Genomic DNA, 140474 nt, shown 5'->3' on the forward strand with positions numbered 1-140474 from the left:
AATTCAATACTAATAGTAATTTCTAGCACAGCAGCACAGACAAGTGTTAATGCCCCTACAGCTATTTTTGAGATTTTTATTAGTGGTGCAGAATCAGTAAATATACTAAACAGTACAAATAACAACATACAAATAAATATAAATATATATTTAAATTCCTAGATTGGGAACTACTGGACTAAACAACCTAACTCCATATAAAGTAGTTAAAACTAGCTCCACCTTGACCACATACAACTGTAAAATACTGCACACACTTTGATGTATCAGTATTTCATACAACATTTTACTGCAAAGTGAGTACTTTTGACTCTTCAAATAGACCTACATGTTGCTGATTATATATCTTTATTTCAGGAAAATATTGACTGCAGGAGTTTTACCTGTAGTGGAGCACTTTTACTCTGATGTATTGGGACTTTGACTTGAATAAAAAAAAATCTGATTATTTCTTCCACCTAGATACTGTTAAAAGGGAGAAACAGATTTTCTAAACAGTCAGTTCTAACAACTGTTCACTCTTTCTTATCCTAGCCAATGGCAATGGCCTTGCAAGGAATTACACGAGGCGCCGTTTTTAAAAAAAAAAAAAAAAAAAGACTCTAAATGGTTTTTGACCCTTCGCAGCCGCCGTAGACTGAATGGTGCACCCGCTGTCTAAGTAACAACATCACTGCGCTCGACTCAGTGAACCTCACCACCGTGTCTGTCAGCAAGCTTAGGTGTGTCTCACAGCTAATCAGATGTTAGTACAGTTAGGCAGCGAGTCTCGCTCTTGAACTGACAGTTTTATACAAAATGGAATATTTACTTCAGGTGAAAATCGGCGCTCTGGTCGGTTTATTGCTCCTAACTCTTCTTTTTGGATTCATCCCTGCTCGGGTCAAATGGTTCAGGGACACAAACGGGACAGGTTTGTAAACATTAGTACAACATGAGCAGTTGTTCAATAAAATAGTCTGTATGTATGTTACAAAGAAAACGGGGCCATTTGCTGTTGTGTATTTGCCAAGTAAACATCGCTGATTATGGCGAACAGTTTAAACTTTTTGCTGTAAATGGATTCACGTTTGTTGTCGCTTTGTTACACCGATGCCGAACTAAAAAAGGAATGTCACTGACTAATTTTCACGTTTCATCCCTGTTCTCCAACGCGTTACCCTTTCCAGATAAACAAGCCAATCTTAAATTGCCAGAAGTTTTAATGAAGTTTGGTCTTATGGTGGTTCCTGCATAGGTAGTTTCACCAGCCGTCTGTCCAACTGAATCATATGTTGTAGCTGCAGATACTGTTGTGAAGGCAATTACCTGCTGTTGATTTTATCAACTGTAACTTAGAAACCATGAACGACGACGTAATAACAGGCTAATAACGGGGCGGGTTTCAGTCATTTATCATAAATCAAACAACCACCATTATGAGGAAAAATAAATCTTCCGGAAATGTTTTAATGTGTTCTCATTTCCAAATGGCTTGTAAAGGTCTGATAATGGTTTACTAATCCAGGCCCCATCTTGTGACTGCTATATATGTCAACATGAATAAATACAACCATTAGTTAACCCTCCTCGCACCCCAGGGCTGGAGTCACCTGATGGGGATGAAGCCTGAAGCCTAAAGCCCTCTGAGCACGTGGTGCATTTAATATCATGTATAGCAGGCAAAATGAGGCTGTCTGGAAGTGAAAGTGTCATTTCTCTCCATTACTCAGTGTGTGTTTTAGTGCTTCCCCTGAGTCATTCAGTGCATTTTAAATCACGCTTTTCCAACATTCATTATGGATTGAATGAATGGCTGTTGGAATTACATGCCTGAGATGTCCCATCACATCTTCAATTGTAGTCCAAGTAACCAATAATGCCAGTTAATAATGACAAGTTAGAAAATCTAAAGTGCCCCTTTAATTCACATAGAGAATCATGAATCACTAATACATTTCCTTCTGAGAAATAGCACATGACTGAGGCTAAATTCACAACATATGCTTTGTCTACCATTTTGAGTAGTTTCATGTTGAAACAAAAGAGACGCTCATCTTTTCATTTGCAGAAATCCAACGCACAGTACAGAGTCTGATCAGCTGTTTTGCCGGAGGGGTTTTCCTGGCAGCATGTCTGCTCGACATCATTCCTGATTATCTGTCAGATATCAACACCGAGCTGGATACTCAGAAGGTGGAGGTGCGTCCAAGCTCTGAATGAATACTCAATTTATATCATATACACATTTGAACTGCAACCGTAGACTGTATATAAGAGGCGGATGTAGTCTCCAGGTCTGAAAAGTGATGAACAAACCAGCCTTAGATTATCAGAAGTCTGGCTGTTTCACCATCCATCACGGACTGTGCACACGTGGGCACCTATGAAGGTAGACAGGCAGGATGGTTTATTACTGTTTCATTCATGGATAGTTGTTGTATTATGAGAATTTCAACAAATGCAGCAAAAATGCTTCTAAAATAAGTTGCAGACCCTGCCTGATGCCTTCAGATTCATTTTTTATTGATCCAGCCGCCCAAAACTTAAAAATGTTAAAATTCAAGCAAATGACAAAAGTTGAAGAATGAAAAAAAAAACATCCATGTGAATGAGGTATGAAGACCTTATACAATAAATCAGCCACTCCAGCTGGGTTGACACAGCTCTTTCAGATACTCTATCCTTGATGACGAAGTGTCTTTGTAGATGTAAAGGAACATAATGTAGCCTCCAAAGTGATGAATTTCTCTCTGTCGGTCTCAAACAGACCAGTTTCCCCCTCCCAGAGTTCATCATGGCTGCCGGCTTCTTCATGGTCCTCATAGTGGAGAGGATTGTCCTGAACTGTCGGGAGTTGGGAAGGGCTCAGGAGGAGAGGGAGCCCCTTATACCGGACAATAGGAATATGTACGGACACGGGCACAGCCATGGAACGAGCCCTGACCTGGAGAGCAGCAGCCATCATGTCCATGTTGACTTTCAGGCTCACTCCCCCTTTCGTTCCTTCATGCTCTTCCTCTCCCTCTCACTCCACTCGGTGTTTGAGGGTCTTGCTATCGGCCTGCAGAGCACCGACTCAAAGGTGAGAAGACAGAAAGCACTTCACTCGTAGAAAAACAGCTCCATAGGACTCCTAGAGGTCTAAAACTCCACAATGAGATTTTAAATCTGCTTGAAGTCTCATAGAAATAACATCCTGTGTTGTTTTTCCCTTTTTTCTAATTTTTAAAGAATCAATTCTTATTTAACGTTACCTGTCTGGTTCTTCAGCCTTTATTGCATGTGATGCATTTTGTCGTAGAAATGTGGAGCACAAATAAAGTAGGAATCACATTCACAGCAGTCTCATATAGCCAGAAGAAAGCAAGCTTTCAGTTTGTAGCTTCAGGACGCTTTTGCAAGAAAGGCATCTCGCTGTCACGAGAGTCAGATCTGTCTCTTCTCGTCACAAGACGCCCTAAACAGTCTCAGCATACCACCAATGTTCCCTCGGGACTTAGAAAAGAGAGGAAATTATGAATTAGACCTAAAATAGTAAAACAACACAGGGATTAAAACATCAAATTTTTATAGTTAGATTTACTGTAGTTAATGAAATAAAGATAAAAACTAGACTTAAGTAAAAAAACTAACTGAAACAATATTGTGTACTCACAAATGTAATTAAACTAACAAAAATATACAGGAAATGTCTATCGTTTTAGTTTTTGTCAGTTTGGCACATGTTGCCTTAACAAAGTGTTGTGTTTGTATTGTAATACCAACTCTGAACTTCTTAAGTCTTATTGTAATAAAAACCCCAAAACTAATACTAAAACTAAACCAAAAACTAAACGAGACTAAACTGAATTGACAACATAAACTATAAAAAAAAAAAAAAAAGAAAAAAAAGCTAATTAAAATACAAAACTAGAATAACTCCGGTACACAGTTGGATGTGGTTGCAGGTGCAAAAGGGAAACCTGTGGACAGAGGTGTAACGCACTTGGAACTTCTGATCACGAGAGTTGAATGAAAACACTGGTCTGTGGTCAAAGTTCCTGCTTCAGTCTGCCGTCATGTGATAGTCAGATTGTTTCCTCATCAAAGCAAGTAGCAGGAAACTGGAAGATGCGAGTTGGTTGTCATGAAAAACTGGCTAATCCAGCTAATTGAATACCCGATGAATCACTTCAGTGGGAAAACTAATGTCATAATCTGATTTTCCCATAAAGCAGACCTGCTCTTTGATTTGCTGCAGTAGAGATATTAGACACAGAAAATCTCTTAATGGTTGACAAATCTACATTTTCCTGCTGTAAATATGTCCTTATTGTTTAGTAATCCAAGCTGATTCACCCACTGAAATTCAACCCAGCTTCTATGTGCAGAGTCATCAACATTTACTATTGTTTCCTGCTGTTTCTTAATTCTTATATAAAAGCTAATAAATGAGGTAGAAAATAACCATAAAACCTCTTTGTTCTTTGCAGGTATTGGAGATCTGCATCGCTATACTTGTCCACAAGAGCATCATAGTGTTCAGCCTGTCTGTGAAGCTGGTCCAGAGCGCAGTCCGTCCGCTGTGGGTGGCTGCTTACATCGGAGTCTTCGCCATGATGTCACCTATAGGCATCGCCATCGGCATCAGCGTGATGGAGGCTCAGCTGGCAGCCGGAGCGCTAATCCAGGCCGTGCTGGAGGGGCTCGCCGCAGGGACGTTTATTTACATCACCTTCATGGAGATCCTCCCACATGAGCTCAACTCCCCCGGGAAGCAGCTCCTCAAGGTGTTCTTCATCCTGCTGGGCTTCAGCATCATGGCAGCGCTGACGTTTTTGGGCTGAGACCAGGCGACAAATCGGCCGGCATGTCTGTCACGACGCTTTGTGCAAACTACTGCAGCTCTTGACTTTTGTACAGAAAGACAAACTGTCTTCATTAGAAAAGAAGAAGCTGCGCTGTTACATCAACTCTGGAGTTTTTAATGTCAAAGGGAGCATGACAACAGATGTTGGTGTTTTATTACTTTGAATATACTTTTAAAATAATGAACAGGAACAGGAAAAAGGAACAGTTCAGCTGATTTTCTTTGTATATACACATGTAACATTTCTTTTAAAGAGGATTTTATGTGAAGAGGAAACACTTACTGCAATGGTAAGTGTGTTGAAGGACTGAGAGAAGCACAGGGGAAAGAAGCGTTATCAGTCAGTGCCCTCACTTATCACTGGCCTTGTTTTCAAACATGCTTTGGACCTGCAAACAAAACCACAATGTCTGACCTTTGACTATCGAGGAAACCGCTAGAAACAAAGGGCTCCGTTCTGTGTATGTGATACCTTGTAATTAATTCAATCAATCATGCCAGTTTATCCGTACCTCCAGATACTTAATGTTTACATTTTATTTGGGACAAATTCAAACAGGAAGCTTCCCCTTTCCAAAAAAAGTTTGTGCCTTCGCTTTCTTATTACACGCTCAGCTGGATGGCCGATCTTTGTAATTTGTCTTGTGTTTCCACTGACTCAGATTTATTTTGGTAAATACTGACATTTTAGTGCAATTCTTTTAGATTTAGCTTCCAGCATTAGGCTGCTTTTACTTCTCATTACAAACTGGATAACCAATCAACATGTGTTACATTTGTCCAGTAAACTAGTGTAAATCTAAACTGAAGCCTTAAGAATTTGTTTGCCAAAAAAGTGGCAATGATGAGAAAATATGTGGGATTTCTTTTTTATTCTGTTTGCACTTTTCTGGTAAAAAAAAAAAAAAAAAAGAAATCAGTGATTATCTCCACAAATTACTAAAATGTGACTTTTAACAGCCTACTATTTTAACAAGCTCATCACTTTTATTTACATACTGTTGACCTTTGTCCTCGTTTAGCCTGTCTATTTTGCCACTTTTGTCCAGCCAAACTGGATCAGACTGATTATTCACTGTAAATACAAAAATATGCTGCCACACAAACTAAGGACACTACAGTACGGCTGAAATAATGGGAGTATTATTTCAGTCTGCCTTAATGGTCCACACACGTGTGGCTTTAACAAAGAACTGATAAGAAACAGTTCAGCACACAGTTAAAAAAGGTCCGGTGTGTCTGTGCTTTCGGCCTTACTCTCAAAGTCAGTCATGCAATTATAGTTGTGAACTCTGTTTGGTCACAATTCCTGTTTTAGTCTGTCATGTGATGGGTAGAAGGAAGTTAGAAGCTGTGGGGCATAAGACACTTGTATTTGTCAGCAAAAAAGTTTTGTTGATGCCAGTTCAAACGTGGCAAGTTTCAACTTTTGTGCATTTTTTTTTTTTTTCATTAAAGGTCATTTGATCAGTATGAAGAAATGAAAGGAGTGCCGCTGCTATCAGTTCAGTGTTGTCATTGTGGTTGTTGTCAGAATACCAACCAGTGCACTGTAACAGAAGAAAGTCTTTTATTTGTTTGTACGAAAGCATCAACTGTGTATTTGCTGGTAAACCCACATGCATTATTTTGTGCCTCATGATTTTTCATCTCATGAGAGGTGACCGTCGTGTAAACTTGATCAAAGTAAAGATAAAGGAGGAATTTTCTGTCTACTTGTCTGTTGTGTGTAAAAGTAGCAGAGCCTATAATCAATGTTAGTCTTTATACAAGATTACTTTTGTGTTTTTATTAGGCAGTCAAACAGAAGAGGTTAGTGACTGAAAAAAAATCCACACTGAAACCAAAAAGTTGATTTGAGAACAAAACTATTGACACTGTTTTGCAAGATAGATTTTTGATAAAAGATGTAACAATTTAAATCCATAAGTTTTGCTTGTTGAGGTGAACCTCATGGTCAGGACCCACAATCAAAGATGTACTACGCATCTCATTTGGTTCGTGGATCAGGGATCAGGAGAGGTCGGCAACATCCACTGAGCTCTGTCCTCTCCATGGACTTCAAAGCTCCCTCCACAAAACGTGATTAATTAATACATGCGTTAATACATCCTTAATCAAAATTTTGTTTACGTGCAACAAATTATTTTTTGGTTGCAATGCTGAACATTTTGATTGCAAAAACACAACAGGAGCCTCACAGTATATATTACTTTAACAGGCACTATTATACAAGCACGTGTTACGGAAAATGACTTTGATTTACTTAATTAAAACTTTAATAAGAACCTTCAACTGCACTTGTGAGTGTGAGTCAAGTCTTTTTTTTATGTAATAAATAATATTACTATGTCAGCGATAGCACAATTAAATGAATTATTCATGAACGTGTGCAGTGTGTAATAATTATGGATAAAATATGGTGTGATCCTCCGCCTTAATGTAACTATAGTGCATCATTTACGACCATATTTTATAGATTTATTATTGTTGTTATTAGTAGTAGTGGTAGAACTAGAATTATATTAACAGGTAGTGAACGTGTCCAGCTCTGCTTGTATAGGATTTGATGCCAGTTGGGTGACAAGGCAGCAGATAGTGGTGCCACTAGGTGGGAGTGTTGGTCCTCTGATTAATAGCTGCTGTCAATATGAAGAGTATTTCAAAGGTGCAAGATTAGAGGACTTTGATATTACGTTTTGGGACACACTATGGTGATGTGTGTGTAGGATTACTAACTTTTAAAAGCTTGTCAGCCACCTAGCTTAGTTTTCACAGAGGCCGTCTAGTAGAATTTCACTATCTTATTGCACCATCTAAACTATTTAAAGCCACCTTGGATTAGCTTGAAAATGCATCACCACAAAACTGAAATCAGACAGGTTTTTTTTTCTTGAAAAAGCTCATGAAAAGTTGACTTTGTAGAGATGTATGGTTCCCACAAGACAGCAACACTACAAACATATGATGATCTTATAGAGTTTGATACACAACTGTTGAAAAACTATTATAAAAGATAGTTTAAAGGCAACATATGTATTGATGCACCTGTAACATTAATCCAGAAACATCATATATAATAGTAAAACACTGACAGGAGCCACTGTCTGCATAATGAGTGGTTTTACTTTAAATATTATAAGTTCATTTTGCTGATAATATTTACATATTTTGTTGTACTAGTACTTTTACTTGAATAAAGGACGTCAATACTTCATCGACCACTGCTTGTTTGTTGGCTCGCAGGGTGACATAACTGGCAGGAATTCTTTTACATCAAACAATGTAACCAGATACCAGAGACAAACACACTTGTATAGCCACATCTGATGTGGTACATGGAGGCATTGTTAACCCCTGTTTGTCTCTGCGAGGGAATAGGAGGTCATTCATGAGCATCCACTAATGAGAGGAGCTGATAGCGGAACAACAGCAGAGTACAGCAAGTCTGCCAGTTCTGGACGACAGAGGCCTCAGTGTGTGCAGGAGGGACACCCAGCGGAGCTTTAATGTGGGATGGACGCTCCCTCTGTTCACCCACAGCTCATTAACCTCTCAGACATGATGCCGATTGCGTCCCACACAAGGTCTGCTTTTTAACGCTGGGGTGGCATGCTTTATACTCAGGGTGCACAATGTGGAGAGGGAGGAAACAAATAGATAAACTGATTTGATCAGTTCACAATCCAGTTCAGTTTCTTTATTATTATTATTATTATTATTATAGTATAAATACACCTCTCTTTTTAAACTGTTTGCCATTTTGGGAAAATGTGTTCAGAATTTTAAACATCTTGATATGCAAAAAGGAAAATAGTTTTATCACAGAAACAAATGTCATTTTTTCAAAAGAGGATGTTTAATATAAGGAAGATGAAATAACATGCAAGAATGATCAATAAAGAGAAGATTGTGAAATGTAGAAATAAACAGAATGTGCAAATATCAATGGAAAAATGTCTAAATTAATTAACTAAGATTAAATGTAAAAAGGTACATGGGCTCCATCTGTAGTGGATCAACAAAGTCAGAAGGGTCTGTCCTCAGGGGAATATGAATGCCTGTGCAAAATGTCCATCCAGCAGGTGATTTCATTCTGGACCAAAGTGACACTGGTGTGGCTAAGAAAAAGAAGCAAAAATTACTAATTGCTGTGAGTAACAAAGATGGAGATAATGAAAATGGAAATAGAAACATGACAAACTATCATCAAATTCTGCAAAATAAAAGAAAAAATGATTTGATTCTCAATTACTCTAATTGATAACCGGCAGAAAAAGAAGTTGTCTGATGTTGTGCAATCATGGATAAGTAATCCATGATCTGGGTCCCACAACTAGAGGGTCCCTCTGGTGAGGATTTTAAGGAATGCACAGAGAGGAATGTGTAATGTGAAGCTGAAGGTGCAAGTCCTTCACAGGTGGTCGACTCGCTCATGTGACATTTCCACAGGCACGGGAGCGTCCAGCTCTAATCCCACTTTTCATGTCACATGTGGGTTAACGTCCAGCCTGAACGGGTGACAGCGGGCACACTGGAGACAAGACAGATGTGAGAGACAGCATTGAGAAAGAAAACCTGCAAACTCTCCAGTTTCATCAATATGAAGAGCTATTTTGTACATTAGTTTTCTTTAATTTTGTTGCCTTTTCATAAATGTTTTCTCTTTTGAAGTTGTGTTTTCTAATTTGGCAATTCAAGAATCATTTTTTGGGACCTGTGTTTTCTATATTTTGAGAAATGGCATTGTGTTTTCTATAATAGCAATGAGATGTAAAACATTCTCTATTTTACCAATGCATGTCAACTGGTGTTGTTGTGCTTTAACCCTCCGGACCACTGGGGTACCATTGTGACAGTCCAAAGCGACGCACCTTTTCTCATCCAATCCCAGCAGCCCCTTCACTTCACGGTTTGTATTATGTAGATTAGCCACTCATCGTAATCCACTGTGTCATTTTAATCCTACTTTGAGTGACGTTTTCAGTAACTCCTCCCCTCCTGGTCCTCTCTCCTCCTGTTGTCTCCCCTGCCACTCTGCCCACACCTCTCATCCCGTCTGCTTAAGGTAAGTCTGCTCAGCTCTTCATTCAGAATAACCTCCAGATAGATCAGGGAAATAAAGATGAAAAGTAATCAATACAACAAAACTGGTGTGACAGGCAATACGCCTCTTTATTGGATGTTGAATTACAAATTCAGTGTCTCTGTATTGGAGGTTTAGTTGATTGTATTGTTTATATTCTGTATTCAACTTCATTTACACCAACTTTCATCTGTTGTTGTTCTAAAACTCTTACGGCCTAAGTGATGGATTAACTTAATTTTTGCTGGGGAGGAGCTTTAGTTCATCTGTGTTATGATTCTTGTTTAAAGGACAACTACAATCAACATCAGTATTGGTCTTTTTACCATGCTAAATTAACGTGGAATTGTTAAAAAAAAAAAGCTACACTCTGTGCTGAAGGTTTTCCCAAAAGTCTGTTCTAACATCTGAATGTAAAAATATGCATTTTTTCACAATAAAAAAGATTTTTAATTCTGTTTCCAAACAAAGATGGTAGCCAGAAATGATGATTTGTACAGTGTGAACCAAATGTAAAAACTGTATTATATTATGTGTATGATTCTGTAAACTTTCACTGAAAATATTATTTTGAGTCTTACAAAATAAAAGCAAGACGTTTGTCATTTCTTGCTAAATGGAATAGGACTTTTTCTCATCATGCAGTAAACAGAATATCTTTTTAATCCACATAATTACTGAGTGGTTCAGGATTCTGGAAATACCTTTGAGTGTCAAATATCACAAGGTATTTGTTTTGCCTCTTCACTTAACAATACAGGAGGAATCAACTTCCTAGATGGGATAACTGAGTTTTATTGGAGAGCAGTGGTCGGTAAATCTGTGATTTTGTTACTGTATTGTGTTAAGTCCTTACATAAGAGGGTGTCTCCTCCACTGATGAGTAAAGAAACCACTCTTCAGTGTCCCAGAGCCATCTGCTATATTTACGCAGATCATTTATGTAGATTTTTAAATTACAGCTGAATCAATGCATGTCTGATCCCGTGGCCTGTCCTTAACAAACTCTGACATGAACAAACTAAGTATCTGGACAACTCAGAAAAAAAAGGGCTTCACACTGCAGTAACTCGTCTGATGTGCTCATGTTATGTTTGTTCCAACTCCTCTTTCTCCACAGTGTTAGTGAAGCTGCTGTGAGACGCTGCAACCATGGCTGCTGTAAGTTTAATTGCTTTGTAACAACTCAACAGAGAGCGCTTGGGTGTCACCTTGTCTCTGTTAAAGCCAGCTCATCAGTGTCAGGGTGGGTTAAAAGCATGGGGCTCTTGGAGGTTTGACTGTCAGCGCATGATGCTGCTTAACGCTGTTATTGTGCCAGTAGATGCTGGCTCTGGGATGGACCCTTAAGCTGTTTTTAAGAAGTGGCTTTAGAAGTCCTTTCTGTAATCATGTGAAGCAGATTAGGCAGCCGTTCACTGGTGTGCATCGTTTGGGGTTTGCTCTGGCTCAGATGGGTTGCGGGTTCTCAACCTAAAGTCACTGTAATGAGCTGCCATTGAGGTGTTCAAAAGTAACGCATGATTAATGGTTGCACTCTTTTTTTGTTTCAAAAACTGCTGAGGCTAAAAGCAGTGATGTTAAACACAGACATAAAGGAGGATTTCAACCAGATTGGTTTGTTAGTGAATGGCAGAATAACCAAGAAACTTGAGGAAAATCTTCATTCATAAAATAACCTGCACAAGTCGATATGGTCTCTTCTTTTTTAAAAGCTCATTATTCCTTGTGCAGACTGGATCTTTCCGTATGGTCTCTGAGGAGGAGCAGAGCATGAGGTCTAAACTGGAGCATTTGACAGTAAAGGATCATGGGCCTGTGTTTGGGCCGTGCCACAAACTCCCCGGCCACACTGTGCAAAAGGTAATAATAATAATGAAACTAATGACAACTGGACAGCAGCACAGACAGATCAAATCAGAATATTAAAGTGCAAAATTGCTGTGACACTGAATACGTGCTTTTCATGCTGTCCTTCCTCCTCCAGGCGAAGGATGAGCTGAATGAGACGGATGAGAGGCGGTCGTCGTCAATGAAGGACCTGCGAGCCATGATGAAGGAGAGAGCAGCAGAGGGAGATGACCTGGCCAAACTGGTGCTGGAGCGCTTCGGGGACAAACCGGACTCCCTGCTGCTGCGCTTCCTCAGAGCTCGCAAGTTTGATGTTGTCCGATCCCACGAGCTCTTGAAGGGTTAGTAGCAGAGGAGACTTTCTGTTAGTCCACACAACTTTATATCAATGATTTCTATTTCATTTCTAGTGCAGAGAGACACACTGGTGACCTTATTATTATTTTTTTCATATTCTTTGATTCTGTGTCTACAGACATTTTCAAATAGCCTCAGTAATTGAGGCTGAGACCTCTTTTGTGCCCCTCATTTGCATGAATTCTGTCCATCACTGAGACTGGGAGGCATGTGCTCATTAACTGGGGGCTTTTAGATGTTTCTGAGGGTCCCCTGACAAAGCCCCCCTTTGTGTCCAAATGGGACGGCAAGTTTACTTTACTTGTGAGAATATTTAGTCCTCACAAAGACAGAAGCACAAGAAAACACACACACATTTATGAATGTAGAAGCAGAACTTGTTAGTGTGAGAGGGGAATGTGATGTGAACGTGAACTTGTTTTGCGGGGTTAATTGCTGCTTGTGAGTAAAACACTGAACACATGCTCATGCAAAAGGACTCTGTCTTTCCCTCTCTCTCACACACACACACACACACACACACTCACTCGCTCTCACTCTGGGTTAATTGGTGCCTGGGTATGAAGAGGCTTAGAGCAGCACTGTGGATGCACCGAGACAGTGGTGTCATTGTGTTTAGCAACATCAACATCCTGCACTGGGCACTCATACTGTACACAAAGGGTTTGTGTGCCACATGAGAGAATGCAGATGATCTCTCAGTTGTGATTTGTGTGTGTGTGTGTGTGTGTGTGTTTGGGGGCCGTCAAGGTTATGTGCGCTTCAGGAAGGAGTACCCTGAGCTGTTCGAGAACCTGACCCCTGAGGCGGTCCGCAGCACCATCGAGGCGGGTTACCCTGTGGTTCTGCCAAGCAGGGACAAGTACGGCCGTGTCGTCCTGCTCTTCAACATCGAGAACTGGGACCTGGAGGAGATCACATTCGATGAGGTAGCACACAGAGCACAGTCGCAACTCTATATGTGACAATGAGGTAGAGCGGGTCGTCCACCAATCAGGCAGTTCGATCCCAGGCTCCTTCAGTCCGCAGGTCTAAGTGTCCTGAAAACTGCTCCTGAAGCTGTGTGTGTATGATGATGAGTTTCCTCCTGATGGCAGATTGACAACCTCCCATCCTTGTATGAATGAGAGAATGTAGTGTCAAAGCACTCTGAGTGCCCCAAAAAGATTCTAAAGGTGCTATAAAGGTGCAGATTATTTGCCTTAAATTCTCTACAAATGTTCAAATTATTCATTTGTTAAAAACAAGTGATTGTGTGTGTCACAGATCCTCAGGGCGTACTGTGTGATCCTGGAGAAGTTACTGGAGAACGATGAAACCCAGATTAATGGCTTCGTCCTGATTGAAAATTTCAAGGGCTTCACCATGCAACATGCTTCAGGAATCAAGCCGGCCGAGCTCAAGAAGATGGTGGACATGCTGCAGGTGAGAGCAGACTCACGAGGGAAGCTGAGTACTGAGAATCTTTATCTGCAACCTTAGAGGTGTGGTTTTTAAAAAATCTGTTTCTGCTGTTTTCTTTTGTGCAGGACTCTTTTCCTGCCCGTTTCAAAGCGGTCCACGTCACTCACCAGCCCTGGTACTTCACCACTACATACAACGTGGTCAAACCCTTCATGAAGAGCAAGCTGCTGGAGAGGGTACGCACGGAGGGCAGATGCTATTAACACTTCTAAATCAGTCAGTTTTATCACATGTACACTTGTCATCTCCACTGAATACTGCTCACAACCTTCCTCAGGTCTTTGTCCACGGTGACGAGCTGGACAACTACATCAAAGAATTTGATGCCGACAACCTGCCAGCAGATTTCGATGGGAAAGCCTCTGTCACCGACTGCCAGGCCATCGCCACCAAGCTTTTTGGCTCTGAGGACACCGCCCTCTGAATGAACAGCCCTCCCATTTCAAACCCAAGAGTTATAGTGTCCTTCACCCTAGATGCTTCTTTTGTGATCAGATCAGATGTGAGATCTATTTTGAAGCTAGGTTGACGTTTCTATTATTATTCAGGCAGTTCCTATGAGCAAAAAGAAGTATCTAGAGTTAGGAGAAGGGGAAGGTTTGTTATACATGGTGATATAAATGGGAAAGAAAAAGAATGTTTAGATAGCACAGAGAGAATAACTGATGGTTAATGTTATTTGCTGACATTTCTTGTTACTTTGCAAGCCGTTGGAAAATGAGAGAGATGATAACGTGATGCTGTCGCTCACATCCACAATGAGTCAGACTGGGTACGGTTCGGAGATTTTTCGCCTTAAAAATGAATTCCACAGCATAAAGAGCAGCCTTGTGCCTACAGTCCTGTCAGATGAATGAGTGCAGAAGTGTATTACAGTCTCGGGGGAGAATTTGAGAAAGATACGAGGAGGGAAAACTGATAATGGATAAGCCTGCATTTGATTATTGTTTAAGGAGCAGGAGCGTCCTGATTGCAGTGCCATGGAAACAGTTTTTTTTTGTCTAAACAGCCTTGTTTGAGTTGACACTCAGATGCCTGATGTACCACAGTGATCCATTCTGCAATTTGCATTGGATTGGGAACATTTCAATTAAAATTGTTTTTTTTTTTTGTGTCATAGTTTTATATGATTTGTCATTTTTATCATTTGTGTTCTTGTTATTTCACTGATCACAAGTTAAACTAGCTACCAACACAGTGTAGAAAGTCCTGCACTCAGTTAAAATACAAAAGTATAGGTATCAAAATAAAAGGACTAAAAGCAGAACGGCCCATTACGGAGTAATTTAATAGATCTTTTTCACAGCAGACAATTTGACTTGTCCTAGTAGAAGCACAAGTGTTGTTGACAACATTAATGATGGCTCTGTCCCAGTAAGCTGTGACAGTGAGCCAGGGTGCACAAGGCCAGCACCCTGAAACTAAAGCAGCTAAAGCATGGAATTCAGCCATCTGATTATCTACACCTTTGCTTTTCTTACTGTGGCAAAGCAAAATGTCCTCTGTGAAAAAAGCCCATTGTTTTTTAGTGTTGCAGTTGGCAAAGTTGGGGCTAATTCAACTACTTTAAAATCCAGCTATATAGTATATAGTAGATAGATATATAGTATATAATAATTACATTAAAGTAACTAGAAAAACAAAATTTTCCCATGGCTGTAACTTCAAACTAAGTACAATTTTAACCCTTTGAACTTTAATGTCACTGAAATACAATTAAAGAATGGCCAGTGTGAGGGTATTTCAGCTGTATTGTCAACATGTGCAGGCTTTCATATCACTATGTAGTTTCAGTTGTAGAGTTCACAATGTGGTTACAACAATGGGCGACAACTGTATTAGAAGTTTTAAAAAAAAGTCCATATCCTGCAAATCCCATTCTTTAATCAATCCATGTTGGGTAAAAAAAGAAAAACCTTATTAATAATAATCAGATAACTTCTTTTACAACTTTCTTTAAAAGAAAAACAAAAAAATCAAACTGGCAAGTGAAAAGAGCAAAGGAAGCGTTTTTTTCTTTTGAGAAAATAATTTATTTTGGAACACAATAACCGGATTTCCTCACATAATTAGATCACACGCACCACTGGTTTTCTTCATCAAAAACACCCAGTGTTCAATATCAGAGTACATCATGTTGTGTGACTATGTGTGCCCTTTTTAGTCGTCGCCACATCCCTTAACCGCATCAAAATGTTTGCCAACGCAAAATTAAAGCTGTGTAATGATTACTGTAGGTTAACATATAGTGGGCTCTCATCCGCTTGTTTGGGCTTCAAATGAAAAATCCTTTTAGAGGAACACAAACACTGAACAAGGTCCATCCCAATCCTAGGTGTATTTTTGGATGAATTGACATTTCAAGTCACTGGAGAGGTTCATATTTCAAGTCTTAAATTTCCAAACAATTAAACACGAGCCTGCAGCCTTGATAAAAACAAGATGCTTGAAGCACTGGGGTTAGGATAAATACAGCGGAGCACATTTTCATATCAACACAATAAAACATTTCAGATCCCACACTCCATGAGAAAATCATCTTAACGTATAGAATATGTTTAGGTCTGATATACTTTAACACAAATTCCTGTCAATTTAGCATTAAAATGACAGGAGGATCCCTCCTGGTTGGTTATTGCCTTTAATTGTCATACCTGTTCCCTTAAATATTCTAATATATACCATCTTTATATATTTACTTTGCCTTTTTGTTGTTAAAGTGAAGAAGTTTTGGTTTTTGTCAATCACAGGTGGTGGTATCACACAGTACACACCTACTGTATGTTTACTCATCAGCACTCACGCTCTGATGCATTTGCACAAGCAAATAACACAAGAAGTCACAATAATAATACAAAATACAAAAAAAAATACCCAAAATAAACAACTAGAAAAAAAAGAAATACATCCAAATAATACATCCAAACCTGCATTTTTGTGCAAAGTTGGGGGGAGGCAAGAATCTTAAAAAGAACACAGAATGGCTCTCACTGCGGAAACTGGGTTTGAGCTGGTGTTGTCAATATTCATCCGGGTTTTTTTCTACGAGCCAGAATTAATTCAAACCACGCCTTTCTTGTTTTTGTTGAAATGAGAGCTGTGGACAGAGTGAACCATGAACCATGTAATCTCTCTCGGGGTGAGTGAGAGGATGTTCGCCCTAAATGACTGGCAGTTGTAGTTGGGTCTCCCTGACAACAGATGGCAACAGTGATTTGTGGTTTGAACAAATGCAGGATGACGGTTTTTACAGGCAAAGAAAGAAGGTGGTGGCTCAGACGGACCGACCCAAACCCTTCAGTAAGTGCATCGGGAGGTCAGTGATCCACATTGAATACAGTTTCATTACAAAATGTAGTTTTTCCCACTTTCAGTTCCATTGACTAAGTCATGACTTAATGCCACAGTCTCATTTCACCTTCCAGTGCATGACAATGATTGCAATGAGTGCAGATTTGAATGTGAGAAAAAGAGGGGCACTGGCAGCAGATTGGTAATTGGTATTGGCAGATACCCTGAGTTGAGAGGGATAAAGTTGGATCAGTGAATCCTCTATTTTTAACATTAGCCAAGGCAGCATGGGCGAGATTAATACCTGGATTTCACAGTATTTGCGCAGAATAATCTCCAACAAAGGAGGTTATATGTTTGAGCCAATTACATGTCAAAAACCAACAGATCTCCATAAAATGTGGTTGTAAAATTGTCCTTAAAGCCAAAGAACAACCCCTTTGATTTCAGTAGTGGTCAGAATCACTATTACAGCACTGAAAAATGACATGGCATTGACAGACGTTATTGATTCTTATAATTTAATATCCTGCACGCTCCGATAGATGGTGTGTGCTATTTTATGAATTGTCCTAACAAACCAAACTTCCTGCACCTCTAATAAATTATTCTATTTGCCAACACTATCAAACCCAGGTCTTATAAACACACAAACCTTGGCCTAAACAGCTTTACAAGAGCTGCTGTCGATCACTGCATAACCCTTCATCGTTTCAAACCATCCATCTGTCTCGTCACAGTGTTCAGTAGTTAAGATTACTTGGCTGGACTGGAAGATGCTTCCTAAGCCCTTAAAACAAGAATCGCAACAAGTTCTCAATCGGATTCAGGTTTTTAAAGTCCACAGGTCCCATTATTACAATATGATTTCATGAAGACAGGTTTGAGATGGATTTCAGCAATTCATCGCAGCTTTTCAGCCCACCCTGCTGTGTTGAAACAGTTTTAACACTCAGCCTTGTCGAGAACATGAGAAAAGCTTCTCAGTGTGGAATATTCCCTTGCATTAAAATTTGTCTCTTCTTTCTCGCATGCAGTGTTCTCCACCTAATTATACAACATAACAATCACCAGTATTTTACAAACAATCCAGTAAAATAAACGTTTGGTTTAGCGTTGGTGTCCTCTGCCCTCCTACTCATCACACCTCACAGCTCAGATTATTGAGAGAAAATCTGCTTCACACTGTTGTGAACACACGGTTTCCCTTTTAAAAAAAAACAAAACACAGCCCCACATCTGTTGGCTGTATTTTCAAAATCCGACACCACAGAAACATCTGAGGTGTTTACAGGGTTGAGCGCCACGGGGTGAGGCTCGCGCTCAACCACTGGTGGCAGGTCTGTGTCTGCGCGGTAAGAGAAGGATATCAGAGTCTTGGCTAGACCTGCAGCTGATCAAAGGCAGACGAAAGAGTAAGAGGGCTCAAAGACACTTAAAAGACAAACACAGGGAACACTTGAGTCATCTAACTTTTCGTTATCATCCTTGCTCCCACCGGGTCTTCCTCTCGGTCACAAGGAGAGCTAAACCTTCAATAGCGTTGGAACCTGCGCTTCGATAAATGAGGGGGAAAAAAAAGGAAAATAAAAACAAGATTGTGTCAAATAGGGTGTAAAGTGCATCGAATCAAGGTGATAGAATGCGACTGTGGGAATGTGCATGGATCCCCACTGGGGTTGATCCCTGGTTATGTTTGCTAAGCACTCAACACTTTCATTTCAAGTGCCAAACATAAGTGCCAGGAGGATGTTATAAGCTGGAAATAAATGTGTAAAATCCCACCATAATACTTAATTGTTCTACTGTACAGTTTCTACAAACGACAGAGCAACAGTTCACCCCAAAGAATGGACATTATTAAGGGCCAAAGGACCAGGAACAGAGAATTTGGATCACACCTACCAAACACAAAGATCACATGCTCCGTCACAGGTCTCTAACTCTCGGTCGACACTATCGCACGCAGACATACACACTACATCTGTGAGTTACATACATACATACATACTACAAAGACGCTGTGTTGGTTAAGACAGCAGAACGGCCTATATGGCCTTGACGGTGATAAGCAGTGAGCTTCTTACAGGTGCAGTAAATGGCCATTGACTGCAGCAAAGTCCTTGTTTACAGTGATAGGAGGCTTCTTGTGTGCTCTTGTTTTTCACTGGACTACTCTAAAGTGGTGCTCTCACTTTCGTTTTAATACCAGCTGGACTCCATTTCCTGTTATATTTGGTCGATGCCTCCATTAGCCAAAGGATCATTGTTGTGTACATGAAGAGAAACAAAATGTTCCTGCTCTGAATTCAAAGTCTTTGCAACGGAAAGGAGCACAAAGGCAGTTAGTTGTTTGTGTTCCTTCGCCTACTGTAAGGTGATGGTGATAACAGAGGAGGAGGGGGACTGTGGTGAAGGCGCGGAGACGTGTAAATGGGAAGTGTGGGTCGGGAGTGGTGAGTAGCACCGGAGGAGAAGGCAGACAAGAAGAGAGCAGTTTAAGGTTTAGTTCAGGTGTCTCCTCAGTGCTGGGACAGTGGCGTTGGAGAGGGGGGGGCAGGGGAAGAGGGAAGAGGAGGATAGAGATACAGAAGGCAGAGGTTTAAGCTTTTTCCTCTGCGCAGGAGCTCTCACTCAGGTGTGCACTTTGGCATGGCGGTTTCTGTTTCTCCCACTGGCACATGGCATTGGCGTAACCCACAATCACTTTGTCCATCCAGGTGAGGGGCTGGGGGAAGAGCACCGCGCCCTCGAAGAAGCCCAGGTGGCCTCCGTGTAGCGTCAGGGCAAAGATCACGTTCGGCCTCTTTGCTAAAGGACGACACAGCACACAATAATTACACTTCTGTACTCTGCACAGGGTGTACTCATCATTATCTGGGAAACACTGGACACGTGTCCAAATATGGGCTTGCCAGGGATTATTTTATGCCTGTCATAGATAGTGAGGGTGTGTTTGCATGTTCAAACAGACAAGAGCATGACTCAACTTGTGGCAGGTGTGTTAAAGTGACAACTACCACAGCTGAAAGTTTGAATCCATTAATAAGATGCAACATCTGTAGTGAAAAACTGACGCAAGTAGAAAAAAAATGCTTCTATCTTAAATTACAAAAATGGTCAATTTCAAGTTTGATTTAAAGATCAAAGTATATAAACTAAACTATATGAACTAAATCATATAAACTAAATAAGGCCAAAAGTATGTGGACACTGGTAGTGCCCTTGTGTACAAAACAAGGTCCGTAAAGACTTTTTTAAATGGACTTTTGATGTGGAGGAACTAGTCTGCATAGAGGCCTGACCTCAACCCCATTAAGCTCTTTTCAGATGAACTGGAGCACCAACTTATCAACCAACATCAGTGTTGGACCTCATTAATGCTCTTGGGGCTAAATGGAAGCAAATCCCTGCGGCCAGGTTCCAAAATCTTGTGGAAAACCTTTCTAGAAGAGTGGAGGCTGCAATAGCAGCAAATTCATGCTTGTGGTTTTGAAATGAGATGTTTAACAATCATATAAGGGTGTAATGTTCAGGTGTCCACATACTTTTGGCCATGTAGTGTAATCGTTGACAAGTGGCAAAACAGGATTGAGTGTTACACCAACACACCAGGTTACAAAAGACCTATGGTTGTTGACTGGCTGTTTTTCTTCAGTATATAAATATAGCAAGAGACGGCAAATCCATTCATATAGGTTTTATTTAGTTCACATCATCTCTACGCTGCGGGAAAGCCATTAATCTCTTTCTAACTGCCACATCAACCTATGCAGAGTGCCACAGATGTGGACATCCAGGGAGAGTGGTCTCCTGAAAAGGATTGGCCTGGATCTCTTTATTCTCCTGCTCTTATCTGGGTTAGTGGGTGAGTCTGACGCGGTTGACTAGTGATTAAGATCCCACAGGGCTTTCACCACTGTGCGTTTTTCATGACAGCTGCTGAGCTGCTCTGGAGCCACCGAGTGCTCGTCCACACCAGGAGCCACCGTCTGATCGGTGACAGGTGGGAACAGAACGGTCTAGAAACAGCTCATACTAAAAAAAAAAAAAAGTGCAGAAGTCATTGTTTTTAAACTTAATCGAGCAACAGCCGCATCCAGTACGTTCAATGTACACAGAAATGAAACCCATGAACGGTACTGATCACAAGGAGCGTATAGACTTTTAATTCCACATAACTGACTAAGTAGTACACTGCAAACTCTTCTTATGAAATATTTTTAAACTAAGCTAATTACACAGCATGTATTTTTGTCCTTTCCTGGCAGTCGTGTGTCTGAGTCACTGTGTGAGACTTTAGGGCTACAGGGCAGCTGATCCTCCTTTCAGTAAGTGTTGCTCTCTAGAGACACAGTCGCATGCACTTCCAGCCAGGACTCATCCACCCACCCACCCACACACTTACATGAGGGATGTTCCTTTTCCAAAATAGTTAAAGTGGTCAGTAAGTTTAAATATAGCACAGGCTGAGGGGGAAGCTTGATAGACACTGTGTAACATGGCAGCAGTCAAAGAGTAGATTGCCTCTTGTTTGTTAAATGAGGTTCAATCATCCTGCACAGTCCCCACCAGGATAAAATCTTTAATGTTGAGAACCTGCGAAGCAGCTAAACTCACTTTAGACAGACAGAGGGGAACAATCTGGGTGACTGAGTGTTACAGCTGCTGTAATGACATTACTCATAGACTGAACCTCTGTGCCACACCCTGTCCTGCTCAAAGTGCAGAGCCATCTCATCAGAAGGCTTTTGATGCTTTTAAAGAACCAAATCTGGGGTGTTGACTGCAGCCAGCAGTCAGACAAGACAAGCTAGTTGTATTAAAAAAGAAAAATGTTGAAGTGTAACTGCAAATATGTGCTACGGTCAGTCTGCAGTCACAGCTACTGCGGCACCGAGCCAAGTATGGAGCATAATTTTGGTGCAATATTAAATATTCAGTACGGTTGAGTATTATCAATTTTTCATATTGTCAGTGTTATTCAAAATAATATTATGAAAATATCACATGCAGTATGTATGTATATATAAGAGTGTATTTTGGAGATTCGTTTTAGTAACTCTGATCTGCAGATTTTGAGCATTTCCCCCCCTTTTATCTTCACTTTTTATTAGTGGATGCACATTGTGAGCTGTTCTTGCCAAAAGAGGTCAGAGTTTACACTGAACTGCATTGATCAGCATTTTCTTGGCACAGGCAAAAACTGAGCAACCTTTTAGACACATGTTTAGGTGACTTTGAGATTTCATAGCCAACAAGCCCACTGCCTCCCTCACGGTTTGCCCCCCATTACTGAAATGTGAGCAGAATCAGATCAAATATACAAAATTCAGTGCTGATGCTACCAAATAAATGACCACTAAAAAAATCATAAGGCCTGCCAACGTGTACTTTACGTTTGCTACGGTGAACGTGGTTAAAATAGATTTTTTATTTTATTTTACAGTTTAGTACTTTTGCTGTTGTCATGCCACATGCTGTTAGTTACCTGCTAGTGTGCGAGGGATGGTGAGCAGTGAGTCATGAACTAGAGGATCGTCTGCAGCATTCACTAGCAACAGAGGCACCTTCACCTGGAAAATAAACAATACAGAAAAACTCCATACATCACACTAATACACAGACAAAGAGACACATTAAATGAGCTGATGTTCAAGTTCTTACGTTGTGAATATAATGTACACAACTCTCCTTCTCATAGTACTCTTTGAGAGAGCTGTGGCCGTGGAATTTCCTGTTGAAAAAAGAAACATCATTAAATAACCCCACTTAAATACATCAGAGATATTTCATTTTCTCAGTGCTGACAAATGATGAATACTACAGTATTTGTATTTGGGTAAAAATACAGGCAAGATTCAAAAACAAAGATCTGCAATCTACTACATCAAAAGAATACTGAGAGCTGTGAGTTTCACTTATTTGTTTCTCCACATACCTCATGATATTATCGTCGATCTGCATGAGGGATGTCGCTGTGTACAGCCGACCAAGATCTGCATCAAACTTTTTCACTGAGCTTCCCCCAAACAGACTGTGCCTGTGACATACAAATGACACGTAGGTACATACACTCAGGCAGGCGTCCTGCATTAAAACATGGTGAAATCAGTGACTACTCATTGTGTCTCCAAATAATACCAGTAAGCAAAAACATAATCATTCACCAATTAATAACTAAAAAAGGAAAAGCAAAAATAATTTAAGATGATATGTACACTTGACCTTAACATTGAACCTCAGTGTGTTAATAGAATAATACTTTTCAGAATTTGGGTATTTGATCCTTTTTTTCCAATAGAGTAAAAATAATACAATCCTCTGCTCTACACTTTCAGAGCCATATTAATTTTCATACAGTCCCTTTCTCGTGTAATTCTTAGGCCTGCTAAGCCTAAACCATATTAGGGACTATTTAGAGAATTGATAAACCATCTTGTCTGTTTTATTGATGTGAAGTCCCATCACTGTATTTGGCAACCACTAGAAAACATCTATATAAAAATAAACATCATGTGGATAACTTGTAGGGAACTGGATGTGTATGGCCGACACCGATGATACCTGTGTGAGAGGATGATTTTCTTCATGTTGTCAGCCATGAGAAAGTTATAGAAGCGTCTGAACTGGTCCCACTGTAGGAATGTTTCCTGTGCCCTGAGAGAAAGAGACAAACACACAGGAAGTTAGCTTAGTGCAGCCTGTCTGCATTCCAAACAACACACCAAATGTCCTGTGTAATCCAGAGCACAAAGAGCCACGCCGGTGGAGAGAGCAGCAATGGTGTCAGGCATTAATATGCAGCTCACTCACAGAGACAGGCTAAACCAACACGACTAAAGATATTTAACAAATAAATGACCATTACATAAACCGTTTTGTGTTTTCCTTTTGCCATTTCAATACCATTTGAGGTCAAATACAACCATAAAAATCATGAAGCATTATTTATTAATCACACATTATTTGTGGAAATGAGAGACAGTCACAGCTCTCAAGAAACACTGGCAGAAGGGCCAGATTAGGTTTGGAAACAGATTTGAAAGGACAATAACTGCAAATTCAGTTAAACAAAAAGCCATTCTCTATACACAGGTTAGAGAGTTAGGGAACATTAGCTTGCAGTTTACTGCATACAGCCGGTGGCTGGAATGAACGTATGATGTGGAAGTTACACTGGAATTTGTCATTTTTTAATGTGCCAGGTTTCACAAAACCGGAGTGACAATTGTGATGGAAGTTTCTGGAGCTTCAGAGCTCAGACTTCTCCCCTGTCACTAAAGTCACTAAAGTTCATTAATATATGAATGATATGAAAACATGCTGATTTGTTTTTCTGCATGAATAATTGTTTTAAAAAAGACCATTTGTTTAAGGTATTACACATGACCTGATAATCCAATCTGAGTGTCAACCCCACCGACACGCTTAAACAATGCATGATAGTGACAGGGGACCACCTTGTGGGTGATGGACAGACACAAACCAGCTTCAGTTGCTGATGAGACTACACTTGTGCTGGTTCCAGCAGCTGCTTAGCTTAGCTTAGCACAAAGACTGGAAACAGGGGGAAACAGCTAGCCTGGCTCTATTTAAAGCTGCAGTGACTTCCTGTAGGCTCCACTGGTTTCTTAGAAAGTTGATGGTAAAGATACTGGGTCTGATTGACAGGCTCTTTTCATTTTGTCTGACTGCTCAGCTGTTCCTTAGATGATATCTGGCCATGAATGGCATTAAACTACCAGCAGTACAGTAGTGAAATTCTGTATCACATTTTGCATGGATTCAGCTGCCTGTCCTGTTTCCTTAAACAAACTAGCTGCAGTTTGTCTATTCTGGTGCTTAAAAACCAAGATGGCGAGGGCCATGAAAACAATATGGCAACACCTGTACAGCAGGACTCAAGGCCTCAAAGTGGCGGTCCACAAACCAAGCCCCGAGTCCAGATAAAAATTCATACTTGAAATGTAAATACGAAGATGGAATGATGCAGGCGGCACACAAACAGAGGCAGCGCTACGGAAACGAGTCAAGCTTGGCTTCCCCTATACCCGATATTGCACGCCGATTGAATCTGACAGCGGGGGGAACACCCTGCAGACAATCGGCGGCTCAACTCGAGGCCTCTGTTGGTGAGGGACACCCGCTGCATCATCCCATCTAAGGGAGCCGGGTCGACTCCAACTCAGTGGGTTTGATCTTTTCAAGGTCTATATACAATCTTCCGTATGACAACTGGTGACATCATCTGTGACATCATCTGTGAGGTCACCATTCCAACCAACTGTGACATCAACTGTGAGGTCACTAATCCAACATGGTGGCCAACTGTCATTAGAATCAGAATTCCTTTAATCAGAATCAGAATTACTTTAATAATCCCCAGGGGGAAATTGCTTTTTGTTACACACAGCTCCAAAAGAATAAGAATAAGAATACACTTCAAACACAAAGTAAAATATAAATATATAAAAGTATGAATAATAATAATAATCCCCAAGGGAAATTGCTTTTTGTTACACACAGCTCCAAAAGAATAAGAATAAACTTCAAACACAAAAAATAAAATCAACTGTGAAGTAACATAAGAGGCTAAAGCCTTAACACAACAAAAGACTAGGGCTCTACTGGAAATGGCCTTCTAGACTGGCAGTTTGTATTGAATAGGACAAAATGTAGTTTGTCTTATATAGTTTGCAAACAAAAGCAAAATCTGCAGCATGCATGGGACCAGTCTACTTCACCTACAGTGTCCCACAATGCAAGGCGCTTACCGTTGTATGAACAGAGACGTTTCAGAAAGCCATGTAAAGTTTGACTTATTTCTCCTGAGCAGTCCACCTAAAGCTGTTAGCGAGGGAATTTCAGGCATGAAATATGCTACCCAGCTGCTGGACATTCACTTCTGTTAGATTTACAAGGACAATTTAAGTGCTTGTTCCCACTTTGGTCGACCTGCTTTCTTGGCCGCTAGCCTGTTAGCTTACCAGTGGAATTTCCCATAGAGCAGACCTGGGCATTTTACGGCCCGCGGGCCACATGCGGTCCTTTGGGCATCCCTGTCCGGCCCGCGGTAGGTCAGTCATAAACACAAATGAACAAGTATTTATGCTGTGCATGCACTACAACTGTGTTGCTTTTATTTTGAAAAGCCTGGCATTATTATTATTATTATTTACTTAAGGACGCACGTATCTGCGTCTGTCTGCACGGCGACAGACGATGCTAGCCAGCTACCCCTAGCCCCCTAAAAATGTCGGCTCACGTTAAAAAAAGAAAAGTTGATTCCGAATGCCGCGTTTTCAACAAGACATGGACTGCTAAATATTTCTTCACAGAAGTCAAAGGTAAAGCTATGTGCTTAGTTTGTGGTACACAAGTCGCTGTCACCACGTGACCAAACACGAGGAGACCCAGAGCTTCACACCCAGAGATGCAGCTGTCAAGACAAGTTATGTCATATCTCACAAAATCGCCAGAAAAAGTAAACAGTTTTCTGACGGAGAGTTTATCAAGGAGTGTGGAGTGTGGTGGACTCTGGTATGCCCAGAGAAAAAGGGTGCGTTTGAGAAGGTTCACTGTGACAAGAAGGGTTGAGGACATCGCGGGAAATCTGGAGCTTCAAAATCACGGAGGAGCTGGCAGCCATGCAGTCAATGAAAGGGACAACAACAGGGAGTGATTTCTTAACGGAGGTAAATCGAGTTTGGACAAGTTGGGACTGAAATGGGACAAACATTCAGACATTCAGTCAGATTTCAGTGCACTTGTTCAAGCCCAAGACAGACTGGATTTTTTCTCATTGAACAAGTACACTGAACTGAAAACATCAAAAGAGCTTATTGCTTTTTGTATGAAGTTGATCAGTTGCTTATCTTTAACATACTGCAAAACACCTTTTCAGTATTTGTGAAGATTAACAAGTTACAAATAGAATGAAACAGTGATGTAATGATTGTTTTTGTTTTAAACTGTTTTACTTTTATAGGATTGTTTTCCTCTTCGACCTACTCCACAATTCATGAATTTACATAAATATTTACAGAATGTTCTTATACTTCTGATTACCAGTAGCAGCTAATCAAAATATATACTTTACTGCCTTTTACAATGGGAGATAATCAATATTGAGCAGAATTAAGTTCAAGTTATCGTTGGTTCGGCCCTCCAACACAGTTCAGATATTTCATGTGGCCCCCTGTAGAAATGAATTGCCCAGCCCTGCTCTATAGTCTCTGCAACACACTCTTTCCTACATCCAAACTTTTACAGACCCAGCCTGTCATGTCTGCCAAGAGACGCTGGCTGCCTTAAAAATACAGAAGGTGGGGCTCAGTCCAACAAGAACACAGGGTGCAGGGTCGGCCCTCACACCCACATGCGCAAGTGGTTCAAAAACACCATTGTAATACATTTGTTTAGCTTGCGCGTTCTGGACAAGTTGTCAGACAGCCAGTGCAGTTCAACACTACAGAGTAAGAGCAAATGATGGAAAAAATAAGTGGGTGAGCCATTGCAGAGCAGTAAACAACAACAATCTTCAAAACGACAACTTAAGCAAAAGCGTATTATTGAAATAGTAGCTGAATGGTTACAACAGCTGACATGAGATGCTTGGTGGGCAAAACACAATTATACCACACAAACACTAAGCATTTAATGGCACTATGCTGAGCTTCATTTATATTTCGAAAATATGCGCACATCAAGTGCCAGTATAAAGGTGCTTTGATGAAACAATGAATTTTAATTAAGGCATGAGAGGACAACAACCCACCTGAGCGCGCTGTACCCCTGACAGACACTGACGCAGCACAGCACTCGCTCCTGGTTCGTCCTGTTCTCGCCCAGGAACTTGCACACTATGTTTCCACCCAGACTGAAGCCCACCACGATGAGCTGGGTCTGAGGATACGTCCGCTTAATGTAGCCGACCATAGATGCAAACTCCCATGTGCATCCTGTTAGGGACACAGTACAGATAGCAATCAATACAAAACACCTCTGCAGAACAGAGAGGTTTTATCTGCACAGCAGTTCTGGTTGAAGGTGCCTCTAACTCAGAGTATTAAATTTGTGTCTTTATCAGACCTTTTGAATATATTCACGTCTTATTATCTCTAATTCTGGGAGCTCATATAGCCTTTCAGGTTTTACATTGAAATGATTTTCCACTGAGCGTTGTCTAGGGGAAGATAAATTATGATATTAACGTACTTTTAACAAACCAGACATCATCAAAATACACCAAAATGAAATTATGGTGCCACTAAAGGATATAATATTTTGAAAAAAAGACTTTCAACTAATATTTCAGCTGTGCTCACTGCAATGAAATTGGCTTCTGGCCAGAGCCTCTTAAGCCTCAACTGCACCAGACAATTGGAGAAGAGCGTCAGATTACTGATTGTCAGACAAAAACCCATTCATTTTTTCCCCCTCATTTTAAAAACCTTTCCTCGATACTCCTCACATGAAAGTGGTTTTGAGGTTCAGCTCTCAGGAAAGTGTAGTCAGCTCTGTGGTCTCACCATAGGTGAACATGCGCGGGGAAGTAAGCTCGATGTTAGGAAGAGCTCCCAGGTGGTTCAGCACAGCACAGCGGTAACCGTCCTTCTGGGCACAATCCACGAAGGTTCGGATGTAATGCTTCTCACTATGGTTACCAATACCAGGGCATATCACCATGGTGATGTCATCTGGTGAAACAGACAGATGGATTGGAAAGATATTTGCCAGTTAGAAGCATGTAAGCACAGATAAGAAGGAGAGTATGTCACTCTCCTAAACAGCACATCACCATATCAAAGAGAGCCGAGGCAAAGCACTACAGCCGATGCAAAAAAAGGATTAGGCAGTTTGCCTGTCAAATGTAGCTTTAACAAAACAGACTTATAACAGAGTAATAGTACCACTACTTCTTTTGGGGAATCTAGTATCATGTGAGCCTTAAGCTCTCTGATAGGATCACAAGATCAAAGTTGAGGTGGTAGGGTCATGGTTCAGCAGAGGCACTCAAAGAAAGGAATCTCCTCACACAACTCCCTCATTTAAAGATCAATGACTTCAGTGAGAGCTATTCGTACTATCATAGCTTAAGTGGAAAACCTGATAAAATTATCAAAAGTGGATATAAATTACGAGTGAATTCACATAATCAGTTTTCCACGTATCTCAAATCAAGGTTGTTTAAGTAGCCAAAGGAACAGAGGCTTTTGTAATCCGTACAGCATGTGACGCCGTCTATCGCTGACCCTCAAGTTGGATACAGAAAAACACCATCAGGAACAACGACTTGGGAGAAACATTGGGAGGATCAGCAGAGGAGGGATCCCTCTTCTAGGTGGACAGACACTCATTGTGTGTCGCATGAACAGACCAGGCAAAAGTAGCAGTAGCAGAATCACAATATAAGAAACCCAAAACATGAGATTTCTATGTTTGGCATGGCAGCAAAGAGCCAGTTCAGCGAATAATTATCGTCCAAATAGCAGCAACTAACAAAAACATTTTTTGGTAGAGAACATCACCTCCTGTTCGATGGTCCCCCAGTGGCTCAAAGAGGTCAAAGGTTGCTGTGGCCCCGTCCTGCATGGGTAAGTACTTCCTTATTCCACTGGGGTGAGGGGAGCTCACCCGACCAAGTTTGCCATACAGTGCCGTCTGGAGGTGACCGCTCTTACCCCACAGTAAAGGAGGAATGTACCTGGAAAGAACAAAATTTGACACTGCTATTAAATCTGATCCAACTTATTCTACGAACGCGCTTGATGAGGGCACAAGGTTACTGCCCAGAAATTACATCAACAAAATGTCATGCTAAGCAAGTACATTTACATTGGTGGTCTATGACACGTTCTGGCACATCATTTGCAAAAAATGTCTCGTGTGTTTAACGTCAGCCTGTTTCTATGTTTTGAGAAGTTATGCTGAGCATGTGTTCTTGGATTCCAATGACACCTCTGTAGGAGTTATCGGCAGTAGGAGTGAAGCCTTTGGATTACGTAATAATCCTTTGAAACGTAGCGCTTTGTCTTGTACATTATCATGAATCACAAAAAGAATGTGATCAACTTGACAGGAAAACCCTTTGCTGCTGTTTTTCCCATCCTTTCTTATAAAAGGAAAGCCACATCAATGCAATATTATAATCATGGCTAATAACGGGAGTGACGGGGTTAACAGCAAAATAACTATTTGCCTGCTTTTCATATAATGTTGCAGCCATAAAAAGGGGACAAATAAGGGATTACTTTTAGTTTGACATAGTGATTCACTATACAATAGATTTTGAAGCACCTGAAGGTGGGGGGGTTATTAGGCTCAGTTAAAGACAAGCCAGACCCCATCTGTGGGGTTAGTGCTTGTTCACCATGTTTAGAAATGACACTTTAGCAGACACTTGATTCCCTCTTTTTAACTTTCCTTAAATTCAACATTTTATCTTGAATTGTTCTTGTTCGGCTTGCTGACAATCAAGTGAAGTGTGGGACATCTGGTATGTGATGAGATGAGATGAGATAAACACAAAGTGACATAGACACCAAGCATGTATACAGTGCATAGACCAAAAGACACTGATAGTAAGTAGCTACAGCGAGCAAAGGGTTCAATGACAACAGTTACACAAGCCCCCTCAGCCTCGTGCTGCCTCACCTTCCTGTAGCTCCAACAATTACTGCACCTAGAAAATACGCTCTTACATAAGAGACCTGTCAATCAAAAGCACACTACTTCCATTTGGTGATAATGTGATCACCTCCAGCATGAACTGCGAGGGTAGTTGAAGCTTAACCACACTTTTCTAGAAGCTACTCTGCTGGCTTAATCTATGACTACTAGAAGAGGATAACCGCATTGTAATATGGATTGGCGGATAAGCACACACGCAGGTTAGCTGAGTGCATCAACGGGAGCCAAACTGCTTTTTTTTTTTTCTGTTGGTATTTTTTTCCTCTAAATCGATATAGTAAGAAAAATCCCAAATAGGCCCAATTAAACATTTTCTGACAAATTGCAGCTAGATGTACATATACATAACCAAGGAGCTTCACCATTTGATAAAAGATGAGCATTTTGAGTTCCTCAGCTGATAATAGAAACCATAGGTCTTTTTTATTGCAGTTTATAAATGTAACTAATATAAAACAACCCTCAAATTAAAAATTGCGTGATTAAAAACTCAGTGTTGAATCTTCATTTCTGTATTAAAAGACCTTAGGACTCACAGCAGGTTCAGACCTCTTGTTGAAGTTGAATGACAGGGAGTGAATCTTTTGTTTAAATTGAATTGAATCACAGTCTGCCTTTTACAGTGGTAAATGTCAGCTTCTTATACAATGTGCGTGTGTGTGTGTGTGCGCATGCTGCTGTCTTACAAAAAAGAGGAAACAGATGCGTTAGTGTTGTTTGATGAAGCACAGGAAAAGATCAAAGTCCGGAAGTAAAGCCTTGGGCTTTAGATACTAGTAAGCTGAGAAGACACCAAACAGTATAATTGGTAAAAATGAAAAAAAAGACAAAATGGTTTGTCCAGACAATTTGTTTAAGAAATACTTAAAAAACTGCCTAGACGTAAGCCATACTTCGCTCTCTTGTTATTGTTAAGACAGTTTATTAGGCTGCTGCCTTGATAAATGTGCTTCTAACATCACTGCTGCTGTATCACCAAGGACTAAAGTTAAAACAAGCTGTGTCCTTAACACTATCCATCATAATCAGCTGAGGCATATCTGTTGAATACTGATGAAGTCAAAATATGTTGCTTTAGATCATTTAAAAAAACCTATTTATCTATGTAACACCAAGATACACTTCAAAGAAAAGTCACTTGTTATTGTCCTCTATGTTAGCCAAAACCCCTGCGTGCACGTTCCCAAACACAGCCAGACAGGCTCTGTTAACCTCAATGCCCCTCCTATGACTTCCACTGTGTAATCGATCTCTGTTATGCAACACCGCAGGGCGTCATTATGAGTTACAAACAACACTCTCAACAACACAGAGACCCAACGCAGATGATGCCGACACCAACATCAACAATACCGGAAGACTCCAGGAATTATCTCACACACATTGGGGCGCACGTTTCTGTGATCAAAATGTGGCTGTTGGGGAGGGAATGATAACAAGCCAGAAACAAATGTAAACATCAGTGTAGCCCTATGATTCACTGACACTGCAGCTGAAAGGCAAAGGGCTCTGTAACAATCGGTTATATAAGCAGACACTCGTGATGAAGGCCAGAGGAGAGCCACCCTACAGAGCTGACAGTCCCTCTGGAGTATTACGACACCAGCAGACCACAGCACATGGGTACTGCTGCTCAATCAGGAAAACCAATTCACTGTTTTGTTTACTTTGTTTAAAGGCAGGTAGAGGTTTTCCCGCAACCTACAGGGCTTTAGAGCCCAGCTGCTAACCTGGATTAGCCTCCACATAGAAGACTCGTCTCCCATTGGCCTGTACCAACAACCACTGGTCTGCATCATTCAAATTATTGACGCAAAAGCCGGACATCTCTAGTACAGACATGTGGGACACTCAGGAACACTGATAACAGACGGGACCGTCTGCTGCCTTCACTGCGGCCCCAGATGGCCAACAAGGACCTTGAGTGACAGACAGAGAACTGGGAAAGCAACTCACTCTTTGGTCAGCTGAGGACAGGACTTGAGGAGGAAGCGGGTGAGGGGTGTGTCCTGGTAGGTGAGGTCAGGGGGCGCAGTGGGGCTCTTGAGGTTCAAGCAGCGGACGATGATGTAGAGCACCGTGGCCACTGCTGCCAGCTTCATGCCGTCAAACATTGCTGGCAGCTCTGGCGAGATGGTGTGCACGTCTGATTCGTGGGTGTTCATGATTATTCTGAAAAACAAAAACAGTGGACCACATTTCTTTCAGTGCTTTCCTTTATGAAATACAAATGAACCTAAACTGAATGAATATATTTACAGAAACACAGCTAACTGTGTTTTAACAACAAATATGCACTTACTCATTTTATATAAATATTAATTCATAAAAACCACACCCGACTTGTACAGAATACAACTATTTTTTTGACTTCTTGGTTAGCTGCCATTAAATCAGAGGTGGGCTAAAATACAGACATGGAAAAGAGAAATATCTGATGATTTCTGACTGACCTAAATCTTCCTCTTGATGCCCAAGGCTCTGTAGCAACAGATCTGTGGGAATGCAGAGTGAGAGCAACTCAGTCCGATAAAGCGCAGTCAGTTATTTAATGCACTCACCTTAATTACATTACAGCTTAGGAAGTGCTAATAGGAAACCTTGCTACATAGAAGGTAGAGGTGCCAGGTGACATTACATTCTATAAATCAAGGCATATAATATAATATAAGGCAATATTCTACACATTTAGCACATCAAACAGAGCCATCTGAGTTGTGAAATTACAGGAAATACATGAGAACTACAGAGGCCACAGTATCTCACTACGGAAAAAGGGAAGTTGTGGTACAAGATTTGACAAAAATAGATAACATTGTTTGTTACGACCAATCAGTCACATAAAACTACAGGAAAAAAAAAAAAAAAAAGTGCTGTAACTGTGTGTTGCTTCCATTGGTACAGATGATGACACATTGCGCAAGAATTCAACGCAAAGCTAGAAAAACTTTTACTTACATTTTCTGTTGAAGTTGGCCTCAGATATCGACCTGTTCCGAAAGTCTGAAAATGTGAGGAGGTCAAGTCACAGTGATGTGGTCAAACCTGAAGACAAACACAGAAAATACATTGACTAGTGTTCTCTGTGTCTTCTTATTTTAGCGTCTTATCATAAACTGACTCTAGATCAGATGCACCCGTAAGCATGATGTCACCATACTGATTTCATTTAGAGGGCAAATGATCAACTGATAAAAAAGAAAGAAAAAAACATTCAAAGCTTCACATTTATAAAGCTTACTTGCTTTTATCTGCTTCGGCCATTGTTATTTTTTATTATTTGGTTCATTTTTGACCAGTGGTCAAAAGGTAATTATAGACAAATCATGAATCATCGAGACATTCAGTCCCCCTGATGTGTTACCGCTTAACACCAGCCTGTTTGACCTCAAACCAGCTCGAGATATTAAGAGCAGGCATGTGTCTCTGCCCACATGTTACTATAAAGAAATAAACTGTTTTACACTACAAACCCTGTTGATAATAATACATGTCCTCTCAATAATATGCCAAATTTGCCACCACTGCTCTCAGAAATGTTTAATCTAGGATTGCCACCTACAATATAGATTTAACCTCAGTCTTTTAGAAGTAATATGTTTCTACAACCATCAGCTGGAAACACAACTCAGCCCCAAACAATCATGGTTCCACAGCCATGCACAGCTGCATAAATTTAGCTTCATTAAAACAACCCGCCCCACATCCACACAGCTAATACCCGTCACAGCTGGTAGTCTAGCTAATGCCAAGAGAAAAGTGTGTTTATTAGAACACACATTGTCACATTATGACCACCAGAGCTGCTAATATTAGCTCTTCTTTCTTTGTCACGACTCACAACAAGCCAGAGAGGAGTTTACAGCCACACTGGCTCACACAGAGGCGTTTGTTGCCGTTAGCCAGGAAACCAAGCGAGAAAATTAAATACAAACAGGCACATTTCTGGACGAAACACAGAGGACGTCAACCTGTGCATCTGTGTTTTGTTTGTCTGTCTAACGGGAGGCCAACAATCCCGGCCGCATCTTCGCTCGTCCTGCTGGTCCAGAAAATGAAAACCGTGTCGCCCCTTCAGACGAGCTCGCTGACCATCCCTGAATTTTCTGCGCAGTACCTTCACTTTGAGGAAATACACTGACTAAAAGCAGCCAGCTTAAAGCTCTTCTCTAGCCTCAAACTACAAGGCTGAATATGTGACTGTCCGTATTTCTGACGTTAATTATCGATTTTTAGAGGTGGCATCATTTGAGCACCGACACCAAACCACACACGGCAGCAGCAGTAGCATCGTTAGCTTAACTTACCTCCGCTTGAGACAAAAAAAACGGATGAACTCCTCGCTCCTTACAAGCGACAGGCCTCATTTAAGCTATATTCGAGACATGTCGTTTGTTTGTTTGCCTCTAAACCATGGCTGTCTGATGTGTATCACGCCCTCTGATTCATAGAGCTGAAGCTATCCACACTAGCTGAGGCAGCAGCAGCAGCTCCGACATCTCCGATTCCACTTCCTAGAACAATCTCTCATTTGCATACTGGCACTCTCATTGGTCAAAATGGCCGGTGACGTTATACATGAGTTTAGTTTCCACGCCCCTTGTCTGTGCGACATTATAATATGTCATGTTCACTCTACATTTCTTATCAATATAATGCTTCTTTTTGTCCTTTTATTAAGATATACGTTCATGTTCCAACTTACTTTTTATGATGGTGTTCAAGAGGAAAATATTGTATCACATAAATATATTAATTTACTGCAAATCGCACGCATTTAAGCAAAAATATCGCAACAAATAGAATAGAAATTGCTAATTCATATTTTTTATTGCATTGTGTCTGTGGATAGAGCAGTGTTTTAGTGTGCTGGACAAACAGCCAGCGAGATTATTCCTGAACGTGACCGGATAATGAGCTGAAACCTGTTACATAACATTTCAAACACACTGTTTTCCATATGGGCGACTGGCATATACCATCAGATGATGTTTTTCTTTTCTTTTAAATTAATTGGCTACCAGTTACCTTTTGGTTATGATTTTTTTAAATCATAAAATACAATTTATGTTTAATTTTCTTTCCTTTTCCAGCTTTAGGGCACACATACACTAAAGTCATGGAAATTGTAACTTTGCAATAAAAATACTACTCTTTACTTAGATATTTTATTACATTGCAGCTTTGAAGTGAAAAATGAGTCTAAAGTTAACCGTAGCCAGTAGTAGAGCCTTATTGCGCAGTGATCCAGTCCCTGTTGCACTTACTGTATAATATCCACCTGATGGCGACAGAGTTTAACATGAGCTATTATTTAAGACGCTCTAATACTCAGCAGATGTACAGTTTGTATAAATATAGTAGTAAAATAAAGTTTAATCATGCCTCGGTTACCTGAGATAACAGAACAACATTTTATTTTCCCAAATACACAATTCTTTCAATGTCTACACTTAAGAGATGTAAGATGCTATGGGTTTAATGTTTAACTATATTTTTGAACCATTTTCCTGCACATATACAATACCTTATATAATATATATATATATATATATATATATATATATATATATATTATGCCTAAAAATGCGAGATCAGCAAACTTCCTGTAGTTGGAAACGAAATAAGCCATACCTCTGCACCCTAATTATGATATAATCACATGAAGATCTTTCAGTTATTACTTATTTTGTTTTATTTGCTCAATTTTTCTTTTGCATGTGCTACAAAGTTTGCAATATTCCTGACAGAGCCCCTGACTAGAGGAAATAGAGGCCTCAGAGCTGGAGGCTGCACTTTAGCTGCTGTGTTGTTAAATAGCTGGCAAGGATCACATGCAGAGTTTTCCCACGGGGGTTAATTCAAAGTGCCAAATTGTTAAATGTCTCCAATTTTCACGCTTCTTCTCCAGATTCGATCTTGGGAGGAAGACGATCATCTTGTGCATTCAGATTTCACCAGTAAACCCTCTGAGTGAAACATGATTATTGTTTTCTTAAATATGTGTTTAAATGTCATCCAGATATTTTTCATTTTCACCTGAAGTGGGTGCGCACACTAATTTGTCAGTAATAATCCCTGGAGGTTATTTAAAACCCCGCCTACCCTACTGTCAATCAATCAGGGGATAGTGATGCCTTCAAATGCTCACAATAAAACAGGTTGTTTAACACTACAAGTTGTTTATCGAGCATTAAAATCGGAAGTGACAACTAATTTGACTGTAATTTAGATCATCAGGTAACAGAGCTTGTTTATTTTGAAGACAGATTTAATTGTAGGCAAGGTTGATATATAATAGATAAATTATATTATTAGATATATTATTAAAGGTCTACAAATAAAAATCAAAATCTAAAAGAGCAGTTAAACTCAAAAAGAAAAAAATATATTTGCTAAATTTAATTTCTAGCTGTAATAATCTTCAAAAGACACCTCTAAATTAATCGAAGAGCAAACATATAAAATGACATAAATGTCAAAGAAATGGGCCAACTGTGAATTAATGTATTAGCAGACGTTCCTCCTATTATTGTCACTGTGTGTTTGGTGACATGGCTCCGAGCTCTCCGCCCATATAGCGTCACATGTCGTTAACTCGGGTATTATCGAAAAATCCCGGCTGCCTTATTTATCACTTCATCGTTCCTTCACGCTCCAGTCCAGACCAGGGATTCCCAAACTTCCGACAGCACGTTAAGGCAGCATCAGTCAGAAGTTTGGTCGCTGCTGTGAACAAACAACCTGCGGAACAAACAGTCACCGTAAACAAATATGAAACGTCCCGGAAATGTAATACCAGCGATTGTGACAACATTTACTCTCCTACTTTGCCTGTATTCAGTCAGAGGTAAGTCCCTTTTTCTTTCTAAACCACCGACACAAATCTGATTAATCGTATTCACACTGAACTCCTGATCAACTCCTGTTGCCTGTTTATGTTTGTGTAGCATCTCCACTGGTTTCTACTTCTAACACCAGACTTCATTCACTTTTTCCATGTAATCCACAAATGGGACTTTGGCACTGAACTATGCCACCTAGGCTTATTTTCCATTTTCCTTTCAGTGACTCATGAAGATCCAGTTTTGATTTTCCTACTGTCTGCTAAGGTCTCTACAGGATGGGAAAAGTGTGGGCTTTAATGAATACCAATGGGCCATTTAAATGTAATTAGCCTGCATGTCTTTCCTGTGTAACCACTGGGGTTGCTATATGCCAAACCTCTTTGATTTTAAACCTGTTTTAATGTAATAATGACAATATCCTCATGTGGCAGTCTTTATCATTTCCCATCACCAAATTGTCTGTTAAATGAGTTCAAAATTCAGGGTTCAGCCATGAAAATATGCCTAAAAGAAGTCAATATTTAATTTGTACCTCCTTCATCCCAGCATGCTAGTGTATTATTGTCATGGTAGAATGGGTGATTAAATGTGAGGCCACCCTGTTATTACATATGACACACTGCTATTACAAAGTTTCACACAGTGTTTATTTAGCCTTTTTTGCAGTACTGAACGGCTCTTGTGTGTGTCTTTTTTTCATGCGTGCACCACCCACAGTACAACATAGTTTGTCCACCTCCAGGGGAGTTTGCTTGTGTTATTTGTGCTTAGATTTTAATGTATTATTATTATCCCAGTGGACACCTTTCTGGTCACACTAATGGGTGGTGCAGATGGAGAGGAAAATAACACCATATGTGCTGGTGTCTGGAGCTAACATGAACCAGCTGTCCACTCACCAACTTTTAGTTCAACCTAGAAACCTGCTGAACACCAGGAGCACTTAAAATGCACTGAGTCAAATTTACACCCAAAGTGTTTTGACTGTCTTTAAATGTGGCTGCTTGTTGTTCCTCTGCTGCTACGATGTCTGTGTACGTTCAGAGGCATTGTTGCTCTGCTCATCACGCACATGTCAGTCAGGTGGGCTGTGTGTCCTGAGCCACTTGTGAGCTGCTGCACTGTCATGTTGTATAACTGCTCATTCCTGAAAGAGCTGCATGCATCTGTCCAACCTGGCTAATCCTGCAAGCTCTTAATCCTGCACGTAGACACAGGTTCTGCTGTCAGTGTCGGCTGCGTAAAACTGTCTTGTTTGTTTCAAATTTCTTGACTCAGTTTAGATTTTTCTGTTAAAATCTGTCGGTCACCAAATAATATATTCAGTATCTATGCAATAGAAAACATCACCTGTTCCACCAGGTTGTTTTCATGCTCACAGAGACCCAATTGCTTAAATAAAGAGATGAAAAAGCTGAATGACTTGAATTACTTACTACTTCTATTCCAACATGTGTTCACGGTGCACGTTTTTTGAATTTTGTTTACACAATAAAAGTAACCAGTATAACTAATTTCATCAAATCTCATAAAACTTCTTTAGAAGTCACACTTTTTGCTGTATAAATTGTCCCTCTGGTCAGTTTCTTTGTCAGAATGGTTGTGCTCAGATTTGTTTCACTTCAGCAGCAAAGCCAGTGACACTCAGTGTGACTTGTCTACGTCTCATAGTTGTGGTGGTACACTTTCCAAAAAGAGAAAGTCTGCAGTATCCACAAAAGGTTTTTACCTCACAGATGCCAAAGAAAAGGAAAAGTCCTCTAGTCCCTGTTTAGAGCTCAAATGACGACTCTGACGTGGCGTCTAATGAGTCAACAGGCGGATTAAATGAATGAAAACACAAGGGTTATGAGTTATGGTTTCGTCATTTTGACAGCTCTGGTGTGACTCATGGGTCTGTGCCCTGACGCTCCTGCTGGAGGTCTCTGCCTTCATTTTCCTAATCCAGCCAGGATCTGTGACTCAGCACTTTGGGCCTCACCGCCGAAGCTGCAGCACTGCTGTTGTTACAAACGCTCAGGCCAGACACTCCAGTAACAAAGAGGAAACACAGTGGAAGCCTCTTTCCTCCCTCTTAGTACACACTGTGGTATCTATGAGAACTCAGTGTATTGGATTGATACTGAGCATTAAGGAGAGACAAATGCATCCCAAACTCAGCATGTTGTTTTATCATTATTCATTTAAAACTCAACAAGCTTTGGATGCTTGTATGCTGTTTATGCCACTTTGATATTAAAGGGGCTCTGAGCCAATTTTACACATTCTTTAATAGAACTGCTCAGCCAGTGAGACCCCTGTTAATGTCATCAGGGTAATTGTAGTTTGGGCTTGGAGACTACACACACTTAGCAGACAGCCTTTGTTACATGTCGGGGTTGTGAAGTTTCAACGGCCATTTAAAAGCAAGGGAGCATCTGATGAAGTACACAATCTGGGGAATGAAGGAGTCTACATTATACTTAAGACTAAAAGTTAGCATGTATCTGGCGCTTCTGCTTCATCTTTGGTGATTCTTTTTTAAAGCTATTTCTTGTACATCCCCCATCTTTAAAGAAAGTGCAATATTGAATTGCTGGAGGTGGCTTTTAATTGTGTTTCAGGAATGATTTTGTGACAAACTGTTGTCGCTTAAGCTTTGTTTTCATCCCAATCTGCCTTATTTTCCACATACTGAATTCATTCATTTCCTAGAAGGACTTTTGACAGCTCCAGAGAAAGAGTGGGAGCTTGTTCTGTTCTGCTGTGACTTAAATTTGACTTAAGGTTTGAGAGAGCAAATAGCAAAACAAGATCAGGAGTGCTAATAGTTTCCCCATGCAAGAAACAGCAAGGGATTCCAACAGCATGTGCTGTAGCTGCGCTGCAGTCTAGTTTATCGTAGCTGCTGGCAGTTGAGAAAACGGGATCTCTGGTCTCCACGGTAACAGGTAGAATACACCACCATAGTACAACAAAATGGGTCAAATGGCAGTAGTTGTTTTTACTGTGGATTAAGGTGGATTTAGCATGGGTTTGTAAATAGTTGTTTGAGTGTCATTCTCTGTTTATTTCAATCTCATTCACTCAGGTAACTACTGTGAGGTGAATCTTTGCCACAATGGAGGAACATGTGTGACCGGGGTGGGAGAGGATCCATTCATCTGTATCTGTACAGATGGCTTCGGCGGAGACACCTGCAACCTGACGGAGACAGGTACGGCAAAGGCGAACCTTGCGTTGGATGGGCACCTTTAATCATGCGCTAAAATCTCTCCCCGTCTTCCTTCTCTCAGGACCCTGCAATCCTAACCCCTGCAAGAACGACGGGTCGTGCGAGATCATCGCTCCAACCAGACGAGGAGACGTCTTCAATGAGTACATATGCAAGTGCCAGCCCGGCTTCGAGGGAGCGCACTGCCAGATCAGTAAGTTACTTCTGGACGTGATTCGAGAGTCTGAGCTGGTTCTTTTTTTTTTTCAATAGGCAGTGAAATACAAATAGCAGTAGGCTTCACTTTGAGCAGATTTCTCCATGAGTGTGAACACATGAGTTTTTTTTTCCACCCTGTCATAGCATCAGCGGTGAAAGAGGCGTAGAGTCGGTTCAGCAGCTTCATGAAAGGCTCTCATTCAGCGGCCTCTGCGGTTCATTCTGTTTGTCTAATTAGTAAAAGACCACTCCAAGTCTCTTAGCATGCAGAGGCCTTCCTCACAGGTCCGACACTGCATCTGTTTGTGCTTTAGCTGAATGAGATGAAGAATTTGATAATAGTGAATCCCATCATATCCTCTTGACATAACATCCAAGTTGGCTTGGAATTATTGCATGTGATTGCGTTTTTTTAGCGGAAGAAAAGGAAGGAAATAGAGGATTATTTTCTAGATGTGTGAATTATACAAATCCTAAAAGGTATTTCTGACACCCATAACTTTGGAGGCTTTGTTTGTGAGACATCTGAGAGCAGATTTATTGTATAATTATAGTTTGAAAATATAACTTTAACTCCCAGGACTTTAACTTGTGGTATTATATAACATTTTTTAGTGGATGGAACAGCTCACCTCAAAGCCCAAAGCCTGACCACCAGTTATAGTGTTTGTGCAGTCTGGTCGTCAACTCCCAAATGCTTTCTAATTTTGATTCAGTCAGACGTCACTGGCTGGACTGGTGTTGCAGCACTGGAATGAGGTGGAACCTGTCCCATATATTACGAACAGTAAACATTAATTCATAGTAGTTGTTACTGCAAGTAATACTAGAAACAATTGGAAAATGAGAAATTCAGAAAGGCACTTTAAGATTTTTGGACACCATATTTCTTTAATTCATCCTTCCCCTGCATGAATGTCATATCGGCAATGTTGCAAAACATGGGAAAAATAATTCCAGATCAAATCAGTAAGGCTGTGTTGCCCTGCTCTTGGTAGGCTCACCAGTTTCTCAGTGTCAGCTGTGTGTTGCCAGTGTTGTCACACACATGCAGGCATGTGTTTCTAAGTTGTGACCAATCCTCTTAGTGTTAACAGGAACAAGAATTACACAGACCCATGTGGCATTACGTCAACCTTTCCTCTGCCTCATTCTGAAATCTGGTAGAGTGTCTTAGGATTAGTGGGACGGGTTACAAGAAGGCTCGACAAAAATGGATTTCTGTGGTAGAAAAATGGGTTGGACTTCAAGAGAAGAATGATTCTTTGCAGTAAACTGAGAGGCCTCAGCATCCTTCACGCTTCACTTGCTTTGTGTGAAGAGGCTCCTGGTCTCTGGCGATAAAGTCCAGTCTTGGCCAGTGGTCACACACACGATGTCCACCCCGCCCTCATGGCGTGTTTATATAAGAACCTATGCACCACAGAAAGCTGAGAACTGGTGGAGACTGTACCCATGTGTGCTCTTTGTACTAAAATCTTTAAACTTATATTCTAAACATATATTCCAGTGAGGAAAACTGAGGCTGGTCAGGTTTCATTCCTTTATCCATCAAAGTGAACGCTGACCTGAAGTACAGATTTTCTTTAAATTCCTCTATCTTGTTTCAGTGGCATCTTATTTTGTATTGACATTAACACTATTGATCCATGATCATATAATCTGGCTCGATGCAATTTCAGTCAATTCTAATGCCAATGCTTTTTCTCCTATTTCTGTTTCACAGCTTTTAAACTCAGTATAGGGTTCTTTTTTTATTCTATGATTAGATTAACTCAAGTAAAACAGCATATTATTTTGCTGGCAGCTTAATTTATACACACGAGGAATATAAATTGCAGTACAAAACAAATTAATGCATAAAATGAAGCTTTCTAAGATTATTTCTAAGAACTTCTCGTCTTAGACCAATCAACAGGTAAAGACACAGAGTAGCTTTGTGTTACATTGATTGATCCACTCGGCTGTGATTTCCTAGTTGTGTCCAGCTGTGGGTTTCAAAGTGGATCCTCTTGCAGCAAACAACAGGGAGCGGAGCTGCACTCAGACCTGATCAGGCTGCAGTGACGACGGTCTCAGTGCATTGATTAGGGCCAGGAAAACCTAAACATACATCATAATCCAGTGAAAAGCAACATCCCTGACAGAACTACTGTTTTTGACCGGATCGTGATGCATATAAGTGATGACTATCATTATCATCATTACCTATCATTACCAAGGGATCTTAATACAGGTCCTGCAGTGACACTGTCTGTCTTTTCAGCTACCCGGTGTCTCCCTAGGACTCAGCAGTAAATAGAACAAAGTATTCACAGTGAGGTCTGTTGTTATGTTGTTTAGTTGGTGTTTTGTTTGCTCTAACGTCTGAGTAATATTTGAATTGTTGTCAGGGTTGTCTAGTATCAGATTAACTGTAATCGGTATTACATAATCAGATTTCAAAAAATAAGTAACTATAATCAGCCCAGATTGCATTTTTAAAAACTGCAATTAGATTATATTTACATTGTCATGGATTAGTTCATTACAAATTTGATTACGCCTTTAGAATCTGGCAATCTCAAAATTATAAACCTTTTTTTTTTCTCATGAAAACCATCAGTATCAACTCATTAATAGCATACCTGACACAGACAAGTGCTCCACTTTGTGGCGAGGGAAAACTGAGCGGTGTTGAGTCAGGATGGAGGGTTCAAGCAGCAGTCGTCCCTCCAAAACAGCCTCCCATTCGTTCCCATTCACTCACAGAAAAGTCTGTCACACTAACACAAAAGAGATCCCACAGTAGAACACACACAGTACAACTGTGGTTAGTGCCAGTTTTTGTAAGGCTGATTTGATTTGAACTATATGAACTTTAAATGCTGAACATGAAAAATGCATTTTATTTGCATTAAAAACGTTTTGAGATGTTAAAGGATAAGAAAAGAATATTTGTGTGAATGTGAAAGTATTCAGATTAAGTAAAGTTTTTTGTAATCCAATGTATCACTTTACTAATTGCAAATTATTAACATGTGATTTGCATTCAGCACCTGACTACATTTCAAAGTAATCTGGCCCAACCTTTATTTTCATTGCTCTTAAAATACTGAATTTCTGCATTGATCCCACTGCTCTACTCAAACCATGCAGACATGCTGTGCAAGCACACCATCTTGTGATTATCAGGGAGCATTGCATGGGCTTTTTCTCAAAGGGGATACAATGACCACATGCTTGCTTTTTTTTTTTTATCGTGGTTACTGTAGAGGAAGGCAGGGCCTTTATTTGTGGAACAGGATCTTTATTAGAAGGAGGAAAAGCTCCCATATGACATTTATCAACTAATTCCACTTCAGTCAGCTGAAATACAAAATTGATTCCAAAGAGCCCGTCTCCTGCATCTGCTCACACTCATCGAGTCACAGCACAAAATTAAACAATTATCAGCTGTGACCTCTCACCCCTAACCCGCTGTGCCCTTTAAACTGAGTGCCCTGTCTCCTCAGTGTTGCCCTCAGGGGCATTTCTGTCATCGTGTTAGATTTAAGAGAAACTAGTTGTCACCAACTGTATTTTCCAGACACAGTGAGGCTTTTGTGTCGCTCCACCTGTCTCACCTCTCCCCGAGCCGTTTGTGGGCAGGTGTGCGCTACATCTCCAGCAATCATCTTTTTTTTTTTTTGGTGATTGTTGCGTTTCACTGAACATTTAACCAGTTCATGACCAAAGGTGGCTCGATGGGTTGAAAATCGCACATTAAGTTGTTTTTTGTTTTTTTTTCAGATGTGAATGACTGTGCCGATCAGCCCTGTAAGAATGGAGGCAAATGTCGAGATCTTGATGGAGACTACACCTGCCAGTGCCCTTCACCGTATGTTGGAAAGCAGTGTCAGCTACGTAAGTTCTTCAGTCCAATCCAATCCAATCCAACTTTATTTATATAGCATATTTAAAAGCAACAACAGTTGATTCATAGTAATGAATAGAATAGCAAAAACCATATAACAAAAACATATAGAAACACAATAAAATACCAGTTTAGCAGACAAAAGGACAATACAATAACTAAAGCAAAGGGCAGCTTTCATACTGAGTTAAATCTGAATAAACGTGTGTTTTAAGGTTGGATTTAAAAACAGGCAGTGTAGGGGTCTGCCTTTCCAGAGCCTGGGAGCTACTACTACAAAGGTGCAATCTCCCCTTCAGCTGTGGTGGTAACACTAAAATCTTGAAATCAATCCCAGTCACTTGGTTTTCCTGAAAAAACCTCTTTGGGAAATCGTCCAAATGACCTAATACGATATTGAATAAGTTGCTTAGAGTGTTTGAAGATCCTGAAGTACTTCACTGATTTGTGATTTACTCAAACATGTAGTAAGTAAAAGTAAGACATTAATATTTGAAACCTTGTAAAATACAGAATTAAGTGTCTAAAAATAAAAATTTTAAGCACCATAGTTAAATTATATGGGCACTAAACAAACTGTTGCACTGATGACATTCAAACTGTGGAGTGGTAAAATGACTCAAAACCAGGAGTAAAAAAAATTACGTACTTCTACCCTCGGTAACAGTTTTAATGGCTGTGTCCCAGGTTGCATTTCTCTGCTGGGGATGGAGGGAGGATCAATCGTGGAGTCCCAGATTACAGCATCCTCTGTGCACTACGGCGTTCTGGGCCTGCAGCGTTGGGGACCGGAGTTGGCTCGACTCAACAACCAGGGCATCGTCAACGCCTGGACGTCAGCCACCCACGACAGGAACCCCTGGATCGAGGTGAGAGAGGTGGACACTTTAAAATTCAAATGACATTGACCAGTGAGACCTGTGAAGTTGGCTAATACTTGACCTCTTGTTAAAAAAAAAAAACCAGATTGACATGCAGAAGAAGATGCGTCTGACGGGCATCATCACTCAGGGTGCCAGTCGCATGGGCACGGCCGAGTACATCAAGGCCTTCAAGGTGGCGAGCAGCTTTGATGGAGACGCTTATACCACTTACAGAGTGGAAGGCCAACGGAGGGACAGGGTGAGAGGACTTGATGATGTGAACAGCAGATCTCACTGAAAACTCCTCTTTCTTCAGCACACTCACCGTATTTCCTGTGTCTGCAGGTTTTCGTGGGCAACACCGACAACGACAGCACGAAGACCAACCTTTTTGACCCTCCTATCGTGGCCCAGTACATCCGCATCATCCCTGTGGTCTGTCGCAGGGCCTGCACGCTGCGCATGGAGCTGGTGGGCTGTGAACTCAATGGTAAGCACACAGACAACATACAGCACAATGCCAATACAGTTCAGACACGTGGCAGTGAATAATGGCAGATCAAAAAACAAACGTGATATTAATAAAAAAGGACACGTGACCTACGTCGAGTTCAAGTTATAGCCTCTGTGAACTTTCCATTTTGAGCAAAGGTTAAAACAACATGTGTGAATATGTATAAGATCCCCTGAGGTGGGGAAAAGTTAGGAAAGTCTCTTTTGTTTAACTTTTCCTTTGTCTCTTGTTTTACTGTGTTGGTTTCCTCTTGCTGTGGTTACACTGACAGTCAAAACAGTTTGTCAGCTACATAATACGGTCTCCATCTAGCCGTGGTCAGATGGAAGATGTGCAGTATAAACAGCTTTCTGTGCAGAAACCTCACTGTGCAAAAATAAAAGCGATGCTTCCAAGAACATACAGACAGAAACACACACATTTGTGCTTTTTTTTTTCCACCTCCTCTCTTTTGTCTTTTGTCCATTTCGCACGTAATCATTTACAGAGAAACATGATCAATGTGTACACACTGCATATGTAGCTCTATGCAGCTTATCGCATGCATTCTCCTGCCGTGCGCCTCTTTTTGTTCCTTCTGCTTGGTAGTTGGTGGGTGTAAAATTGATTTTAATCTGTCACTTTGTTCTGAAGATTTTCTTCAAATGAGGATGAAGGGTGAAGTTTTCTTGTCTTTTCTTTGGGTGTACTCATTTTTCCCCCCTCTTTCTTCTCTCTCTCTGCCACTTCGGTTTTCCCTCCCTCCGTCTTTCCATCTGCTCTCGATTCACAGTTTATTCAAACACGGCAGGTTGCTCAGAGGCTCTGGGAATGAAGTCTCGGCTAATCTCAGACGGGCAGCTTTCAGCCTCCAGCTCGTTCCGCACGTGGGGCATCGATACCTTCACGTGGTATCCTCAGTTTGCCCGCCTGGATAAGCAGGGAAAGACAAACGCCTGGTCTCCTGCCCACAACAACCGCTCAGAGTGGATCCAGGTGAGAGCGTCTTTAGCGGTAAAAAGGTCCTCTGAAGCCAGCAGAGGCTGCGGAGTGTAACTGATATTCTTTGTCCCATCACCAGGTCGATCTAGAGAAGACAAAACGCCTCACAGGCATCATCACTCAGGGTGCCAAGGACTTTGGGGTGGTACAGTTTGTGTCGGTGTTTAAAGTTGCTTACAGTAACGATGGCGATACATGGAGCGTGGTGAAGGAGGAGAGCACCGGCAATGATAAGGTCAATAATATTTATTTCCCTACTACAGTATGCAGTATATGTATGTCTTAGTAACCAACTCTCAATTCAATGAAGATCATTTAATGCCTCTTTTTTGAAGTGTTTTTTTTTTTTTTTTTTACATAAAGCCCAGTCTTATAGCTTTCAGTTTGTAAAATTAAGTCCAAAATGTTGCACATAATTCAGCTTCCCTCTCCGTTCTTTCTTGATTCTGATGTATTTTTGGCTCTTGTTGGAGATTTGGAAGGCATCTCATCACTGTAGCCTCTTTCCCTGAGATGATCCAGTGAACCTGTAAAACGAGCTTTGATGTTTTTACTGAGCACAGAGCTAGTTGGTTCGTGGCATAATGATGCTGCCCGGGGGCTTAGTCTGAATGCTCTGAGCGTCTGGGTGGGGCTGCTGGGGGGGGGGGTAAGGTTTCAGAAGGCAGCACAGCCCAGTTTGATTAACAACCCATGATGACTATTGGCCAGTAAGACACTTGGTGGATGTATTCACCAAATGTGCACATCACAGTGTCACAAGATTGTAAACCTCCTCATCATTCTCTTGATCGATTATAATTTTTTTTTCTATTTTACTATTTGCAGCTTTTCCAAGGCAACACTGACAACAACATCCATAAGAAGAATCTGTTTGAGCCTCCATTCTACGCCCGTTATGTCAGAGTCATCCCCTGGGAGTGGCACGAGCGCATCACCCTACGCATGGAGCTGCTGGGCTGCGATGACTAGAAGCTCATCGGTCACCGTCTAACCAGTGCTCCATCCTCATCCGGTCGCTCCGGCTCCTCCAACCACAGCAGAGGAGCGGATGTAGAACAAATCGTCATTTGTTTGTCTGGATAAAAATCCTGTCGGCTGCTGGGACTTTAACACACGTAGCACTTTCTGACTAGTGACTTTTTTTATGCTTGTGTTAATAGACTTATTTGACATCGAATCTTCTATGAAGCAATTTGAATTTTAATAGCTTTGGATATAAACAGAATGTGCATAGATTTGTTCCTAGCCCATTTTATTTGCTCCTTCCAAGAGTTCTCTGAAGCCTGGAGACTTGATAATAGCGTCCTCCACCACTTCCAGTTGTACTGCAAGCTAAATTGCCAGTTTTAAGCTTTTTCTGTCCCTCCCTTGCAGTCCTACACCAGTTAACAACCCGGCTATTTCTTGTAGTTTTAACAGCCTGCAGAGGACAGATGACAAACATCCACATCAGCATACCCACTATACACATTTTCAAACTGCTGTTTCGTTACTCGAGCACAAACCAGCATTATGATGCAGGGCCTGTGCAATATAGGGTATATTTTGGCATTTTCAACCATATCGGAAGATAAAATATGTCCAAGAGTAGACAATTAAAATGTTCACCTTTGAGCTGCAGCACACTGATCTGACAAACTGAAGGAGTGACGTCTGTTTTTTACGCATTTTAGCAGGTTTTTCAGCTTCATCCTTACATATAATTTCATTGTGATTTAATCCTTTTTACAACAAATGTGAAATATATAGAAAGATGTGTAGAAAATAAACATTGTTTTACACTCTTTTTTTTTTTTTATTCATTGTTGGTCTTAAAGTGAGATCATTTATTAAATGTGAAAAGAACTCTATGTATGTGTTTTCTTTTCAATCAAGAGAAACAAAACATGTCTCTGTCATGTTTTAGCATGAGCTGGTATTAATGAATGCCACCAGTTATATAAGAATTTATTTCCCACTTGCTGGTGGAGTCCTATGTGCTCAGACAATGTCCATGTCAGAGTGGATGTTGGTGGCTGATTTCTGCATGAGCAGACTGGTCAGTGAGGCCACATACGGTCCAGGAGGCACAAAGGGAGCAGCATGAAGGAGAAGAACATGCTCATTAAACAGGACTGCTGCTCACCATTAAAGGGGGCATCTCTGCATTGCTCAGATGCTGATAACATCTAGAAAATAGACCTGCTTTTGCAACACATTAGAAGACTGCAGTAGGATTTTGTATTTGACCTGAAAGCCTCACATGAAACGGAATTAAACATTTCAAAGAAGAACCTGCTGTCAGTTCGGCTTTCTTGCACAAAGTACAAACTGTCCCAACCACGTAAAGATGTTGTCAGTCTTCTCCATGCTGGACTACCGGGCTTTGACCTGCTGTTTACAAGAGTAATTACACCCTGTTAGCCACTCATCTCTCTAAGCTCACAGTTCTGGTATGTTTGGCCCCTGGCAACCGCTTTCATCTCTATGAAATAACTGCGGCGGAGGACGGAGCATCTCTGGCACATCTGTCCTCGCTGTGCATGCCTGTGTCTACTGTATGTGGATGTTTTCCGCAACACAGCGGGGCTTCCTATAAAAGATCATAGTGCTTCCAGGAAAACACAGCTGCTGGCTGGAGACTACATGGAGACCCTTTGCAACAAAACATCTGCTTTCACACAGTTTAGGAGGGATGCAAAAGAGCTTTCCCCTCAAGATGCTCATCCACAGACAGCTGCACAACGTGAGCCTATTTGTTAGGGTTGGTCCCACTGTAATAAAATAATGATAATAACAATACAATGATAGTGATCCTGTAATTTATGTTTATGGGAACAGGACCAGAACAACACCACTTAGTGCACCTTTAAATGTTATCACTTTCTCTAAAAATCATAATTGTACTTCAGCTCATATTATTAAAGCAGATTTAACAGTCAGCACTGAATGACAAAAATCCCAATGAACAGAATGGACTGGTAGATAAAAACAAAACTTGTTGTGGTCTTTCAGAAAAATTATTTTTTGCTTTTAAACCTTTGGATTTCCTGTATTTTTGCACAGTGATGGAAACTGCAACAAAGTAAAATTTTACAACAGTAAAGTGTTAAAGACTAAACCAAAAGCAAGCATTTTTTTTCTTCATGATTAGTGTAGGTCTACTTGAACTATAAATGCCCCTCCACTCAGTGGCTGCAGACACACACACACACACACACACACACACACAGGTGGGTTTCCAGCCTGAGCTGTTCTTTCAGTTGTAGCAGCAGAGCAGCATTACAGCCCTGCAGCCCCTCTGCGAACAGTCAGGATACATCTTATTATTAACTGAGCGTGTTTTTTTTTTTAAATCATCGATCAGACTGGAGGAGACTAATGACTGACCTGTGATTGCTGCTTTTTGAACCCTGACCAGAAAATCCTGATTAGTTTCCAGCAGACTTTTGCGCATCATTTTCTCCTTCTCCTCGGAGTCACAGCTTTTCTTCAGGGGATTTAAACCACGCAAGCAGAATATCGAGGTATTTTTGGCGGTAAGTGAAGAAAATAAATGTGAATAAAATTACTGAGCGTAAAATATAGTCCGTGATCTGTACAAAACGGGTCTTTATGGGTCAGATGAGCCTTTCACATTACATTTGTTTTAATGTATTAGACCTGTTTCATTTCGACTTCTTTTTGTTCTCACTTGGCCTCCAGGTGTGTTATGTTCTTAAACTGAGTGAATAATTGCCACAGGTCGAATATTTGTATACCTGCAAAGAAAACCATCATGCAAACCAACAACATTTATATCTTTTAAATCAGTAACTCGTTTTTTTTGTAGGGACACAATGCAGAAGCAACATGTTCACTGACTCTTAAAGCACAAAAAAAGCTGTTGAAGAGACAAAATGTATAGTTTGATAGAGTTTACTGGCATCATGGTATCATGCTGCCCTCTGCTGGCACTGTCCGGTATTAAAGAGACAGCAGGTTGTGTGTTCATATTAATCAGATTTATCAGGTTTCTCTCCACAGACTTGAGGGCTGCAGAGACATCATTCAGGATCAGGATTTTGTCATTGCAGCCAGGACGATGATTTGTTGCCTCCAAACTCTGCTGTTGTTTCTGGCTCAGCTGGTTCTCTCAGGCTGGGTCCTGACCGCCCCCACGATCTCAGACAACTTCTTCTACCACGACTTCCTCAATGGAAATAGCAACAAAGAAAGTATGCACCTGACCAGTGAAATGTGTGTTTAGATTAGAGCTAACCCAGGTGTATTCTATCTGGATCCAGCTCAGATCTTTAATATTAATATGTGCATTATATGTTCTCTTAGTCCATTTTTGTGTCTGTGTTTCCTGCAGTTCATTTCAGAGGCGTGAAGCTCCATGTGGACTCTGCTCTGCCGTCGGTTTTTGCAGCTAGAGGGGGAAACGTCACCATGCCGTGCAGGTTTTGGCATGAGCCTGAGGTGAGCTCGCCAAGGGAGGTGCGGGTCAAGTGGTCCTGGCTGCCTGCTACTGGGGGACAAGAGACAGACGTCCTGGTGGCTATTGGCTCCCGCAGTCGAATTTTTGGGGAGTTCAGGTTGTTGAAAGAACTAATAAGAAATTCACTATTATTCTTTTCTGTTATTGGCGTCTGTGTGACTTTGCTGTATGTCTGTTTGGTGTTTGCTGGTCAGGGGCCGTGTGCAGCTCAGGCAGGACTTCCCAGGAGATGCTGCGCTCGTGATGACTGAACTGCAGCTGAATGACACCGGCCGGTACCGCTGCGAGGTGGTGGATGGACTGGAGGACAAGAGCTCTTCGGTTTATCTGGAGTTACGAGGTACAGTATGTCCCACTACACTGATACCTGTGACATCCATTCTCAGGCACAATGTCAGTCCAAACATCATACGATCACCTACTTTTGCGATGCAGAGATCCCTTTTAGAAATAGATTCCCTCAGCTAATTGCTGTCTAATGAATTCCTCCTAGGTGTGGTGTTTCCCTACCAGCACCCTCGTGGGTATTACCACATGAGCTTCCTGGAGGCCCAGCAGGCCTGTGACGAGCAGGACTCCACACTGGCCACCTTCACGCAGCTCTTCCAGTCCTGGAAGGAGGGCCTGAACTGGTGCAATGCAGGCTGGCTGGCCGACGGGACAGTCCAGTACCCAATCACACGGCCCAGAGTGCCCTGCGGGGGGAACGACCTCGCCCCAGGCCTCCGGAGCTACGGCAGACGGCACCGGCGCCTCCATCGCTACGATGTCTTCTGCTTCTCCTCTTCGCTCCGAGGTGAGGTGGCTTTTAAAGAAGTGTAAGACGGTGCAAGAACAACATGATATCTGGTTCTTCACAGCAGAAAGTTTGAAAGAAAGAATCAGAATCAGAAAGTCATAGTACGAAAAAGCTGCTACTAATTAAATTAACAATGGCTTTGTGCCAGTGTCCCAATAAGCTGTTACAGTGTGACAGTGAGCCAGAACCTCGAAATGGAAGCAGCTAAATGGAATTCAGCCCTCTTTGTCTTTATTTTTCCACTGGTACAGTGTGACTGTCACAATGTCCTCTGTGAAAATGACTTAAAAATTCATTATGTGGAAAAGAGATATCATTTGTTTTTACTGAATAGAAATCTCATGTTCAAGTACCACACTGCTGCAAAACTATCTCTGAGACAAACCAGTCAATTGAGGTCTCATCACAATAAATGTGTTTCCTTCCAAGGGGAAGTCTACTACCTTCAGCCTTCTGACAAGATGAACCTGACGGAGGCTGAGCAGGCGTGTCAGAAGGATGGAGCGGACATCGCCAAAGTGGGACAGCTCTATGCCGCCTGGAAGCTCGCAGGGCTGGACCGCTGCGACGCCGGCTGGCTGGCCGACGGGAGCGTCCGGTATCCCATCAACAGGCCGAGAACAAACTGCGGTTCCTCTGAGCCGGGGGTGCGCAGCGTTGGCTTCCCACCTCCCCAGCACAAGCACGGAGTCTACTGCTACAAGTCAGAGAACGAAAGAATGTAGATGGACCCCTTCTACGGGGCCAGAAATTTAAAGTTGACAGATTTTCCAAAAACATGTATCCTTATGAGAAAGTTGCTTCATTGACTCTGTACACCGCCCCTCTGGTAATTTTACTTCATTGTATTGTATTTTTCTATTAGTATATTCTCTTTGTGACTTTGTCTGTTTGTACACAAGAACAAAGCATTTACTTTACTGTGACGTTGTCTCGCCATTTATGAGAATTTATATAATTATATTATATTTTATAAGCTATTGAAATGACCATATGCAAAATAAAATTTTAACTTTGAATTCTGTTAACTGATGAACCTGACGTGTGCTTCAAAGCTAATAAGTGAATTATTTTGTTTTTAACGGTTTACTGTATAACCACATACCTCATTAAAGCAGGTGCTGAGTGATCACTTCTCATATCATTGGATATCTAACTTATTTTTGTATAACAATTGCTTTTCCTAGCTATTAAAATCACTGTACAGACAATTCTCCGCTTTATCTCTCCTTTAAGACGCCCACAAACACACAACTGAAACAACAGTTGTCTTAACCACAGATATCTTTAGCATCGAAGACAGAAAAGACAAAACGTTTCTGAAGGCCAGTCAATCCAGGAGCTATATTTGAACAATATCTTGATTTGTTTTAGGCATTTGAGAAAAACTGGCCTGAGGATTTATAATGTCATGTTATAATTGCATACATCTTTGGTTATCATTAACCATACATCTGTCTAACTGTGTCAAAAGAATAGATCTTAACAAAATGTGTAAATTTACTTTGTACACTACATTTTCATTCAGAACTATTTTGTTTATAGCTTCTCTTAAACATACAGATTAGTGCTCCACAAAAGGAAATTCACTCTGTGGTTGTAGGTGTACTGAAAATAGGAAAAGCAGCTGTTAGCAGCATACTGGACTGAAGATTATTCATCCAGAAGAGATGTTCTCGAGTCTGATCAAACTCATTCAATCAGGAAATGACGCTGAAGCTTCTGACATTTATGTAATTTAAACAAATGTGGGGTCCATTAAACAAAGGTGATTCAAGTGGTAGCAGCAGCATGTTCCACAAATCAGTCACTGACAGACTTTCAGGTAAATTTGTGAGTCCTCCTGGGTTTTTGTTTGAATATGAGTCTCAGAAATAAAATAATAAAAAGACTTGAAAGACACTGAAACTCTGCTTCTTATAATTCTTTCAATAAAAAATTGAGTTTCCTATTCAAACTTTCGCCCTTTTGATTCTGCAGAATTACTTTTTAATGGGTATTAATCGGCTTAACTTCTTTGCTAACTGACTCCTGGTCTGTTCCGATGTTTTCTATCGTGAAAAATGTTTTACTTTGACTTTTTTTTAAAGGGTTAAAGTTCTCACAGTGACAGTCCAGTGCTTTGGATTTAAATTAAAGTGTTAACACACATACCAAATACCCATTATTATGGTTGGCATTAGCTAAACTGGGTTAACTTGGCATATTTGCTAATAAGACAACAGCTCTGAGGTGTTTGGTTTACTAACTTGGCAAGGTTGAAAAGTGAGAATAACACCACTATCACATGTGAATGAATGGTTATAATGAAAAACAGTTAAAATTATTATTGTCATTCGTTCACGTTTTTGCTTACTTTATCCATTGATCCCACAGAAAAGTTAACAACTTCTACAATAGATATTTTCTTTTCTTCTTCTTCTTCTGCTGCTGCTGTTTCTTCTTCTTCTTCTTCTTCTTCTTCTTCTTCTTGGCGGTTGGCAGACCATCCGACAGATGCATTACCGCCACCTACAGGACAGGATTGGAAAATAAACTAAACCTGCTGTGTAATGACAATTTATCATATTTAATCAATACTTGATGTCTCATGCTTAAAGTGTGAATTAACACTCTAACATCACAACTGTTTTTCCCTCCACCTGTCACTGAAAAAGCAGCCACGGTTTTCACTTGTGTTGTCTGATAATATTGTTGTAATCTTTGATAATCCCTTAGTTCCCTTAGTTTGACTTTTATTTCAAACAGTGGTTTCAAGTTTATTACAAGCTTTAAATAAGGTGGTTTAAAAAAACTGGCCAAATTGCTGCACAACTGACATTGTAATGGCATAAAAGGCACAAATGGTGGTACCAAAGGCAAAGTATCAACAAGAAACAGCAATGTTAGTTGAAAAAAAAAATTAACAATAATGCAAGGCAATATCAAGATATGTGCACAAGTATAAGACACAAATGCAATAAAAAAAGATCAATTTATTTAGAATATAGAATACTTGAATATTAAAACCACTGAGAAAAGCTAGAGTTCATTGAAAACTTGTGCTTCTCTTTAGTTTAGTCTTAATGGAGGGGGACGTTTTCATCGAAAGCAGTAGGTTATTGAAAAGCTTTGGAGCTTTTACTCTAATTTACCTGATAATTATCTTTAGTCAGAGTAAACCCTCGAAAGTTAACATTGTTGTTCAACAAGAAGCCACGTTTTTACTTCAGAGAAAGACAAAGTGGAAAATCCTTCCTGTAGTCATAGCTCTTTATGTATATGTTTCATTGTTGTTCACACAGAGAAGTTCCAAGAAAACACAGAGCACATTGTTGCCTGTGTAATCCAGTCATTTCCAGGGATGCCTTTGTCTCAATTGCTGTGTCATCCCATTCACATGCTGACCTTTGTTCATGTCTGTCCCAAACAAATTATTTTCCAAGGCATTTATCTCTACCACGGTAACTCATCAGGGGATCATTTAGTTCCTGTAAATTTGCATCAGCAAACTTAAATGACCTCTCAAACTCATCTGCACTTCACATCTTTCGCCTTTTTCTGTATATCTTCCTTCTTCTCCGCTGTAAATGATCTGCCTCGGTCAAAAATCACATGCACAGTTAGACTAAAAGAAATCATGGACGTAGCACAGTGAACAAAAGCAACACCCAGGTTCTGATACACAAAAGAAAAACATCAAAAAATATAAGAAAAATATCAGAATATCAAAGAAAATATTCTGCAAGCACGCATCAGCTATCATAACTTTAGTGTAAAGTGGGGAAAGGTAACTACAGTTAGTGAAAGGACACATTTTTTATTTCTTTCTCTCTTTATTTATTTTTATTTGTATTATTCCTGATCAGTAGTATTAAATATTATACTATCATTGTAATTAAGCATGCATCTTTTTTAAATGTCTTTAAAGGGATATCAAAATATAAATACTGGCACTTTTCATTGCAATATATGAGAATTTTCATACATTTTTCATTATATTTTAATGCAATGTAAAGTGAGTGTGCATGTGTGTGTGTGTGTGTGTCTAATCGGAGATCTGACTGAGATGTACTGCAGTGATTCCCAAACAGGCGTAATTGTACCCCAGGGGGTACTTCTACAGTTAGGGTACATGGTGAAAGTACACAGGCTCCACTTACTTGGCAAAGTAGAAATTGTGAACTAATGAAGAAAAAATAAATCCACATGTTGATTCTGCTGTGAAAACTTAAAAGTTACCAAGACCAAACAGTTAGCTGAGAGTAATGGATAAATAGCTAAAGTAAAATCAGTGACATGGTGCATGGTGTCTATGAATGGGTGCTTGAGCATGATTTAACAAGGCTGTGGAGGTACGACAGACAAAAACTTCTCAAATGGAGGTTTAATCACAGCCAGCAGATGGCAGTCAGATGTTCAAGTGCTTCGAGTCGACAGTAAGATCAGAACAAAATGTGCAGGAACTACTAAACTGTAACAACTCTCTCACTTATATGACAAATACTATCAGAGAACCTTAGGCTCTTATACCCTGATCAGCATGTATGCAGTCCCTCCATGCACTGATTTAACACGATCCATCAACTGTAACACACGACCAAACTAGATAATACATTTCCTGGATTTACTGCGGAGAAACGGCAGTCATGCAGAGAATGTTGCATTTGTGGAAAAACAATCAGTTTAGATGTGAATAATGCTGCACGACACAAGCGTGACGTGAAATGTGACAACCCAGACAGTGAGGAGGGGGGGGGGGCAGAGGAGAACACAGTGTACAGTCAGTGAAGTATGTTCACAGACCCCGCAGTATCTCTCAGGTTTATGAGACATTCATATGTGGGACAGTGTAATATTTGCTGTGCAGCTGATTTAGCATCTCAGGTCAGCTTCATGTCATCTTCACCAGTCAATGCTGGACGGTCACTGAATTTCACTCCTGTGAATTTCAGTTTATGTGAGTTATTCAGATGTGTAAACTAAACAAAATGGCCAAATGAAGATGAGGAAGTGTCACATGAAAGGGTGATGCAACGCTGATTTATTATAGTTCACACACTATGTAAGGATGTCCAAAGAGGTTAAAACGACTGAAATTCATAGAAAAACAAGTAGATTCATGCTCAGACCTCCACATCCATGACTGAAAGGGGGGTGACACAGTTTAGTGTGAGTGGACACACTAATAAGGGCATTTCCAAAAACTCACACAGCAAGTTACTGCAGCTGTATTACATGGAAAAACAAAAGAGCAAACCAAAACAGACCAAAATCTTCCTGACAAAACTACAACAAAATAAAAGCAGATTGCCAAATACACAAAACTGATGCTCAGGTTTGGTCAGCTTGGCTCATGTAAAGCAATTTTAGCTTTTTTTTTATGCTACTTTAAAGGCACTTACCACTTTATGACATTTCATACTTAGGCTCAACTATATTTCAGTGAGGATCAATGTAATATTTACTGCACACATTCATCTAATTGGTGTATTTTAATAGTAACTTTTCAGATTAACATTGAAAACACGATTATCTAATCTGATGCACACTAAATTGTGAAGTAACTGAAATGTTGTGTCAGGATATATCAGGATATATATGATATATATAAGATATGGGGAGCAGCAATTGTACAGACATTAAACGAGTGTAAAATAAACCATCACATCACAAGACTGAACAAATGTGAGGGTTCACGCAAAAGGTCGTCTTTAACAAATTTTATGATTAGATGAAAAATATAATTAGGCTATGCTTTCAGTACCAACAATCTCTCAGAAGTCACATTTTAAAGGTGATGTCACGATATCACATGGTGGTCGAATGAGAAGGCAAGAGATAGTTTAGCGAAGCATGTTCATCTGGCGTGTAAACCAGCTGATATCAGAGTATCAGAGTAGGTTTATTTATCTCAGCTTGAACCCCCTAGAAACATTACACCAGATTCAGCCCATGAATGTGAAAGAATCTGTGCTGCTTGTTGTTTTAAGCTTCAAGAAAATTTGAGAAAAATCTCTCAGTCTCAGGCTCCAAATCGGCAGAATGGAGCTGAGTCAAACTATGAATAGAGATCTTACAAGCTGAGCTGAATTCCACACTTGGCGACTTCCTCTTCATAGTTGAGGTTCTCGAGGGTGTAAACCCCAAGATAAGTAATATTTTGGTGAAACCGCGGGAAACTGTGTCATGGAGTTGGTTGGGAAGTTTCGAAACAAAACAGAGAGAGGTCAGCTGCAGGCTGGTGAAATAAACACCACAGCATTGTGAGTTTGTGAAGAGATGGTGAGCTTTGTGTCTTTTGTGTCTCTGATTCAATAAGAACTGTTTTCTGTGGCAGCGTACCAGCCGCCTTACCTGTTTTATTATGTGTTTATTGGTGTGTGTGTGTGAAAGTGAGTAGCTGATAACACTGCTGAATGGAACCAGGCTGACACAGAAAATTAATAAGGGGGGAAAAAATCTTACAGGTCATTGGCACAATGCAAACTTGCTCTACAGTTAACATGCGTCTGTCAAGGCCTCAGTCGTAAAACGAGGCCATGTCTTCCTATAAATGAGAAAAGTCCAAAAGATTCACAAACACAATTGAATACAATATACAGTTTAAATACTAGAAATACTTAAAAAGCACCCAAAGTAAAAGTAAAGTGTTATCTTTGTTGTCTGTAGTATGGTCCAGGTGAGACTGTACCTAATAACTATAACTACTATTGGAATACATAAGTTATATAAACTTATGGTACATTTTGTATCAAAGTCTAATATGCAAACTAACAGCAGATACCATTTCCTTCTGAAATGTGGTGTGAAAATTGTTATGAATAAATAATAAATAAGTCACGTAAAATGAAAAATAACACACAAAATGGTGTTTTAATTATTGAAGAGATGCATTTTGCAATTAAGATAAAATGTATGTTGATTAAGATTACAGCAGACTAAACAAAGCAGTACCACAATGTAAAAATACTTAATTATAAGTAAAGACTGTACATCTAAGATTTTACTAACTCAAAAACATAACTAGGCTATAGTATCAGTGAAATATAGTGGTACTCATTATGCAGAAAGTGGCCACTATGTGTGAAGGTTATTACAGATTACATTATTGGATTGCTAATCCTGAGGCATTAAAATACACTATGAATAGTATTTAGGAGCTAATTCAAACTACTTTATATATCAAACCATATTTTATGAACTAATCACATGTTTTTTGCTAAATAACTATAACTGTATGATAAAAGTTGTGTAAATATTTCATAGATAGACAGATTACAGATAGAGAGATAGATGGATTACTTTATTAATCCCAAAGGGAAACTGCAGAAATTATACACAGTAACGTTGTATACAACAATGTTAACAATAAATACTTCCAGAATATTCTATTCAGTGTATAATTACAGTAATATCAATATGTGGAGAACAAGTCAAGTTCAAGTCAAGAGATGCAGTGCAAAATTACTGTACCATATTCTTATTTTTGTATACTATCATGTTAAAAACAAAGTGGAACTATAAAGCAGCACAAACAGTCAAGTAAATATATATTTTTATATATATATATTTTTTTTAGTTTCTAGCATTAAAAATGACTAGCAGGCGGGGGTGGGCGGAAGCTGCGGTGACGCTCGCTCCTGATTGGCTGTCGGGAGTTCTACCCCGCATCTTGGGGTGTTTAAATAGCCAATCACGGCGCTGTCTGCAGTATGTGTAGCAGCTGCAGTCCAGCCACGCTCCTCTCTCGGTGGAAGACCGCGTGACAGCCCGTCTCTGCTCTTACCTTACTCACTCAACCAAAGTACCATGGAGGAATCGAGTAGTTGACGTTTCCTGCTGCAACCTTCTCTTTTTAAGCTTTCTTCCCCGTCTGATCACTGTGTTCCTGAACCGGTTTATTGACGTTTTGAACGACTTTTTCACGAGCTTCGACCACACGACAACATGAAGTACATCATCGGCATCGGCGGGTGAGTTCCGGACGGATGAATGGCCCGGAGCTATGCTAGGATAAACTAAGCTATGCTATAGTATGCTATGCTATGGTAAAATAAGCTAAGCTATGCTAAGCTAGCCGGTTAGCCGAGCTGATAGGCCCTAAAAGCCCTGCACACGTGGGGAGGGCGAGTTCTTCTTCCGCTAAATTGTTGCTTCCTCTTTTTTGTTGTAACTGTTCAATAACCAACTATGTCAAATATACAGCTTGTGCAAACGCTTAATTATGTCGGGTAATCACTAAATAGAGCTAAAGCTAACAGTTGCAAGCATGTAATAAAGGTGGGCAACGTTATCCTTGGCGGGTGACCCACCTTTTTTTTTTTTTCTCTCTTTTTTTTTTTTTTTTAATAATGTAGACTAATGCCTACAATGGCATAAAATCAGTTGCACTAATGGTATGTCGTGTTTTAATAATATAAATTAATAAAATGCAACCCAGAACATGCGAAACTCCACGTTCAAAGGGAACCTCCAGTGTCCAGAAACAAAGTGATTGTCTAATCATTAATCAAAACTTATTGTCTAGGATGCATCATCCACCATTCATTCCCCAGTTTTTGCTTTGTTCCGTGTAGCGTAACCAATGGAGGGAAAACCACCCTCACCGAGAGGCTGATCAAGAACCTGCCCAACTGTTGTGTCGTACACCAGGATGACTTCTTCAAGGTGAGCCTCACACACACACATCGATATCTCTTTTTAAAATTTGGATGTAGTTAAGGAAAAGGGATTGCTCTGAGTGACTCATGTTGGCGGGGTGTTAACACTTTGCTGCCTATGTTACTAGATGCAGTTTGATGTAGTGTGTAAATACACTATCAGAGCCTTCCATAAAGCAGAGTGTAGCACTAGTGGAATGTACCTGGGTACATCTTATCAATGTATGTTTCAGCCACGAGATCAGATTGAAGTTGGTGAAGATGGCTTTAAGCAGTACGATGGTAAGCCTGGGTTTTTATGAAAGGGTTTGTGTGTCTGAGTGTGTATGTGTGTGTATGTGTGTGTGTATTTTCGTGTGTTTGCTCCTGCTGCAACGTCACGTTTCATTTGTAATGTGCATGCAATATAGACAAACTTGTATGCTGAACTTGCGTTTCTTACTTGCTCTTTGCAATTTCCTGTACGCTTTTCTCTTCCCTTCCTCATTACTTCCAGTCATTACTGCTTTGGACATGGACGCCATGATGAGTACGATCTACGGATGGTTGGAGAACCCGGTGAAGTTTGAGAAGTCTCATGGCGTTAATAACACCCTGGACACTGATATTGTCCCAAAGTCCGACCATGAGGAGGAGGAGACTCACATCCTTATTGTGGAGGGCTTTCTGCTTTACACCTACGGGTAAGAACATGTGCTCATTATTACACGTTGGTGTTGTTTCTCACTGTAAAACAAACAGGACCAGGAATGAATTTGTCTCTACCCCTGCAGACCTTTGATCGACGTGCTGAACCAACGTTACTTTATTTCCATCCCATATGAAGAATGCAAAAAGAGGAGGTGGTAAGTGTTTCAGTGCTTTAGACACCATTCTTAGCTGGTTTTTGTTATGTAGTTTCTGTCTTATTACCTTTTTATGTAATTGGTGGTGTGTGTGTGTCTCTTTGCAGCTCAAGGAACTACATGGTGCCAGACATCCCCGGCCTGTTCGATGGCCACGTCTGGCCCATGTATCTGAAACACAAGAACATCATGGAGGAATCGGGTGTTGATATCTGTAAGTATTTATTATTATTTTTTTATTGCTGTATTTTTGTATCATATTTTGCATGCAACTGTGTTTTTTATTTTTAAAGGTAAACGTTTCTCCTATTGATTATATGTTTGTATGCTATTACAGTGCAGCTAGATGGAACCAAGTCAAAGGAACAGCTGTTCAACTTTGTCTATGGCAACATCCTGAATAACATTCAGAAGTCTCTTTAATTAACAAAGGTACACAAATCATCCGACTGTCCTGTCATAAAGTCTTTCCATTCAAATGAGTGAGTGTCTGATAATTTTTCATTATTGCAGGTCATACGATCGGCTAAAAGGAGGATATACTCAACCTGCAAGCAGAAGACCGCCTTGCCTTAAGTTTCTACCTGGCAGCTCATGTGGCTGACTGCTACGACTTTTTTTTTTTTTTTTTTGTAAATGTTTTTACTGACGGCATCAAATGCTGGTTTTTATATCAACCATATTTATTGCTTTGTAACAGCCTACACTCCCAAGACAGGTGCTGGATATGTTCAGAGGATGGTTGCACTTAGCTGCATGTGTCAATAAACGACCTCCTGCCAACTCTGTGCTCTTGTGATTATTTAAAGGGGACAACGTCCCCTCTTAACACTGAAGGTAGTACAAAGTGAAACCCCACAAAATGTAACATAAAGAATTATTAGTCTTTGCACCAGTGAAGTCCACATTTGTAAATTGTAAGTTTTCAATGTTTTCAACACTTGCCGCCCTGTGAAGTTGTTAATGTCAGACATGGCGCGCAGTTTCGTTATCTTGTTCCCACTCAACATTTGGTGTGAGAGATAAGCGGACTCACAAGGTTAAAACTCGTGACCTTAGGTTTAGAGCAGACACCTTATCTAAATTCAGACATGCGCACACACACCCAGACAGACTATTTCTCTGGACGTTTTTCTTTCAGAATAATCTAGAATAATTTATAAGCCCCCTTTTACTTGGTTTTACAGACCAATAGTTTTGTATGATAATGGAGACAATAAGTGGAACTTCATACATGATTTGCATTTGTTGGAAAATAGACATTAGACAAAGGTGTTAAGCACACACGTTATATTTAAAGCTTGGTATAAATTTGTTTTGAAGTACCTGGTTACTGTAAACAAGGTGACAGTGTCCAGAATTTATGACAGAAAATTAGCATCACTGGATGCAAGCAGACCATCACTTGGAGCAAGTGGGGAAAATATATGGTGGACAACCTGATTTTAATCCCAGACCACATCTTTTTTAAGTGAATGTCTTTAGAACAGCGGTTTAACCCCAAATTCAAAGACATTTATTTTGAATGCTTTACCTCAGTTGCAATAAATAAGCCCAACCATTCTGTCAGATTCCCCACAAAGCTGCGGTAGCCTTTTTGGTTGCAAATGCTGCCTAATCTGGTATTACGACAGGCACACATAACATGTATTTATCCCTATATTCCTGTTATTTTATGTGTATATACATATAAAATGGGGTTAATGTAATATATGTGGATGGCTGTGTTGTATATATGTGTAAAATTAAGATAATCTTTGTTTGCATAAGCAGAGACATGAATCTTTACCAGTTTGCGCAGTTATGTAATCCCAAAATAATGCATTAGGATGGTATATTAATACAATACTTATTTTACTGCAATGGAAATATACAGCTGACGAAATCTAAATTCATCATCCACACAAGCCTGAAACTATCTGAGTCATGGGTGTGTCACGCCCCTCTGAGGGAGTGAAATCTGCTTTCCGCTCTCCTTTATTCATATACCATGAAAGCAGAAGTTATGTAATGTTACTATAGGCATGCATGGAAGTAGGTCAGAGTCATGTGTACGTTAGGGGGAAAAAAAATTTGGCCTAGATGTGAGAAATGGTTTTTTTTCTTTTTTGTACCTCTACATGAGGGTACCTGCTCTTGTGTGTGTGTGTGTGTGTGCAATCTATTGTATTTAGAGCTTAAAAGACATGTTATGTATTGATTTTAGTAATTCGCAAAAATCCAACTGTGCTTTTTCAACCACCCATTCAACTGATCCACTTCTGAAAACAAACTACACGATATTTTCAGCATTAAATCTTTTTCCATTTTAATAGTCACTTTTTCCCTTCTGCTGGTCTGCTGGATGTGTCACTCTGGAACAAAACAACCCTCGAATGTTAGCATTAGCAGGAGAGATGGCGGTCTGACAAAGAGAGCGTGTGTTGTATTATTCACAGAGCACAAAGCAGCTCATACAGGTTTCCCGAGCTCCAGACAGACTGCATGAGTGACACATCAGCCCCTCTGCAGCAACAGCATGGGCAAACACAAGCAGGCGGTGAACACATGTCTTATAAAGCATGTTTTTTCAATGCATTGGTGCCAAATGATCTGCTGTAATTTAGATTTTATTGTCGTATTTATGCATTTTCATGCCCTCAAATGAGTCCTCAGTATTTACTCCACCCATTTCCTCTTTGGTTACTTACACAATACCTGCTGCATGCACACTCACACACACTTTTAGCTCTTCCGCATCGCCTGTGATTGTTGTGACTGTTTGCACGACATCATCGGCTCAACAACACAAACACAAGCTAAACAATTTATAGTTTGAGCCATTCAAATTCCCGATTAGTCTTTGCTTACTATCATTCAAGCTTAAATTAGATTAAACTTTTTGTTTATGGGTTATTGAGTGGTTAACTGATTTGTTCAGGACACCAGTACACTCCAAAGTTTCAAGGGAGAGAGAGAGAGACAGAGAGAAAGTGAGATGGAGATCCAGTTACAATCTTGGGAATTTCCTGCTGCCTACTTTAGAATCAGCAGGACAAATACCAAAGCGCTTCATGTTTAAGATGTAATTCTTTAGGTGGGACCAAACCTTTCAAGGCAGAAACCTTTACTTTTGTGTAACTTTTTGCAAAGTAACAAATTTCTGTTTTTCTGTGTGAGATTCTCACTCAAGCCCAGATATTCTGTGTGCTAACGCCCTCATATGGCTCAACATGTTATTAGTAACTCATAATATGCTTCACTTCTGTGGCAAAAATCATTTTAAGATGGTCTTCATTTGCTCAAAGGTTAGCTAAGTCGTTTTAAAACGGGTTTTTCTTCACAGCGTCGGTCTTGAATGACTTGAATGTGAGAATGTGAGAGATAAGCAGTTATGTAACCTTGACTGCTGCTGGTGAGGCCTCCCCTGGAAGAAAAAAACAGAAGGTAAGATTGTTTCAGATCCACACAAAGGCATGGCTGCATGTGTTTTACTGACCTCTACTTTCTGTGGCTTTTCTTTCTATACACAGCACTGTGATAGGCTTGTCACACATTGAAATGTTAAAGAGTATTTTTTTTTTAATTGAACAGTGGGTCCCAGCTTGCAGAAACTAGGTTACTGTGAACTCTTTGTCCTCAGATGCGATCTGTCATGGACGAATGGCACTGTGGTGATAGAGGACATCGTCTTCTGACACCCATACTGCCTCTGGACTACATCAAACCCTGCAGTTTTCCAAACCACAGCAACCACCACACAAGAGGTTATGAGGGCTGCAGTTCTGGCTCATACTGGATCTTGTTTGTGTATGTGAGCAAGAGTGTGTCTGCCTGCCTCTCCGTCTGCATGGGTGTACAGTGTGTCAGTGCTGCGCCCGTCTCTCGCTCTGTCTCCCGACACACCTCTCCTCACTGTGCTCAGAACATCCAAAGAGCAGAGGAAGCAACAGTCTGCTGTGGTTGATTCAAATGGAGCGTATAAACAACACTATAAATCCTCCCTTCAGACCTCTAACTCCATAGAGTTAAGGTTTGGATTATCGCATCTCCTCCTGACTCAGGTCAGACAGGACACGGCTGTGCAACCACTAACCACCCTGGCAGCAGAGGTGACTCTGACTCTGTGGCTGCTTGTCTGAAAACAATTTCTTTGTCTCGCTCGCAGCTTTACAGTGCGTCCTATAACATATTTTCTCCTGTTTTCGTCTGTTACCCAACCCAAGAAAACAACAAGGACAGGGCACATTCATTTAATCAAATCATCCTTTCCTTCCACCGCAACAAAGCCTCCCTTTCAGCCTACGAGTGGTTTCTATATTTACTGCTTTATTACAGTCTCAGAGGAGCCATTTGTGCCATAAAATCTTTTGTCACGATTGGGGTTGTTGCGAAGACTTGTTTTGAAAATGTGATCCTCTGAGGCGTCTGAAGCATGGCAGTGAGCTGAGCGGGGTTCATGCCACACCTGTGGGGCTGATGTGAAAACAGCTTTTCACCTACTGTGGTTCACTCACTCTGTCTGTGTTTACGCTGAGTGGAACTGGCCCAGGGAGAAATTATACCACAGTGCAGACACAACACACTCACTATAACTATGACCCATTCACAGCACCAGACACATTTCACTGCTGTACGCGTTCGCTACGACACAGGTCGCAGAAGGAGTATTTAGATCCTTTACTTCAGTTAAAGTAGTAATACCACAAGTTAGATATTTTCAGCTACAATTTACAAACAGTCAATGTTTTTGCTGAAATAAAGTGCCATAAGCGTACACATTTTGCACAATGCCCCCTTTCATAGTGTTACAGAGGCTATCTATTCTAATATTGGATTATTACTACTGATCCATCAAAAATATACTGCAAAACTATCTAGCTCTCCAGGCGCCCTGTCTTTATTATTTCAGTTTTGTCCTTTGACCAGTGGTGGAAAGAATATTTACTCAACTACTGTTCTTAGGTACAGTTTTGAGGTACTTTAATTGAGTATTTTCCTTTCCTTTTTTTTTTAACATATATATAATTGTCTTGTATTTATTTTCACGTTTTCCACCATGAGGTTTTACTTACAATCTCTTATCAGCAAGCATACATTATAATACCTTGATATATGAGATAGTGTCCTAGGATGGGGTCAAGATAACATAATTACGTTTACATACTCAAGACAAAGGAAACCAACACAAGATCTGTACATTCATATTCCATTCATGCATTGTACACGTAACATATTTACTGGAGTATTTTCATGTTCTGCCCCTTTAAACTAATACCTCACCAGATTTCAGGGTAAAATACTTTACTTTTTACTGACAGATGTATTTAATAGTGATTTTCTAGATAGTTTTGACCCCTTGGTTTGAGTAAAATACCTGAGAAAAGTACCTAACTCGATATAAAGTACTCAAAGGTAGTTCCATCTCGACCATCTATAATAGCAAACCTGTATTTACACATCGATGCCTCAGTATTAACATTTAAATCATGTGATATCTAATAATGTATCAGTCAAAGGGGCCATTTGTCTTTGACAAAATGTGCACTTTTACTCTGCTCTTTTAATGAAGTTTAAATGCATGAACATGTTTGCATTGTTGTATTGGGACTTTTACATACAGCAAGTAAAGGATTTGAAACTCCTTCTACTGTATTCATGTTAAATAAAATATGGGAGTAAAATCAGGTTGATTTTTGTTTCTGTGGACTCCAAAAGGTTAATGCAGCCATGTCAAGATGAATCTGTTTTCACTACTACATGTATAAGCCAGGTTGTTTAATTCTGTATTACAAGTTACAAGTTAATCATATGTTTTGGGTATGAAATTGCTCTCGACTACGAAGCTGTCAGATAAATGTTATAGAGTAAGATAAACCATAAAATCATAGCCTTACAGTGAAGTTATCTCAAAACTACTATTGCATTCACATATTTAAATTAATTATAAGTGTAAAATTGTTGTTTTGCAAAGATGTGGTGGTAACATAGTAAACAGTTATGCTTAAATATCAACTCTGTACCATCTGTTGAGTCACAAAAACCTAATTACTAATGTTCTCCTTGGCCACTTATCCAGACTTGCGTATGTAGAGTTATATAAGAACTGGTCGAGGAGGGAAAGTAACCTCATTCACTGTCACTTTGGTCAAAAACACCACAGAGAGATATGTTTTCCAGAGCCCTCAGTCCAGTTCTTCACATGGTACACACCGTGCATGAACATTACCACACCAACCAAATGGTAAAACCTGAGGGAAATAATAACATGATGCAACCATCCTCAGTGTGGGCTCAAGGACCATATCCTGTTATGGTGGGTCTGGGAGAGGCCTGGTCCTGCCAGTCTGAAGCAGACCGCAGCCTCCCACTCCTCACCCGTCTGAATCACTGTTTACTTGGACAGGAAGGCCGTCCGCTATACAACTTCATCATCATCTGCTGCTGCTCCATGTCTGTGACTCGCTTGTGGCTTTGGTGAGGGGAGGTTTGTGTTTTCCCCGACGGCCAAGTTTCTAAAAGCAGAGACAAGTTAAAACCAAACGCTTGGAGGAGTAGGGACCAACCTTGGAAACCGCTGCTTCTCTGAGCTGTCTACCTATGAAGCTTCATACGCCCCCTCCTGCTGCAAAAACAGAGCCCCATTCAATCACACTGTTAGTGAGTTAAGAGCAGATTCTGTTAGAGATTCAGTGGGTAAAATATTACCACGCTGAAGTGAAAACATGAGCATTCAGTTTGTTGGTATAAAGGTTTTTAAAGTGGATAAATAAAACTAAGATCCTTGAGATGAGACTAAAAGTTCAGGAAAAAGCTAATTAGTGACAACTTTTTTTGGGATCAGATTTTAAAATGGTTCATGAATATGTGGATCACTGATTATTGGTCAGATTCTGTGTTCAAATCACCTTTTTTTAAAATATTTTTTGCCCATAGTTGGAGATCCAAGGGCCAGCCAAAGAACTTTGCTCCCACCCTTCATTCACAAATTCAAATCACCTAAATGGACATTAAGTAAAAAAAGATAATTCATAACTGATTCAATAACATATACCTGCAAGATGTTTTTAGGATTTTCTATTCCTCTAATGAGAACCTGTCAAACTATAGATATATATATCTATAGATCTGAACAAAACGTCCCTCCTTTTTTGGTCTCCACTGACCCAGTTTCACAAAAATGAAGAAAACTAACAGCAATTAGTTTTGCAAGAGACATATATATATGGAACCTTTGTATTTAGACATACACAAAACAAATGTCAAACAAAACACAAAGTCAAGGTACTGAAAACTATATTTAAAGTGTGGTTTCCTCTGCATGGCCTCACTTTCATCAAGTTGCCCCTCTCCCTGAGTCTGGACCCCTTCATGGCCACATTGTGGTGCAGCTTCCGCTCCAAGAAGGACTGGGCGGGGCTGGACCAAGCCTTGTTGGTTTTGACTGAGTTTCCTGCTGTAGTAGTAAGTATAAAATTAGATTTTTATGTGAATTGGAGGGGGTGGGACAGACACATGGTTGTGTTGGGATAGAGAGGAATGTAACCTAGTTTTCTGTCAACAAACCTCTGTCTGTGCGGCTGATGCGTGACAATGGTGCACAAAATGTGCATGAAAAGACACAATGTTTGTTGACAACATCTGTCTGGTGTTTACCAATCCAGAGGCAATTTAAGGTTTATGGGGGAAAGGCCGAGTCAGTTAACTAGGACCAGGCCCGTGCTCCATCCTACCAGCTTCTTAACTACATTCACTTTGCATCCAAAGTGACCAGGTAATCTGTCTCTCAATACATGGATGTAATGAAACACCACCAGAGAACGAGGACTATAAAATACTAGTTCATATCCCAAATGATCAATTGTGTGCAACACATGAAAGACAGACAGTCTTGCAGGACTTCACTAGAAGCAAACATCCCTCAAAGATGTAATTAAGATGAATTCACAGATTAGATATTCCTCTCTTGTAGGTGTGGTAACTATTAACATCAGCTGGTGCAGAAAAAGCAAAAAGCCCTGCAGAAGCTCAGATTTTCATGGAGCATGTGCTCAGCTTACATTTGGTCTCTGGTGACCCCTGGTGGACTGAGATGCTTAATACAGTTCACAGTCATTGTGCATGTTTCCCTAAAGAGGAAGTTTACATTTGACTCTCCTACACTCATTATACTTTAAATGTGTGCAACTGTTAGAAATAGCACTACAGTGGGTACTGATCCTCACACATGCAGTGTACAGCATAGAATATGTACTAAACATAGACAAATTTAATGTAAATCACTTTACTACAAACCAGTTTGTGTTGCTTTTATTATTAATTGTACAAACAGTGGAGTTCCAGGCATAAGTAGTGCATAGAAGCCTATTTAAAAGGTCTAATTTACAGATGCTGTGTATGGTGGGGGAAAGGTTTGGTACATATTATCATCCAGTATCATATCATCCGGACCCCACAAATACAGTCAGTCAAGTTTAGTGCAGACCTATTTGATTTTAAACAACATACCTGTTTTATAACATTCAACACTAACAGGGCATGAAGCCCAACAACAACATATATTAACACTTTATCTTGAACAAAAGACAGCAGACGCATTGATTCTCCTCCTGTGCATTGTCTGACGGCTGCAAAAGTGTCTTTGAGTAATCTGTCCCGTTCTCAGGGAAGTGCTCCAGTTTGCGAGTCGGAGGTTGTCGTCATCACCTCTGTGTCATTAAAGGTCGATAGTGGGAAGTACCAGCATTGGATGATTTAGTCCATGTCTTTGGTTTGTGGAGATCTTGGCAAATTTCTGACATAAAGGATCGTACCAGAGTTTTTGCAGGTTTTAGCCCATTTACTAGGAATCGCATATTTCTATTATTTCTTTCTATTAACTTTGGAGCCACTTTTTCCATTGCTTTTCAATAAAGACTGTTTCACACTTTGCAACTTTTTAAAAAGTATTTCAGCAGAAAACGGACGACCTCGGCTCGAGTTTCCAACACCACACCTCCTATTAAAATGGTCTGTACTTCAAAAACCTGCTGAGACATGAAACCTGTTTAAGATATGCAATAAAGTAGATTGTAGTAGTAAATTGTAAAAATCACGTCTGCTTTTATTGTCTAAACTATGCATCAGTATGTATTTTGCTATAATTCAGAGCACTGAATAAGCACAGCCAACTGCATTACCATGTAAAACTAATTAAAGTGGGACAATAATAAAAGCAGATGCTAAAATTCAGCGTGATCTCTATCAAGCATGTTTCAAGTAGATTTTTAGCACAGAACCAAAATGCGTGGCATCAAAATGAGCCTGGATGGCAGGGATACCGATCTGAAAGTCTAAAAACGTTAAGGTGTGTAAGATGCATATGAAGTGACCACGACGTCCCACTTGGGATGTGGCTGGAAATATCCACTGCATCTCATCTCCCCTTTCTCTCCTCTCACTTTGCCTGTTCGATTCTCTACTGTATTCCTTCAAATAAAAGGTGCAAATGCTCAAATAATTATCTTAAGAAATATGCAAAATACTTGGACTTTGGAAAATTGTGAGCAGTAACATAAATTTGATATGTAATAAATAGGCTAAAACATGCAAAACCACCTTTATGTTCACTAATACAGCAGAAACACTTGGAATTCCTACGTTCTTTTAGCAGGTTTGGCAATGAGCTGCCTTTCTCTCTCAAGCTCCTTCTCACGTTGCTGCTCCTTCTCCAGCGCCTCCTTCTGCTTCTGTTGCTGCAGCTTCAAAGCTCTTTTCTGACAGAAAACAACAGTCAGCATTTTAACAGTGCAAGCATTGTTTCATTTCAATCCAACCACGTATATCTGCTTTCTCTGCGCATGGTGTCAACTAGACTAATGCTAAGTCTGTCTGAGATGAGCCATACCTTTAGTTTAGTTGTCTTTTCATGGAGCATAATCATCTCTTTCCTTATGTTCACCAGTTTATTGTGGTAAATTTTCGCCTCTGTAAACTACAGACAACAAGCTGGATTAGAAATCCTTCCTGCTGGCTCGTGTGCAGAGTACAAACAGGAGCAATGTGAGTACAAATGAGATTAGAATTCAGTCCAAACATACCAGGGAGTTGAGGTCCAGTAAGGCATTACATTCTCTGAACTTGGTGACCTCTTGGTCCAGTGTGTCTAGCAATACCAACTGATTTTGTCTGGTTGAGGCAAAAATGAAGGGGAAGAAATAAATGTCACCAAGTGCACCATACATTACTCATGAAAACTTGTAGATAGATAAAACGTGTGTATGCCAATTATTCAGACAATGACAGGGTGTTTTGAAGTGTCCCACTGACAGTTCAGGTTGCATTGCATGACATAAAGGATAACTCTGGTGTTTTTAAATTTGGGCCCTATTTTTACACATTTTGAGTTTAAAACATCTGTTAGTTTCAAAAACGTTTGACATTGGTCCAGTAGATCGGTTGATTCTGTCGACAGCCAAGAACAGGTGGTGAATGAGCTACAATGGCTGTAATGTAATTCATCCTCTAAAGTGCATCCACTAAAAGTGCTTGTTTTTGACACTGACAGGCTCAGATTGTTATTCTAAGTGTCAGCATTAAAGAGAGGATTGCTTCAGAGATAGAGCTATAAGATAATTTCCGTTTAATCAGAAGTAGTTGTTATATTGCTTGGTTCAAAGCCACCAGACTCCATTGACAAAAACAATAATTTTACATAGTAGCCGCTGGTCTATCACTGTCTCGATCAGTTAGTTTGTTTGCATTATTGTGTGACTTTGGTGTTTTTAAGGGTTAGTTTGGATTCAACACAATATCTGTGCAACACACAATAACACAAACAGACTAACCGACACAGGCAGCAGTAGACCAGCAACTTCTGTGCTCAGTGAGATAAAATTACTGTTTTTGTCAATGCAGTTTTGTGGGACTGAATAGAGCAATATAATGGCTGTTTTTGGTTGAACTAAAAGGATCTTAGAGGTCTATTGCTTTAAGTATCATTTCCCTAATCTGAGCCTGTCAGTAACAAAAACAAGCACTTCTAGTGGACATACTTCAGGCGTAATTGCCCATAAGGAATACATTACAGCTGTTGCAGTCCGTTCTCGGCTGCCAGCAGCAGAAAGCTACTGGATGAATTCCAAAACTTTTTGTACCCACCAGTCATTTCTGACCCAAAATATGTAAAACTAGGTCCCAGGTTTAAAAATATCAGTTATTCTTTCATGCATACAAGTGAACGCCAGCATATGGATAGTTCAACTGTTTCACTGGCAGACACCAAAACAAAGCTTAAAGCTGCTGGTCAAACCCATCCATCCAGTTCTGCTTGACACATGATGACATGTGACACCCATTTGTTTATGGTGTACTTGTGTCTGTGTATGTATTTTTTCTGTGAGGTGACGGAACTAATCAGTACAACTTCAATCTGTTAGGGGAAAACTTGCCAATGAAATCACAGATTGCATCTTTAGATGGAAGAAAACCAGCACAAACTTGTCCTGTCATGGCACATAGTTACCTGATCTTGATCTAGCTCAATCCCCTACCACTTTTACACCTTACCCCGGTGCTCTGATATCAAATGTTAAATTGCTTGTGACCATCAGGTGTAGGTTGTCTATCATGAAACACAGAGCATGTAAATACTCACGTCAGCTCTTGGAGGGCTCGTTTAGAGTTCTGTAGATCTGGCAGGTAGTGAGCGATTAATCCCTCTGTGAGTTTGTCCACTGCTTTCTTATCCACGAACACATTCTCTATAGAGGCTGAGCTCTCCAGACACAGTGATTCCTGCTGTGGCAACTGGAGATCTGTGAGATATTTAAGGACAAAATGTACAAAGCTTTTCATCGTCCGCCTTTTGGTGGCAATCTGTCTTTTCTTGCTTGAGATTTCAAAACTTTAAGAAAGCCTGGGTTACAAACTGGGGGTCTGAAGTTTGAAACCTGTGGGCAGTTATAAGTCAATGAGGGTCTAATGCCGCTTTCGTGTAGAAGATATGGTAAAGATGAGAAAGACTCATATTTATTTAATGCAAGTGTTGTGTTAAAGATGTGCAGTAACAATATAACACTATATCCATTAAATGTTGGTTTAATTACCTGAACACACTTTAGTTAATGTGAGGAAGTGGTTTTACAGCACTTCTGTATCCTTTCCTTTTCACACACTGTATTTATAGATTTTCATTTTACAGAACAAAAGCAAACATCCATTGGCAGTGTTCAATTAATCGGGCCCAAGTTTTAATATATCTGTTGGATTATACCTTAACTTCTCCAGTGGAATCACAGAAAGTACTTCCTTGACCCAGTGTTTAAACAAGTGAGATTTCACTGACTTCCGGTGCAGAGGATTTAACCTCCAGGCTAGCAGTGCTACAAATGCTTGAGCATTTGACTGGAAAACTGTATGCTGACACTTCTGTATCTCTACGCTCCACCTTCTATATATGTAAAAGATTTCAGAAAAGAACCTTGGTCAAAACCATGATTCTGATTTTCCTATGTTTGCAATTTACAAGTCAGGAACTAGTGATTACACCAACTCTAATATGACATGAACACGGCATAATCAAAGGTGCTTTTGGCTGGCATTATGGGATGTACTACACGATCCACTATTTTTGAAGCTTGCTGTACAATAGGAATCTAAAGGTTTGGATATCTCAGCCTCTACATTGTTTTAAAGTTCATGGGTTAGGGTTCCTTCTTTGGTGAATGAGGATGCATTAGTTGGCATTAGTTGACAGGCACAAACTGAGGCTGCAGCAGGACTCAGCTAATCTATACTGCAGCCTGCTCGTAGCAGGCTAGGACAGGTACAGACAGACAGAGAGCAGGTAAAGTATCAGCTCACATACCTTCACTGTGTGGGAGTTCACTCTGGGACGAAGGTCCCTCATCTTCCATCCCCTCTACCTCCATATGCAACGACTCTGTTGACCCAGACTGCTTTTATAACCTAAAATCAGACACATGGATCTCACTGTTTTATCAGGTGGAAACTGATCAGTTTCTGGGTCATTAAAACGTTTGTTTATCACAACACCGAACGTCCAGGCGTTGAGGAAGTGTCCAGCTAGCTTGCTGAGCTGCTAACCAGACAGTCAGTCTGTAAACACTTCACCTCAGTCATCACCATCTTACCTGTCTGACTGTCTATTTAACAGTAACTGTAGGTGTGATGAGTTGAGATGGCGGATGAGGTGATGATCTGTTCAGCAAATGCAGAAGAAACGAAGATTTTCTTTTGGATTTGTTGCTGCGTCCAGAAAAAAAAACCGTCATGTGACTCCTGCGTCATCACGTGACTGCGAGCGCAACCTAGCATGCTAGTATTAACGCTGCCGCTGAGCGCAGAGGAAGCTAGAGGCAGGACTGTGATGACAGTTTTTAAATTTAAAAATGAAGTAAGTTTGTGCAGCCGAACAGTGTGTCTTTAGGTAAGTCTGCCTCGTGTTTTTAAACAAAATACCACCCAACAACGGTCGCCTGATAGCCGCAAAGGGACATGACAAGATAGCTAACCTTAACTAGTTAGCTTGTTACTGTTTAGCCTTGACTCTTTTCACGAGGGCTATTAAACTTGAAAGTTTATCAGCTCCTGTAGGAACGTGATGGGTTTATCTTTAGCATTTAAATGCACCAACTTAGTCACAAGAATAGGCCATGCTGTTGAAATTGCTGAGCTGTACTGATGATGTGTTCCGGTGTCACTTTTCCTTTGCTGCTCTCCCGAAAGGTGCTAAGATGGAGTGGAAGTGCGAGCTGACAATGGCCACGAGAATGTGAATGATTACCCCAGAGGACAGGCTACAGGCAGAGCTCACCTGGATATACCTCGCCCCTGTAATCATTAAAGATGTCAGGTGGGAACTTCTTGAGCAAGGTGCGGTCCGTCTTCAGGATGGAGCGGAACGACTGGGACCTGAGCGACACGGCTCCCTTTGACTTCTCCGACGAGCTGGTGGAGGATGAGACGCCCAAATTCAACAAGCTGAAGGTCGTGGTCTCCGGAGAGATGTCGGACTACTCTGCCGGAGCTCCGTCCAACGGGGTGGCGGTGAACACGCTGGTGGTGGCGGATGATGATGACTCCCTGCTCGAGTCCTCCAGCCTGGGCAGCCCGGGGTTAAATATGGACCCTTGTGACAACTGCGCCAAGAAGAGGGAGAGGATCAAACACAGCAGGGTGATGAAGAGGCTGGTCATTGCAGCTTTGCTGTATTTCCTTTTCATGGCAGGTGAAATTGTAGGTAAGTATGTGCAGAGTACATTTTGCACTTTAGTGTGAATGCTGCACAGCATTCACACTAATAATCCATTCACACTAGTTATCCTGTTCTTTATTATTCTTCATTCAACTTTTAAACAGGTCACAAGACCTTCAGCGGTTACAGTATAATTCAGCCTTTTGATATCTTTAACTGTTTTGACAGTTAAAGATATCACAGTTTTAGTTTTATGCTGTTTTCCCTCCTTTTCAGATTTTATAATGAGTGTGTATTGCGCTGCCTAGAGTGGGTGATGTCATCGCTAGAGTGCAGAGGAGCAGAAAAATTGTCTGAAAGTTTTGTCTTTAGCTTGCTCTCACGCCCAGTGTGTCACTCAAACTCACCATTTATGCATCAAAATGTAGGAAAAATCATGCCCGTCGCAGTACTGTGGCCACGGAAACAAAAAAACGTACACAGCTGCCTCCATGAGCCTCGAAGTGACAGGAGTGCCAACCAACTGCTTAATTGCCTGCCATGTTAACTGAGAGCACAAACTGGAACAACAAACACTTTTCTAACCTGCTCCAGCTCTCTCAATTTAGAAGTTAGAGACATCAAACTACATGTACGTGTTCAGCAGAGTGTCTTCTCTCCACAGGTCTACACATTAAAGCTGTGACAGTTACTGTTTTTAGCTAAAACCTGGATTTTCAGAGATGTGTCACAGCAGTTATTGACATCGGCTAATTAGTGACGTTTGACACAGAAACACTTTAATGGTGCATTCGCAGGCAGTAGGAAATCCCACCACTCAAATCATGGAACCTGAAACCATGAATTACAACAGGCCGCAATGCAGTGTGCCGTCAGCTATTCAGCAGGCAGCATTCACACTGGCATTTCTTCAGGAATTGCAAATATTTATAGTTTGATTAATGATGCCTTGTGACTTGTTAAGACTGGAATGTTTATAACCAACCTGAGGTGCAGGACTAAGGAGCAAACCATTTACAGGCTTTTAAGATGTATATCTGGACAAGGCTCTTAATATAAACACAACTGAGTAATGTTGACACCTTACAATGAGTCATTTACCCAAATTCCATTATATTATATTATAAGATATTTACTCACATACTCCCAGTTGTAAAGTTATGTTGAATTAAATGCAGGTCATGTTATCCCAGTTGGGCCACCTTGCCTAAACCAGAGAATACCACAATCAAAATCTCCATACCTAGATATCTCTAGAGAAAAGTAACACTGTTTTTCTTGTTCTTTTGTAATTTGGATGAATTGAGTTCAGGATGATTCACTCTCACATCGTTACCTCAGATGCCTCAATTAAATCATCACCTGTGTGACGAGGCCTAGACAACAAACAAAGGCAGTGTTTGTCTCAGGATTGTTTTTAAGGACTGAATTAGTCACCATACATGCATCCACATTATCAAAGACATCTCCTGTTATTTCCCAGCTCTACACTGGAATCAAAGTTTCTGCATTTTCAGTCTTTCTGCATTTAACCTCTAGTCTAGGAACTCTAAAAGCGTGTTCAAAATCTCTAGATGATATATTTCCCTGTTAAATACTATTATACCACAAAGAAGACAATGCTACAAAGACAGAAAATGACCACGTTCAATACTGTCCATTTTGGAAACCATTTGGGTTGCCATGTGCTAGGCATTTTCTGCTTTGCTGTTCTTAAATGTGTTTTTTCCACATGATAGAGAGGGCCTTTGTTTTCCTTTTGAGCCTGAGCGTAATGAAAAAGTGGTGACCAGAACATAACCTCCTTGATTAAGGTTTGCTGAGAGTGTGGCAGTTCAACACAGAACACATTTAATATAACATAACAGAATTAGATTTCATTGTACTAGGGGCACATATGTACAGTGTTTCAAATTATGGTCTTTATTTACCAAGTGAGTTATCCAAAAAAACTAAAAACTTTAAATATACCCGTCGGTTCACAGTAAATGAAAATAAACCCGTATCTTTGCTGTTGATGATGATGATGATCTGTATAAACTTGTTTGTTTTGTATTTCAAAATCTGTGCATAAATAACTTAGCCAGGGCTCAGCAAATAATATTCTTATTGTTGTCTTTTACTCTCAGGTGGTTATGTGTCAAACAGCTTAGCCATTATGACTGATGCTGTGCACATGCTAGCAGACGTGGTGGGCATTTTGTTTTCTCTGCTGGCCCTCTGGCTCTCCACCAAGCCACCCACCAAAAGGTTCACCTTCGGCCTCCATCGCCTGGGTAAGTCTCAGGTTTCAGAAGCCCACACACTCCCTCTTTCCAGCCCACCTTCCTCAATTTCTTTTGTCCTGTTTGACAGATGTGCTGCATGTAGTTTTGATGCCGATGAATCATGTTCAAAGAATAAAGTGTGTCTTCAGCAGGGGCTCAAGCCAAATAGGATTTCTGCCACTAATTGATAAATTTAAGTCACTTCAGGTGTTTGTTATATCTTTTATGAGTTGCTGGCCCTTGTGTTTTGTCCCTGTCAGATTAAAGCTGAAGTGAAGAGTGAAATAAAGGCTATGGCCTAATACACAAATTCCACAACTATCATCCACTATGGAAATGTAGTCTTGTAAATGATGAATTAATGGACAACACTGAAAAAACTTTATTGTGTGAATTTATTGACAAATTTCCTCACTCTGACTCGGGCTTTGTTTTTACAGATAAATGTGCACAGTCTGCATATACGCGCATTGATAACCCTACGTCCACTGGACTAAAATGAAGGCCCTGCTCTTTATTTACCAGTTGCTGTGGTGACTCGCAGTATGAGAGCTTCACTCATGATGGCTTTTTATAGTTACTTTGAACATGTTTCCATCAGGTTCAACCTACTCAGTTGATAGAACAAATTCTGAGCAGAGAGTTCAGTGTTAGGCTCAGAGTTTGTTAAACTGGCTATCTGAAACAGGCTCCTGTCCTGATTTATTAATGAGCATCACACTGTTTCAAAACTTCTACAATCACTCACGAAGGAAAGTTACTTTAACTCAAATGCAGAAAAACACAATGTAATTTATGTGTTGATTTTGGTATAACATTATCAAACATTCGTTTAGCATTTTTTCACAGCGGTTGGATCGTTTAAAGCTTCCCTGGAAGAAGCTAAGTGTCACACAATCGCCTGAAGCAAACTAAACAAGATTCATGTAATACACGCTTGATTATACAGATCCGGTTGGCTGAACAGTTACAGTGAAAACAAGAAAAGGTGGAAAAGCGAGTCATTGATAAAACAGAATAATAGACAACGTCAACAAGACGTTGGCAGAGGACAATCTTTCAAATATTTCAACATTTAGATGACACTGCAGATTATTCCATGAGGAATGCTGCAGGAACAGTAAATCTGATCTTTGCTAGATCAGATCTGGCATGTGGTTCACAAAGCATCAAGCAGTTACTGCAGCAGGGTAAGAATGCACCAGAGTGTTGTGATTATCACCAGTTTTGATCATTGCGACAAAATGACAAATGAAATCTAGAAGTGAGAAGGAAACTGCTTCCCAAAGCTCTCTCTACATAGCTTCTGTTCTGTGCGATACTGTGTTTAAATGTTATATAATTTCTCGTCAGGCTAGATATTTGCAATTTGTGACCCTCTTTTTTGTTTTTGTTAACTGAGATTCATAAGGGAATCTTTCAGTGTATTCAACTTAAACTGCAGTAGTTTCTCAGTGGATTATCACCAACACAGTGTGAAATTAAATTGTGTTGTCTGCTTAAGTTGAATTTGACAGTTACTTGTGAAAAAGACACGGCCGGGACTAATCTGGTTCCCTGTAGAAGCCATAAATTCAACTATATTTGATCAGAAATAACATGTAGCATAGAGACTACTTTATTATTAGATTCATTTATCTTCCCAATATATCCCACTATTATATGAACGTTATTTTGATATTTGTGAGCAGTTTTTGCCCTGCACTGTTAAGCTAAACTCCCTACTTATTTAGGCACATTCCTTCTGTCTTAGATTTGCTGTACTTCAGGTTTTTGTCACAGCTATTTCTATTGCTATGACAGTGCTTTGTACGCACAGCTGATGTGATTTCCTGTCTTAGAGGTGGTATCGGCAGTCCTCAGTGTGGTGCTCATCTACATTCTGACGGCCATACTGCTGTACGAGGCCATTCAGAGGACGGTACACCAAGACTTCGACATAGATGGAGATGTCATGCTCATCACTGCAGCTGTGGGGGTGGCTGTCAACCTCATGTAAGCGAGATGCTCACGTGTAAAAGTGTGTTTAGAGGAATGAAGTGTGGCGTCAGCAAAAATGTAACAGTAACAGTTCAGTCCAAAGTGCTGTCTAAAATGTGCTCTAAGTTGCTGTGTGAATGTTTGACCACACATTCATAAATGAAGACTCCCTGACTGCAGTTTCTAAGTCAGTTAAAACATTGCGTAAATTAGACTAAATATATGTAACATTATGCCTGAAATAAATCCCCCTTGCTTTGTTTTCTTGTGTCTTTTTAGAATGGGTTTCTTGTTAAACCAAGGTGGTCACCTCCACTCTCACGGCCACGGTCACTCCCACGGCCCTGCAGCTGCCTCAAGTTCGCAGTCAGCTGGGCCCGGCCCGCAGCAGAGGCCGCACGGCAGCCTGGCTGTAAGAGCCGCCTTCATCCACGCTTTGGGAGACCTCCTCCAGAGTGTCGGGGTGCTCATAGCCGCCTACGTTGTCCGCTTCAAGGTATCGTGAAGCCGTTTGTTTACAGTGGATGTTAACAATTATCCCAGTTTGCTTTTTACGTCACTTCCTCGAACAATTGTTTAGGCAACATTAAAAGTCTTTGAGCTGAAATAACTGATCTCATTTAGAAGACTAGCTAGATCTTCTTTCTATATATTATTGCATTCAACTGTAAGGTCATTTTGGATGATGTAGTTTGTGGTTTTATTGAATTGTACTACATTATACGGAGAGGTGTTTATATCAGTTAGCCTACCCTCATTGTTATAATTGGTGTGGACAAAATAACACCTAAAATAACCTTATCCCTCTGTAAAATGCTATACAGCTCAATAGCACCACAAACTACATCCTCCAAAATGACCAAACAGTGGAATCTACACCTCTAAAACAGTTTCAACAAAAATTGAACATCAAAACTTAATAACATCTTTCTACAAAGGCTCACAAGCACATGTGAACTTTGCCAAAAATACCTTATTGCACTACATGCATTAATTACAGTAACCAACTATGCTCCAAGAAATGTAAAAACCTTGGATTATAGTTGATGTGATGTAACCCTCTGACTTCACAGCCGGAGTTTAAGTTGGCGGACCCCATCTGTACGTACATCTTCTCCGTTCTGGTTCTCTTCACCACATTCCGCATCATACGAGACACGATAGTCATTGTGCTGGAGGGTAAGTCTTTGCTCACGGTCCCGGAGTCCTGTCATAATATGTTTTTAAGTGTTAGTGTTGTTGTGGTGTCGCTTCATTATGGTGTTGTTCCCATCCTGCTGTGCCAGGTGTTCCCAGGCATCTGGATACTCAGCGAATCAAAGAGGACCTTCTGAACCTGGAGGACGTGCAGTCAGTCGATGAGCTGAATGTCTGGGCGCTGACCGCCGACAAGACTGCAGCAATAGTGCATATCCAGCTTAGTGAGTAGCTACATAACATCAACACACCCACTAAGGGAGAGGGATTTCTCAGAATGAGGACATATAATCCTAAACTGTTGTGTGAATTAAAGTCAACTCTGGGATTTATACAGACAAAATAGTAATAGCTGCCCGTATTTATATTTACTCGCTCAGTTTTCTCAAAACAGATTTTTTTCAATCTTCCAATCTATGCATTTTTCACTTTTTTTTTTTTAAATGAATCCATTTAAAGGAAAATAGTGAAAAACATGCATCACAAGTTACTAAAGCCCCGAGGTGACGTCATCAAGCTGCTTGTCTCTTCTGAGCAAAAGTCCAAAACACAAAGATATTCAGTTTACACTCTTGAGACCAAGAAGAGCAGCAAATCCTCAAAACAGAAATTGTAACTAGCTGAATCTGGGATTCATACATGACTGAAAAATGACTGAAACGAATAATTGATTATCAGAATACTTGCAGATTATTATACTGTTTATTAACTAATCAATTAGTTGCCTCAGCTTTGATAATGTCACTCACGTATTTATTTAAACAACATTTCTGTATTAAGATTTCAGTAAATAATCAAACAGCCAAGTAAACATTTGTTAGAAATACTGTTACAGCTTAAAGTGTTGTTGGATTTGTTTCTCTCGGCTTCGTGCGTCTCGATTCTGGCATGTCATTTGTTTAAAAATGTCTCAAACTCAGTCAAGTTCTATAAAGAGTGTCCAGGAAACATCTCTCTTCGAGTCTCTCCATAAATCCTCAGGGGAATAAATGTCAGTGTCCTGGCTTAGCTGCTTTTGGCTGGACCACTTTGATTTAGACAGATCCTGTGTCGATTTGGCAGTGTGTTAAATGTCAGTGAAAAATGTTTGTCTGAGGTCTTGATCCCTCTGTAACAAGTTCTGCTCTGGAATTTGCTTGTATTTGGCTTTCGTCTTTGTTTTACCGATGCTGCCACCATCAGGCTTCACAGTAGGGATGATGTTCAGTGGATGATGATGTGATGAGACTTGTTTTTGCCAAGTATAAAAATGCTGCAGTGGGGCTCAAGACTTCAGCTTTCATTTCATCAGACCACAGAATGTTGTTGCCTCTCATCTCTCAAGAAGCCTCAGTGCCAGTTCTACCCTTCGCTCTCACCTTAGATCCTCGTACCGTCCATGTTCATGTTAAAAAAAGACAGATCATATTAATGCTAATATGTGTAGATTTCAATTCAAGCTGTTGCTCACAAAGTGTTCAGATGGACTTTCTGCAGACTTCCAGAGAGTCTGCTTGGGAGTGCAGACTTTGCTGATTTAATTACCCACAATTCATTGCAATACATACATGACGTACTTTTTAAAAATTTTACTTGAATCATCATGATACAAAAATATGTGTAACTGTGAGCTACAGAGGTAATGAAAAATGAAAAAATGCATTTTATTATTGTAGTCTGTGAGTGATGGTAACCTGTAGCAGCTGTGCAGCGTATGGCCAATTGAAGAAAAATAGTAGAAAACAGCAAAAGAAGGTCTTTAATGTATGATTGTAGTTGTTGCTAGACTGTTGTGAAACAGACTTGAGGCCTGTCTGTTAAATAGCAGACAGTCTCCTGCCCTCAGATTTCACCTGATGGCTTAAACACGTCATGGTAGGAATGTTAAAGTCTACGAGGGCTCAGCCCCCAGGTGCCTGAAACTGTTTCCCCTAAATGGAATTCAGTCATCATTGATTTGATTAATTACACCTGTGTTCTTCCTGTCTGCTGTGAAAAAGGTCTTCTGCTACTCACTCTAAGCTGTTACATTTATAGTTGCATGTATTTTGTGTTCACAGTGCCCTCTAGTGCCAACAACTGGGAGGACGTCCAGGCGAAGGCCCGCCACCTGCTGCTTCACACCTACGGTCTCACCAGGTGCACCGTGCAGGTCCAGACACACAGGCTGAGGCTGGTACGCAGCTGTGCGCACTGCCACCAGCCCAGCGCCTAAAGAGAGAAGGGCTTATTCTCACATTGACTTCCACAGTGCATTTCATAGAGGTGAGACGTCAGGGAACAGGGCACACACAGAGAGGGTGGATGTCTCACTGCTGTCACAGCTCAGCGCCGCAGCAGGAGCCACAGCGTTAGTGGTTATAGGTGGGGAAAAGAGTGGTGCCAAAGGACAGTAGGTGGAACAGCAGCGGATGCACATTTCTAATTAAAGGATCACCATGGCCTCCAGGGACCTTATGCTCTTACACCTGCAAAGCTTTTCGGAGTGTAATATGAATGCTTAAAGTCTCAGTCGAGAAGAATGAAAAACAAAACTTGCTCTTAATTCACCATTAAAGCCTATTCCAACTGGTAACTTCTTTTTTTGTATTTTACTGTTTGATTTATCACTTAACTGATGTAAATTTACATTTTTGTTACTGGGTGTGAGGACTGCACACTAAGATTTAATTATTTTACCAAGGATGTCAAAAAATGAAAAGGTACCTCATGTCATTTAATAATAGCTGTAGTCACAGTGTGTATAAGCTGTACTCCTCACATCTGACATAAGCGAGGCAGAAAAAATCTGTTGTTTTCATGTTCCTTTAGTAGACATTACATCTCATCAAATGCACTTAATTCTTAATAATTTTCAGCCAAAGTCTGCTGTAAGGCAGATTTTTGAGAGCACAACAACCTTAGATATTCTTAAAGCAGTCTATACTGGCTGTACTGAACAACACTGACATTTTGTTCTAGCATGTCTCTTATTATTTATCGTGAGCAGGCTACTGACAATCAAAGTGTGACTGACTTTGAAGGGTAAATGCTACAGTGTTTGTTCCGACTTCAGCATGTTTTCAGCCTTACACTCTATACTCAGCTTTGTTTTCAAGTCATTGACAGTATGATAATGCAGACAGGTTTGGGATGTCCACAGTGTATCAGAGTTACGGTGTTTTCAGGGAGGGCGGTGTGAGCTGAAATGTGCCAATAATGGTGTTTATAGTGTTTTTTCTGTCAAGTGTTGAGAGGCTGTTGGGGGGTTCATGGTGAACCTTTCCACGTCTCGGGTATTAATCATCAAGAGAAATCAGGAACTGGATCACTGTTTTTGTTTATAATAAAGTATTACATCTTTTGTGTCTCTCAGTATCTCGTTTTTTCTGGACAACTTCACGTCAGGACATTGAAACTTTTTATTCTGCAAAATGTATCCACTTATTTCAAGATAAGATATTCCTTTATTTATTGTTATTTTCACAATCTATGTGAAAGCTGCACAAATCTGGATAGTTATTTTCCACCAAACTACATTTTGAGAGTGCCTTATTTCAGTTTCCAATCAAAGATGTACTTGAATTTAAATGTGAATTTTAAAAGAGGAGAGCGTGAATTTGAGCTGCCTAGTCGGATGCAACAGACTGCACACTGTCATGTTCTGGATATGCTGCTGTGCTTTTCAACACTAGGTGGTGCACTTCTACAACAGCTGAGAAATTATTTCCATGGCAGGTTCATTTTGATGCGATAACATACATCTGCATGCTTATTTCCGTACACTTATTTGTTTGGCGCCTTTGAGATAATGGTGCACACATGGGCTGGACAGTAGCATAAAACACATTTCTGTGTTAAGAGATCGTTTTTTACACGAGGAAACTAGTTTTTCTTGCATTATTGGCAAATAAAAGGGGAAAAAAATATGTTTCATACAGCAGGTAAAAACAAATACAACAAGTACATAAATACATTTAGGGCTGAAACTGATCCATACTTAAAAGGAGCGTACTGTACGTATGCACCACATTTGAAACATTCTCATCAACTACTTCCGGCTTTTCATACAAAACAAGGTTAATATTACAAATGTAGGCATATCATGGGTTAATTATTGACAACATGAATAGTCTGGGAGTGTCTCAGTTTACAGGCAATGGCCTTGTTAACATAAAGCCACTGAACCAAAGGCAGCAACTGCTGTTTTACAGCAGAGCCAATAGCTTAATCCTGCTTTACTTTAGAGTACCATAAACTGTAGCCCTGTCAGTCACTAGTATTTGAAAAGAGTTCACTTTCACAAGAGTTTTCAGTTTTCAGAGAGGTTTACATGTTTTCAAAGTTATGAATATGCTTAAATAAAAACACACTTAAAAAAAATATACCTTCAAAAATGTTTGATTTTCAATATAAACAGGTGCTTCGTCCACACAATCACGTCATCATGTCAAAACATGTCACATTTGTTTGTTGTCTCACACTAGATATCAATCATAATCAAAACATCGAATCAACATTGACAACTGTACATTGATTTCTGTGGGTATAAAGGAATTCTGTAAACTTTTCGTCGTTGCTTTTGTAGTAACAATTTAGATGTGATTATAAAGGTGTCGAGAGTCTCGAATTTTTAGGTTTAGGTACCTTGAAAGTGCTTGAGATTTACTTTTAAGAAGCCGTACGATCCCTGATTGAAATGCCTCAATCAACACGTGTGGAATTTCATCTTCCACTTCTTCTGCATTGTGGGAGCAATACCTGCTTTACTTGCTGATCACGCGGTCTGTGGTGTCATCTGTGTGTTCATGACTCACGTCACGTACACAAACTCGAGCGACACACATAACATCCTTCCTCTTCTGTCATTGTTTCCCTAAATAACCCTTCAGTTGCACACCGCTTGCTAAGTCAAATGAAGTTCAGACTGCAGCATGGCCCCCTCTGACCTTACGGTACATTTGACTACATGATAACAGAGCACCGAAAATGCCCTCCAGCCATTAAGGGGAAATATTTATCCACAATATTTCCTGTTTACATTCTCCAAAGGTATTAAATGTGACTGGAAAGCATCCGTGTAGCAATTTTCTAACACTAAAGAGGACTGAAATGTTTGAAAATGTGACACACCCTTGATGACAGCGACTATACTCATGCCTCTCTCTCTCTCTCACTCTCTCTCTCTCTCTCTCCACATCCTTTATTTAGCGTTTGACAAATTATCAAAAAATCCTTTCAGATTTAAGGTGCAGCCCACAGTCCAGTAGGCTGTGTAGGCCACACTGCCATGGTCAGCAGCAGGGAGGGTTTTCTGGTGTTTGCGCTCTCCTATGCGATACGAGATACGAGATGGATGTTAAAAGGATTGTCTCTGATTATGAGACACAATGGGGACGTTGAATGCCCACGCAGCCATAAACTAAGTAGATGAGTACATTTGATCATTGCTTGGATGGCAGTAATTACTTTACAGCTGTCCTCTCTGGCAACATCTCACCATTGTCAGATCTGCAAAGAACATTCAAACATACGACTACTGAAGTGGCATAGAAATAGAAGAGAGGGAAATAATTTTTCACTGAACTATTTTGTTTGGATCTATTATATTTTTCTAATGATTATGTCAGAGGTGCACATATATACTGATAAGACTACAAAGGCAGTTCATCCTCTGACACCTTGGCAACTGATGAAACTGTTAAAGAATAAACTAGGATAGATTAACACCACAGCATGATGCACCATTGCAGCATGACACATTCATCAACCAGACGGCATGGCCAGTCTGCTCTGTCTACTAGACTTTAACCAGGTTAAACGATCAGATGTAACAAAGTTCTCATCTGCTTAACTGTTCAGTTAAACTCACAACTATGCATCAAATCCATGCCAGATAATGTGTTGTATTTAAATTATTAGAGTTGTGGATGCAAAGACCATCAACACATTGAGTTTGTCTTTCCCCTGCTGACATTGGACTCTAAGTGGACTCTCAGTGCTTTGCTTTAACTCTGGTGAGCTTTCTGACTACATGTAGACACTGATAGTGGCCGTTATCAGTGTGCATAGACTCCTGGAGAGGCTGTCTGCGTGATCACTGATAACGCCACGACACGGCCTCACGGACACGTATGAATTTGTTTTTAACTGCGTGAAAATTTGATGTGTGAAAATAGTGGTCATGATCGGTGAGTGAGAGCTGGCAGCCCTGTTTTATACATCCTGACCTCTCCGTCCTGTCTGTGGCACTACTCAGCTACAAACCCACCCCTCTCTACTAAAACAGAAATATTTAGTCTGTCATTTGAGATATATACTGATTTTATGCTGAGAGTTAAAGGAGAAGAACAATACTCCTATATAGATATGAAGCTAGAGTTAGCAGATTCTAGCTTAGCTTAGCATAGCATAAAGAAATAGGGAAACAGCCCAGCTTTGTCCTCAAGTAACAAAATGTATTTGTTATCATAATATCTGTTTCTTTAATCCAAAAAAGTGTACAAACTAGAGTACAACTAAGTGTTCAACTAAATATGGTGTTAAAGTTACGGCAGGTACATTTTGTTACCTTTAGATTGAACCAGATTGTTTAAGCTAATGCTAAGCTAAGTGGTTGCTGGCAGTCGTGTCTTTTAAAAATGGTTTAAAAAATCGTTTCAATTCTTTTAAAAAAGGCTCAGTTATTTCTTAAAAGAGTTGGGCACTGCAGTTCTTAGCAAATGTTACTCAAATAGGACTAACAAGTGCACTTGTTTGGGGACTATTTTCAGTGGTGGATTGGCACACTTTTGGTGCTCTAGTAAGTATGTAGGTTACAGCAGCTGTAACTCTAAAGGACATGTTGGATAGACTCAAAATCAACTATAGTGCCCGTGTTCATCGTAATGGAAGAGCACTGCATAGAGTGCAATGATGTGGCTCATGTGTGTATTATAGTTTCTAATAGAGATTTCACAGCCAGGTGTAAATAATAAAATGAGTGAATTAACTGATTAAATGCATTGATATCTTGTTAATTGTCACAGAAACACCTGTGCAAGTCAAAATGGCAGCAGTGAAGACGGTCAGTAGAGGTTTCCAGAGTAGAAATCTTAATTTTGCTTTAGTTACACAGCTCCAGCATTTGTTCGGAGGATCAGTTCATTGTTAGCTTTGGTCTTTTCACAAAGAAAAAAGAAACCGACATCATCCCTTTTGATATGATCAGTGAGTAATGTATTCACATTAAATGAGGGGAAGCAGCAACTCTTCTAGTGAAAATGTTAGCATCACATTTTTAATTCAGACCCACTTTGATGATGATGATGATGATGATGATGATGCTGAGAGTTCATATTACTATATCACAATTAGCTCTACAAAACAAAGAAAGAATATCAGCCTAAAGGCCTGAAAATAATGCAAATGTTCATAGCCTACTTCCTTAACTTTTTATAACAAAGGCAACACTGGCGAAGAAAGTAGAGGATAATCAAAATAATAATTTATTGACACTGTACAGTACATTATTTAATGAGTTTACATTTTGCCTTTCACATTTAGACACTATTGTACATTTACATCTACTGCAGCACTTGGGTTACTATGACTACCAACTTCCATGTCATATTAAAAACCACAACTTATCCTTTATAAATACAGATCTCCAGCTGTACCCAAAGAAACCCAGAGTAAGACAACATTGTTTGTGGATGGATGTCCTTGGGCTGGGCCACTACAGAGCAGGGTGAAACCCCACCAGTGGAGCAGAAGCATTTCCGCACACTGAGTGTCAAAGCGTCCTAGTTTGTGCAGAAAGGATTCTGTTAGACTGATGGGGGGCAGGCTGCAGGCAGGTAGTCTCACTGTTGATCTTTCTAGCAGATGCCCATCTATTTCACTTGGTAAGGCTCCTCACGGCCTCCAGCTCCTCGATTGGTTTCCACTGCTGATTGATGGTGATGAGCTGCAGCGAAATGCCAGAATTAAAATTGAAGCCTCATCTGACCTTTATGCAAGTGAGTTACACTTACAGGTAATGTGAACAGCTGCAGAGCGGACTGTGTCAACATGCAGTATGTGGCAACAAAAACATCATTACTCTGAGATCACAATAGCAGGCTGGTCCTAATTTGATAAGGTTTCTTCCTCAGTGACTCAGCAGACTGAAGCTGTATGCTGGAAGATTCTGCTCATATTTAAGTGCCAAAAAACAAAAAAGGGCTTATTAACAACCATCTAAACATTATAAATTATGTAATGTTCGGCATGTCAGAGATTACCTTTTGGGATTTTGATGGATCCACTCTGTCCCATGGTTCTGGGTTTTTGCTCTTATTTAAACTAAAAACCGTGAGTGAAAATGTAATGTCATTATTGAGCATTTCTTGCTGATAGAAGTCAGATTTAAGTATGAAAATAGTGCAATTTAAAGCACTTTATATTATAAAATCAATACAAAAAGTACAATAACACTCACATAACATCAGGTTTAGTAAAGAGAAAGTAGATCGAAGCCGTAGTGGCTCCTGTTGCAGCAAAGCCCACAAACCCTATGAGAGGGATCAGCTGGAAAAAACATGTAAAAATAAGTGCATCATTATTTTAAATCACATATATTATCCAACATAAGTTCCAATATTCTCAATAAAAATAATCACTTTTAACATTGTAAAAATGGCTCACCTCCTTTTTCTTTCTCAACATTTGAAAAAATCCAACCATTTTTCTGATTTCTCAAACACCTAAAGAGAAATTGATCATATTTGCACTTAGAAATGAGGCCAAGTCCAGTCAGTCAATGTTTAGGATGTGGCCATAAGTGGTTTGTGTGCAGCAGGTCTCACCTGTTGTCGCCGAGAAGTCCTTAGTGTCTCTTAGCGCAGCATCCTGTGAGGCCAGCTGATGTAGGCTGGATGAGAGGTTGTACGAGGTGAAAGGCACGTAGACAGACACAGCTTCCTGTACTGAAATGCACCAGTAGTTCAACCCAACAACAAAATCCACTTTGCTGATGATCAACACATTTTCTGAGTCTGGAGCACCCTCTTGTGGCCACATTTAAAAACTGAAAGTTCAAAGATAGTTTGAAATGAAGATCTCAAACGTTAAGAACAAACAAAAAAAAAAATCATACCAGACAGCAAAAGCAAAGTTTCACAAGTTTTATTTCAAACCAATTTTAGCATAACAATGTGATTTCTGGGTGCACAGGATATGGTCATATAAGGTTTGTCATCTGAGAGGTGTTTGATAAACGTGGATCTGCTTGGCAGTGAGAGAGGGGCTCATTTTGCTGAGGGACTGGAGGAAGTGAGTGTGTTTGATTGCAGACGCCTCCATCCTCTCCTCTTGTAGCGCCAACAGAGCAGCCTGGAAAACAGAAAAAATATTCAGGTATTCCTACTCTGTTCGTTGGCAACATTCAGGACCAGGGTTACATCTTGTGTTTTATAGCCAGATGTGTGAAAATAAGGCCTTTGGGTGTGTGCTTCACATTACCTCTTTACACAGATTCTCCAGGTCAGCTCCAGAGTAGAGCTCGCTCTTTGCTGCCAGCTCCTCCAGGCACACATCAGCATCCAAGGGCATCGACCCTGTACGCACCTTCAGGATGCAAAGACGAGTCTGGACACACGGAGTAACACATATACAGGGTTAGTTAAAGGTATGATACAAAAGGTATTGTTTTTATCATCTTTTAAACCTGTTATTTCAATCATTCAATTCTAAAAACTTTTTCTAAATCTATAAATGATTCCCTTGAGACGAATAACTTACCTGCTGGTCAGGTGGGGGGACATAGATGATGTGGTCCAGCCTGCCAGGTCTGAGGAGGGCACTGTCTAAGCAGTCAGGTCTGTTTGTGGCGGCTACAACCATCACATCTTTGTTGCATACTTCCTGAAAGTCCAACTGTGAAGAGCAAAAACGTTAACATGTCGACTAGATCACCTCCTACTGATCAGATGTGTTGGCTAATTTCCATTATATCTGACCTGTTCCTGTGTGTGACTCTCCTCCACTCCCTCTGCCTGGAGGATCTTCTCCGTTCCTCTCCTCTCCAGCGTCTTCAGGCCAACCCCATCCATCTCATTCAAGAGCACGGACAGGAGACGTGTCTGCACGCTGTTAGCTGCCTGACTGTTTGACCGGGAGCCAATCAGAGAATCAATCTCATCGAGGAACAGGACGCAGGGAGCACAGGCCCGGGCCTGACGAAACAGCTACGTGTGCACAGACAGAGGCAGGTGTTAATGGATGAAACAGAGAGGAGGACACAAACACTGTGGGGCTGTGAAAGGAAAGTACCTGCGCTAAAGCCTTCTCGGAGTCTCCGACATAGGGAGAGTAGAGGTCGGCACCGCTGACAGACAGGAAGGCACAGTGAGATGAGGTGGCTGCAGCCTTGACAAGCGTTGTCTTTGCACAACCTGGAGGCCCGTAGAGCAGCACGCCGCGCGGCCGACACAGACCCAGACGCACAAACGCCTCGGGGAATCTCATCGGCCACTCAATGCTCTTTGATGGAGGGAGAGCAAAATCCAATAATTCCAATGCCATTTGGTGTTTTTCTTTATCAGTAAACTAGCTCAGATGAGAACTCTGTATTTCATGCTGCGTAATTCAAGCACTGCCACTCATTTACCTGTGTTAGTTTGAGTTTGACCTCATCCAGGCCTCCTATCTGCTCCCAGGATACTGGAGAGAGCTCGGTCCTACCCAGGCTGCTCCGCAGGCAGGAGGGACGCACCGACTTCAGGGCCTCCTGGAAGTGCTTCATATCCACGGCCTGCTCTCCTGAACCCTGCAGACAACAATAACAGGACAACACAAGAAAAAAATACTACATAAATCTATGTCTTCAATATTCTGGAGGTATTACAGCAGCTTGGTCTGTCTCAGTTCAATTCAGTTTGCTTTATTTTACCAGGATATCCCACTGTGCAAACCACATTTTAGGTTAAGCAGGTACACATAAAGTATGTCCATAAATGCACTGTAGTGTGAATACATGTTTGTTTTGACTTGAGGAATGCCTTAAGTGTTGAGTGCAGTTCTGATCTGGACAGAAGGTACTACACGTAGGTCTGAAGGGAGCTAAACTGTTTTCCTTAAAGTAACAGAATATTAATATGTTGTTTCTATATGATTCCTTGCTTTATTGCTGTGTTTACCTTTGAGTTTTCCCGTATAGCGTGCATGGCAGCCTCTCTGCACAGGGCACTGAGGTCTGCTCCTACATAGCCTGTAGTTCTCTGTGCCAGCTCTGCCACGTCCACAGTGGGACACACAGGCATCCTCGCACACAGAACGGACAAGATGGCTTTTCTCTGCTGCAAGGTGGGAGCTCCAATGATAACCTGAAGGAAAGACATTAAATTCAAAACCTCAAAGATTTATTTACATATTATTACCAAATATAGGGTCATGTATTCACTCATCCATACTTCTCTGTCAAATCTTCCAGGCCTGCGCAGCGCTGGGTCCAAGCTGTCCGGCCGGTTGGAGGCTCCGACGATGAGGAAGCGATCAGACTGATTCATCCCGTCCATCAGGGTGAGAAGCTGAGCGACCAGCCGGTTCTCTGGTGCTGACGAGCCGGTTCTCCTCGGACACAGAGAGTCCAGCTCATCTAAGAACAGCACACACGGACCCTCTTCAGCAGCAGATCGAGCCCGCTCAAACACAGCACGCAGCTTCTCCTCACTCTCACCCGGCCGTGATCCCACCACCTGAAATTATGATTCACAATTACTACTAATAACGATCTAGTCACACTAAACTGTTATTGAACACAAAATGCATAAAGTACCTTAGAACATAGCAAAAAAAAAAAAGAAAGTACATTTACTTTGAGTGCATCTCATCAATCAATCAGCACTACTAGCACTACTTCTTGTAGCCTCTAACAGAAATAAATATACATTATGATGTAAGAGAACACTGCTTGCCATTTGCCCTTTTGTTGGCTTGAGAATTAAGTATTTTCATTGGACCTACATTCATTATTTTATAATAGTAAATATAAAAATGTGAGGAAGGAAAAAAAAAGTTCCTGAAAGCCAGAAAATCTCAAAGCCTCTTTTAATTTTGTTATTGGACAGTTAAAATTTGATGCTTTGTTAGTACATGATTAATCACAGCAGTGTTGACTGGCTGTCAGGTATGGTGACGCTGACATTGACATGACTTTAATTTGTCAACCGTCAGTGCTTCTCCTATACTTATACAAATATTATAATATCTGTGGTTTTACTGGGCACTTGCAGGAAATGTTGCAAATTAAAAAAGGCTTTATTCCAACACTGGATTTACTGTTGCTGTTGAGTTTACAGACAATTTACATCACAACACACAAAGATTATAAAACATAATTACACATACTGTGATTGAAAATGCTTATTATAGTAATTTAAACACATCAAGTATATGAACAGATAACATTATTATTTTTTATTTTTTTTTACCTCTGGCCCTCTGACCACCACCAGGCTGGCGCCCACCTCCCCCACCACTCTGCGGACCAGCGCGGTCTTGCCCACACCTGGAGGCCCCACCAGGAGCACACCCCTTGGACACGACACACCGAGAGAGCTCAGGGTGCCTGGATAGAGAAGGGGCAGCTGCAGCATCTCTCTCAAGGAGGCACTCACCTAAAACACAATAATAAAAAAATGTAGCTATTACATAGTTGGATTACAAACTCTACATGAGGACCAATAATGTCATTACAGTGAATATATACTGACCTCCTCGAGACCCCCCAGTGGGACTGTGTGCTGGTCCTGCAGCTGACTCCTGTAGTGCCGGACGGTCTGGATGCCAGCTATCTCCACAGCAGTTTTTGAGGTGATGAGTCCAGCACTGGCAGAATCCAGATTGACGCTTTCAATAACAACATATCTAATCTCTGTATCAAAGTCCTCCAGGTTCACCACATAGTTCTTGTAGACATTTACTCCTTTCAGCATGTCTTTGACAAGCTCATGAACAAGGCGAGGAGGTACATGTTTCTTAAATTCAACAGTCTGGACTACCACAGTTATCTTAACACCTTTGAGCTTGGGGGAGGGCACAGGTGTGAGCTGGCCGGGGTCCAGGCTGAGATGAGTGGGTGGGTGGGAGATCAGACTGGGAGAGGAGCATCTCAGGTCCATCTGCAGGAAGCCCTCTGCAAGGTCAGGCCGGGGCCAGGCGGTGCACAGGCAGCTTCCCCCGGGAACAGACACCAGCAGAGGGGAGCCCAGGCTGAGACCCAGCGCTGACATCAAGCCTGGACCCAGCCTGCATCTCTGGGAGCCCTGGTCTGATGGATCCACTGACAGCAGCCTCAGAGACATCACCGTCCATCAGCAGCCACCGGCCCCACTGACAGTAAAACAAACCAGCGGGTAAATTCAGACTTAATAATGCAGAAACACACACACGTGCAGAGAGTGAAGCCAGTACTTTACCTTAAGCTAGGCTACATGCCATTAGCTGCTAGCTACAACTTCATTCTTAGCTGCGATACTTTTTTAGAGGAAACACTGACATAGTTACATACCAGAGAAAAGGGAGACGGTGACACTGGTGGATAGAGGCTAAAATACTAATCATTTAAAGAAATACTGATCAGTATTAGCGGCGCTGATTGATCAGGGCGACTACTGTTTACAAAATCCATGTGGCGTGAAAAGGAGGTGGCCAACCAAAACGTTTCCCTGTGTGAGAGCCTGGCTTCCGCCTGATGGTGTTATGGATTTAAAAGGGAAGAATGTATTTTTATACTCTATGTATTATAAATATTATACATTTTATTATATATTTTTTATTAACACGAAAGACAAAGCCCTTAATGCCATAATTATACTGTTTACATAAGATTTTAGAAAAATCATCTTTTCGTATTTTACATAAAGTTTTTTTCTTTGTTTTATTATTTCTTCTTATACGTGCCAGTAAATGACTGATCATAACTGTGGTCTACATGATAATGTGTTTTGTGTTTATGTCTATATATTTTTTGGCACTGTTGCCATTTTATACATAAAAATGATAAAACATAAAATAAAATACGTGGTTTTGATATTTTACACACCTATATTTACAATTCTAGATGTATTTCATACATATGTAAATAATATTTTAACAACAATAGCGTTTGTAATAAGCGTGATTACGTTTAAACGGATGTGTTTAAGGACGTATTTGAGAGATAAGATAAGATATTCCTTTATTAGTCCCACGGGGGGGATTTACACTGTCACAGCAGACACGATGGGATATTTAAAAAAATATGTACAGCTTCGGTAAAGAAAGTATAAGAAAATAGAAACAATATAGTATACAAGTGGGAGATATTACAAAGTATTGCACATTGTGAAGTGGGGTTAAAGGATGTTATTGTCAGTTTTAGTGCAGTTTGGTCTCTTCTTGCCCCCAGCAGCCCTCTGCATTTAAGATGGCTCCTGAGCAGGTACAGTCTGCTCTACCCTCTCCTAAAAAGTGCATTTGAGTGGTCAGTCCAGTCCAGTTTATTGTTTCTATGATCACCTAGGTATTTATAAGGTGTCACCATCTTCACCCTGGATGCTTTGTTAGGGGGTGTGTGTGCGTCAGAGAGAGTAAGGGAGAGAGAGTAAGGGAATGGTAATAATAGTAATAGTCATGTTTGTTTAAAAAGAAGAACATGTTATTCTTCTCTCTGTGGCTCTGGCGTCTCCATGTGTGCACACATGAAAGTGCAGTAAAAGAAATCCCCTAAATATGCCTGTGTGCTCCTTTATCATACTTCATGTTGGACAGCTTGACATCAATCAAGTGGAACTATCGCGAGATTGTCCGTATTTCTTGTTTTTTTTCCTTTATTTTTTTTATTTTTACAAAATTAGTCGTGACAATTTCTGATAAACACGTTAATCCAGCCTTTAATCCTTAATTTGCAGGTAGTCTGGCGGAGTTTTAAGCAGCGGCTGCTTGTCTGCTTCAGTGGTGGTCATGAGTGAAGTCACATGGTTTGCTATTTATACATAAATAGTGCGGCAGTGATATCGAAACTGCGGAAGGTCGTTTGTGTGTTCCTGCGAGCGGACCGGGGGTAATTTAGGGTGGGTAGGACGTCTCACAGGTGACCCTGCCGCGGAGGGAAAGTAGATCCACCAACCTGCTCTGTTTGGACACTCAGAAAGGCAAGTCTGCGAATAATCACCAAATCCTACAGTTTATGAATGAGTTAGTCAAAGGTGGAAGTTGAAGGACACTGATCGACTGTGTGATTCAGTAAATTAATGAATGGACAAAAGTGCATTATCAGAAACACTCTAACTCAAAACGCCTGGCAGAGTAGCTCACTGCACATTTCCACACACTTGTTTGCTTTTTGGTAATGAAAGTGTGTGCTTTCTATTTGCAAACACCACTTTTTTTTTTTTAGTCTACTTGTGTTAGTGTGTCTGACTCCTGAGCTGCACCCTCCAGCCCCACAACATTTTCTCTGAATGCTGATTTCTCTGCACACTTCTCTCTGCTCCTGCTCACAACAACCAGGCCACACTTGGCACAGTTTCTCTCCCCTGTGCCGTCATAATTCCAGAGTGTGTAATCAACCCAGTGCCCTGTGTAAGTGTGTGTGTGTGTGTGTGTGTGTCCTGTCCTGTCCTGCAGAGCTGAAATGTCACACTGCTGTCTGTAGGCCTCTCTGCACAGACAACCTGAGTGTGTGACTGAGGGGATCCGGACCTACTTGTTTGGAGGAGGGGGGTTATAATGTGCTTTATTTGACAGCAGATGCAGAAGTAGTGATAATTTACCACCTCCCTCTGCTTGTCTGCGTTCATATTCAAGGGCCAGAGGGAGTCTCCAGGCGAACGCTCAGTGACCATGTCGACCCTCCTGCGCTGCGTCTCCAGCTCTTCTGTGATTTTATTCCAGCGAGGTGCCCGTCAGAAGATACCTGGAAGGAGGCATTTCAGGACCTTTCCTGTGTTATGGGACCAAAATGCCTCTAGAGGTAGGAAATGTACCCCTTTTTTATTAAAATCTCTCTGCTTAACCTTACAGTATTTCATCCAGAGGACAGCCTGGATCTGTGCGCTTTCTTTGGTTTGGATTTCTGCTGTGTCTGACTTGAGGAATGAGAGCGAAACGGTTCATTCAAGGACACGCTCCCTCTGGCCAGAGGAGTGGAAAAACTCTACAGATCATGAACCGTTTGCAGCAGGTTTTTTTTTTTTTCTTGGATGTTCCCAAAATAGGAAAAGTTACAGTGAACCAGGCAGAGGCTATGCTCACAGAGCTTGTAGGAGCTGCTAACATGTGAGAACAAACGAGAGGTCAGTTAAAGGTGACGTGTAAAAGTTTATCTGCTGCCTGGCAGGTTGTGTTCACTGACATTTGCTTGTGTCAGAGCTGTTGCGCAGAGGAAACTGAGTGTTTGCCACTGAGTGTTTGTGGAAGTTTTGTGTGTTACTGAGGGCTCTTTTCTGAGTTTGAATTTTGAGCGTGTCTGTGTGGGAGTGCAGGCCTCGCTGTGTGCGCTGGCTGGGAGCCAATCACCTGCTAATAATGTCTCCATGGCGGCGAGGTCACCATGCCGTGTATGGAGAGAAATGTGTAACCTGACACTGTTCGCAGCCACACAATCTTGGCTGTACACGCACTCCAAAAAGATAAAGACACAAAAGTTCCCCTGTTTTATGATGATGTGTTTTTTATTTTTTTTGTATTAAAGGTTCTAACCCATAAGAACCCTTTTCTCCTTTAAGTAAAATTATGGGGGATATAAAGCAGACTAAATGGACCACAAGGTCCACGAGGTATTTTTGAGATACTACCCCTATTGTCCAAGATCTTGGAGATTAAATATGTCACAGCATTATTTTTTGTAGTCGTTTTTATATCAACTTTTTCATAAAATATGGTCAGGACAGGTTAATTGTAATCTAGGACACTATTAGAATTGTTAAATAATAATTAAAGCTATTTAAAATCAATTAGTTGTGTCAGAGGTGTTAATCAGGCAGACCATCATTTTTGAAATGGTGTCCTGGGAGCACAAATTGACACTGGGTCACATGACTGCACCAGGATGTTTAGTAGCTGTCACTTGGGGACTTCTTGAGTTAAATTCAAGGATAAAGCTGCGCAGGGAAATTTCCACCTGTGCCACCGTGGGTTCTTACGGGCTAATTTTCATCTGAAAAAAAAAAAATATATATATTTTGGTATTTCAATAAAGTTCATGGATTCCATGTCTGTGCTGCTGACTCAACGCTCGGCTGGTTTGTGTGTTCAGGTGTGCTCTACAAGGATGTAGTGGTTGGCGTTCCTAAGGAGACACTCCAGAATGAGCGTCGTGTGGCCTTGTCTCCTGCGGGGGTGCAGGCGTTGGTCAAACAGGGCTTCCAGGTGCAGGTGGAGAGCGGAGCTGGAGAGGAGTCCAAGTTCTCTGATCAGCATTACAAAGATGCCGGAGCCACCATCACTGATGTCAAGGGAGCTCTTGGCTCAGACTTGGTCCTCAAGGTTTGTACACATCTGCTAACAAGAGATGTCTAGATCTTCCTGAGTTTTCTACTCCACTAACATCCTTTTTCGGCTGTAGGTTCGAGCGCCCAGTCTAAGCGAGGCTGACCTCCTGAAGCCCAAGTCCACCTTGGTGAGCTTCATCTATCCAGCGCAGAACACAGAGCTGATGAAGAAGCTCTCAGAGAGGCAGAGCACTGTGCTGGCCATGGACCAGGTGCCCAGAGTCACCATCGCACAGGGTTATGATGCACTCAGCTCCATGGCTAACATCGCAGGGTAAAAAAAAAAACTACACATGTATGTGCAGATTCATGCGTTTGTAGCTGCTCAGGAATGTCTAGTTACAGTAAATGTGATCGTTTCATAGGTACAAAGCCGTGGTTCTGGCCGGCAACCACTTTGGCAGGTTCTTTACAGGCCAGATCACAGCTGCAGGAAAAGTACCCCCAGCTAAGGTAACTCTCTCCATAATAATACAAATCAACAATTGATACAAATACAAATCAACAGAAGTAATTTCCATCATCCCACACATGAAATGTGCAACAGTGGACTTTCAGCCTCCCCCTTGTACAATAATGCGCATGGATGTTTGTGTTGTACGCAGGTCCTGGTTATTGGAGGTGGAGTGGCCGGTTTAGCAGCAGCAGGAACAGCCAAGTCGATGGGAGCCATAGTCAGAGGATTTGACACCAGGTATAAGATGAAGGGGTTTGGGGGGGTGGTGAGGGGCAACTATGTCTCCGACTGCAGACTGGGCGATGATGGTTGTGCTTCATCGTGAATTGTCTGTTTCTTTTCAGGCCAGCAGCTCTGGAGCAGTTCAAGTCATTTGGGGCAGAGCCTTTGGAAGTAGAGGTCAAAGAGTCTGGCGAGGGGGTCGGAGGTTATGCCAAAGAGATGTCTAAGGAGTTTATTGAGGCTGAGATGGCCCTTTTCGCCAAGCAGTGTAAAGAGGTGGACATTATCGTCACCACTGCCCTGATTCCAGGTCAGTCACACTGGTCCCTTCTCCCTCCTTTATCTTTTATCTGTTGGTGTTTTAAGGATAACTCAGGTATTTTTAAACTTTTTTTATATTCCTTTTTTTTTTTTTTTTTTTTACATATTTTGGGTTCTAGTAGGTACAAAACTTGTAGAATTGGTCCAGTAGATCGCTTCTGCCAGCACAATCTACAATAGCTGCAATTTAGGCAGTTTCACCTATCAAAGTACGTCCACTAAAAGAGTCTGACAACATTATGGAAAGAATCCCTACAGAGAGAGACCTGTAAGATCCTAGTCGTTATATCGCTGTGTTCAAATCCACCAGACTCTATTAACAAAAACATTGAACACATCCTTTTTTAAAGCTGCATTAATCAATATTTTTTGCATAGTAACATTGAACCAAATGACTATGAAAGCAATCATTTGTAGTGATTAACCTGCCCAACTCTGCATGTGTGCTGAGCTTTTTAGCCTCTGTTAGCTGCTTATTTTGATTTAGTGGCCTGGAAATGTACTTTCTGGTTCAGACTCGGCTATACTCGTCAGCCCTTGTGGCGGCTGTTTCCAGCACAGAAACTTGGAGGAACCACCTGTAAGCTACCTGCCAACAGCTGACAGATAAAGTTTCAGATTGGCTGAACACACAAAGTTGATGATCTGAAACAACTTTGTGTGTTCAGATCCAAATATTTTCCTCAGGAGTTGGTGGGAACTAAAGCGAAGCAGAAAGAAGGGTACAAATCTGAACTTCCAATTTCAGGTGGTTAGACAGAAGACTTCAAGTAAATGCTTATGCTTCTTCGTTTAGATGTTTTCTCTGCTCCCATGTGGCTAAAGATGCATTAATTCAGCTCTAATGTGGATTCACCGTCCTCTAACTTTCTTGTTTCTTGGATTGCATAGAATTTATAAACATCTGATGCATCTCATTTGCTGTTGCCGTGCAGGGAAGCGGGCTCCCATTCTGATCAAGAAGGAGTTTGTGGATTCGATGAAGGATGGCTCTGTGGTGGTGGATCTGGCTGCAGAGGCAGGGGGCAACATCGAGACCACCAAGCCTGGGGAGCTGTACACTTACAAGGTGAGATTTCTGCTTCACGTAATTCGCTTTTGAAAACCTGTCTCCATGTTTTGTTCAACACTGTAAAATTTACGTATGACGCACTTTTCTTTCTTTTTTTTTTTTTTTTGATAACTAGGGAGTAACGCACATTGGCTACACAGACCTGCCCAGCCGCATGGCCTCCCAGGCGAGCACCCTGTATTCAAACAACATACTGAAGCTGCTGAAAGCCATTAGCCCAGACAAGGAATACTTCCACTATGAGCCCAAAGACGAATTTGACCATGGAACAATTGATCATGTCATCCGTGGGACTCTTGTTATGAAGGTGGGTTTTTATTTCTTCTGTCTACTGGCAGATCGCTCCCTCCCTCTTGGCATGAGCTATCAGATCCTGTCATGCTAGGATAATGCGCCAAATGAGTACTAAAAACCCAATCCCAGCTGGGAATAGCTCTTGCTGGATCCCGGCAAGAATGTTATGAACGTTTCAAAATATACTTTTCCAGGAATTTTGGCTTTGACACATTGTTTATGGCAGAGAAAGCATGCAACCTCAACAGGACATATCGCTTTCCCCCTTGTTAAACTAAGCATTACTGAGGCCCCTTTAAAAGAGAATTTATCTTTCAAAACCACTGGTAACTGGTTCGTGATTGCTGTTTGTTCAGTATAATCTCCTATGCGGTCCACAAGTTTGTATTTTGCAGACGAGATCTCCCACAATGCAAGACTCCAAAGTCTTGATGTCTGTTTCTCACGCAAAACTCTCTGGACATCCGCTGTGTACTCTCACTGATCCCCCTTGTGTGTTTTCTGATGTGTCCAGGAAGGTAAAGACATGTTCCCGCCTCCCCTCCCCAAAACGGTACCCCCACCCCCAGTAAAAACGAAAACGGTCGCAGAGTTGGAGGCTGAAAAGGCATCAGTGATCTCTCCCTTCAACCGCACCATGACCTCTGCTGGCATCTACACGGCAGGTCAGAAAATACAGACCCAGAATACAAATCATGTGCTATTTTACAAGGAATCTGTAAGATTGTTTTTCCCAACTAAAGAAAAAACTAAATTCAAGTTAAATTCTACAATTAAATTACAATTAAATTCTACAAAATAATCATTTCTTTCAGTTCTTTTTGGCCTAAATTGCTCAAACATTTATAAAGCTGTCAGCCTTTCCTATAATCTCTTCCTTTTTGATGTGACATTTTGGTTGTGCAATATGCAGCAGTTGAAGGTTTCCTGAATAGCTAATGAACTATTTTCTAAAAACATCTGTTAGTTGCAGCCTTAGTTCCAGACGATAAGTCATTTGGAAAGATTTTGCCGTGTTTAGAATTAGTTTTTATTGCTAAGAACACTGAGATCATTACATCCTAATGGGACTTTTGCTGCAGACACGCCATTATAATTAATCACAGTAGGGAATATAATCCTCCAGTAATATGTGACATGATTTCAATTCTGAAAGGTTTCTGAGAATATATGAATCATCACACTTGCATAACCTGTAGTGTTGTGTGGGGGAGTTTCTTTTTTTCTATTCCATTAATCCATTAATAGCGGAAAAAGGACAGTGGGGGGGAAAAAACAACTGAAACAGCATATTTTTTTCCACCACAGCAATAAAAGGACTGTGCACTGGCATACAATGACAACACTGCTCTGCTCTGTCTCTCTGTAGGTGTGTCCACCTGTTTGGCTCTGGGTATCATCTCCCCCAACGCAGCCTTCACTCAGATGGTCACAACGTTCGGCTTGGCCGGGATTGTGGGATACCACACTGTGTGGGGCGTCACCCCGGCTCTGCACTCACCACTCATGTCTGTCACCAACGCCATCTCAGGTCAGGAGACAATAGAATATAGTTATGGCCAAATTTAGACACTTTTTTTTGGACCATTATGTTTTAATCATTTTCAAGTTCTGTCTGTCCTCTCTCTCAGGCCTGACAGCAGTTGGAGGTCTGGTGCTGATGGGCGGAGGTCTCACACCCTCCACCGTGCCTGAGAGTCTCGCCCTTGCCGCTGCCTTTGTTTCCTCCATCAACATTGCCGGTGTGACGTTCAGCACAAATAACTAGCGTAAGATTAATTTCCCACCCAATCAAAAGAAATAATGGCCATTTTCTTTTTCTGTGTATGTGCAGGTGGCTTCCTGATCACCCAGAGGATGTTGGACATGTTCAAGCGCCCGACTGACCCTCCTGAGTACAACTACCTGTACGCACTGCCTGGGACTGCATTTGTTGGGGGATATGGAGCCTCCCTGGCTGCTGGGTACAACATTGAGCAGGTGACAGGATATGCACCTCATCATTTCTTCTCATTGAAAACATATTTAAGTAGTTTGTCAGTGACGGTGTTCATAGTGAAACTGAATTTTTTTTTTTTCACCTCAGATGATGTACTTGGGCTCAGGCTTGTGTTGTGTCGGGGCGCTGGCAGGCCTCTCTGCCCAGGGCACCAGTCGCTTGGGGAATACTCTGGGCATGATGGGAGTGGCAGGGGGCATCGCTGCCACCCTCGGTGCCCTCAAACCCTCACCAGAGCTGCTGTCTCAGATGTCTCTGGCCATGGCCACTGGGGGAACCCTGGGTAGGTAGCCGCTTCCTGCTTTTAGAGGATCCACACCTGAGATACACGTTATCATGATATCTGAAAATCCACGTCTTTGTCTTTCAAAAGGTTGACAGACGAGACTCTTGTTGTGCAAAATGCAGATCAGGCAATGATTATCGTTCATTGCTGCACAGCCTAATTTAGTTTCAGAACAGATCTTGTTGTCGACCGCTATGGAAAACTCCTTGGAAGCATGCCGTGTTGTATCATGGCAGAGAAACTCCCTACCAACTCTGGGTTTCCGTCCATTTAACTAAATTAATAAAGCTTCACAATGGCTCCTTTTTGAAGTCCAACAGTTTGTTTAGAAAACTACACCATCATGAATGAGTTGCATGCTATTAACTTTGCATGCGACTCCTTTGGTCTTTGAAGAGTGAGATTTTTTTTTTTTTCCCTAATTCATAACAGACCATCAATCATCCTGTCCAGATACAGAGATGAGTGGATTTCATCATCATGTGTGAATGTTGTACATGTTAATAGTCATTTAAGAGAAAGGGATGATAAATGATGTTCTAATCAACATACAGACCCACACGCAGGGATCATTCGGTGTAAAATCGGTGACCCTATGTTTTCTAGAACGCACGTAAATGCTTAACTTAGGACTCAGTAGTTTGGCTTTGAAGCTCAGGCCCATTTGTTAAGAATAGAGTTACTGAAAACAGGTGTTTGCCTTTTAACCATTAATATTTTTACCTTTTTTGTATTCAACACGGCCAGTGTGCACGAGAAGTTTGCTCTGATGCTTGATTCAACCAGATGTACTATCGTAACTCAGAGATTTACTGTTTTTTAATATCGTCTGCAGGTCTGACCATCGCCAAGCGCATTGAAATCTCAGACTTGCCTCAGCTCGTGGCGGCCTTCCACAGCCTCGTGGGGCTGGCAGCTGTCCTCACCTGCGTTGCAGAGTTCATGATCGAGTACCCGCACCTGGACACTCACCCGGCCGCTGGCGTAGTCAAGACCGTGGCATATCTGGGCACTTACATAGGAGGCGTCACGTTCAGTGGCTCACTGGTGGCTTACGGAAAGCTTCAAGGTAATGGAGTTTGAAAACATTTTGAAGCATCTACAGAGTAAAAGTGCGCATAGATATAGTGCATGTGACAAGTTTTAAAGACAGATTATGTCCTTGCTTTTCACACAAAGTCACTAATATCTACATAAACACATGAGCTTTGGTCCTCTGCCACTGATTGTCTCTTTCATCTACTTAAAGCCAAAGATCCTCTGGTAAATCCAGGCCTGGGCATGGGGTTTGTGGATTTGTGTCAGCAGTCACTAATTTACATTGTAGTGCAACTGATCAAGAGGAACACATAAGAAGCTTTCTGGTAATTTATGTGTAGGGCAGTGGCTGCATGGCTGTGGTTGATGAGGGCTGCTGTCTGATTTGCGGATGTGACTGTTAGACAGCTGATTAGAGGTCTCTACTGCTCTCATCTGAGAAAAGTGTGTTTTTATCTTGTCAAATTCTTTCCCTTTAGCGTTACAAAAGATTATCAATCATTTCTGGCTTTTAAGATATTTTTGGTTGTAGGTGTCCTGAACTCGGCACCCCTGCTGCTGCCTGGACGCCACATGATGAACGCCGGTCTAATGGCAGCATCAATGGGAGGCATCGTGCCCTTTATGCTCAGTTCCAGCTATGATGTCGGCATGGGGTGTCTAGTGGGAGTGTCTGGCCTTTCTACTATTATGGTGAGTTTCAATGAGCCACTGAGCTGAGTAACAGCGAAGCAAAAAACATACTGAAAATAACTGGAAATATTAAAATACATCTCACCAGATCAACATTTTACTTTCTCTTGGATTATAATAGAATGTTTAAATACATGGATTAAATCATATTTCTACTTGCAGCATATGTTAGTGACTTTCACAATACCCATTGAGTGAAATTTGATGTTACTCTTTGGTTACAGGAATATTCAGTGGAGTTCAGCTTCACCTGTAAAAATACTTGAGCCATTTAAAACCAACTTGTTACAAACACTTATTTCCGTGCGACCTCTCAAACACAGGGTGTAACACTGACAGCAGCCATCGGGGGTGCCGACATGCCCGTGGTCATCACGGTGTTGAACAGCTACTCTGGATGGGCGCTCTGTGCTGAAGGATTCTTACTAGACAACAATCTCATGACGATCGTCGGAGCTCTGATTGGCTCTTCTGGTGCCATCCTCTCCTACATCATGTGTGTGGTGAGTGGACAGTATCACGCTGCGTATGTCATCTCAGACATTATTATGAGTGTGACTTACCGTCCTCTTCTCTCCCGAGGCTATGAACCGCTCCCTGCCCAATGTGATCCTGGGTGGGTACGGCACCACCTCCACAGCTGGTGGTAAACCCATGGAGATTGTTGGCACTCACACTGAGGTCAACGTGGATCAGACCATTGACATAATCAAAGAAGCCAACAGCATCATCATCACACCAGGTACACACTGAACATGCAACCAAAGATGTTTTTGGGTCCACTGATATATTGATTATAAGTAAATATCTTTTTTTTTTTTTTTTTTTTTTTTACTTTTGTCTACTCCACTGAAAGCAGAGATGATGTTTTTTATTTATTTATTTATTCCATATGTTAATCTTTCTTATTAGAGCCTGGGGCCTGCATTACTCACAGTGCAACTCGACTTGACTCACTCGAATGGGCAGATTCAGTCAGCTTTACCAGATTTCGGTGGCAGTTTTAAACCACATGTGTTTACAGCAGCAAAAACATATCTCCCAGCAGAAAGACTGGAGCATTTGGAAGAGACAGGTGTAGAAAGGGGTTTGGGCTGACATCAGAGAGTAAGGCTCTCATCACTGGACAGCGTGGCTCCTTCTCTGCGCTCCAGCTGCAGCTTTTCAGACTGTCTGGATCAGTAACATCAGCGATCTCTCTCATCTGATTAACTTCACCTGACAGAGAGGCCAAGCCCGACTGCTCTGCCAAAATGCAGATCAATTGTTTTCGCAGCAGCTCTGGGAAAGCTAGAAGCTTTTACAGTGCGATCGGAAAGGGTCACGATCTTGGATTGACTTAGTGTTAATGCTTCAAACACAGAATATTGAAGCCTGGTAACCACAAGAGGGAGCAGTTTGTCCACAAATGATCCCACAGCCACCTGGTCTCCTGACACATGTACAGTATATGAAGTGAGTGTATCGGTGCATGTTTGTTAGCAAAGAGTAAAGGGTGATGGATTGGATTTTTTTTTTTAGTGTTATATGGTGACCACATCTTGATTTAAAAGCCAGACTTGTCTGACAAATGAGCAGTTGTTGAGAGGGCTGAGCAAGAGGAACCACTTCTTGGATACTCGGATTGCTGTTGTTTTCAAGTGGCTCCAAACCAACGCAAGGACAGCTGTGTGGTCCAACATGCTGGTTTGATTAGAGAAACAGTGAAAACTCATAAGAGCTATTGAGCCCAGACTCGAGACTTCTCCATGCGCTGTCAACAACAAAGCACGGCAGTGAGGAAACAGAAGGCTCCAGTTGTCTGGGGAATTAGAAGATTCGGGTTACGGGCAACTGGCTTCAAAAAACTCTATTAGGAGTAATGCTGAACTCTACAAGGTACCTGACCATGGGGTTAAATAAGGGCTATGCAGACACAGGGAAAGGAGTTCTTTGCACGCAGGGAACCCAAACGCACACCACACATGCAAAAGTTTTCCTAAGAAAAATGTATCTCTGACCAATATGAACCCCTCTGATTTAATACAGAGGAAACCTGTGGTGAATGAGGACATGGAGAGGAGGACAAAAGACAAAATGAAGGGTCGTGGAATAACTGGTTTTATTGTTGATGAACCCCTGCTGCATTGCTCTGTCAAATGCTTTTTTTATTCCAATTGGGTAACAAACGAAACACAAATCCAGAATAGGAAATGCTCTTTGATAACCCCAAGCAACCAAGAAGGGATTACAAAATCTCTAGACACTGGTAAAATCAAACTAATTCTATTCTGACATAAAGATGGCTTTTTCTTTTTTAGGCTATCGCATGTTCATTGTATGTATGTCTTTGTGTTTAGGTTGGGGTCTGTGTGCAGCAAAAGCCCAGTACCCAATTGCAGACATGGTGAAGATGCTGAAGGAACAGGGCAAGAGTGTCAGGTGACTGTCTACAGTGGTAAACCTATTTAATATTGGGCACGATAACCAAAACAAATCTCCTTGGCCAACACCTGATTTAAGTATTTGCAGTGTCTCCTGTGTCTAAAGTAGGAAACTGCACAAGACTAATATTTTGAATACAACACATTACTGACTGGCAGTACATTTATGTGCTTAAGCACAGTTTTCACTTGAGTGTTTTAATTTCATGCTGTTTTTATGCTTCTACACAACCACATTTCAGTGGGAAATATTGTACTTGATAACTTTAATAAAAAAAAAAAAAAAAAGTGATGTGTAGATGCTGCTATAGATCAAACTACTCAATATACTACTCAATATATAAAGTAGTTAGTGGTAGCTTATATCTCAGCCAGTTATGTCATAAAAACGCTACTTTTATTGAATTACATCAGTAATAATAAGTACTTTTTGATACTTCAATTACATTTTGCTGAAGATACTTTTAAAAGTAGGTTTTTAAATGTGATCTTTATATGTAGGACTTTTATTTCTAACAGTGTTGTTACATTGTAATGTTACTTTTTCTTAAGTAAAATATTTCTATTTTTTTGCACTTTACAACAAATCTGAGCTGGTGTAGAAAGAGACGAGTACATTTGTACTTCTGGCACCAGAAGCACAGGGCATCATTTATCAGGGTAGTGGTGAATTTTCAGTGCTAATCAATAAGGGTTGGTGAGTGGTAATATTTCGTGTCCATCTCCAACAGGTTTGGTATCCATCCAGTTGCCGGTCGTATGCCCGGCCAGCTGAACGTCCTCTTGGCTGAGGCTGGCGTTCCCTATGATGTGGTCCTGGAGATGGATGAGATCAATGAAGACTTCCCAGGTAAACGCTTTCAAAAGAATCCCTAGAGAGCTGTTAATCCCACATGCTTGTCACTTTGGCAGGAGCATGTCGGGTAATAACGCTAGATCGATTATGTGTAATATTCGTGTCCCCCTTTTATCTGCACTTGGAGCAGCCTTGTGTTGCGTCTTGATATTCAGACGTGCCATGTTATCAGAGCAACAGCCTTGTTTTCTTAGCAACCAGGCATGCAGTGTGAGACACATGGTTCTGTTTATGACAGTGGGAGATAAGTGTGGTGCTGGGGAGCCCAATAACATCAGAGAGGAGCGAGCATTTCGCCAATGGTTTGTGCGTTCATCTTGTGTGTGTGTGTAAATGTCTGTGGCCCACAGAGACAGACTTGACACTGGTCATTGGAGCCAACGACACAGTGAATTCTGCAGCACAAGAAGATCCCAACTCGATAATTGCTGGCATGCCTGTTCTGGAGGTGTGGAAGTCAAAACAGGTTGGTTTTTAAGTTGTTTATATATCGCTGCACTGACAGTATCCCTGCATTTTTATTTTATTTGGTACAAAAAGTGACACGTTTTCAAACTCCGTTCCAGGTGATTGTGATGAAGCGAACCTTGGGCGTGGGATACGCTGCAGTAGATAACCCCATTTTCTACAAGCCCAACACATCAATGCTGCTGGGAGATGCAAAGAAGACCTGTGACAACTTGCAAGCAAAGATCAGAGAGGTTTTCTACTAGTGAACCTCTCATTAGCTTACCATCATGGACATTAGCTATCAAGTACACAAGCAGGTTGACAGATATTTCCAGCATCGGCTTTCAGCATATATTTATATATCTGGACAGCAGATTTATTGGGAATGCAGCAATTATGATTCTATTATAAAATGTGCCCATGATTAAATTTTTTCTTTGAAAATAAGGGACGTGAATAATTTAAGCAAATGTGTATGGATTTGTAAATAAAAAAATTTAAACTTATCTGGTCTATTTTTTTTTTTCTATTCTATTTTCTTAAGATTTAAATAGGCAGACTATACTGACATGTGGAAAAATCAATTACAAAATGCTCTAAAAGATGATCTCAAGATCACTCCAAAATCAAAAATGTCAAACATGCTTTTCTGTTTAAAAAAGAATGGTCTAATCTTAAAATTCCCTTATTGTTTTTTCACTTTGCAGATTTGGTTGAATATTTAGTCTGCTACCATCTCCTTTGTTGCTACTATAGGATTTTGATTTCAGTTGTATTTGTTATATTTCCTCATACATCAATCACACCTCATTCATGTTAAGCAACTGTAAACCCTTTTGTTTTATTGCATACTCTTATACAAATTAGATGCCACGGTATCCCTTACAAAATAAAATATCACTCAGCCATAAAATAAAACATTTTAGGGGCTCATGTATATTCACACCTCAGCTACAGTTCTAAACAGTCTCTTGTAGCTGATGTCAGTTTTTCCTCTCAGCATTTTCCAGCAGAAGTCTTTGCTTTGTTGACAACTGAGTGCAGGTAGGAGTAGAAGAAGAGAAGGTTGTCATATTCTCCGTTGTACTCTTGAGCAAGGCAATGCTCGTGGAAGTCCTTGAGGAAATAATAAATGGCCTCAATAGTAGCGAGGTAGGTGTCTGGTTTGCCCTTCTGATGGCGCCAGAAACATGTTTTCCTCATCTTCAGCTCTACCTTGAGCAAATCTGGAGGGGAACACATGTCAGTCAGTGAGTGAGATCATGTTAATCAGCACTGAGGGGTACATGTGCCCCTAATAATCACCAGCAGTCAGAGCTCTTTGAAGAACGGCACAAATGCAATCTTTCATGATTACCTTGCAGTCTCTCATCTGTGCTGATCTTGTTGGTCTGATTCCATGTGCTGTCAATGAAGACCACCCTCTGTAGGGGACACGCCCTTGACTCTGAGCCCTTTGCTTTCTCTGGGGTCCCTGACTCCGGGTTCCCAGCAGTGTGTGTGGCACCTTGAACCTCCTCACTTTTCAGCCTCTTTATGCAAGGTTCGTCAAAGGGGTAATGTGACCCGCTGTCAGTCCTGTCGTGCAAATGCTGCATCATGTCTTGAACAGAGACAGCCCCTGGACCAGGGAACACCAACACCACCTGGAGAGAGCAGAGAGACATCCCAGAGTCAAACACCATCATACAAACCTACACTACAAACACTAATAATAATGTGTAATGCTGTTTCTACAATATGACGATTTATTTATATGGATAAATGTAGGAAGCAGAGACAGAGGAATATAGTTTGACAGGCGCAGTTGAGTGAAATAGATGAGAAAAAAATCAAAGTTTGAAAAAGTCACATCTAATTAACTTGTGACTAGTGCACTGAGGCTATTGCAATGTTAAGTTAAGCCAAATTACAGTAGCTGATCATGCCTAATGTAACAAGTGCTATGAAATTTGAATTTGTCAAGCAAAGAATATCAACATGCAACCACTGTGGATCAAAAAATGTATTATACTACAACAAATACAGGATACACAAAACGAGCACTTACTTCAATAGTAACAATAGTTCAGTGGATTCACTGGAACAGTATCAAAACGTCAAATAAATAGATATTAAGATAATGAAGAGCACTGGAGCTGAAACAATTGGTCTCCCTCTTGAATCACACTTATATTTTTCAAACAACAAATACCAAATATTCCCAGCTTAAGCTTCTTAATTTTTTGCTGGTCTTTGTATTATGTAATATCTTTGGGTTTTCGACAGTTGGGCGGACAAAACAAAACATGTGAATGTGTTGCCTTGGGCTTTAGAGCAATGTGAGTTAGCTAGTTACTGCCTCTTTCTATTCAACAGACCAAAAAATTAACTTAGAAAACAATGGGCAGATTAATTGGTAAGGAAAAAGAGAGCACAAAGAGTACAGCTCACATAGTACAATAAGAGTTAAACTCCATTCACTCGTGATGAAAAAGAAACTAACCATGTCCTCGTCAAAGTTGGGTATGCAGGGGTAAGTGTATATGGTGACTTCACTGGGTGCGAGGATCTTGGCATGGATTGCAGTGCTCTTGCCATCTGTCTCATTGGGATGCTTGATGATGTCTATCTTCACAGGAAGCTGAGCACAACATACAATGCGTAGAGTCAGGTCAGAGGAAGACAGGTACATTTCAACTGCACCATGTGCAAAATTTCATAGATATCACATAAAAGAATGACTTAATATTTTCCACCACATTAGGATAATAATTACAGCAGCAACTCCATAGCTGAAGGCCTCTCTTAAAAGAACAATCAAGTGAGTCCTAACCTCTTACTGACCTTGATTAGGGGGATTTCTTGCTGGGTGACACCCACTAATGAGCAGCATGTGTAGCAGAAGAACATCCTTGATCCTCCACATTTAGAGCATTTCAACCTGCCCTTCTGCTGTGCTTTCTCCAGCACTGCATGTGATGCCAATTTTAGGTCTTGGAGAGGCTGCTTGGCAAGCTCATGGGTGTCTGATGAATCACTAGAGACTGTTGTTTTGTCACGGCAACTAGAATAGAGACTCTGGTCTTGGTCCAGGCGGCTCATGCTTGCTCTTCAAATGCTGACAGATCAGGGCTGGAGTATGTCAGTATGTATTGCTGAACAACAATAACAAAACAAATGAAGCAAATATTAGCAGACAGAAATCATCCACCATTTTCATAACCTTAGAAGTAAGGCGTGCAATAATGTGGAAAAGCCATTAAACAAGCTAGAGGTTGTTATTAAACAGGGCATGTAGGATTCATTTGGCAAGTTGAAAGATATTGGGTATATCAATATAACATTAATATTGTGGTGATTTTAGGTGCTGTAATACTGTGCTATATGTCGAATGCTGTATTTTCCTGCTGTCAAAGATGAATAGCAGTTAAGTATAAAATCTAAAATATCTATCTATCACAAGCTTTCTGTTAGGATACCTTAACTCTGAAATGAGCTGCCTGATAAACTCATGAGCTCATAAATCAATATCTTCTTTTAATACCCACTTAAACAAAAGAGGCTGTCTAGTAATTTCATTTAAAGTGGCTAACATATGTGCATGTCTGTACGTATGTATCATTTTTCTTTTGTACATGTTTTTAGGTACAGCTGCTGTTTTGATCAATACTTGTAATCATATAATTTTTCATTATCGTGATTGTCACTTGATCTTTATTTTTTACTATTTACTTGCAGTTTCATGTTTGCTTGGTATAACTTCATTACGATTAGTGTTACTATCATTATTAGAAGTAGTGGTAGTATTAGTAATAGTATTTAATGCCATACAATTTCCTGACCTTGTTTAACTGTTCATCAGAGAGAAATGATCAATAATGTTCTCTGCTTGTACCCACAATAATTAACACGTGGTATGACACCAGCCATTTTTAATTTAAATATAAAACATCAACATTGATACTCAAAATATCCTGACCACTTAAAAAAGGGAATAACTTTCAAGAAGGAGAGACCTGTTGCACTAAGGCATTAGCACATTAGCTACAAGACTTTTGCCATTTGACAAAGTCAGTAGAAAGACTATTGCTCTCTGACATGGAGAGCATTAGCTAATGCTAACGCACCTGAGTGAGAAAGCAAGTGAACAAATGGAAATGGGGCTAAACACAAGTAACAAGCTACACACGACCATGGATGTATCAGCATCATGGTGTTCAAGAGCACAATAAGCAGCCAGCATTGTATCTTTATGCATCTCTTCCCCTTAAGTCTCTTCAGGTACGTAAACTGTGATGGTAGACTATAAACAGTCCATACGCAACAGCATATACACTGTGTCTAACGTTAGCTAATTCAGTTAACATTACCTGGTCCGTGCTAGTGAAGCTAGCTAAACAACCGTAGCTTCGGCTGCTAGCACACACAAATAGCTAATAGAGCAAAGACTAACAACAAGCAGCCGCTGGGGTAAATCAGTTGAGTTGCAAGCCAGACGTTTGTATGTTAATCGCGGCGAAAACGTGGTATTACCTGTGTGTATTTAGATGATGTACAGCGGCGTGAACTTTCTTCTTCTACACCGGAAATACTGCACAGTGCGAAGGAAACAGCACATTCGCCAGTTGCCCGTTGCTAGCATGGATGATAGTTGCTAGGCACCGGTTCCGACAGTGTGCTGTAGGGTAGCCACCTTAGCAACCGATGGAGGACGGTACAAGCAAAAGGTACAAACACTAGAAAGCTGCTCTTATTTTAATGTACAAAAAACGCTAATCATTTGTTACTGTTAATGCAAACTCTTAAGAACGGCGCGGTTAGTGGTAGCGTTTAAATTGGCTTTTTGTAACCATCCGGGAACTTTTTACTCATTAATGATGGTACCGTTAAGGAGCTTGTTTGCTAAGTTCACGTTACTTTCATGAAAATGTTCAGCAAACAACCAGAGTTAGTGTTCCGTGCAGTGCTGGTAGAGGTATTCACATGCTTGACTTGAGGAAAAGTGCTAATACCACAATGAGAAAATACTCCACTACAAGTAAAAGTCCTGAATTCAAAAGCTTACAAAGTTAAAGTGTGAAAAAGTGCTGCAAAATGCACTGAAAGTATCAGAGTTAAAACACTCATAGTGCAATAACATTAAAATGCTCCTTGTCAGTGTTTGGGGATTAGTATTAGTGCTGCAGCAATGTGCATGTTGCATTTTACTGCTGTGGATGTTTAAGGTTGTGTTGATTTTAACTATATATTATATACAGTATATACTAATGCATCATATCCTATAAGATCATAACACACTATATTTCCTGCGTTTGTAATTTGTAAATTAGCTAAAGCCGTCAAACCAACATAATTAGTGGAGTTAAAAGAATAACATTTCCCTCTGAGATGTAGTGGAGTAGAATTATAAACTGGCATGAAATGGAAATACTCAAGTAAAGTAATGCGCCTCAAATTTCTTCTTAAGTTCAGTATTTAAAAAAAAAAAAAAAAAAAGTAGGGTTACGGTTCTGATTGTGTGTTTCATTATTAACACAGTTTGACAAATATTCTCATTTCATTAACATTAGCTTTTATTTATTTATTCAGAATAATGAGACACTCAGGTTTGGTCATATCAAAATAAAAATGTTGAAAAAAGTGAATAAATCAAGAGTAAATGCGCTTTGTCCTGTGATGTATGTTAATTACAACTAGTTATAAAGAAATATTTTACTCAGCTTAAACATTTTTGAGGATTTCTGTGTCAACACAATATAAAATTCTTGAAACTTCTAATTTTTATGGACTATCTGAAGAGCTCTAGACTTTTTCCATTTTTGCTGCCCTTTCAGTATTTCCATTTTGTTTAAAAACCCACCACTTTCCCCATAGAAAATACTGTCAACAATTGATAATATAATTTAATCTATGGTTTTTGATGAATAACAGTGCATAAAAGATTCCTTAACCATGTCACATTCTACGTCTGAGCTACAACTGACTCCCTGGGTATCCCAGTCCTTTTGGCCCACAATTTTAGTGTATGTACATTACATGTGTATGTACAGCTGTCCAATTGATGAGTTGCACAATATCAAGAAGTGATATTATTCTGTAATGTCAATTTGTTAAATTTTGTGTTTGCAGTTATTATCCACTAATATCATTGCAGATGCCTACATAATGTTTAGTTTTCACGTGTTTGATGTGGTGTACTTTTTGTAGTCTAATTATGTTCTGTTTGCACAATTCTGAATTTATGTTTTCCTGGAACCAGACCTCTGAATTTTTGTCCACACCTCTTTTTTTTTCATCTGTTGACACAACATTGAAGTCAGATAAAATAATAATACAGTGGAACTTTTATGATTTATTTTCACTCCACTATAGTGAGAGCTTCTGGGATTCTCTGCAGCCTGTCTTTATGATCTAAGAAGATGGTGCCCATTAGAAAAAATCAAGTTGAACAGAAGATATTTCCACATTATTGCTGATCAAAACCTGAAAGATTAGATCAGGGAAAATAGTCTAAAATGTTTATATGTATTTGTTAAGCCAGATGTGTTTGGTGTGATGCAAAACAGATTGTTTTATGTCAGATTTCAAACATGTCTGAGCTGTCACCCTTTTTATGAAACAGACAACCGCATGTAGACTTGCATGGCAAACAGATGTGTATCGAATGAGACCTTCCTGTGTCTGAGATATCAGATTCCAAGCAATCGGAAATTTGCCAGTTGTGTACTCTGTGCCAGCCTCTTTTGAGAATCATGACAGTGAAATATGGTTTATAAATATTCATCAAATTAATTACACCAGTCATGCCATCGGTGCGTGCCATCCATGCACAAAGTGTTGCTCAAGATAGGAGCCTGTCTTTGTGTCTTCTTTGTATGGGGTCATGCTGGAAGACACCATCTGGTGGTTCTTCACAGATTCAACATGACTTCCTTATAATGTTTTCCATTGTCTTTTGGTCTTTGGCATTGAATTGTCACATAGCTAGACACAACAATATCATGGTTGAGATCCAGCTGTGGTTAGATTGACTGCTCTTAACATGTCTTATCGTTAGATTTCAATCATGTTCCCTCATTTTCTGTTCAGTGTAACACAGAGGAATGAAAAAAAACAAACTGTCTGACCACATTCAGGAATGTCTGTTTTACTGTTAACAGCAGTCCAGATAAGATTCAGAGAAAACCGTTAGCGACACGTTGTTTTCTTCTGTATTCTATGTTGTTGTCAGTTCGACAAATGAAAATATTAAATCAAATATTTGAACTATGGTCCTTCAGGTGATTCCAGGCTGCTTGGTCTAAGCAGCCAACATTACATTTTACTGAGCATTCTCTGAATCAGAAGAGCAACTGGATGATAGCTTCAACAGATACATTGTGAACCCTGCGATCTGCTGTATCTCAGGTAACCACACACTGACGATACATACCTGCAATGCATCTCAGACTGACAGACTTTCCATATTTGATGTAGTGTGAGTTTTTTAACAGTTGCACTGTGAGCTTTGCAGGTATGAAGCATGAGCTCTTTTCCTGGCAGCACAGGAACCTAAGCTGGCTCACTACAGCAGCTGGAGATGAATATGAGGAAGACCGCTCATGGTGAGAGATGCACTTAAAGTTTGTTTTTGCACTTGTCCCTGTTCCCACTTGCGCATGCATGTGTTCTTCATGTTTGCATATATGTCAAAATAACCTCCTAAAACCCAGAGTGATTTTTTTTCTTGGAGGTATATTAAGCATGCATAATATATTTGTAAAACTGAACATCCAGTGTGCCTAGAAAATGTTTACATCATGAATGATACAGTGGCAATAGAGCCTTATTTTTTTATTTAAACATTTAGAGGAATAGTCCACCCAAATCACAAAAAAACATTTCTCAATTTTCTCTAGTGGTATCCAGCCATGGAAATAGTTTTGGTTTTATTTGCAAAGGTTTTGACATTTCACCCTTTTATAAACAAAATTTTCTTTGTGTTGATCAAAACACTGAAAAATTACTTTTGAAAAACTCAATACCAGCATGTCTGTCCAACAACAATGTCCCTGTTCCTCTGGATAATCCACAGATCCGGCTGTCAGTAGTTTTCATTGAGACTAGTGGGGCTACATTGGGACGTCAGAATGTAGTTGCAGTCCAGCAACCATAATGTATGAGTGGGGTTTAAAAATTGTTGTGTCAACCATCAACCATCAATGTTAACAATTGCCAGCATACCTCTTTTAATAAAAAAGTTGGTGGGATTTCAAGTTTGCAAAACAAGCACTATATTTGCAAGAAATAATGCGTACTCTCAGACCCCCTGAAGTAACCACTGAACATTATACACTTGGTTTATTCTCAGCATCAGAAAGATAGAGGAAGCATCTGTTATACAGTCGTCAATATACCGTGTTTGTTAGACAATTAAACAACCTAAATGGCCGACATTATTCACAAAAAGTAATGTTGATACAATGTGTGAAATATAACAAATATCAGCATTTGCCAGCATTTACAACTGAACATGAATGTAAATGTGTGAAACAAAGCCGTCTGAAGCACTGAATCACTATAAAGCAATTGCCTTGAAAATGGTTCATTGTTTTGAAGCACATGGTGCAGTCAAACTGGCAACATCTGCTGGTGAAGAGATATTGCATTTCTATGAATGGCTTAAAGCTGAGATTGTGCTAACAGAGTTTAAAATAGTGTGTTTAAATGCTGTAGCAGAATGAGAATCACATCCAATATTACAAACCTGTCGGATGATCATGTGATTTTTGGCGTCGTGAAGAGAGCCATTAAAGTTGCCTCCATATTTCTCCTTTGAAAGGTTGATGATGTGTCAAGAAGTGTGCCTCGAACGCAACATCTCTAACTCTAATGCACACAGCCTGTCCTGCCATTTTCTTACTGGAACAAATACGCTTAATGTTCCCTCGAAAGGCTCATAAAAATGGAGGACTGATTTACATCCAGACTTGTGTTTCCCAAGTGTAAAGACGTGACTCATGCTGTGGACCTTTTTTGATTTCAAAGATGTGACCCTTAAGATTATGTTACACCTGCTAAACTCACTGAAAGTAATGCAACACTTCAAGACTCGTATGACATTGACAGTTTCAAAGACAAAGTTATTGTCAAAAAAAAAACCCTGCAATCCAATAGAAACATTAACGGATTAGGCAAATATGAGCGCGGTTCAGTGGCTTTTAAATCAAAAAACAATTTATGGGGAATTTCAATACTAAACACATTTTTTTTTTTACTTCTTAAATTATGTTTCTGTCAGGCTCCTCCCAGCAGAATAACTGTGATGGGGGAGTGAGGACTTCTCCTCTTTCTTAAGCTAAATACATTTTTCACAGCCCTCTTGGATCTTGGACAGTGTAAATCTATGATGATATCATAGACCATGATGCATTTCTGTAGATTAAACTGTATATAAAGTAATTAAAATTAAGTCCTTTGACAGCAGTAAAATACAACATACATATTAATGCAGCAGTAATATTAATCTAGAAAAGAGGAGCATTTTACTGCACAATGAGTACTTTTAGTTTTTATACTTTAAGCCAATTTTGCTTTTAATACTTACATACTTTTACTTGAATAAAGTTTTGAATGCAGGAAGTTTATTTTCAGAGGAGTATTTTCACATTGTGGTAATAATATTTGAACTTAAATTAAAGATCTGAATACTTCTTTCGTCACTAGATGACTTAATGGAACTTTCAGGTCAAAGGATTAGCATACAAGCTAGTTTTTAGCAACAAAAAAATACGTGAAATGTTGGAAAACTCAAATGATGAACATAATACTCCAAAAAGAATCTATATGACCATGTTTACATCCCAAAATGATGAAAGTTTTAAAATCATGAATACGTTAACCGATGTCGTGAGGTTGTTTCTTAAATATGGCCATAGTGGTGGAGTTTACTGAGAGGTGTGGTAGATAGAACTATCATGAATGTGGTCTTAGCTGGAAAACAATCTTGAACGTCCATTTGGCAAAACAACAAGAAGTTGTTGAAATTATATTTTAAATCTTTGAGAGACACTGGACCATTTCAGTAGAATGATATAGCCATGACCTGTCAGCCATTTTTCAACCTGTAAAAATCAATAAACTTTCAACTTAATGTACATATCTGCACTGGTTTATAGGTTGAGTCTTTGCCCTTGAACAGAATCCTTTACTCCTGTAGTGCTGTAATTGGGCAATTGAGCTTTTTATTTATTTGTTTGTGGCCCATTGTAGATTCAAGTAATGCCAGTTGTCTTGTTGTCATGTAAATACACGAGTGGTCTTTCAAATCTCAAATGCTGTATGTGATTTTCTTTTAATCATATATTGTTATCTCCCTGTGTGGATTTAATCCACTGTCAAGGAAAGTGCGATATTGTGGTGAGTTGTTGGAGGTCCTGACCCTCTTTCACAATGTTCTGGTGTTTGAGGGGTTCCGTACGAAGGTCTGCAAATACAGAATCCCCCAAGTTGCATAACCACATATTTCCTCTGGGGAAATGAAGGTTTACGGCCCTGAAACGTATCAAGTTCAGCTGTGCGTCCCCCCTCCCCCTCAGGGCCTCTCCTTTCTCCCGCTACCCTAAGACCACCTCTCCACATCGCACGAGACTCCCCAGCCTCTCTCCCTGTTTATATTCATTTGCCTTGCTTTCTCATCCTCCCCCTCTGTGCTTGTCTCACTCCATCCCTCCCTGTAGTGCTCTTCACAGCCAATGTCACATTTCACCCTCCCTGTAGACTTTGCCCTTGTCTGCACATGCTGTTTGTAATGTGGGACACATGTGGTTTTCTGTGATCGTGCTTCCACACAAATGCAAATATAATACTGCTGTTCTAAAGCATAGCAATCAACAGCAAATTCTTGTCATTGAGTCATTATTTATCCCAGGAGCTCCATCAAACTGCACAGTAGCTCTTTAGCTGATTTTTTAGCAAAGGAAATAATGTAAAGACATGTAAACAGTATCACTACTCTAAACTCATATTGTAGTTTGTAAAATTGTACTTGTGCTGTGCTTTAAGACCTCAGCATACCACTCCAACTATTGATGTGTTATCAGCTAATAAAGAATTTTGAATTTCATTATTATTAATCCATAAATTTGACCCTCAGTTATGACTATATCTTTATTAGAAATTGCTGATATGTAATTACTTATAATACAAATAAGATCTATTAAGGCATTTGCTGTTTAAATAATCTAAATACATACATTCAGTGACATTACAGCAATATTACGAGACAGTGTTTTTTTCACTGTAAAAAAACAAAACTGAGCAAAAAAAAAAAACCCAACTCTTTGTTATTGCTGGTAAGAGTACAGCCGGATTCAGAATTTTTCTGTGTGATAACTCTAATGAACAACAGATGCAGAAAACTGCATGGGAATCCCACATTTTTTAAAAAGGAAAAAAAATTATTTTGAAAAGTATTAAAAAGATTTGTGATTCCAGGAGCATTTTCTAAAACAAAAATCCACAGGTCTTGCAACACCTTGTAAGGATAATTTATGTGTCTGGCGTGCCTGCGTTGAGTCTTTTCTCTTGGAAGTCTGCAGCTTCCCGTCTATGACAGTTCTCTCTCATTCTGTTTGGCTCCAGACTCTCCTCATCCTGCTGGGAATACACGGCCCTGAGTCTGAAATGTGTTTACATTTTGAGCATGTTACAAATTATCTGCTAAGACTAACTTTGCGTGACTTGGCAGAAGCCTTCACCTTGCTCAGATGTTGTTTGGGTCAAACGTATTTCAGGGGTTGGCTCTCCCAATTTGACTGTCTTTATCTGACAGGGGTTCTCCAAGCCAGATGTGAACCCAGTCAAAAGGTAAAGCTCGCTCTCTGTGTTGGTGTGTGTTTGCCTGCACACATGTGCCTATATGAATGTATGTATGTATGAGCATATGGTGTGGGCACCCTGCCAATGTCTCTGGGATAGTTTCCTGCACTATCAAGACTCAAGACTCCACTTATACACATATGATATGAACTCAGAGGGAATTAATGTGACATTTGACCATGTCGATGTATTTTTATCTTCCATGATAAATTAATGGATTTATCCTTGAGCTGTATTACTACATCTCAACCTCCATTATCAGCTTGAGTGATCTTATTTATGTGCGGAGGATTGTCTTAGGACACTGAAGTTTTCCCAAATGTTTCTTCGCAAAGTGTATTCAATCTTCTTCAGATTTGATTATCCTGTCATTAATTCAGCTAAGCTGGGAAATAGGCTGCTTAATATCTCTAGAGGACTGCAATAATATTTGAGAGTTTGAGAGGCTAGTTGCTTAATGTGTAATACGTTTTCTCTACAGACTTGTGCAAATTACAGTTAGAGGCCGAATAACCCCACTTTTATCAAAAGAATTTATTCAAAGATTAGATTCTAATCATTGAACATTGACATTTTCTAATAAGATTAAGATCACAGAAAATAACAGAGTTTAGTTTTTGTATTATTTTTCCCCCCGTACAGTTTCATCATGTACCAAAAATGAGGCCAAATCATTTGAGATTACCGCTATTTTAAAAGTTGTGATTGAGTAACAAGGTCATCTGTCTTGTTAATGGTAGGGTTATGATAAGTCATGCAAAGAGTAAAAAACTTGTTTGTCTCTAAAATCTGATTTATTGAGTTAATGGGGGTGTGTTAGATTTTGAACTACAGTGTGTCAACAGAATACAGTTCTCTCTTCCTGATAGTCTAGAGCCTGCTGTTCAACTTGTTCAACTATAGTTTCATGTGTGGCAGAATAAGGGCATGGCTCAAGATTTTCTCCCTGTAGTTTCTTCTTTTAACGTTAACATTGAATCAAATGACTTCCTACGATGAGAAATGGTTGCTTGTACTGCCAAATCCACTAAGAATCAACCCTGCTCACAGACGTGGGTCTGGGATGAAATAATGGCTTGCTTATGTGCAGAGTGGCTGTTGATGGTAGAACATTTAGCACGTCAAGAACCACCAGATATTTTTCTCAAAGGCTGTGAGAGCAAAGTATGAAACAGTGCTGGTGAATATTGGAAAATAACACCAAAGATGTCAGTGTTGCTCTTTTTTTTACTGAATGTCAAAGTCGGCAATTGCTTATTGTTAACAAGTGTTTTAAACCCTCAAATGGTCAAAAAACCCATGAATGTAATCTTTAATACCTCACCAGTTACACACATTCAGTCCAGATAGAACAATACACATTGTATCAAACATATATTTCATCTGTTTTACTGTATATAAATAAAACAAATAACTTACAACCATGAATGATAAGGTCCTGTGATGTTACAGTCGGTATTGGGATATTGCAGTGATATGGCCCTTGAGACTGACAAGCGTGTTTGATTTGGTGTGTTAATAACCTTCTGGTCCATTTTGTGTCTTTGCCGTACATAGTTAAAATGGGACTGTCATAACTATTTTAGCGTACAGGAGTATTAACCCAGATGGAAAGAGATTGCATCACATACATATGTCTTATGTTGTTCACTTTGTATTTTAATCTTGATATCTTTTCAGCAGCAGCAGATTTTTTTAGCATTTCAAAATCACACCTTGATAATAAAGAGAGAATCAGTGAGCAGCTACAATCAGCTACAACCACAGTTTTCAATGCAGGAAGGACAGACAGATCAAAACAGATCACTCACAAACAGATACTATACTTTAATTTTACTGAACGCTTTTACTGAGCTATTGTAATTCATTGTGTCTCCGTGCTCTGAGCACTTGTACCATTAAAAAAGACAAGTCCAGCTTGCTTCAGCACATCTTAGTCAAGCCAAATCTCTACTCAGGACCTCTCTGTTCGTACAGGTCTCCTCATCTGGCCGGGTGTGGATCATCTTTGGAAAAGGATACAGTCCTGACTGTGCATAATACATTTTACTGTTTTATAAGAAAACACTTAACTGTTTTATAAGGAAATATAATATTTAACTCAAAATAACAATAACATTGAGTACACTTGGGTGGTTTTACAGTTTGTGTACCAGTCCAAAGCTGTTTCAGATATTTCACCATTTTCTTGCTTCACCATTGTATTTGAAGATATTTGGAATACTTTCATGTAGCCGTCTGCTATCTGTTGCTTTATCTTACCAAAATTACAACATATCATTGATACATAACATAACAGATCTACAAATGGAGAGGAGGGGAGTGTGACGTTGGTAATGAGTTTATATGTGTTGTTAACATATATAATATGTGATTCAAATCATACACAATTTGCGACTCATTAGTCCTCTGCTCTTTCAGTCCACCCTCCGCTCCTCCTCCCTGCACTTCATGGGAATGAAGTGAGATGCTACATGCTCCCTCCTCGTCTTCTTCCCCCGCATTGGCTTTCCCTTCTGAGACAGGGCTATGAACATTTCTTTGCCATTTTTAGTCCACTTTGCAGAGGAGTAAGCATTAAAGTAGTTTTCTAGGAAAACCTCTTTGAAGTTGCAGTTTTCATTGTAGATCCTCTGTAAAAGAGGAGACAAACATTACAGCATTCATACCAATCAATCTGCTGTTGCCAGCATTTGTCTTTATTGCCAGCTTTTGGTCTTGAATAGTCAGATGGTTGTTTTGCAATAATTGTTGTATTTCTGCTTGACTGCGTATTAGCGGAAAGCAGTGTATGGCTTTTCTCACTGAAGAAAAAATATTACCTTGCCTTGCAGCTGTCCAGCCTTGTTCATAGAGATATAATACTGACTCTTCACGCCTTTGATCGCCAGTATGCCCCCCTCAGACACTGTCCTGATCTCTAGGATACCTGCCAGACATTCAGACAGTTAGGAAAATGAGACATATTACAGGACAGATAAGACTCTGTTGACATTCAGCCTTCACTCCAGCTCCAAACTGCTCTCAACATTCATCTTCATTAACAAACGGGATGGAAGTTCCTGTGGTTAATCAGTCTGTGGTCTCTCTGGCTTTATTCAAGCCTTGTTAACTGGCCTGGGTGGCCATTACACAAACCACAACCTATGCCATAGCACATATGGGAGACAGATTAGGCCTCTCTCTCCTGGGATTGGGAAAACTACCTCCTTGCATGTGCTTTGCACGCTACATTTTAGAACTGCTCTTCAAATCTGGGAGAGTAAAAACACTTGTTTTGGTATGATTTTTTTTTAAATCATTTTATTATGCAACCCTCAGAATGAATGGCAGGTACTTTTGACGATATATTGTATATGCTGTACATACTATTGTATACATATACTATATGAGGCATGTTTTAAATATTTTGTTGGAGCAAATAGAACTAAGCTTTCCAATGAGACACAATGACTGTAATTTAGAGACTTGATGCTTTAGTAGAAAATGTGAATAGACCAGTGTGCCATTTTGAAAGGCCGAAATAAATCACTTACTGCTTACTAAATCAGAATCACGTATACAGCAATATTTCTAAATCACAAAGGAAAAAGATCTAATATTAACAATGTTTTCAGTAGTGATCACAGTATGGTGTTTCACCTCCCTTGAGACTAAAGGAGATAGTTACTTGCGGGACTTTAAAGTAAGAATGCTTTTTACTTAATCATTTAATCCATCAGATCCGCAGATCACTGATCATTTGTCCAGCGGTTATACAGACTTGGCTCAATAAAAAATGTAAAATGTTATCTCATCATGGAAATTTACATTACATACATACTGTTTTCTTAGCTTTTGTGATTGAAGGTAAGATGTCACTATTGCAGATACGGTGAATCATAATCATAATACATCAACTCAAAAGATTAACACAAAAATATGTATTTCAGGGACATCAACAAGGTCCAGATCATATCATTTTAATCTCAAAACTTTGTTAATTTTTACATATTGCAGAAATTATTTCATTTGACAAACAGAGAAAAGAGGGAAGAACTCTATTAGAGCTCTTCAGATTGACATTGAGCATGCTGCATTTTAGTTTTTGATCACAAACAGATGGCAGTCTCCCAATCTTGGAATGTTGTTTGTGCTCTGCTTTCACTGATATTTGGCTTAATATTACCGCCCTTTGACTGTGCACTCATATTTATTCAATCCTGCTTTACTATTCCCCTATTTGATTTTATTTATCATGACTTGAGGTAAAGGTGATCAAGTTCACATTAACAACTGTTAGTGATACATCTCAGCTTATTCATTGAAAATCATTTGGCCATTCATTTCCCTATAATCCACACACGGGTGGCAACTGCATGTTTATTTCTCAAGTAGGGATTTCAGCCTGAGTTTGTTGCTTTGATTAGTTATTACTTTTCCCATAGTACTACATGTAACAGCTACAGTTGTTTGGTCTACTGTGGAAAGATGGAACACATTTCCACACACGCATATTGTTAACATTTTGGCTCTGATGCGGATAGCCTCTCAGACTATCCTCAGCTTGAACAAATTTGCTGGTCAGGCCCCTGGCTAAGTAAACTAACTTGTGGGTAATCCCTAATCGTGCTTTTTCTGAAAAGAGTTCGAATCCAGTGTTTACATTCATTGGTAAGGATGTTGCAGAGAGCCTTCCAGGAATAGTGCATTATTGTACAATGGAATGTCAGATTATTATTGACTGCTTCATACTAAATACTGTGACAACACGCAATGTCTGGAAAATGAATTTTAACACTTTAATCAATTTGTCTTCAAATGTGAATTTAATCCTTATCTGTACTGAAACTACAAAATACTCCATATCTTTATCAGATTATCTGTGTTTCTGTGGGGAATTTCTTAGATTACAGTGATTTAAATAGCAGGAATACGATACAGTAAGTCACTCAATTATTTTTATTTGGCCGCACCTGACATCAAGTCTATTATGCCACAATTTGAATTATCTAGTGTAGAGACCTTGGCAAAACATTCTGCTGCCCAGTTAAAAATTACTGCTTTCCACATATCATGTTGTGGTTGATAATTTGTTGACTGCCTGCTTGGAAGTTGTTTATCTACTCTGTGCTGGAGCTTAACACAACTTTTTATTGACATTGTTATCACATTTTGATTATGCAATTTTTTTTTCACTTAGACACAAGCAATGCTAGTAATTACCATTTACGATTTTTTAGAAGGAAGTCTATCTGTTGTCTTATCTTATAATAGACATGGGTTTGTTTGCGCTTGAGGATTTGACAGAACAAAATTGTAGTAGAAACAATTGCAATACCCCTGACCAGAACTTTTTTAGAAACGGGATCTATAGCACAGGTGTTTTTTTTTATATGATGCCAATATTAATGTTAGACATTTAGGTGTACACTGCAGCTGTAAAAGCTTTAAAGAAATAACAGTGTGCGTTTCAGGCGTTTTGATTTTTGATGTGAACAATCCTTTGAAATATAAGTTAGAAAAAGTTTGTGTGGTGCAAGAGATGAGTAAGCCTGTATTTTTGTTAAAGGGACATACGGAATGTGAAGGCCAAAAATAATGCAGCTCCAAGTTTTTCATTTTGGTTTCTTCTTGTTTTTTTTTGCTCTCTCTTTTTGTAAAAGCAATCAGCTTTCCAGGACTTCTTGTTCACTGCTGCCAAAAAGTATGACTCACTGATTTATTACACACATATATGTATATATATCTGCACCACACTAGTCTCTTCAAAGGCTTAGGGTGAAATTTTTCTGTGCTTTTAGCGTGCGATTGTCAGCCACATATGGGTGTATCAATTTTTCTGCCTATGACTGCCAATTGTTGCACAAGCATCTTTTCCATCAACTTTGAGGCATTTCCCTGTCAAGCCAACATTCCTGCCACAGCCACACTGTCAGATAGGAGGAAATGATAACTACTTAAAACATCCTCACCATGACAGAGACTTCCAGTGGTATCTCAAAACAGGAACTTCGAAAAATGTTGGCTCTAAATCAGCAATTCTAGCAATTTACCATGATAAATTACAGTTACCGTGGTTAGAAAACACAATTAGCCGTTCATGTGTTAATTGGCATGCGTAATTTGACAGATTTTACTTTCAATTGTATGGAACAGTGACTTTGGACTAGATGCCGTATGGTGGCTGTCTCTATATGAGACTTCAGTTGTTCATTCTGACACTGTGAGTTTGTGGGGGAGTAAATCAGGCTGAACAAATGTAAGTCTGTACAGGTGTGAGTCCGAGGTCACAGGGGCCCGGCACCCATCAGTCTCTAAGACCCTTCAGTTTACTTCATTACAGCCTGTGTTTACATGGTGTTATGGTTTAACAAGCCAAAGCCCCCACCTGCTTCATTTTACCTCTGTCACTTTGGCTGCTCTAACAGAGAGACGCATGACCCATTAACAGTGTGATTACACTGTAGAGAGCTCCGTATAACAATAACACCTCCCACGTGCTTCTGTCACCTTGACGGGCCAAAGGTTCTTCACTGACTCAGTGGAAAGATCTCACAGCTAAACTCTGCATGGCCTGCATTTCAACATTTCAAATTCTAGGACTAAGTTCACACAGACATTCAAGTTAATTCCCTTTTAGAAAATATATTCTGGCAAATAAGTAGCACTGTTTTAATACTATAAATGCAGTGGATTTCATAGTAAACCGTTTGTTTCATAATTAGACAATCAAAATGATCCTTACTGTAGCAGTTGGTGGGATCTTGAGTCCCATTGATGTTGCCATTGTCATCAATTGTTAGGAACCATTGCGTGCGGCTGAACAGCTGTCGTATGCGCACATCTCCTCCCTCCATGTAGTCGTAATTCCTGGTGTGACGCTCGTGTTTTGAGCAGTTCATGATGGCAGCAAGTTGTTCTGGAGTGCAGTCACTGTAGACCACACACACGCTGCCAAACAGGAAGATTGCATGCAGGTACAGTCCCGAGAACAGATTTTGAAGGTTCCATGTCAGCATCCATTTGCGCATTATAATACAATGCAGTGGGGATCAATGAACAACATACTGAAATGTGAGAACGAGATCTGTGCACTATCCCTCGGCCCAGCGACCCCCTGACTTGTGGCCCTTGTGTTGTGACCTCCAGGACCGTGATCCTGCAGCAGGGACTCCTAGTGGAACGTTGAGACACAGTGGTTGTGGAGGAGACTTTGTTATGCCGGTTGTGGTTAGCTGAAGCTTGAGAGCGGTGTGAAAAAGAGGACAGGTGACAGTATTATGAGATGATGTCTCTCAATCCTTTAGTCCTCAGTGATGGTGTGCGCTGACTGCTCCATCCTCTTGAGACCATCGTCAGACACAAGTCATAATCCAGTTCAGGAAATGTTGTTCAGGATATGTCTACAAAAAAAAAAAAATGCAGACCTGATTGATTCTAGGTAACACAATTGGAAAAAATAATTATACTCACTACACTTAGAAGTTGAAAGATTTTTGTTTAAGCATCTTCAAAAAAGGAATTAAATCATTACTGGGATTCACTCAGTTCTATTTAAGAGCTCCTATAAATTTTCAAACAACTTTCAAAGAGCGTAGCAGTAAATCAGCATTTCTGTGGCATACTTTGACAGGCATATGCTGCCCTGTCATACACCCAGAACAGTGAAATATTGCATCAATGCTGTTGGATACATACACTATGTATTTTCAAACAAGCAAACCATGCTGCTCTTCTTGTAAAGATTAAAATCTGTAGTTTAATGACTTACATGTGCTCTGAGTGATGACAGGAGTTGTCAGAGATGTGTTCCCTCTCAGCAAAAGTTTTAATTTGAAGACTCTTGAGTTCTAAAGCTGTAGTCTCAGTTGTAAACCAAGCCCAGTAATGCAGTAAACCTAAGCAAGAGCTGGGAGCTTCTGTCAATTCCCATGGATGTCTCCCTGATTCTGGCAGGCTGACTCTGTGCATCTTCCACTGTCGCTGTGCACTCTGCTTAGATAAATGCCTCCTGCTGACCTCACTTGAGAGCAATTAGATCCCAACCAGTCAGCTGTCCCTGGCTGAGATGCAATGGAGAAACACCCTCTGCCTGCCTCTCACTGTTTCTCACCCACTGGACATGAGAGGGAGCTATAAACTCTTAGAATAGCAGGTTCTCCCTGGTATGCACTTCTAAATACTTTAAGAACATTTGCATGCACGCTCACTTGCAGAACTTACTACATCCTTTTCCAGGAAACATCATGCACTTAAATAGGTTTGTGCTGTGCCTGTTACAGAACTCACAGTGACTCACATTCATTTAATTGATGGCTAAGCTATTTGTCCTAATGACAAAGCTTTAAGGAATTTCTTCCCTGTCATTTTAAATGTCACAATTAATTAGTGGTTTGACTTAGCTGCCCTGAATCATTGGTAAGGATTTATTGACTCAAGTTAAAAAAAACTTCAAAGAAGCCCTTCAGTTCTCATTCTTATTGAGTGTAATAGTAGGAAGCAATAAGTTATGCTTGGCAGTTATCTATTCAAGCAGAGAAAAACAGAGGACATAACTGCTCAGAAGTAGTCATCACTGTGTCAGGGGTCATGCACTCTTTCACTTTTTGTGTTTGTATTTAAAGTCACAATTTATTGCCTTGCATACCTGGCCTTTCCTTGTACTCGCTACTTCAAAAGTTTATATGGGCCCTAATGATGCGCTCCCCTGGGGAGGTCAGGGCTGCAGACCTGAGAGAGAGGGACTTCTGGCCGCAGCAGGTCTCCTTCTCATCTCTAAACAGGGGGTCGTAAAACCCTGATCTATTAGGTGTCACTCTGGCCTGTTCATTTGTCCCTTCTATCACCTCAGAGACAGTTCAAACTCTGGTCTTTTGAACGCATAGGCCAAGGAAATATTACTTAGCTGATCACTTCAGGCAGCAGCTATATTACAAATACCAGAGAACTAGACATTAAAATGAATGTAAAACCTAAATCTTCATAAATTAGGAGCTGTGTTATCTGGGCCAGGGAGTACCTGGCAGGGTCCCCCAAAGCAAATTGCTGCCAGGAGAGGGGCCAGACAAGGCGATTCCAAGACCCCTATAAACTGGCCTCAACAGAAAAGTGACCTTGCCTGGAAACTGGAAACTAGGCCCCCTCCTGTAGAAAGGTCTGTAAGGGGAGCTTGCAGGCGAGACCCTAGTGGCTTGGCCCATGGGGTCTGGTCATGCTCAAAACAATGCTGAGTCTCCATACGGGCTCACTTCCTGCAGGGATCTGTGTTGGGTTATAGTGCCACGTGCGGCAGGCACAGGTGAAACCCTTGGGGGACTGACCCTTGGAGTGTCACTACCTTGGTGGGAAAGGAGCTGGAGCCAGTGGAGCCTGTGCAGGAGGCTGAGCAATACCATCTAGATTAGTCTGGCCTCACTGTAATACACAGCACCAGCTGATGAGCCAAACTCCTAGACAGGGGCTGTGCTCTTTTCTTTTGCATATATGTCTAAGGTGAGAGGTATTCGTTAGGGGGGTTCTTCTTAGGAACATTTCTGGGTGTTGTCCTGGAGAAGGTTCTGTCTGACACACTTTCCATGAAGAAGGCATCAGGCCCTCAGGGAAGCCTTGCCCATCTGAGGTTAAAAATCCTCATAGTCACAAGGTGCCATGTTGCATGGAGGTCAGGAACATGAACTGACTTCTGTCCCAAGAGAATAAGTCAACATGTCTTCATGAGTAAGATTGAATGTGATATTGGGAGGTGAATATGAGCTGTGAATCCCTCAAATTACTACTTCTCATCCTCTCCATGTTTGTGACCATGAACCCAAACCAAAAGAAAATATACAAGCAGTTCACCATGTGCCAGATATTTAACTGATGAGATATCCAAAATGAGCCCAGACTAGACTAGAACTATTGCTTCTTAGATCTGGGGTGAGTCGGGCATCTCATCTGTGGAGGTATTTTTGTTATGTCCGACTGGGTGCAGACCTAGAACATGCTTGAAAGATCACCTGCCCTATGTGGCTTGGGAGCACCTCGGGCTCTACTAAGAAGAGTTCATGGCTCAAGAGAAAGAGGTTTGACATTATTCCCCCAGCCTGTTGCCAGCATGACCCACCACTTCCTTTTCAATAAGTGTCTGCATGTCTCACCATTCCAGGCTTTAACCTCTTGGGAAAAGGTCACAGTGCTGACAGTCATCCACATGCTGGCCACTTCATGGCATTTGGTATGAGGCTGGGATGCTGGAAGAATGGTGGGTATTTTTCACTGCATAAGCAGTTGTTCAATCAGTGACCCTTGCTCTCACCTTGGGTTGGGTTGGGTGTCTAGGGCGACTACTTGGAAATGTGTAACAACTTTGTGTCCGTAATTGAAGACCAGGTCATGCGAAAATGTAAAGGTTTAAATTCAGGTAGCTGAGAGGTCAAACAGCTGGAACACCTCTGTCATATCAGATCAGTTTTTATCCTCTAAAAGTAGATCAGTTATCTCAGGAACTCTGTATTTATTTTCTCTGATCGGTATTGTAAATCACTCCTTAAAATGCATATACTGTTTTTTAGTTGTCTTTTGTTTTTTCAATTTTTTTGTGTGTTTGTTACTTTTTCTCTCTTGTAATAATAGTAATATTGATAATTATTGATAGTAGTTCACTACTTTTAACTGTCTGTCTTACTTGCAAGCCTGGAAACTTGAAAGCTGAGGTGGTGTCCTAAAGTGACATGTACAGTGCATATACTGTAAGTTAGAAATTACTTATATTTGATTTTTGTGTGTGTGTGTGTGTGTGTGTGCGTGCGCGTGCACACAGGTATGTGTGTGTGGTTTTATAGCCTGAATGACTGCCTGCTGCCGTTCAAGGATCAAAGACCCAGCACTGTCTAGAGTTTACAGTAGCATAGGAAGTGCAGTGGCCGTGAGGCAGGCACACTAAACATGCGTGAGTGAGCCTCTTTAAATCTCAATGAGGGTATGCCTTCTCCCCCCCCCCACTACTTTGTTTATCTCTCTCTTTCTCTCTTTTGCTGTGCGAGTTAATTGCTGTTTTGTCGACTGGAGGTCAGCGTTTAAAATCTTACAGCTCCTTTTAATTGATTCCCATTGTTAAATGTTGTGTGAAATGTTGGTGAAACCAGTAGAGAGTCTGTGAGGGCTTAGATGATTGCACTGTAACACGCAAACATGCAAGCTCACCAGGAACTCAAGTCCTGTTCCAAATCCAAATTCAGACTAACCTCCAGCTCCAATCTCAGAGCGTTGTTGTGTATCCGTCTGCTTCATGCAGTATAACAGTGTTGCAGAGAAATCTTGTCACACAAATCACACAATTGTCTAAAGGCTCACTAGATAAGCAATTGTTGAATGAATTGTTTCCAATCCCTTCAATCAAATTGTTTCCAATCCGTTCTATGCAGGATAGGAATAATTCTATGATTTATCACTATGTTGCATCTCAATAACCTCTTGAAGCACATGAAACTAGAACCAGAATTTATGATAGTTTCCACTATTACTGCAGAGACATCTGCCTACACGCAGTGTCTGTTCTCAACACTCTAAAAGCATTCCTGGAGAGAGAATAGCCTCTGTGTCTGTGTGTGCGTGTTCTCTTTACCCTGTCTTCTAGTGATACGACTGCATTTATGCAGGGGGAATGGATTATGTCTAAGGTCAGCCTATTCTTAGCACTGTTTTAGACTGTTTGGGTCTAGCTTTTGCTTTCTAAATTCCATGATAATTGGGGATCTCTGGGGATGGAGCCTCACAACATTAGCTCCAACTATAAATAACTAGCTTACAAACACACGCACACACTCATATACACACAGTTTACACGTATACACACAAACACATACACACACACACACACACACACAATGGCAAAAGGATATTTTTTGTAACATAGCAGCAAATAGTTGAATTGCATGTTAAACCAATTCATTTCAAAAAGTGAAGTACTTTCAGTTCACTGGTCAGATCAGAAACAAAACACTTAATTCATATCATGTCTGTCCCAAGCCAATATCACTTTCTCAATCATACAGCCTTAAAATCAGTTTGATAGATCTGGATTTGATGAAAAGCAATATTTTCATGCTTAGAAAAATGTAATCTCACCATATAAGAAATGCTTTAGCTCCCTATATATTAAGATTATTTTCTCTTAAATTGTTTTATGCAGATTAAGTGTATACAATTGCATTGTTTTGTTAGTTAAATATTGTCTTAGTAAAACAACAGGTTTCAAGTGTCGAGGCTGTACTCACCATTTAAGGTAGTGTACAAAGAGGAATAGTGAAGCTGTGTGAGTTCAGCCTTTGCAGTACACTGTTATACAGCATGTGTATACACAGCGTCTCCCACACACACACACACACACACACATACACCCACATATGCACACTGCTGCTCTGCTTGGCTCTTTGAAGCTTCTCTTCCTGGGTCCTGCTGTCACACTGGGTGTTAGCGCAGTAAAAGGCGACACATGGTCACAACTCAGGTTGTCACTGACTGGTCAGAGGTGTGAGATCGAGGTTAGCAACGTTCCTTGGCCTCCCTCAGTAAATGTTATTACCCATAAGGGTCTCTTCTTAACACAACCTGAGCATATAGAATGAAATATATTCAGTCAAACCTGATGATGAGACCACCCTGACAGCATCATTTGCTCTTGAAATGTAATCTTATGCTGTACCTACAGGCCATGAAGTTAGATTTGTATGGCACAAATATGTAATGATAAAGTGACAGAAGTGAGTATGGAAACTTAATTTCACAAGTTTTCTGTAAAGTATGCGCTGATTTGTTAGTAGGCAGTCTTCGGGATGCTGAAGGCAGTTGCAGTGCATTAGGACTGGTGTAATCAGCCTTGTTAGAGAATGTGAACCAGCGTTGTGCTCCACTGTCGGGGGAATACTCTGATCCCATCTAATGCAGGAACAGCTGTTAGGGATCACAGTCTTAACTGCTCACCATATCTGTTCATGTATCAGAAAAAAACAGAGCCTTACTTATAAAGACGCACTCTGCCTTAGTGGCTTTAAAGGGGGAAGAGCTTCTAAAATAAGCACTTTGAGTGTCTGAGTCAAAACAGTGGACAGTTTACATTGAAACCTCTAATTCAGTTCGTATTTATAATTTGAAGCATAAATCCATGAAGAAATGATACCAGCTGTTTTCAGGAGTATAAATAAGTCCTTTTGTGCACCATCTAATTTTTCAGTGGCTGTTTCTTTTGTACTTGAACTCTCTTGTTGTTATGCTTCATGTATCTCCATTATGGAAATCCTCTCCTTCCCTTTTCCCTTAGGTAATAAATACCATACAGTATATGCACCGTTCAGTTTGTCTAAAACTGACATGAGATTCAACAGAACATGCCACATCAGCAGCAGTCGCCTTGGTTGTTTACAAAAATGCCTCAACGGTGCTCCTCTGTCAGTCATCATATCAACTTTTGTGACATCGGACAGGTCTGCAGGAATTCTCTCTGATTTGCGAGTCTGGAGCAAATAAAACATAAGCTCACAGATTTGTCTCTTTCCCAGGCTACAGGAGACTTTGGGATTACTTGGTGAACAATAAGTGGATTTTTGAATGAGTGGAATTGAAAACTATAATTTATCCATTTAGTGTCACACAGTGTAATCTTGCCAGACTAGAATATGCTTTCCTATAGGTTTACACACACACAAAAGTTTGTGGTTACAAAGTACAATGTTGAAGCTGTAATTATGGTTCATATACTTTTTGTCTAAACACATGATAATTAGCCCTCAGAATATTCTGAGACCAGTCGTGCCCTGATTTTGCTGTCGCATGACCTCCACAATATTCCACTCTTAGTTACCTGTTATAAGGCCAAATGCACTGAGAAAAAAGTGATGATCCTCACATTGCCAAAAAAATTCTGGTATGTGTCTCTGTCTTTTACCATTTATTTCCATTGGTTTTATGTGTATTAACGTTGAATTTACTACCTCTGGCAGTATGAGCATTTTCATGTCTTTCCAGATGTGACAGTAATGTCAGAGTATCAAACGTTTCCACCTTACAACCAACCAATGGACACTTTTGATTGTAGAACCTTGGAATGAATAATATCATATATTTTAGTATATTTTCAAGGACTGCCAGAATGTTCTGAAGGTAGAGAGACACCAGTTTTTTATGCTCCGTGGACGTTGGGCAGTTGCTGCAGACAGTCATGGCTCCCGCAGGATGAAGACTAATGACTTTTATGATCCTCTGACTTTTCCTCTAGCGACACCATGAGTTTGACATTTGAGTATAGATAGCCTTGAAATTTGGTTCACACACCTTCATGCCTCCCTCAGAAAGAACTTTAATTACCCAAACCTCATCTAGCAACATCATCAGGTCAAAGTATTACTTTGTCCAATACTTTATTTATGACCAAATATCTACAAAATTAATGACCATCCCATTAGCCTCAGCAGTACTTTGTGTTTGGTGCTAATTGTTAGTGTGCAAACACACCTACCTAGAACACTATGTCTGCTAACAATAGCATGTTAGTAGTCATATTGTACTGTGGATGTATAAAGAGAACCCATTTTTTCCTATGAAAGTTGTTCAGTGCTACATGAAGTTAAAAAAGGTTGACTTACACATCCCAACACATCTCAATACATCCCAACATTCCCAGTATATCCCATCTCATCCCCCACACATCCCAACATATCCCAATACATTTAAACACATCCCAACGTATCCCAACACATCCCAATACATCCCAATAAATCCAAACACATCCCAATATATCCAAATGCATCCCAACACATCCCAACATACCCCAACAGATCCGAACACATCCCGATAAATCCGAACACATTCCAAGACATGCCAACACATCCCAATACATCCCAAAACATTCCAACATCACACCCTAAAACCCCTAGAAAGGTCCAGCGCAGGTCTAACTTCCAGTTAGACAGACATGTCAACATTCTGAACCCGAAGTCTGACTGTAAAACAGAAATCATCCTTCATACTGATGAAAAGGGGCTACTACTACTGATCGTAGCATTTGAACCTGATAGTTCTGATACTCTGCTAACGAACAGGTCACAGTCATACATGGAATTATAATACCATAATGCATAAGTTACATACATTTCAGCCAAGATCTGTATAAATTGGCTATTTTTAATGACTAAAATCTGAGTTTTGTAGACTTCCTACTGGTGAAAAAAAAAATCACAATAGGACTATCCTAATAAATTGTGATCATAATCACTCCCAGCAGCCATGCATTATCTGAAGCGAGCTTTATTCAACAAATTATCTGAAATTAATACGTCAGATACGTCTGTACTCTTGGTGATTGCTGTCACAACTGTTTTCAGAACCACAGTTACTTTCCTCTTTGACACAAAATACTTCCAGATGAGTGTCTCATTATTACTGTGAGTCTATGCATCACTCTGTCAGTGCTGTTGCTCTCACTTCAACGTCTTTCTCGAGCCATTGCTGCTTTGTCACGTAAGCCATGTCTGTCTCATAGTTTACAGCCATGCAACTGAAGCGCAGGTTGTTTCACAATATTAACATGTTAAAAGCCCTGCACATCAAGCTTTTAAAAACAGACTAACAAATAGCGTGCTAATAAAATGCCATGGCTCATCAAGGTACAGAACTTTACATTCTAATCTAATCATTAAAAGTGTGGGGGGTGGGTTTCAAACAGCAGGGTGCAGTAATAATAACATGTTTGAGGTTCAAACACACCAAGTGTATTAACTTCATGAAAAGAGCCATGTGTGGGGCTTCACTGAGCTAAATGGGGCACTTAATGAACTTGGCATGAATCTGGCATTGAAGGGGGAATGAAGAAAGAGAGATGGGGCTCTAGGGGCTTGGGGGACAAAACTGTTTTACATAGTGTGTCTAGATTTGTTCTTTTGGGGGTTGATCACTGTGCTTTTGTCAGACTGTTATCTGTAAAGACATACATTGTTATTGGGGGTTTAATTGCCAAATTGAAATTAGCTGGCTGTCCTGATGTTGCTAACACTTTTGCATGGTAAGAATGCTATACATTCACACCGGGTGGGTTTTGTCATTAAAGCATTCACTCGATCACTTGATATTTTTATTATAAACATGTAAAATGTTCATTTTAAAACAAAAAGCAGGAGCCATACAAGAGGCTGTACCATAACTGCTGATGTCAGCACACTAAAATGCTCAAAAGTAAAAGTTTCTGTTTACTGTTTCAATGACAACAAATGTGTAGAATACATTTCTATTTCTTCAGTGGAATATCTTTTCCTATTTTAATTTGTCTGTAATGCTATTACTGTATATGTACTGCTTTACCTTCACACATCGGCAGGAAAAGGCACACATTAAAAAATATATCTCTCGGTTTTTTGAATTAATATGGGATCATTCAAGTGAAGATCGATTTCAATAAATAAATCGATTTTTTAAAAACCCAAACCCACCTCTAATGACATGGTTCTTGTGATCAAGACCACAATGGCCCTAACATTAGCATTTTAACATTCTCCAACATTTTAATTTCTTTCATCATAAGACAGATTCGATGCTAGACACTTTAAGCATGGGAAAAGAATTTGCTGAGGCACATTTTCAAAAGTGCGATCACCTCCCTTACATACTGTATCATTACCTCTGTGCTAGTTTTACTGAACAAACTGTTGTTTATAGTCAACTTCTAGAGTTCATACAAGTATATACTCTGCACACGCAGTAACAGCTCACTGCTTGACAACTTTTACTTTTCTCTCTTGTACAGTGTATGATTGGCACTGGGCAGCGCAAAATGTGTGAGGTTTTAGAATCCAAAAATAAGATGTGTGCCCTGAAAGTGGATTCACTAAAAACAAAACAAAAACCAAAGCCCCAAAATAAACAAAGACAGCAAATGCTCTGTGAATCACTTGTATGGAACACTTGAGTTGTGGTGTGGTTTGGAGTTGTTACAGGCATACAGACAGCAGGAGAGGCCAGCGAGGGAGGCAGTGGGTGGACACACCTCCAGCTGGCCATAAGGCACGCACGCATGCACACACACACACAAATCAGCTGTCCCTCACTTTTGTATCGGCTATGGTAATTAGTGAAAATAATAAGCAGACAAAAAGGACTCATGATCAAAATGAATCTCCCTCGAGTGAAAGGCCAAATAAGATTCTTCTTCTGGGACAGAGCTCGTTTTGGACCCATCCAAGCCCTCCTTAATCTTCTCATAGCTACTGGCTTTAGTGGAGCCATAACCATAACACTGAGTCACTCAACTGTTCATTAGCTTCTGAGAGGAACGTCTGTGTCATGTGTTATGACAGAAGATAACGAGAGCCAGTGTTTTGTGTTTTATTTTCATAACTCTCATTACAAAAGGATGACAAGTTCATGGATTCACGAGTCCGCACACACACACACACACACACACACACACACACACACACACACACACAACTGAGAATTTATATGCAAGGATTTCTCAAAACACGTAGCAAAACAAATATCTTTTATTAAGTTTACATCTATTGCTTTCAACACTGAACATAATCTCAGTGGCATTTACGTGTTTATTTGCATCCACAAGTTAGTCATCATTCATGTTTGTTTGTCTAAGTGGATTATGCATGCAGATGTAAGTGAGTCTGCGTGTTTGTGTATGCGCACATGTCGAGGCTTGTCTATGTCCATGCCATGTATTCATATGGTTTTATTTTCGACAAGTAAAGCACCGCCGTCTGTAGCTTTTAGATAACAGTGCTTCTCAATGTCTGTCATGCTTCCATCTCTGTCTCTTTGTAAGGATGGATGTCTTTTTAATAGTGGGAGGGAGAAGCAGAGCAGAGCTGGAGAACAGGAGCTGATGTTGGAGGCAGAACAGACACAATTTACCCCCTTTGAATTCCTTATAGCGGCTAACTCGCCAGGAAGTTTCTCTGCTTGCCTCCTGTGACTGGCCTTGAGCTTGATAGGTGAATGGGTGATGATAAGGCATCAGCTTGGGTTTTCCTCCATTTCCCCCATTTCTCTTCTTTCTTTCTTCTTCTTTCATCCACCTTTTTGTCTCTTGATCTCCATCTTGCATTACTGGCTAATTATTATTCTGGTAAGGTCAGGGGTCAGAGTTTCTTAGTGTTTCATTAAAGCCATGACTGGCCATGAGGGGAGGAGTTTAGTAGTGAGACAGAGGTGGATGAACGGGGGTTGTTCGTGTGGAGAGCAGGTGTTGTCTAGAGGAAAGAGCGTGGTGCGTGTTGTGTATGTATATATGTGTCTCCGAGAGGTTAGGCCATGGGCCAGAGGAAATAACTTTTGTGGCCAGTTCTGTCCTGAACTGGTCTGGTTTATAACCAAAGGTGCGCTGCTGTTGTCTGCTTGAACAAAACAAACTGTTAAATCTACAAGGGCGACATGTGTTTCTGTTTACCTGTGACATCTGTTATAGGGAATTAGTCATAAAAAGCACTTGAAACATTTACCTAACTGCCACTCTGCTTAGTAGCAAAGCATGCATAGTGAAAACAGTTAACATTTTTGAGTAAAATGTTAAAACAATTACTAAATTAATACACGATTTTATTTTCCACTTCCATTCCAACATAGTATTCAGATGCCATCAAATTGAAAGTAAATGGTGGAAGGTAATTTGTTGTACTTTCAAGTCTTCTTTATGCATCTTTATTATAGTTTAAGATTAAATCTTAAAGCTGTAACTTTCCACATATTCCTTCCCTTTTCAGCTGTGGAAAGTAATTGAAATGAATGAACTACAGCAAACATGGCAGAGATGTTGTTGCAGGTTGTCTGGGAAATCTGCCATTGCAAAAACTTGGAAAATGTGCCAGCTATGAATTGCATGAAATGCATCAATTCCAGTGTGCTTGCTCTGTTTATTGGCATTGCCAGCCAGGGCAGGTGCAACTCCGCAAGCTAACCAAAGTGTCTAATTCACAGAGCGTCTAGCTAGTCTGCCAAATAAATAAATGTTAACACTGTATTGAGAGCGAGTGACTGTGGTCAATGGCATTTCACCAGGAGTGCAGGAGGTATAATAACCCTATCTAGGGGTCAGTGCAAAGAACTGACATTTTAATCACCAAATTACATTGTTTTTTCGAATGTATGAATTTATTATCACTATCTTATGTCACATCGTTGTAATTGAGAATAACACTTCTCGCCCCAATGACAGTTATTTCGACCTTGCGACCTCGTAGAGAAGCCTGAATTTCCTGTCTCAGGGGCATGCTTTTTCCATTAGTCAAAGAAGACATTGTTCCTGTATTTGAGAAGATGACATGCTGAAAGGATGAAAACACTGAATAAACAGTCCTGGTCAAATGGAGGGATAGCATGAGTTTACAGATTAGTCCTTCCCACAGGGCGGAGGGGCCTGTTTCACAATGTGCTTTCACTCAGCCCATATCTTGAGTTGCGTGAGAGATTTCCATATCTCACACACTCTTGTAAATCACAATTGAACAGTAGTAACTCAGAGAATGAACTCCAAACACGTCTGCTTTCAATTTGGGCCCAGGGGTCCTGCCAAGGCTGGGGCAGGCTCCTCAGACCACCCCTCAGTGCACATTTTCTGGCCTCATCACCTCTTAGGACTGCAGGAACGCTTG

At 40.4% G+C, this 140474-nt stretch overlaps 13 protein-coding genes across 18 annotated transcripts; 7 read left to right on the top strand and 6 right to left on the bottom strand.

Annotated features, from left to right (window-relative positions):
• Window positions 1–781: 781 nt before the first annotated feature.
• slc39a1 (solute carrier family 39 member 1) lies at window positions 782–5734 on the top strand. Its single transcript, XM_070830879.1, has 4 exons — window positions 782–913; window positions 2051–2181; window positions 2750–3064; window positions 4455–5734. Exons 1-4 carry the CDS (start codon window positions 799–801, stop codon window positions 4806–4808), a joined length of 915 nt encoding a protein of 304 aa, XP_070686980.1. The 5' UTR covers window positions 782–798; the 3' UTR covers window positions 4809–5734.
• A 5760-nt stretch (window positions 5735–11494) lies between these two features.
• On the top strand, window positions 11495–14013 carry LOC139202309 (retinaldehyde-binding protein 1-like). Its single transcript, XM_070831743.1, has 7 exons — window positions 11495–11538; window positions 11633–11780; window positions 11905–12109; window positions 12876–13054; window positions 13392–13550; window positions 13655–13765; window positions 13867–14013. The coding sequence occupies exons 1-7, from the start codon at window positions 11495–11497 to the stop codon at window positions 14011–14013; spliced, it is 993 nt and encodes a 330-aa protein (XP_070687844.1).
• A 4080-nt stretch (window positions 14014–18093) lies between these two features.
• On the bottom strand, window positions 18094–35062 carry LOC139200267 (monoacylglycerol lipase ABHD2). Its single transcript, XM_070829527.1, has 12 exons — window positions 34883–35062; window positions 33534–33620; window positions 33029–33070; window positions 32532–32747; window positions 29414–29589; window positions 28415–28582; window positions 27661–27844; window positions 23448–23540; window positions 22822–22923; window positions 22548–22617; window positions 22372–22456; window positions 18094–19691 (listed from the first exon to the last, which is right to left on the bottom strand). Exons 4-12 carry the CDS (start codon window positions 32738–32740, stop codon window positions 19483–19485), a joined length of 1296 nt encoding a protein of 431 aa, XP_070685628.1. The 5' UTR covers window positions 32741–32747; window positions 33029–33070; window positions 33534–33620; window positions 34883–35062; the 3' UTR covers window positions 18094–19482.
• A 2174-nt stretch (window positions 35063–37236) lies between these two features.
• On the top strand, window positions 37237–48875 carry LOC139199092 (lactadherin-like). Of its 2 annotated transcripts, none has more exons than XM_070828108.1 (10): window positions 37237–37425; window positions 40494–40619; window positions 40699–40830; window positions 44607–44720; window positions 45418–45599; window positions 45697–45852; window positions 45939–46083; window positions 46880–47082; window positions 47168–47323; window positions 47917–48875. In XM_070828108.1, the coding sequence occupies exons 1-10, from the start codon at window positions 37350–37352 to the stop codon at window positions 48058–48060; spliced, it is 1434 nt and encodes a 477-aa protein (XP_070684209.1). In that variant the 5' UTR covers window positions 37237–37349; the 3' UTR covers window positions 48061–48875. The 2 variants fall into 2 exon arrangements, with proteins under 2 accessions (XP_070684209.1, XP_070684217.1); XM_070828116.1 differs by having other exon boundaries at window positions 46898–47082.
• Window positions 48876–51154: 2279 nt separating this feature from the next.
• LOC139202335 (hyaluronan and proteoglycan link protein 3-like) lies at window positions 51155–53077 on the top strand. The gene is made up of 5 exons (XM_070831785.1): window positions 51155–51287; window positions 51428–51650; window positions 51748–51893; window positions 52047–52349; window positions 52782–53077. The coding sequence occupies exons 1-5, from the start codon at window positions 51155–51157 to the stop codon at window positions 53075–53077; spliced, it is 1101 nt and encodes a 366-aa protein (XP_070687886.1).
• A 6981-nt stretch (window positions 53078–60058) lies between these two features.
• On the top strand, window positions 60059–62622 carry mibp2 (muscle-specific beta 1 integrin binding protein 2). 2 transcript variants are annotated; one of them, XM_070831319.1, is made up of 8 exons: window positions 60059–60307; window positions 60911–61001; window positions 61228–61276; window positions 61491–61677; window positions 61768–61839; window positions 61947–62053; window positions 62177–62271; window positions 62353–62622. In XM_070831319.1, exons 1-7 carry the CDS (start codon window positions 60282–60284, stop codon window positions 62260–62262), a joined length of 618 nt encoding a protein of 205 aa, XP_070687420.1. In that variant the 5' UTR covers window positions 60059–60281; the 3' UTR covers window positions 62263–62271; window positions 62353–62622. The 2 variants fall into 2 exon arrangements, with proteins under 2 accessions (XP_070687420.1, XP_070687429.1); XM_070831328.1 differs by lacking the exons at window positions 60059–60307; window positions 61228–61276.
• A 7491-nt stretch (window positions 62623–70113) lies between these two features.
• bloc1s6 (biogenesis of lysosomal organelles complex-1, subunit 6, pallidin) lies at window positions 70114–75633 on the bottom strand. 2 transcript variants are annotated; one of them, XM_070854114.1, is made up of 6 exons: window positions 75500–75633; window positions 74666–74766; window positions 73454–73613; window positions 71898–71985; window positions 71705–71791; window positions 70114–71573 (listed from the first exon to the last, which is right to left on the bottom strand). In XM_070854114.1, exons 2-6 carry the CDS (start codon window positions 74727–74729, stop codon window positions 71454–71456), a joined length of 519 nt encoding a protein of 172 aa, XP_070710215.1. In that variant the 5' UTR covers window positions 74730–74766; window positions 75500–75633; the 3' UTR covers window positions 70114–71453. The 2 variants fall into 2 exon arrangements, with proteins under 2 accessions (XP_070710215.1, XP_070710142.1); XM_070854041.1 differs by lacking the exon at window positions 75500–75633 and adding an exon at window positions 74952–75110.
• On the top strand, window positions 75153–84781 carry slc30a4 (solute carrier family 30 member 4). Its single transcript, XM_070853932.1, has 8 exons — window positions 75153–75247; window positions 75547–76060; window positions 78145–78291; window positions 80124–80277; window positions 80542–80758; window positions 81336–81441; window positions 81549–81683; window positions 83499–84781. Exons 2-8 carry the CDS (start codon window positions 75667–75669, stop codon window positions 83651–83653), a joined length of 1308 nt encoding a protein of 435 aa, XP_070710033.1. The 5' UTR covers window positions 75153–75247; window positions 75547–75666; the 3' UTR covers window positions 83654–84781.
• A 3832-nt stretch (window positions 84782–88613) lies between these two features.
• On the bottom strand, window positions 88614–90337 carry c1h15orf48 (chromosome 1 C15orf48 homolog). The gene is made up of 5 exons (XM_070835929.1): window positions 90246–90337; window positions 90085–90143; window positions 89879–89967; window positions 89682–89742; window positions 88614–89365 (listed from the first exon to the last, which is right to left on the bottom strand). The coding sequence occupies exons 2-5, from the start codon at window positions 90121–90123 to the stop codon at window positions 89297–89299; spliced, it is 258 nt and encodes an 85-aa protein (XP_070692030.1). The 5' UTR covers window positions 90124–90143; window positions 90246–90337; the 3' UTR covers window positions 88614–89296.
• A 211-nt stretch (window positions 90338–90548) lies between these two features.
• afg2b (AFG2 AAA ATPase homolog B) lies at window positions 90549–95061 on the bottom strand. Of its 2 annotated transcripts, none has more exons than XM_070835897.1 (11): window positions 94949–95061; window positions 94152–94770; window positions 93870–94055; window positions 92850–93134; window positions 92577–92762; window positions 92048–92206; window positions 91711–91920; window positions 91398–91625; window positions 91180–91314; window positions 90901–91026; window positions 90549–90771 (listed from the first exon to the last, which is right to left on the bottom strand). In XM_070835897.1, exons 2-11 carry the CDS (start codon window positions 94740–94742, stop codon window positions 90634–90636), a joined length of 2244 nt encoding a protein of 747 aa, XP_070691998.1. In that variant the 5' UTR covers window positions 94743–94770; window positions 94949–95061; the 3' UTR covers window positions 90549–90633. The 2 variants fall into 2 exon arrangements, with proteins under 2 accessions (XP_070691998.1, XP_070692006.1); XM_070835905.1 differs by lacking the exon at window positions 94949–95061 and having other exon boundaries at window positions 94152–94266; window positions 94457–94679.
• A 1388-nt stretch (window positions 95062–96449) lies between these two features.
• LOC139205609 (NAD(P) transhydrogenase, mitochondrial-like) lies at window positions 96450–109529 on the top strand. Of its 2 annotated transcripts, XM_070835885.1 has the most exons (22): window positions 96450–96572; window positions 97228–97393; window positions 98678–98907; window positions 98987–99186; window positions 99278–99365; window positions 99518–99606; window positions 99714–99901; window positions 100848–100981; window positions 101100–101291; window positions 101793–101943; window positions 102648–102809; window positions 102910–103020; window positions 103113–103258; window positions 103365–103560; window positions 104399–104632; window positions 105134–105294; window positions 105618–105797; window positions 105877–106036; window positions 107634–107715; window positions 108449–108567; window positions 108924–109039; window positions 109140–109529. In XM_070835885.1, the coding sequence occupies exons 2-22, from the start codon at window positions 97264–97266 to the stop codon at window positions 109284–109286; spliced, it is 3216 nt and encodes a 1071-aa protein (XP_070691986.1). In that variant the 5' UTR covers window positions 96450–96572; window positions 97228–97263; the 3' UTR covers window positions 109287–109529. The 2 variants fall into 2 exon arrangements, with proteins under 2 accessions (XP_070691986.1, XP_070691978.1); XM_070835877.1 differs by lacking the exon at window positions 96450–96572 and having other exon boundaries at window positions 97056–97393.
• A 331-nt stretch (window positions 109530–109860) lies between these two features.
• dtwd1 (DTW domain containing 1) lies at window positions 109861–113602 on the bottom strand. Its single transcript, XM_070835917.1, has 5 exons — window positions 113539–113602; window positions 111850–112160; window positions 111509–111646; window positions 110381–110669; window positions 109861–110249 (listed from the first exon to the last, which is right to left on the bottom strand). Exons 2-5 carry the CDS (start codon window positions 112105–112107, stop codon window positions 110020–110022), a joined length of 915 nt encoding a protein of 304 aa, XP_070692018.1. The 5' UTR covers window positions 112108–112160; window positions 113539–113602; the 3' UTR covers window positions 109861–110019.
• A 9665-nt stretch (window positions 113603–123267) lies between these two features.
• Window positions 123268–127958, bottom strand: fgf7 (fibroblast growth factor 7). The gene is made up of 3 exons (XM_070834730.1): window positions 127592–127958; window positions 123687–123793; window positions 123268–123497 (listed from the first exon to the last, which is right to left on the bottom strand). The coding sequence occupies exons 1-3, from the start codon at window positions 127875–127877 to the stop codon at window positions 123282–123284; spliced, it is 609 nt and encodes a 202-aa protein (XP_070690831.1). The 5' UTR covers window positions 127878–127958; the 3' UTR covers window positions 123268–123281.
• Window positions 127959–140474: the final 12516 nt, after the last annotated feature.

The sequence above is a fragment of the Pempheris klunzingeri genome, chromosome 1, assembly GCF_042242105.1.
Source record: "Pempheris klunzingeri isolate RE-2024b chromosome 1, fPemKlu1.hap1, whole genome shotgun sequence".
Taxonomy (NCBI): Eukaryota; Metazoa; Chordata; class Actinopteri; order Acropomatiformes; family Pempheridae; genus Pempheris; species Pempheris klunzingeri.

Bases quoted from the DNA above. Each gene is read 5' to 3' on its own strand.
- slc30a4 (XM_070853932.1), top strand. From the start codon at position 75,667: ATGTCAGGTGGGAACTTCTTGAGCAAGGTGCGGTCCGTCTTCAGGATG. The intron at 78,292-80,123 runs GTAAGTCTCAGG...TTCCTGTCTTAG, and splicing joins CTTCGGCCTCCATCGCCTGG to AGGTGGTATCGGCAGTCCTC. The intron at 81,684-83,498 runs GTGAGTAGCTAC...TTGTGTTCACAG, and splicing joins AATAGTGCATATCCAGCTTA to TGCCCTCTAGTGCCAACAAC.
- LOC139199092 (XM_070828108.1), top strand. From the start codon at position 37,350: ATGAAACGTCCCGGAAATGTAATACCAGCGATTGTGACAACATTTACT. The intron at 37,426-40,493 runs GTAAGTCCCTTT...TCATTCACTCAG, and splicing joins TTGCCTGTATTCAGTCAGAG to GTAACTACTGTGAGGTGAAT. The intron at 46,084-46,879 runs GTAAGCACACAG...CTCGATTCACAG, and splicing joins GGTGGGCTGTGAACTCAATG to TTTATTCAAACACGGCAGGT.
- bloc1s6 (XM_070854114.1), bottom strand. From the start codon at position 74,729: ATGGAGGTAGAGGGGATGGAAGATGAGGGACCTTCGTCCCAGAGTGAA. The intron at 73,614-74,665 runs GTATGTGAGCTG...AATATCTCACAG, and splicing joins TGAACTCCCACACAGTGAAG to ATCTCCAGTTGCCACAGCAG. The intron at 71,986-73,453 runs GTGAGTATTTAC...TGCCTCAACCAG, and splicing joins CGAGCCCTCCAAGAGCTGAC to ACAAAATCAGTTGGTATTGC.
- LOC139200267 (XM_070829527.1), bottom strand. From the start codon at position 32,740: ATGAACACCCACGAATCAGACGTGCACACCATCTCGCCAGAGCTGCCA. The intron at 29,590-32,531 runs GTGAGTTGCTTT...TGTTCTTTCCAG, and splicing joins TGTCCTCAGCTGACCAAAGA to GTACATTCCTCCTTTACTGT. The intron at 22,924-23,447 runs GTATCATCGGTG...TGTATGTCACAG, and splicing joins AAAATCATCCTCTCACACAG to GCACAGTCTGTTTGGGGGAA.
- LOC139202335 (XM_070831785.1), top strand. From the start codon at position 51,155: ATGATTTGTTGCCTCCAAACTCTGCTGTTGTTTCTGGCTCAGCTGGTT. The intron at 51,651-51,747 runs GTTGTTGAAAGA...TTTGCTGGTCAG, and splicing joins CGAATTTTTGGGGAGTTCAG to GGGCCGTGTGCAGCTCAGGC. The intron at 52,350-52,781 runs GTGAGGTGGCTT...TTTCCTTCCAAG, and splicing joins CTTCTCCTCTTCGCTCCGAG to GGGAAGTCTACTACCTTCAG.
- dtwd1 (XM_070835917.1), bottom strand. From the start codon at position 112,107: ATGAGCCGCCTGGACCAAGACCAGAGTCTCTATTCTAGTTGCCGTGAC. The intron at 111,647-111,849 runs GTCAGTAAGAGG...TGTTGTGCTCAG, and splicing joins AAGAAATCCCCCTAATCAAG to CTTCCTGTGAAGATAGACAT. The intron at 110,250-110,380 runs GTAATCATGAAA...GTTCCCCTCCAG, and splicing joins CACAGATGAGAGACTGCAAG to ATTTGCTCAAGGTAGAGCTG.
- LOC139202309 (XM_070831743.1), top strand. From the start codon at position 11,495: ATGTTAAACACAGACATAAAGGAGGATTTCAACCAGATTGGTTT. The intron at 13,551-13,654 runs GTGAGAGCAGAC...TCTTTTGTGCAG, and splicing joins AGATGGTGGACATGCTGCAG to GACTCTTTTCCTGCCCGTTT. The intron at 13,766-13,866 runs GTACGCACGGAG...AACCTTCCTCAG, and splicing joins AGAGCAAGCTGCTGGAGAGG to GTCTTTGTCCACGGTGACGA.
- slc39a1 (XM_070830879.1), top strand. From the start codon at position 799: ATGGAATATTTACTTCAGGTGAAAATCGGCGCTCTGGTCGGTTTATTG. The intron at 914-2,050 runs GTTTGTAAACAT...TTTCATTTGCAG, and splicing joins CAGGGACACAAACGGGACAG to AAATCCAACGCACAGTACAG. The intron at 3,065-4,454 runs GTGAGAAGACAG...TGTTCTTTGCAG, and splicing joins TGCAGAGCACCGACTCAAAG to GTATTGGAGATCTGCATCGC.
- LOC139205609 (XM_070835885.1), top strand. From the start codon at position 97,264: ATGTCGACCCTCCTGCGCTGCGTCTCCAGCTCTTCTGTGATTTTATTC. The intron at 98,908-98,986 runs GTTTGTACACAT...TTTCGGCTGTAG, and splicing joins GCTCAGACTTGGTCCTCAAG to GTTCGAGCGCCCAGTCTAAG. The intron at 106,037-107,633 runs GTACACACTGAA...CTTTGTGTTTAG, and splicing joins CAGCATCATCATCACACCAG to GTTGGGGTCTGTGTGCAGCA.
- c1h15orf48 (XM_070835929.1), bottom strand. From the start codon at position 90,123: ATGGTTGGATTTTTTCAAATGTTGAGAAAGAAAAAGGAG. The intron at 89,968-90,084 runs GTGAGCCATTTT...TGTTTTTTCCAG, and splicing joins TGTTGAGAAAGAAAAAGGAG to CTGATCCCTCTCATAGGGTT. The intron at 89,366-89,681 runs GTAATCTCTGAC...ATTTCGCTGCAG, and splicing joins ATCCATCAAAATCCCAAAAG to CTCATCACCATCAATCAGCA.
- mibp2 (XM_070831319.1), top strand. From the start codon at position 60,282: ATGAAGTACATCATCGGCATCGGCGG. The intron at 61,678-61,767 runs GTAAGAACATGT...CTACCCCTGCAG, and splicing joins TTTCTGCTTTACACCTACGG to ACCTTTGATCGACGTGCTGA. The intron at 62,054-62,176 runs GTAAGTATTTAT...ATGCTATTACAG, and splicing joins GGAATCGGGTGTTGATATCT to TGCAGCTAGATGGAACCAAG.
- afg2b (XM_070835897.1), bottom strand. From the start codon at position 94,742: ATGTCTCTGAGGCTGCTGTCAGTGGATCCATCAGACCAGGGCTCCCAG. The intron at 94,056-94,151 runs GTCAGTATATAT...ATTGTGTTTTAG, and splicing joins CACTGGGGGGTCTCGAGGAG to GTGAGTGCCTCCTTGAGAGA. The intron at 92,207-92,576 runs GTAAACACAGCA...TGTTGTCTGCAG, and splicing joins CTATACGGGAAAACTCAAAG to GGTTCAGGAGAGCAGGCCGT.
- fgf7 (XM_070834730.1), bottom strand. From the start codon at position 127,877: ATGCGCAAATGGATGCTGACATGGAACCTTCAAAATCTGTTCTCGGGA. The intron at 123,794-127,591 runs GTAAGGATCATT...AATGTCTGGCAG, and splicing joins AGATCCCACCAACTGCTACA to GTATCCTAGAGATCAGGACA. The intron at 123,498-123,686 runs GTAATATTTTTT...CCTCTTTTACAG, and splicing joins CTGGACAGCTGCAAGGCAAG to AGGATCTACAATGAAAACTG.